The sequence below is a fragment of the Colius striatus genome, chromosome 7 (genome assembly GCF_028858725.1).
Source record: "Colius striatus isolate bColStr4 chromosome 7, bColStr4.1.hap1, whole genome shotgun sequence".
In the NCBI taxonomy this organism is placed as follows: Eukaryota; Metazoa; Chordata; class Aves; order Coliiformes; family Coliidae; genus Colius; species Colius striatus.
Genome location: NC_084765.1, coordinates 17,739,680 through 17,860,861, shown reverse-complemented (window position 1 = coordinate 17,860,861; position 121,182 = coordinate 17,739,680). Strand labels below are relative to the sequence as shown.

Here is a 121,182-nt window from a genome sequence, read left to right as displayed (position 1 = left end):
GGAAACAACAAGTGAAAATGAAATATTCTCTTCTTCCCCACACACAGTTTTGAAAGCTACCTACTAATATAAAAAGGTATGCCATTTCAGATCACAACCCCTTCCATTTCGTACAGACTATTTTTTTCTGCGGCATTCTGGTTCAGTAGCACCACTGAAAGTAGAAAAAACATTATAATAGAATTTCATTCTGGTGCTATTCTAGATACCAAACTAGAAAGTTTAAGTTAATTGAAGACAAAGGTTCACATAGCAAATTATCTTACTACTAATGGTATGAAAAAAAGAAGCCTGATTAGTAAGCCCTACGGGATACTTGCAATGTGAAAAGTTGAGAGATGCCAGAACTAAATCAGAGAGGTGAAGATCAATAGTTCTTTAATCAATGGTGGATTACAGTGGGATTTATTTTGCTGAAAACAGCAGGGGCAGATAAATTCCCCACTGAGATTAATTACTGGGAAGGGTGGATGCTAACAGAGGAGTGCAGTTATCTTTGTGACAACTGTAAGTGGCAAGACGAACACCAGTGGGAGTACAGAGCTATTGCCTGAGTCTCTGCAGGTGACCAATGGCACTCTCATCAAATTCCCAGCACCTCTTAGTTCCTTAGAAGAAATTGCCTTAAAGCCTTTGTATTTCTACAAACACAAATACTGTAAACTGAAAAGCAGGGGTTTTTTTTTGGCTTTGTTTTTTACACTGATGGGTTGTTACAGCTTTTGGGTTCACAAAAATTCTGGACTACAGAGATGAAAGCACCAATGCATACAGCTAAAGGAGGACAGCTTCATGATCATATTCCTAGCACCTACTTGAGTCAAGCAGCTGTGAGAGCTGCTCTGGGGCTCTATTTCTTGGGGATATCCATGTAATCCATCATTACTGTCAAATAGCTTTTGGTGGCATATATTACAGTTCCCACAAAGTAACCACTAATGCATCATGCACTAGTGCTGAATACTGTAAACTGAGACACTAAGCAGTCAAAGCAGAAGAGAGATCACAGAGCATGTCTTGCAACAAAACTAATTTAGAAACAAGCCATAAATTGAAATTACTGAGACTTTGAACTACTTAAGCAATTTACTAGCATAAAAACAGCAAACAGAGCTAACAGCTTAGCTTGTGAGGGCTTGATTTTCTACAAGTGTGAGGGAAAGATATCTAATTGGTCATGCCCCAACATTGTATGTTGACTTACCTTATCAGAAGACAGCAAGGTACAGAGGGTCCAGCAGATATTAAATGTGCTGGACACAATCTGATTGATTTATTTGTCCGGTTACTCTGGTAACCATTCAGTTTTTTGTTTGAGAGATCCATATCTTAAACTTTGATCACATGGCATCAACTTGTCCATTTTTTTTCTTGTAGAAAACACCATCCCAGCTATGTTGGTCTATTTTCAAGGACTGAATTCAGGAGCTTTAAAAGAAATTTCTAGAGTTTTTTTTCTCCGAACTTTATCAGATGTCAACAATCATGTGGCAAATCAGAAAAGGTTCTTTATTGGGAAAAAAGCAAGTTTAATACAGATAGGATATAAATTACAAAAAAAGTTTTAAAAATCACCTCTTTAAGATACCCAAATTAATTGAAGACGGAGTCTCGGTGAAGCAAATAAAGTCTTTCCCAGATCAACTCTTATTTTAAAGCAGGTCATAAAAATAGTCCAAGCCTTGTCCCAGCTCCCAGATGGATATTCCAGTGCCCAATTCTTTCGCAAGCTCTAAGCGCAACTGGATAGACTAAGACAAAGACACATAAAGCAATTACCTTTTAGTCAGAGACATTAGACACTCCATGCTGTCATCTCTTCATACCATTATCAGGCTTTTAAAAAACATCTATCCTTGAACCAGACACTAAAAACCTAGTCTGCGTTTCAAATGCTCTCTGGTTAGCAAGCAATCATTCAGTAAGAGACAGTTAATTGTACCAGTTAATTCAATGACCTAATAAGAGATACCCAGCTAAACAGTCAAAATGCCACAGAAATAAATCAGATTTATGAACTATGCTAAGGATTGTTCTAATTTAGGCCATCATTTCATCATGTACAGAAATTCTAATTCTTTCCAGAAATGTCTCAAGGGTAAAATAAAACTTTATCACTAAAGACAATTAGAACAACTTGTCAAATACCATCAAGATCTCTTACCTGCCCTTGCCTTCTCCCAGGTCATAGTTTTCATTCTCAGCATTATTCATTATCTGGGAGATTAATATTTAAAAGTATCCCTATTTGACCTGCAGCCACTGATTTGGAGTTAGTTTAGCCATTGGTTTACAAAGGAAGCAATGCCACAACTCATGTTCTGCACTTCTTTCAGTTCAGACAATAAAAATATTTTTCAATCTTTTCCTTTCATGATTGCTTCCTTTGAAGTACAGCACTGCAATATTTAAACTGCTCACACGAGAGATGTATTTAAAACACATTCCCATAGAAAACAGAACCAAGTATCTAGACATCATTAACACATCCACTGGGCCTGGTGCTCATGATTGATTTTAGTTAATCATGAACAACTGATTTTGAGCAACCTGCCAGTGATTGTAACATTTAAAAAAAAATGGAAGAAACACGCATGTCATGGGGTAATCAAATTATTCCCTGACCATCTTGATTTGCCCCAGCATACAAATCTCAAAATATTTCATTACAAGCTTGTTATAATTGGAAAGAAAATGGGCTTCCATAAATTCATCAACCACCACAGCTGAGCATCTGTTTGAGAAGAAGTTATGAAAGAAATGTACAGGCCTGTGGGTTCTTAACCTGGTTAGTACTGCAATTAGGAGGATGAAATCCTTCCACAAAGCCAGAGAACATAGTGTAACAACATCCAGCATGACCTATATTTTCCCTGATAAGTTCACAAAGAACGTTTCTAATACTCTAGAACAGGAACTACTGACAAGAATATAGTTAGATGTGGTAATTAATACCCTACATGTGCTAGCACTTACACTAGTATTAGATTAATGAGGGGAAATGTCCTCATACTAGTAGGACTTAAGATAACAATACTATTCAGGAAAAGAGCCTTGGATCATTTCACACTAGTTTAACCGTACAAAATGTCTCTATTCTCTGTAAATATGATATAATTTTACTCGAGAAGCAATTCCTTTCCAATATTACAAGCCCGCAGAGGCTTAAGGTATTGCCTTTAGCTTAATTTGAGAAAATCTAAATATAGCTTCCTAGGACCTAAGGCTGTATGCAACCATTTTATCCTGAATACTGGTATAATACAGACTATCATGTAGACAGAAATTGTGTGTCCTGCCAAAGGACTTTAGTAAGGCCAAATGCTTAATTTTTCAAAACATTAAAATATGTTCCACAGAAAGGGAACTGAAAAAAACCAAGTGATGCAGGCTGACAGAGAGAATACGGACCTAGAGAAGAAGGAAAGAAGAAGGTAATAGTTCCCCAAGCTTCCATCAAGCATGGTTAGAATTAAAATTTCTTCAATCTCCTCTCTGACGATCACCATGTACTTTAGCATGCATGGACTGTGCACTCCAACAGATTCTCTCAAAGCACTGGTCTGTCCTGGTCTTATCCCTGGATATGGCTTGTCTTCAAAGATCCCAAAACCTCATCATGCATGAGATAGAAAAAAATCTAATACAGGCAGCTGAAGCTTTGAATCGTAACAGTGACATGAGAATAAATTCCTTTCACAAAAGCTTAAAGTCAGTTGTGTCTCAATAACACAACAAGTCAAGTACACATTTTTTCCCTCTTATGGCCCTCTGACATGAAAAAGTGCCACCTACCTTCAGTGTTGGGTAGAAAACGGCATGTTTTCCTCCTTTATTTCTGCAAAACAGGAAAACCATGTAATCACAATAGCTTTGATGGATTCCCATAGGATTTTTAGCCGATGTTAGAATTCTAAACCATTTTTATTCCTTCTCACTAAAAGGAAACAAAGACAATGCTGAAGAAAACTGCTAGTTTCATTTTGAGGAAACTATTGCTATAAAAAAGACACACTAGTACATTCAGTATGAGTATTAATATACCCATATCAGAGACACAGACTACTTGCCATCTAGTAGCTCATGTCTTTGAGAATTTTTACACTGTTCATTCAACTTTGGAATCTGAGGTACTCTGAAATCATACACTTTTGCCATCAGCTGTCATTTATTCCATATCTGTAGCCTGGCCACTCTGTCTGCTGATGGCAGGGTTGGGTCAACATCTTCTCTACTTCCATTCCTTTTCTACTGCAGGTAAGAACTTTTACTCTTGCCTCTTTCCTACTCTAGACAAGAACATATCACAGCATATAAATCCAAAGTGGTGGGAAAAGAAAAGTTGTTAAGGAAGGTACATAACATATCTAAAAGTCAAGTATGCAACCATGTCACTGACTGCAGGTGTTAGTTACAGGAGTATTTATCAGAAAGGTCCTGATAAAATCTTCCTACTTACATGGGCTTTGAAAACATGAACAGTTGGAATGTTAGAAAGTTTAAAACATGACTCTACAGAGTGAAAGATCTGCTACAGGAGTGTTTGCATAGCAATTGTGTCATGCCACAACTGCATCAACAAAAGTCTCTGGTTGCCTAAAAAAGCTTTGGGATAAAGCCTTTCAAAATGTGTAAAGAACAGAGCACATGTTTCTAATAATTAACACAAAGTTTGGGAAGAAATCAGGTAACTTTAATGATTAAAATGAAAGTCCAACACATCTTTGAGCTAACATTTCATCCAACAACTTGTTACAATGAAATACAAAATAAGTAGAGCCAAACAAAGTACTTATTTACTCTATACAAGTGTCCTTTAAAGACAACTCTTAAAAGATGTGAAAATGCTGGAAGGGAAAATAGAGAATCCAAGAAGAAATCTCACAACAGAGATAGCTTGATCCTGGATCTAAGTAAACACCCTGAAATACTGTATTGCAAATGGACTATAAAACTGTCAGATAATAAAAGACAGTTGTGCTTACTAAATGCACATCTGAAAAAGATGAAGATATTTAGTTGTCAGCTGCAAACTGTGAAATATTTTCCCCAATTCCCCAAATTATTATCTTTCAGGTTTAATTAAATGCTAGCAGTATAAAATATTCAGACAGGGCAAGCTACACTGGCCAGAGATACCAAGGCTGCATTTTAAACTACTCATAACAAAAAGGATGAGTCACAAGTGGTCTCACAGCACCACTTTAGCTGTTAGGCTAGGAGGAAATGCAGAGTGCATGGACAGACCACGCAGGAATTGCTCTTGAAATCTTCCAACTTAAGTAAATGCAAACTTACCTGTAAAGCAGAATGGGACAAGCACTTAGCGACAACAGATTTCTGTAACTATTTGTAATTGTTAGTCTCTGCCTACTCCATGAAAATCATTCACAGTGCTTTGCTTAAAGATTCATGACTTTATTCCGACACACAAAATTTCCAGGTGAGGTGCTTCACTAGCGAAGCACATTTCAGGCCTGGCTGCCCTGCCCTGCCCATCCTATGTAACTGAACCTTTGCAAAGCAAAGTCGTAACTGAAAATGAGTTTCCTTAAATAGCCCCTCCCTGCAGCCATCTGAGCCACACAGCTGCCTGCCAAGCACCATACAGCAAGTGAAGTTTAAAGTGATTTTCAGATCCAGTGAGCTTTATGCAACAAAATGTTCCTCCAGGAAGCCCACAAACAAGATCTCCAAAGACTGGCTTTCTAAGGCAAATTATGTAGTACTACTCACATGCTATCCCTTTCTCACATGTTCAGTTTGCAAGAAGACATTTAGGAAAAGTGTTTCAGAAAGGAAGCCCAGAAGAGTGCCATTCCAACAGTGCCCTGTGATTTACTCTTTTGAGAGCAAGTTTTCTTCCAGCAGTCACTTTGAATTCAATTAGATTGTGAATTAATAATCAGTAAAGTGTCTGCTTTATTCCTGTTTAGTTAACACAAAGAACCCTTGTAATTATTTGGTACAAACTAACTTTGCCACAGGATATGAAATGTGAAGGAGCACAGATCTCAATCCTTTCATACAAATACAGAAAATAAACTGCTGACCAACAGGTAAATTGCTTTGGGTTTTTGCCTGGTAAGCAAGATATGTTGCTGAGAAGTCAGTTAAAAAAATATATCTGAGAAAAACCTTGAAAACTAAAGTAAAAATGTAAAAGTAGGACATTTTTAGTTTTGAAGAAAGCCAATGACACCCTGACCTGTATCAGGAACAGTTTTGTCAGCAGGGGGAGGGAGGTGATCATTGGAGGTACTTGGCTCTGGTGAAGCCTCTCCTTGAATATTGTGTGCAGTTTTGGGCCCCTCTCTACAAGGACATGGAGGTGCTGGAGAGGATTCAGAGTTGGGCTACCAACCTACTAAAGGATGTGGAGGACATCTCATATGAGGAATGGCTGAGGGATCTGGGGCTGATTAGCCTGGAGAAAAGAAGGCTCAGGGGAAACCTTATTGCTCTCCACAACTACCTGAAAGTAAGCTGTAATGAGGCAGGGTTTGGTCTGTTCTCCTTAGTAACAAACAACAGAACAAGAGGAAATGGCTTCAAGTTGTACCAAGGGAGGTTCAGGTTGGATATGAGGTGGAATTTCTTTACTGAAAGTGTTGTCAGGCACTGGAACAGGCTGCCCAGGGAGGTGGTGGAGTCACTGTCCCTGGAGGTGTTTAAGAGACAGGTGGATGTAGCACTAAGGGAAATGGTCTAGTGGTTGGTAGGGCTGGGACAAAGGCTGGACTCGATGATCTTAAAGGTCTCTTCCAGCTGAGACCATTCTATGATTTGATGATTCTATGATAAGACATTTTGGAAATAACAAAGTAGTTCAGATTTTTTTTTGTTTGTTTTTTCTTAAAGCTCTCTCAGATGTGCTTTACTATTATTTTCAGTGCTGTGTGGTCACATTACCAATGCATTGAGTAATACACAAGTCACAGTTTGTAGAAGTAGCAGGATTTTTTTTAATAACTGTACCATATTTTTGTATATTTGCACACAAAAATAGCAAATTATCACTGAGGCTTAATAAGATTTTGCTTAATAAGTTTTTTATCTTTAATAAGATATTTTTAAAAATCTGGTTTAAATGGATTTTTCCTAGCATCAGGAATCCTCTTGTTTCATGATGAAAAAGAGAGGACAAAGAAAATTATAACTCTTTCTTTTCATGCTTTCAGTCCTTTATAAAACTTTGGCACTTGGCATTATTCTCATTACATTTCTCTACAGTCCATTCTACTTAGTGGAAGTCTGTTGCTTGACCAATCTTATCATTAGGAGTCGTAAAACCAGGCTTTTGTACCACAGATTTTTCTCAGAACTATTTTTGGCACAGTTATTGTTAATCACCCAACAGCTCACAATATTAATCTCAGAGCCTTTGATTAATGAACACCCAGCAGATAACTTTGATGGATAACTTCTAAAGATGTGAGTCATCAGACTTCCAAAGATTGTTTATGTCATTTCATTAATCCTTCTCCGATTTACTTCCGTTGCCTGAAGCACTCTTTTATGCTACGGTTTAATGTTGACATATATATCACAAACAGCAGAATTTCCATTTGCTGGATTCAGCTGCATGCTAAAGTTAACTGGTAATTCTCTGTGTACTGAGCTATGTCCAAAAGTATTTGCAGAACAGTAAGTTAATAATTGTAACTTACTTTTTGTATTCAAAGTAGTGTTCAGCAATTTGTTCATCCCACACGAGTTTTGGTTTGTGCTCCTTCAAGGTTTCAATGTACCTACAAATGAAAAACATGGATATGGAATTAGTTTTTCTAAAAAGCAGTTACAAAATTATAGTGCAGAGATCTGTGAAAACACAGTTTTATCACATTCAGATATTGAACACTATCAAAAATATCTTCTTGCTGACAAATAATCATCTCAGCCACTTTGCAATTTGCCACGCTTTTATTTTCAGGCTTTATTTTTAAAGCAATGAATTGATTACCATTCATCAATTGACAAATCTATAAAGGTACATGAAGGCAGTACTTCAATATTTCTATTGTCTCTGATTCCTATATGCCAAAGCATAGGAACTTAACCCCTAGGTTGTATCTAATTATGTCTTGCAAGGCAATTCTTAATTATAAACTGCTATTATATGATCAGAAAAGTTCTTCTATAAAAGTGGCTTAGTTCATCTTCTGAAAATTAAATTTAAAATAGTTTGTTTTCAATAAAAAGTTACTGCTAAGTAGCTCTGCATATACATTTTCTCCACCACTAGCTTCTTGGCATTATTCTCTTGCATGAACATTTTGAATGTGGAATGACCTATCTCATTCCTACCTGATACAAAGTGTGGACAGAATACTAGTTGTGCCCAAAAAATGAACAGGAAACTGGTGTGGAACAGTTAGTATGCTGTAAATGTATGTTCTTGACTAGCTTACGGTATCATCCCAGTGGAGAGATATTTTCTTTTTAATGCGTTTTGGACTGCACAAGGGAAACAAAGCTGCCTGCTGCTTCGTGTGAGAAGGCCAGAAGATGGCAAGCTACTGCCATTGAGAGGGGCCATATGAGTGTCACAGAAATAAGAGTAATTTATAACACAAGTTCCTTGGTCTCTTAGTCAGCTTTTCAAACTTTGTCTCTGGCCAGCAAGAATGCTGAACTTCACTTTGCTGACAGTTTTCCAGACTGAACATTATGGAGGCTTATCTGGCCACAGGCCAAGCACCATCAGTCTTTTTTTTCCTTGGAGACTATACCAGGAATTTGAACTCCAGTTTCCACTATCAGTACTGTATCATGATTAAAACAGGAAAACATGGTGATCATAAGGTACATTAAAATTATTTTTCTATTTTTGAAAAATCTATGAAAACCATCTCTTTCACAGTATTTCTCATTCTTACAATAACTTCTCTGCTCATGAAAGTATTTGCATAGAAAAATTTGCCTTCAAATAATCTTTTTTGTTTTAAATTCCCTCTCTTACATAAAAGATACTATAACTGATTTCCAAAAGCCACTATCCTGACTCCATCAATGCTGAAATTCTACCTCACCATATACTTCAAAAAAGTGAGAAGGTTGTATTTCTCAGTTTCAAAAAGATTTATTCTCTCCTTTGATATTATTGTAAACACAATTACAACATTCAGTGTCGCAGAGCATATCTTCTTTCTTCTGCTGCTGCTTGCTCACTCATATATTGGTAAATTTTTGTCTACTGCTATCAGTTTTAGAAAATATTTTCATTTTGTATTACAGTCAAATGAACTCAAGCCAGACATGCAATTTAAATATCTACTTAAAAAAAAGTCATGATAGCAGCTATTGTACTCTTCCTCAACATACATATGTCTTGGAGCAATGCACATTTTCAAATAACACAAGTTAAACCTTGGACCTCACTCATCCCTTTTAAAGACATGCAAAATTTGCCCTAATAGAGGAATATGCAAAAACATTCAGTTTTAAATATTAAAAATTTGTGGATAGCTTTGAAGACCTTGCCCCATTCCAGAATGACCTCAGTAATGTCAAGAGACAACACTCTTGTAGGACGAATATGTTACACAACATGGGACTCACATCATGTAACCAAGTTGTTACAGTCCAGAAGACAAGAATTACCAGCCAGGAGATTCTGGCACGCAGACTTATTCCTGAATGCTTGCATTTAGATGGCAAATCCTAATTTCACTTGCTAAAAATCCCAACACAATTAAAAAGTGTTCAACATACACATGAACAAGCTTTAAAATTAGGAATGCAATGTGAAACAATTATTATAGTCTGTTAAATATGTTATATTGTTATTTTCAAGCTGTTCAGGCATACACATGAGAGCTCATCCTGATCAGGCACAAAGAATTCAAGTCCCTTTCTCCTGCCTCTAGGCATTTAATACCACAGTATGTAAGAGTAGAAGTTCATCTTCGTATCACATCTAAGGTGATGAGACTAGCTCCACACTTGAATTGGGGAAAGAAGAAATATTAGGCCCGAAATTGTCATTAAAATCTATTCATTTGGAGGAACCTATTTGAAATGTATTAACTAGAAACGTATAAGATTGTCTCTATAAAGACAACAAAAAATCGAAGTGTAATGTTCAAACAACAAGCTCCGTTAACTTCAGTTGCAACTGCATACTCAAAACTTCTGAAAGTCAAGTTCTATATTTTCAATCAGACAACAAGGTTGGTGAGGTCTGAAAGAGAAGGAGCAACAACGCAGAGCTGTTTCACATGGGCTTTCTACTGCCCTAACTGAGGAACAATCTTTTCCCTTCCTGCGGTCATCTGACCCAGTTAACATTCATTGTCTTTTAGTAAAACATATAAGAGCTTTACAGGCAACATCTCCCAAGTGCACTACATTTCTAATCATCTCTGTTCTGTACTACTACATGCATTGTAAGCCAAAGGGTTCCTGTGTAAAAACTGCAGCACCTGTATCACAATACTTGCTTGACTTCTAACCAACGCTTACTCAGTCACTGAACATATCTCCTAGCTCAGGCAGTATTTGACTTATTTGATACACAGTTATTTATTTTAAAAAAATGAAAAGAGAAATTTTCCATTACACTGAACTAGATAAGCACGGAATATCAGTATGCCTGGAGTACAAGAAATCTAGATCAATTTCCAGGTTCTCAAAAAGGAAAAGGAATGCACAGGGAACTCACCACAGCCAGACATCCTTCTTTCCACCTCTCACCTCGCTCTTCTTCTTTCGACTCATATTTATTGCTATTTTTCTCAGCTTTCTAATTTATCCCTCTTTCTACTGCCACTGTCCCTGTTTGCATCTGCTTTTATACTCCTATCCAGATTAATTTATTTGCTTCTTTATTCATCAGCTCCTAACTCACTAGCTTCCCACTTTGACCAGGCTGCCTCAGCAGTCAAGAATACAATAAACACTGAAAACAGCTTCAATGCCTTGCACTACATATTTTCCGGGAAATCTGTGACCATTTGCAGAGAAAGTCATACTGTTCCTCTGTTCCAAGCTTGAAATGAGACGCATGAGAAACGTGCATGGATGACATATCTGAAGTGTCGATGCTAGTCTCTAATGAAACACCAAATTACAAACCAGAAATAGTAACAAGAGGCAGATGTCACCTGCATGTCCACCTTGCCGATACTTGCTCTTAAACAGAGAATGGCCATTCTGTCTCCTGTAAGTAGGCCTTGGTTTAACTTACTCAAAGCAACATTTTTCTTCCCTAGAACAGTCTGTTGTGGTGCTACTGTGCCCATCCCTCTTTTCTTCCTGGGCCCAGCTCACTGCTCCCGATATCTCTGTCTCCTCCCCCCTCAACTGCTCAGGGGGGCAGGGAATGGGGGATGTGGTCAGTCTCTCACAGATGGGCTCTGCCACTTCTGTCTTCTCAGATGAGGATGACTCCTGGCATTCTTCCCCTGCTCCAACACGGGGTTCCTCCCCCAGAACACAATCCTTAACAAACTTCTCTGGTGTGGGTTGTTCCCAGCAGCTGCGGCTTCTGCCGATACAGGTTCCCTCACACGGGACACAGTCCTTGGTGAATATCTCTGGTGTGGATTCTTCACCACGGTTGCAGTTTCTGCAGTTGCAGGGTCCCTCTCTCAGGACAAGGCGTCTTCTGGGCATAAGTTTAATGAGCTGCTTTGTCGTGGGTTCCTCCCCACAGTTGCAGCTGTGGATATTGGGTCCCTTCCTCGGGACACGGCCTGCTCTGGCCATAGTGATAAAGGGCCCCTTCTTCGGAACATGGCCTCCTCCAGCCAAAATCACTGTCCCTGGCTCAGGGCCTTTAATGAAGTGAATCGCTGCCCCTGGTCCGGGGTCAGCTTTAGCAACATGAGTCACTGCCCCTGATGCGGGCTCATTATCAAAATGAGTCTCTACCACCGATATAGGGTCTTTAAAGAAATGAAAATAAATCTGAGCTTCAACAATCCTCTCCACAGAACGCAGGGGAGTCTCTGCTCCAGCACACCTCCTCCCTTTCATCAGTGACCTTGGAGTCCGCATGGCTGTTTCTCTCACTGTTCCTACTCCTTGCACCACCACCAGCCAGAAGAAGAAGAAAGGGCAGAAGAAGGAAAGAAGATGGAGGAAGAAACCTCCCCTTCCGGCTTCTTCTTAAAAAGTGATCGTGGAGGCGTCTAATTGGCTCAGCCCCAGAAGTGGGTCTGGCTCTGAGCTGGGGAGAGTTTCGAGCAACTTCTTACAGGAGTCATCTTTACAGCCCCTTCCCCCTTACCAGAAAAGGCTGTCATGTCAAACCATGACACAGTCCTTGATATCAGTTAAGCAGCTGAAGCATCAATTCAGTTGTCACAACTGGGATTTGCAAGTTTAGAAGTTACAAACTAGTAAAAACATGGCCACATAACACAGATGTGTTTGGAAGTGATTTGAAGTCTGCCTGCTGCCTTTCATACAAAACATCAAATCTGCAGTTGTCTACTGCAATTTACTGCCATATCTCTGTCAAAAGGGACACTTCTTGGTCAACAGACACTGTTATGTTTATGACTCCAATACTCCTGGTTACACACCAACTGGGCAGGGTTGGTATGTAACAAGCATTCCCTTCCACAGAGTAAACAATAGGCCAAAACGTACATAGGGAAACCTGTAAAGTCAGCCCTGCCAAAGCTGGATATAGAAGAACAACACTAATATGTCTACACCTACACGCTATTGCACTTTGCTGCACCCTCGAGTAATAAATAAAGGATCCAGAAGAAAGGTTCTCAAGATTCATAGCTGGTGTTTCTTTTCTAAGGCACTTTTCTTTGAAACCATGAAAAATGGTATGGCACTGGAATATGCTAAGGTAAAACTGCAATCTATAGTCCTGCCAAGAAAGTATTTATCTTCATGGACAATGCTTTTTCACCAAGAATATAAAGAAACAAGTCTCTAGTACATCTTTTGCAATAAGAATATATATTCTAGGAAAAAAAAAATAGCTTCATATATACTTTTTAGACTAGAATTTATTTATGAAGGTTAACTTTTGTAATCCTCAAGTGCTTTGTTTTGCTAGTCCTGAATCACTCTTCAACAAAAAAGCTTTAGTGAAAAGAAAGCCACTACAGAACACACACTTAATTTTGATGCTCTTTTTACACTTCACATTTTCTCCTCAGTTCTCATATGAACAAAATGCTGACTAGAAGCAGCAAGTTTCTAACCAAGATTGAATGAAGGTAGATTTAGATTAGATATTAGAAAGAAGTCCTCCCCATGAAGGTGCTGGGGCACTGACACAGGTTGCCCACAGGGGCTGGTGCTGCTCCATTCCTGGAAGTCTTCAATGTCAGGTTGGATAGGGACATGAGCAACCTAGTGCAGTGGAAAGTGTCCCTGCCCATGGCAGATGTTGGACCAGATGATCTTTAAGGTCTCTTCCATCTCAAATCAGTCTATGATTTTCCCCTGCTACTGCAAGCTAAGCTTCCACTATAGCAAACTTGAGTCAATGGATAAAAAATACTATTCAACGTGAAAATCTATACCGCACATTTTCTTTTCAGACTGCTTCAGTTGTAATATAATTAACTTAGTTATTAAACCCTTAACTTAGCAGGAACTGCATCTCCATAACTAAACATCAACAGTCCCTATGTATGGCAACAGATTTTTAGACTTACTATCTTTGCTCTTTGCAGGGAGCCATATCTCTTATAAAAGTAACAGAAATCACATGAAAGGCCATATTCTGAAGCTCAAGAGTTTAGGTTTATGATACAAAACAAATATACCTCCCAAATACTTCCCAAAGAGTTTTCAGGGTAGTACTCCTAAGGACATGGCCTATCTCAGTGCGCATCTTCCAACCACATCCCTGGAAATCAACTCCATTTATTAAATGTTTCATTTCAACTACCGTGACACTTTTACATTTTAGTTGTTTAGGCTTTTCTTTAACTGTTTCCTTTTTGGTGGAAGAAAATGTCAAGAAACAATGTAACTAGGAGACATTTTAAACTGTAAAGGTTTTAAAACTCAAAATTTTTTTGGCCTTCTCTGGAAGATGATTTCTAAAGAACAGCTGCAACATTGCTTAATATATTGCAAGCTACTAAATAATACAACCATGAAACTAACTGGTTTGAGAAAGGATGCCTTCAATGATAATAAATGACATCACAAAAGGAAGAAAAATTGAAAAAGAACAAAATATTATAAAGAGATTTTGAGTTCTCACTCACTTGATCCCAAAAATTGTGTAGGCACAAATGTGGCTTGGACCAGCCAGCTTGAATAAAGATGGTAGGGACAAGTTAATGCAGCTGGCAAGCTCCTTCCAATTATCAGAAACAGGTGCTGCAAGTTAATCAATTGGGCCCTGGGTGATCACATGGGCAGAAGCAGCATATAAGGAGGTAGCTAGCAAAGGAAGGGTGGCTGTGAGTCAACTCTGTTGGTTGTACTATGTTGCCTGTGTTTGTGTCTGCACGTGCATTACCTAGATTCTCTATGTCTTTGAATCAGTATTGCTTGGACCATTACAACATTTGGTGACCCCAAATCAGCCAAATTGGTTGGATTAAGAACCCTTGGCAGAAAATCACCTGGATTCCTATTTGAAAAGGCAAGTGACCTGAGTAAAGCGGTAGATTACCTAGAATCTCTAAATCTTTGAATGAATATTGCTTGCACCACTACAACAAAATTGCTACTTATGAAAGGTAGAGATACATTGTAATTTACCAAGTTTAGGTATTAGCCTTTAAAATATTTCTGTGAGCATGCATAAATTCCTGAAAAGCCTACCTGCAGAGTCACTAATTGCATAATGTATGATGTGTGTGTATATATGTAGAGTATTATATAGTGTGCAGTAATAAAGGTCAATAATAGACTGAACATGTAAGTAAGCTTTCACCACATTGGTCCCATCAAGATCACTTAAGCATATTTTTACTCATCTCTTCTCATCATTCAATACTTACTAACAACATGTGTACAATATATAAGTATCAACTCCAAACTTTAAAAGGTGATAAAGTTGTAGACCACTACACCCCTTTCTTAAGAATTAAAGAATCCATATTTTATTAACAGAAATTCCACAAGTTCTTTCAAAAGTAAATAGATTATTCAAGAAAAAGACAGCTAGTATGTATCTTCTGGATAATCAAAAGAACACATTAATATGAAACCAGTTTTTACTCTAAGGATTTATGCAATTGAGTGGAGTGGAGAGCACATTCTGGAAGCCTTATTTATTCTGTCTGCAGGGTATGTTATTCAAAAATAGCTCAGTTACAATCTTTATTTTATGTAAAGCAACTTAAAACCAAAGACAGTTTGCAGAAAGACACCAACTGTTCACTTCATTACTGCGGGGTGTCTTGGGTAAAGCTGTTAAAGTATCAAAGTAGCTGCTGAGAAATGAAAAATCTGTAAGCAAGTGTCTTCTTTCTCTGTCAAGCGTTTCTCTGTTGTTGAATGCACCTTTGGTGTCTCTGTTTTAAAAGGCAATGATAGTATTTTTACTATTTTAACAGCAACAGGTTTCCAACAGAACAGTTTCTCTGCAGATGTGTTGCTTTCACTAAGTTTTATAAAGTCATTCTCACTGATTTCTCCACAATAGATCACTACTGACTTGCCAGATGACACATTCTGGTGCTTCTCTACTAACCTCTCACAAACCTCTGGACCTTCTACCTTCTGCTATGATGCACAAGCCAAGCCTTGATGCATCAAACTAATGAAAGTAAGCAGAACCTCAGCAACATTTCTACCATTACTCTGGGCTCTTCAAAAGTGCACCTTGTTTACCATTCACACAATCTAGAAACAAGAATATTTTGTTGGACACAGCTGCAGAGAGGCAGCCCAGCATGCCTATTTTATAGAACTCTGGAGTCACAGAAGACAATGTCAAGCTCTTCAGAAGTGTCTTCTTGGCTCTTATCTCAGGGAAACAACTAGCATTAAAACCTATTTTTGCCTTACTATGGCTACAGAAGAAAGCACAACTATTGCAGGCTTTCTATATCAGCTTGAGATACTAATAGCGCCCCTTATTCTCATTTAACTTCACAGAGGTTATTTATAAAGAAAAAGTTCAGTCTGAGAATATAAACAATTACCATAGAGAACTTCCAGTACAGCTCAAAATCATTTACTTCATACCAACTTTTATCAATATAACCAAAGGAGTGTGTTATTACAAAAAAAGAAAAAAGTACAGTTAGTTATTGATCAAAGAACTGAAGTAATCCCACACATGGCAGAAAAAGTGTGAACAATTATATATTTAGTTTTTAGCTCAAACTGACAGATATGAGAGTAACATACAAAAATCTCTTTAAAGAAAACAATATCTTTAAATCTAAGCCAATAAATGTTTCTCAGACAATAGAGTCATACCTAGATTGAGGCAAAAGGTTTACATATCTGTACCTTCAATAAAACTCTGCAGTTCAGCAGCTCTATTTTATCTTATACTGACAAAGACATTATTGTTTGTTCCATTCTTCTATTTTCAAAGACACTTGGGGCTACAAAATGCAAACTTTTTTCACAGACCAAATTATTTATGATAGCAACTATTTACTAAGTTGCTTTTTGTCCATATGCATCAACTTTGCATATTTTCAATCAGAAATCTTTGTTGTTCTTGACCACTGCCAAGTCTCAATTTCTAGCTAAAGTATCAGACAATCTTTTAGCTTGCATTTGTTGAATTAGATACAGATTTTTCTTTCCAATTTATCCAATCTAACACACGACAGGTCACTATTTACAGCAGCGTTTGGTTTTGGCAGCTTCTGCTTTCTTGAAAGTGTAAGTTTGTTGCCATCAGAAGCCTGCTCTCTTGTCTGGACTCCTCTTTCTGCTATGACTCAAGAGCACCCTCATGTCAGGCGGAAGATAATTTAATGACATAACAGTTTGCTAGAACAAAAAGCAGGATTCAGGCAACCTCACAGAAACATGAAAGCACAAGAACAAAAAAAAAAAATAAAGTGTATGGCTAGTTATATTAAAAAAAGTTTAATTTGATTATGAGCTAGAGGCTAGAGCTTCCAAAGGTAAAGGATTTATTTTTTTAATGAACTTCATATATTGTTCAATGTGAAGTCTTCAATAAAAACATACCTTCATTTGGTCTTGATTGCCTTTGTATACACTTTAAAAAAACGTGAGTTTTCAACAAAAAAGTGATGTCTTAAGTATTCGTCACAGAACTAATACCAATTCAACCTGCTTCTGGACAAACAAGAGTAATATTATTCTTTCTCAAATTAGGAAACAGGTCAACTGAGGGTTAACATTTTTTCAGATGCATTTCAGTTAAGAACTATACCAGTCAGATCTCAGCTTATGTGCGCACTTCTAAGCAAAAATCTTCCTTCTCCCAATTTTAAGTTGAAATTAAGTAGAAAAGAAGAAAAAAAAGGCAGATGTGTAAAACAATCTAGTATAAATAATTTAATAACTTAAAAGTTGACATGAAGTAAATAGATCCTCTCCTCTCATACTCCTTGCTTCATAAGTAAAAATGTTTTCACTAGCCATGACAACTTTCTCTGCTATACATCAGGGACAACTTGAAAAGCCTCATTGGAAGCAGATTGTCAGACTACATTTTGGAGCTCTAAAATACAGTACACTGTGAAAGAAAATTGACTTTATTCCAAATTCTTACCATCCACCATCACCAAAACAAACTACAGATTAGATTAAGTCTAATACAAAACCTACAGGACACACTAATGATCACTGTCCCCAAAAAGAAGAAGAAACTCCTTTTCCGCACTTATTAAAAACCATCACACTGTCGAGGTTCATTGGTCTACATGGCTTGATAAAACCCCCATTATTTATACAAACACTCTTAGACTACTGCATGCTATCTCTGTTGATAACCAAGTTGATTCACCTGTTCAATATTGTGTAATTCTTACTATATAGCTTGTTTATACGATGTAGGAAAGTGGCAGTTCAAGCGTTTGATTGTTCCAGCACAGTGTAGTTATTCCTAGCAGGGGCAATCAAAAGCCAAGTGCTATTTTATCAGATATTTAACATATCTATTCATGCAAATGGTCCTAAATAGATTTGAAAACATATTGTTCCATTACTAATGAAAAGATAATTTTAAGAAAACACATTGACCTATCAAGAGCAGTACTTACTAATATTATACTTTATACCTCTGTATATCAAATCACACAATCAGCACTTAGTTATTAAAACACTGTGTTGATGTTATCCTTTCAAATCAATGTACTGTTTCAACTATTCATTATGATACTAGGAAATAGTAGGAGAAGAATATATAATTTTTACTAACTCTAGTCACAAAAGCATTAGGGCATAAAAGTAAGAAGGAGAATACTCAGCAAAAAAAAAAGGCTTTGTCAATAAAGTACTGAACTTTCTTGCAGGATATAAAATTCAAGCAGAAATTCCCTGCTCTGGAAAAAAGATAAAATCCCAGTTTTCTTACCAAAAAAAAAAAAAAAAAAGGAGAGCAAAATCACTTGCCTCATTAAATCTCTGTATAGATATATGCCTGGGGTTTCTTCCCTCTGGATAGGATTTATAATATAGATCTTTTGTGGCATATGGGAAAAAAGGAGAGAATGTGAAAGTCTGTATCAAACTGAAATCTTTCTAGATGCCTCCAGATAATCATGGCTAACTGCACTGGGAAAAGGACCTGGTTTTCAGGCCAAGTCTCAGGCTCTCAATGCTGTTTCAGAATACCAGATGGTGCTATAATGCAATGCCAGAATTTGTACTGAGTGGTGAAAGCATTTCTTACACCTACCATACTAAGGCAGTTTCCACTGTAATCCAGGATAAGAATTATCTCAACACTGAAGATTTTAGCATATTATTTTCCACCAAAGGCTAGGAGTAGTAAATGAAATGTTGAATAGATTATATTGGATAATAAGTAAATAACTCTGCTGTCAAAATTAAATACACATAATATCTAAGTTACATAACAAGTACCTACTCTGTGGAAGAAAAGAAGCTTAGTCACAGAAATGTTATCCTTACAGAATTCTGAAATAGTTAAGAGTGTTGCCAGGCTTGTAAGAGAACGACTATATCTAAAGAAGAATTTAATACATGCATTATTGATTTTTTCCTCAGTCAGGGTAAAACTACCACACTGACATTATGGCAGTTTAATGTACGTTCTTGAGAGAAGAAAGAGAGGTCCTAATAAATACTTATAAGACAATGTATCACTATGTAATGGTGTAAGTCTTAGTCCTTCCCAGACCATACAACATAAGAACTTAAATTCTGCTCTAAATTACCCAATAATCTGGTTTACTACAGAATCTGAGACAAGATATAGTATCTCTGCTTAACACTACTTCCCAACATGCTGAAAACTAATGCTTGTTTATCCCTACAGGCTTGTTTTAAGAATTTGCAGATTTATCCAAAAAAAAAGACAATCTTTGAAGATAAACTGCTAGTTTAAGGGTACATTTTCTGAAGTGCTTAAGTAACACTCAATTGAGGTTGAAGAGTTTTCAAATACATTACTCCAAATATCACATTGTGCTCCATTCTTTCAAGAACTGAAATAATATGCAATGTATATGAAAAAGTGAAGCTGTGTATCTTTGGATGTGAGGCTGATTGAAGTTCAGATGCACTAATATATCTGCAGTTTAGCTTCAGTAGTAACGAAAACTAAAACTGTGATACTTCTGTTGCATGTCAGGTTGGGTTTTTCAGGTTTGTGGGTTTTTTTTCCACACGTCACAAAAGCTTTTCAGACTTTTCTCTTGCTCAAAACATAGAAATCAACTATATTCACATAGTGCTACACAGATTAGCTATGAAAACTGTGTTGTACTGGATTTAAAGCCTGGTCCGATTCAGAAGATCTTAATTTAGTGTATAAGATATGAAATTTGATTCACGCCAGGTATGAAAATGAAGGTCGAATGCACAGTCACATACCTCGATAATCTTAGTTCTTTCATGATTATTTCATTTAAAAAGGCAGATATAAAAAAAAAAAAATCACGTTTCTTTTGCATCCTTACCTAAAAAGGTCAGATGATCTTACTGCCAGTGAGCACCTCTCCTGACACTTTCTGTTGTTTCCTGTACTTCAATCATTCGTGAATTAAAACCATGACAATATGAACAGAAGGTCAATAGCAACATCCCTCACCAGATTTAACAACTGCAAAAGGCAGCAGGAACATCTTTTCTTCTCCCTGTGTCAGGAAACAAGAAGCACAGTTCTTCTAAAGCCCTACCTCAGCTCTGTCTGACCTGGCTCTGGGGTACTGGGGAACAACCTTTGTGGTTGCCAAGAGGCCTGCACCAGGTAGGCACTCAAGCCCACTCTTTCCTCGGGGTTGCTAAAGGCCCTGAGACAGAGGGACAGGGGCCAAACCCTGTGCAGGGCATGGTTACAGCAAGGTTATACTTAGCAGCAAAGGTGAATGAAAAGAACATGGGCTGACTGCAGCTGCAGAAGGCATCAAGGATGGAAGAAGGATGCTGTGACTAAAAGGAGCATAGCTCCAAGGTGACCTCTAGTCAACCAGAGCATAAAACTTGCAGGCTGCAGGACTTCAAGTATGTAAAACTGACCCAAGTCAGCAACAGCCTTAGGACAGTGTGGTGCTTTAAGTTACTTCCAAGTAACCTCAGCAGAGTGTTCAGAAGTAGCTGACAATCATGTCAGGCCTACAATTTCCATGAGCAGCAGCTGTGCCTGCTCCTCCCTGGCCTCATGACTAGTGGGTCTTTGGTAAAGCGTGACCTGTGTAAGTCAAGTTGATATAAAATACTAAACCATAGAAGTGAACTAGTTGATGAACTGCCTTCTCCCTTCAAAGCAGTACAAATATGCGTATCCTTCAAATCTCCTGAAGGCAGACTCTGCTACTATGGCTCTGCAGCTTGGTATGTATAACATGCTTCATTCTTAGTATAACAACAGTCCAAGAAGCAAGAAGGCAGCACTCACCACTGCCTTCTGCAGCTATGCTGCAGATATTTGAGATCCCAAGCATCCAGCCGCATGTAATAAACAAAATGCCTGTCAGTCCAACAAACAAATCCATTGTATCATTTCATCCATCCGGGATGCTACCATACTCCCAGCTACCAGAGTCCCAGGACTGTAATTTTCAATGCTGCTGTAACAAACAAGGACAAAACATCCACCATTTACTTGTATCTTTTTCTATTCACTTGAAAAGTATTTAGTAAATGTTTTCCAACTGCAAGAATACTCATTAGAATAATGGTATTTAAGTAATTCCTTACAAAAAAAAACCCCCAATTCTGTAAGAGCAATTGTGATAAACTGTCTAAAAGATGCTATGAAATTACAGTGTTGATTGAGCTTTATGTATCTTGCCATGCTGCTCTAGTTTGCTGATAAATGTTACCTATGGTCTTTTAAAGCTAATGCATTCAAAACCTATTTCAGGTTATGTTCCTAAACAGAAGCAATAGCAAAGACCAAACCCCAGCAAATATTACTATTATATCTGAAATTAATCTGCCAAATTCTCATTGCTGATAAATCTGACTAAAATAGGACTTCTAGGTTATCAAAGACATAGTTTTGCAAAATTTTAAGGGGATTTTTTGTTCCAATTTTTCCTTTAATTAGCTACCATGTCAATTAAATTTTGGTATTTCAACTTGGCTCTCATAAAGCAGAAAAATAATTCAAGGCTACACTATGTCTTTTAATTATCACCTGTACTATCAACCTCTGAAGACCTGAATACCAAACACCTTCTGTAACATAAAAGAAACATAGTTCCGGGATGTTTTCTTTTTTGGCTTGAAGCAGTTACAGATGTGCAGTAATAAATTTACATGATCATGTGCAATGCAGCAGATAGTTTTACCTTCACATGAAAGCAATCATAAATTCAGTCCCTGACTGTGAGGACTGTAACTAAAGAAGGCAACTACACTAAAGGAAAATCCTTGGCAGATCAGTAAACTCTACAAACCTCTAGTGTCCTATGAACTCTGCATTTTTTTGTCATCGTTTGGGGCCAAGTTAAGTGAAGAACAAAGAACATTTCCACTGACTTTTGAGTTCATTTTTCATACTTGCAGAGGGATTTTTCTCCTCTCTGTTGATAACATTTTAGTCACAGTTATTCTAGATTTATACCAATAGAAGTAATATGAGAATTTCAGCCTTTGTTTTTTTTAAAGATTTGAAAATAATTATGACAAATTCATGGAAAGAACTATTAATCTCTCATAAATAATGCAGATCTCATAGGGCTAGTATATTTTAACATGCCTTAGAATAATCTGGATGGCATATATTTTCTCCATTTTTTTGCATGACTTGAATTGAAGATGCGCTATTAAGTAATAAAATATATTTTATTCAATGAGAGTGGAGATTTATGCCCTTTTAAGAAACTATCTTCATCAGCATAGATAGGAAAATACTTGACAATACAGATTTTTAAATCTCTTGATATTTAGTTAAGCTAATACATATTCATGTGGCAGTGTTCAGTTTTAAAGAAAAGCCTGCTACTTTTCATCATCAAAAAAACACAGAACGTATTTGTATATTTTTACATCTAGTATCTACTGAACAAACATCTGTGCCAGTTGCTGTAATTTGTTAAGGTTAAGATCAAATTTTAAAGCAAAAACCAACATGCATATATTTATTCAAAATTGTTTCTAAAAGAACTGTTACTTAAATAAAATGCCAATACTTGGAGTGCAAATCAAGGGATAAAATGATGGCAACCACATTTTTTCCCTTTAAATTAACTTAAAATTTCAGAATGCAATACTACTTTACCTCTAACAGCTACATATATATATATATATATTTAGTCTTTAAATTAAACAGCACTAATTTTCACATTCACCACAAATATGGCCCTCTATCAGGTATACAGCACTCTGTACACAGATGATCTTTGATTTTCTGAAGAAACAGTTAAGTGCAACAGTGCAGGAGGAAGTTATACAGCATATGCAGGTTCTGTGTACATTCTAAAATTTTGTTAACATCTGGGGAAGTTAGCCAACAAATCTTCTTACTTTCTTAGAATGACAGAAGCTTGTTCTTTTCCATTATTTGAAAGGAAATTCAGAAAGGAAGTGTTCAGAATTTGCCTTAATACACTGCTAAAGGTAAAACAATAGGGCATTTATGTACCTGAAGAGGTTTCATAGGCAAGTATATTACATTGCCACAACATTTTCAAAATACTCTCACTTTGCATTCCCTACATAAATCATCCAACTCACAGAGTTATCACCAGTACAGTTGTGCAATTAATAGAAGAATGTCCTTGAAACACTTATTAATTGTAAATCTAAACAAGTTAAATATTGACACTATGATACGCATGTAACAGATGGTGAAACTAAAAAGCCCAAGGCAAAATTAAATAGTAAAAAATCCTGCAAGGTTAAATGCTAAAAGCATTGTGGAAAAGACTGGTATTACATGGAATGCACTGAAACAGGCTGCCCAGATGTGTTGTGGAGTCTCCTTTCTGGAGACATTCAAAATCCACCTGGATGAGTTCCTGTGTGACCTATTCTAGGTGGTCCTGCTCTGGCAGGGGAGTTGGTCTTTCAAAGTTCCTTTCAGCCATTAAGATTCCATGATTCTGTGAAGAAATAATGTTTTTAATTTTTTTATTATTATTAAAGTGCACAATTTAGAAACAATTGTTGGGTAAAAAAAGTGATCTTTTTAATTTTTCTTCTGATTTCATCAGTGAAGACTTTTTTTTCAAAGGCTCAAGAAAAGCATTTGATTGTTTCAATTTTAAAAATGGATTCCATTGAATTAAGTCTGGCAAGACACTGAATAGGTTCATTGCCACAAATAAATCAACTTTTCTACCTTAAGGCAGGCCTGAAGTAAAAGCTTTACTTTTCATTACAAAGAGCCATTTCAAAACCATATGGCAGAGGTGCCACTTGGGAATAACTCCCTGTGCCCCACATGACTCATTATCACCATCTTCTGCCACAGTTACATGCACAGAAAACAGGTACGAATGACCTTGTTAAGTAAAGAAAATATAAAAAGAGGATGATGGCAATGCGAGAAGATTAAGAGAAACAGATGGGACTGTAAACTGTAAAACTGCAGAGCCCTACAACACAAGAACATGAATAACGTGGAGAGTAGTGCTTAGGTTAGATGATGCAAAAAGTTCCAACTGCAGTTGCTGAAAGGCTTACTGACCTATGCTGGGGACTGGTAAAGGTTTCACTAGGTACTATTTTAATTGTGCTTACTTTTACATCAGTGGAGGGCTGTAACCTTTTTCATTTTCCATTGCAGCTGCTTCAATAAACCTCAGTACTACTTTACTCACACTGTAGTTTACAATACAGCTATTGCACCACTTCAGAAGCTATTTTATTTCAGTCTCCCCCTCAGGATGGCACTCCTTTCTCTTTACTCAAAGAACTTTCACTGCTGGATGACAGATTCTGTACTTGGGATTAAAAATGGTTGGTGAATTAAACTCAGAAATCCTGAAGAGGATATTGTTAATTTTCACAAGAAGCTGGGAGAGGGCACAGCCAGGACAGTTGACCCAAATGGGCCCAGGGCACATTCCATTCCATAGGATGTTATGCTCAATACAGAACTAGGGAAGCTGCCCAGGGGAGGAGGGTTCTCTCCTCCAGAACCAGCATTGGCTTCTGAGTGGTAAGCAATTTGATCACTTGCTTTATATATTCTTTTGCTAGTATCATTGTTATCATTTCTTCTCTCCTTGTGTTGTCCTATTAAACTGTCCTTATCTCAATCCAGGAGTTTTTATCTTTTTCTTCCAATTCTGTTCCCCATCCCACTGGGCAGGACGAGTGAGTGAGTGGCTGCATGATGCTTTCTGCTGGCTGGGCTTAAATGACCATAACAAAAATTAACATTCTTGACTTTTCAATAATCTCTGATTCCTTAACTGAGATTGGTTGAGCAAGTGTTTCTGATTAATTTCGGTACTTGCTGACTTAAAATCCCAAATATTATGTTGTGAGTAATCTTTTTCCATCCAAAGTTCTACACCTGTGGATTGTGATGACTGCTCTCTCGTGAAGTGCTTGGGAAGTTTCCACGTAGTGGACCAAACTGGGAGGAAAAATAAAAGAACCTACAGCAACACACAAATGACAGCCAAAATGCAGAGAAACACACTGAAAAGGCCAAAATGGAATCATTGGGCCACTTATCTCTGTGGGTATTACATCAGGGGAGGTCTAAATACATCATACATGCTACAGGTTTCTTAAGCTGACAATAACAGACAAAGCAAAAAAAACCCAAAAACAAGGGTGGAGCCAAAAGCTTATTTTTATCCATTAATGTTTCTGAGCAAGCAACAGCAATTCAAATATACTTGATGCTTTTTTGGATCCTGGGGGATGAAGATTATTAGAGCTATTAATTTATATTCAATACATTCCAATTAGAAGTAGTTTGTGACCCTTTCTGGCCCCACAGCATTGCAAGAACCTCTCTAATTACTTGTTTCTTTTGCAATAAAATACAATTAAGCAGTACTAATTATTTGACACAAGACATTTTAAGTATGGAAGAGGCTAACCAGTTGCTATAACAACATAATTTCATGAACTTGACTGGCAGGTATTACAGATTCTCCTCCTATGGCAGAAGAGTTTTAAACTGCACTCCGACTTTCAAACCTACCATCTCTGTTGTAATTTATACCTACAATAAACTATGAACATTGAGTAGAAGAGTGCTGCAAGAATTCACAAAACCATCACGGCATTTCACACTTCAGGATGCTACATAAACATTAAGCAATTAAGACAAAGGTGGGAAGACTGCTGATTAAAATAAAGAATCTATTTGGAAAAAAAGTTCCTCCTCTAAAAGGCAGAAGTCTGGGACTATGTTATAAATTAAAATAGATGAAAGAAATACCAATCCAGTCACTAATTGTGGGGATTTTGCATTATAAAAGAGTGACTTTTCTCTTCAAGGGCAGCAACTAATTAGGACAGTATGTATAAAGATTTTTTTTAAGAAATACTGCAATAGTATTATCAGATGTCTAATCAAAAAATTACGTCAGAAACCAAAAAAACTAACTCTTAAAACTTCTTTACATTATTCCAAATAATCTTCATTGTGTCTCCCAAAGGGATGCCTGGTCACAGATGAAAAGTGTAAGCTTCTTAGATACCTACTTACCAGAAGAGCAGTTTCAAGGAAGTATATTATACAAGACTGTGTAATTTCTGGAGCAATTTGCTCTATCTTACGGCTAACACAAATTATACTGTTCACCATTTGAATTTTGTCAGTCACTCAGATTCAAATTTCAACACAATGAAAGGTTGAGTAATTCAAAAGGAATTCAGAAAGGTGCTTGATTTTACAGATACCAAAACATCACTCCATAAAGAACTGGCTCTGTAATTATAAGTGCAGAAAGATGATACACAAGCTTTACAGAACCAGCGATACTATTTCATTCCAGCAAGTAAATCTATGTTGTTTATAATAAAATACAAATAACATATCTAGTTTTCCTACCTTTTCATTTGAGTTACTAGATACTCAAAATTTAATTGAAAGCTAACACAGAGTATTCATGCTTGGTTTTACCCAGAGGCTAAATCATTTCTTGAAAAGATTCACCTCTAATAATTAAAATCAGTAGGCATTTCTAGAATTTTATAAGTGAATTGTTTGTCACTACCTATAACCCCAAACATAAAAGAAGAAAGAAATTCTTGACTAATATCTGAAATCCACCTTCACCATCAAACCTTTCTTCTTCACCTTATGACTTCTGTAGCAAGTCAAGCCAACACAGCAGTCAGACTAAGACTCATAAGTTGGCTTTGGAAGCTCACACAACCCTACCATTTTGCCAGTGCAAATGAATAATATCTTAATATATATCTTAATATCTAACAATTAAGGAAACAAAAAAATATAGAAATAAACCAAAAACATTTATTTAGTAGTTAAAATTAGTCATCTTTCTTTCTGTAAACAGTAAAGTTTCTTTTTTTTTCTTTAATATGATTTTCAGATGCATCTCAGGGAATTAACAAGTTAAATTTTGTGTCTAAGATTACGCGTAACATTCTGATTCTATAACAAAAAACACATTCAGTGTTTCTCTTTGTTTTCAAAAGATTTTAAACCTAAATTTAAGCTTATTTTATTCTTAAAATGTATACAGAGTTTCAAAGATTCGTATCTGAAAGTCTGTGAAATATTTGTGTAAAAGGCTCTTAGGAGGACACATTGTGGGAATTTCTGGGGAGGGGAAAATTAGAAGTTTCGTCATCTTTACCTCTCCAGCATTAATGGTAGAATACCTGCCATTCTACAAAGGGCAAGACATCTACATACAACACAGACATTTTCACTTTTTCTATGCAGTCCTAAAGTCTACTGGGTCAACATTTCCACAAGTATTTAAACAAGCACTGACTACTATTTGACTTGCCTCTTGAATTATTTTCAGAGGCTTGGAAGATCATGTGATTTGCTGTTTAGTTTGATTTTCACCATTACTGAGAAAACAAGATATTCATTAACCAAGAATGGAAAGTCCAATCTCAGAGGTGAGATCTTTTAGACTGTAGGATGCTCTTATTGATGGTAATCCACTCTAACTCCCTATACACTGAAGAATAATGTCCTTATGTATGGAAAAAAACCTTCTACATGGGCCAGTATTGTAAAATCAAAACTGGAGCTTTACATCTTTTTCTGAAAAGAATTAAGATCATGATTTTCATTAAAGCAAGAAAACACAGAGTTAATTTAACTTCAGCACTCTCAAACTTGACTAATTGACTGCTTAACTTTGACTGCACTGAAAGTGTATTTTAATATAACTAAGCAATCACTGTATGCAAAATATACTAATAACTTCCATAATTTATGCATTCCAAAGCATTACGAAGGCTAATGAACCTTGCTATTTTGATTTGTCACGCAGGATAACCTGGTTAGACAGTCATTAAGAAGCTGCTTTCTCATAACACAAAATAGAAGTTTTCACTAACGGAAAAAATACTCTAAAATAAATCTTATAGGTACATAAAGACTATTTTACCCATTCCAGAATTTTCTATGAAGTTATGGAAAATTCACAAGTGCGAACAATTCTTTGTCAAAGGTCTGCTCAGATTTTTCAAGAAAAAATGATATAACTCTTATTTTCATAATGCTCTGGCACCTCTAAATGCCTCACTAGCATTACTCAATTAACCTCCTGAGCATCGTATCTTCCACAGGGAGGAAAAGGTAGAGATGTTAACATATGTTACCAGCAAGAGCGATGTAATCAAAACCATCCCAGAAATAGAAGTCTGCCATTGTGAAAAATGGTGTGCCTCTATTGGTAAATGACTAATTATTATAAAAATAGTTTCTTCAAGCAGATTTAATCCACAATTTTAATATAATTAGTAAAAAAAACCCAAAGTATCTGCTCACTCAATTAACACTTTTCTTACTTAACATTTTTAAGAAGCACAACTCTTGATTAATCCCCAGTTTGACCACTTATCACATCAGAAGCCAAGGTTGTAACTAGATTCCAATTTTGAGAAAAAGTTTATTTCCTTCAGTTGAAACTAAATAAGGATGAAGTTAAGAGGTATCATGGAAATTCCAAGAGTCTGTGGTTAGGATGACATATTCTATACATTAAGTTATAAGTGGATTTCAACTTCAATGAGAAAGTGGCTTAGTCTTTGGGTAAGTTTGAGAGCTTTGATGATAACTTGTAAATCCATTTGGTAAAAATAATCAGATGCAGTAAACCAAATGTTCTGCAAAAGCCAAATCTAGTAAGTATTTGAAGGTCTTGCTTAATAGGTACAGAGGACTTCAAAGTTGAAGTCTATTATTTGAGCCATAATTTACTTTTCTTTGGAATCCTGTATTAAGGGGGGTTTGGTGGGTGAAGACTATGAACATCAAAGGGCTAACTCACTTCAATATGTGTAGAAGATGACTGTGCAGTAATTCGGTATTTCATCTACCATGTTCCAGAGCACAGCTGTGATAGATGATAACTGCCTTGTCACCTTGTTCTTGACACAAGGTCAGAGGCAAAAAGTTTCAGACCAAAGTTCTTGCCCTCCTTGTGTCTCCACACATGCTCCCTGAAAAAGATTTCTTTGTAGGATTGTCACCAGTGCATCAACATCCTGCACACAGCTGCTTCAGTTAAAAAATAGGCTCTGCCTTTCTCTGGGTGAATTTGCAGAGAAACAATTACTGCTGAGGATGTTCACATAGTGTGTATTTCAAGAGGAATTACTTTGGTTTCACAAACTCATGATTCATGAGGGTGTGAACTAAAGGCACTCATGCAGCTCAGCTTTCATCTCAGTCTTATCCAAAAGGAATGAATTCTGTATATTCCAAGTTTGCTCTGCATTGTGAATTAAAGGAAAAGAAATGAAAGATGATATAGAAGACTGACTTAAAAAGTGTATTCCAGGACCAAACTGAAGCATATCACATTATTTTCAAATGTTTCTCACTAAAAGAACAATCAGTCGTGTTTTCTCTTTTCTTGTTTTGTTTTGGTTTTTTACAGTTGATATGCAGTGTATTTTTTATCTTTCTTCCCCTTACTATCTGTATAAGGTCCATTGTGAACAGCCACACTATATGTCATGTGTCAAGTCTAATTGAGTTAGAACTATTACAAGGAATTACTGCCTAAATAATATGTATTCCAGGAGATGAGTATCCTAAATATGCACTTGTAAGATCTTGATTCTGTTGCTAAATGGTGCCAGAATTCAGGGTATCTCCAAAACAAAGCTGAAAAGTCAGATTTATCTGCATTACAGGACAGTAAGAAAAACATTCACCTTTGGAAATACGATACATGCAACAATGGTGATGCCATAGTGCATCTGCAATACTTGCTTTTTTCACTCCAGTAGGTTCTATATTAATTCATAAATAAGAGCGACACTTTCAGCAGCTCATAACACCTTCAGATTCTACAAAGTTCAGAAATTACATTAAAAATGCATGTATTGAAATAGAATACAAAAATATATATTTCACTTTTTCACAGGAAAAAAAAATATGAGCACATTTGTTTATTTGGCTTATTTCAGAGAGACATAAACTTTCTAAGTCAGATAAATCCTTCATAGAAAGGCAAAGAGAGTAATTTCAAAGTGTAGTTTTGTATTTATAAGAAGGCAAACTGATTTCTGGCAAACTTAAAATATCCAGGGTAAAGGTAGTAGAATACATTTTAGATACACTCTATTGTAAAATAAATGAGTGCATTACTCCCCTGATTTCAAAATTAAGTTTATCTGCTCACGGATAGAAATAATTTGGCCTAAATATGGTAGTTAGTAACTTTATTTTGCAAATTAACTTCGTTTTACAAGGGTCTTAATACATGCTTGTTTTTATGCATTTGTCTAATTTATACTAAGTTCATAAGTTCTCGCAGCTTTCAGTCATCCAGTTCTATCTTTGCAATGCTTACATATTTGTGCTGAATTGAGAACTCCTGTTTTTGAAATGAGTATTTATAGGAGTCGCTCTTTGCTGATGTTTAGCCTGAGTCTTTAGCCTGCAGAGAAAATAAAGTGAAATATGGCAGTGTACAGATGTCATGTTAATGGTACACTCCTCTATCTTTGCTGTCCTTCTACCTGTTTTTAAGCCAAATCAAGTTTGGTCCACAAAATCCCACAAAAAGGCAAAAACGGTGAGGAACAATTGACAGTAAGGCACTTCATGGTTGTAAAGCTTTTCCGTTCTTCTTTGGCCACAAATAGCCAACTAGAGAATCTCTAAAATTGAAGAAAATCTACCAGTTATTGATCAAACCTTTCATGGCTGGAGATGAACAGTAAAGGGATTTGGTTTTATGCAGTTTCACAGCAGAAGAAAGGAAGTCTGATCCTCAACAAGACTCTCAAGATGATGCAAAATATAACTGGACAGCAAAGGCCTTGTTACAGTACCTCAAAGTGGCCCCTAAGACTTTCACTATGGGCTGAATGCTAAACTCCATTTAATATTAAATACATCAAAGAAAAAGCTGATGAGTGACACCCTGGCTCTGGTCGCCTCAGTGAGGCATGCGAGTAAGAGAATTAAGTAATTTGTGGAACACTGCCTAGCTGAACCAGATCAAACGCAGCATAGGATTCTGTAAAAGTAAATATATAGTCTGCTCAGACGGATGTGTCAGAGAAGAAAATGGTTGAATTTAAATGTGATTTCAGGGGAAATGAAAAACTACTTGGAAGGGCACACTGTAGTCCAGTGGTTACAATGTGTTAAACACTGATTCTGTGGCAGTGTTAGTTGCTGCATTTGAAGTGTCTGTACACGAAAATACTGGGCAGATCTCTTGCTACAGTGATAGTACATTGAGTGAAAGAACCAATAATAATTTAAAAAAAAAACCCCAAAAATAGTACTTATGTCATAAAATCAGATGTACAGGAATAAAAAAACAAAGAAATCTACAACTGTACAGGTTCTCAAAGCCCAGAGAGCAGTCTTAAGGCTGGAAAGAGAGGAACAAAAGCATGTTGGACAAATCTTGCTCATTGAATGAGTGAGCAGTATGTAACCTCGAATCAGATTTTTAACAAGATAACCTCATTAAAAACACTAAGTAACACAGTGGAAGTACAGTCTTACCCCCCAAATCCAGCAAAATGTCTTATTAAGTAATTAGAAGCAAATCAGCTGTAATCATCATGGCTAAGTCTCAAATGAGCGGTGTTGACGTGATTTTAGGAGCAGGAGAGTAGTGGCAGGCTGCTGTAAGAATAGCTCAGCAAGCTGATAGAACTGTAGCCTGAGGTTGGCAACTAACTGTTTCTAAACTAGTGTGCACAGCTTCCCAAGATCTGACTGTCAAAAATATCAAGTCTCTTAAAATTAAACAATTAGAAAAGATCTCAACCGGCTTGAGAGTTGGGCAGAGAGGAATGTCATGAGGTTCAACAAGGACAAGTGCAGAGTCCTGCATCTGGGAAGGAACAACCCCCTGCACAGTACAGGCTGGGGACTGACCTGCTGGAGAGGAGCTCTGCAGAGAGAGACCTGGGAGTCCTGATTCATAATAAACCATGAGGCAGCAATGTGCCCTCGTGGCCAAGAAGGCCAATGGCAGCCTGGGATGCATCAAGAAGAGTGTGGCCAGCAGGTCAAGGGAGGTCCTTCTCCCGCTCTACTCTGCCCTGGTGAGGCCTCATCTGGAGTACTGTGTCCAGTTCTGGGCTCCTCAGCTCTAGAGGGACAGAGAACTTCTGGAGAGAGTCCAGCACAGGGCCATCAGGATGACTGGGGGACCAGAACATCTTTCATACGAGGAAAGGCTGCAGCAACTGGGGCTGTTTAGTCTGGAGGAGACTGAGGGGTGATCTTATTAACATTTATAAATATCTAAAGGGTGGGTGTCAGGAGGTTGAGACATCCCTTTTTTCTACTGTATCTAGCAACAGGACAAGGGGTAATGGGATGAAGCTGGAACACAAAAAGTTCCACTTAAACATAAGAAAAAACTATTTCACTGTTCAGGTGAGGGAGCCCTGGCACAGGCTGCCCAGAGGGGTTGTGGAGTCTCCTTCCTTGGAGGTCTTCAAGACCCGCCTGGACATGTTCCTATGCGATCTGATCTAGGTTGACCTGCTTCTGCAGGGAGGTTGGACTAGATGATCTCTAAAGGTCCCTTCCAACCCTACCATTCTATGATTCTATGGCTAACATACATATTTAAGCATTTCTCTTGGGGAAAACCTGAAGCCTTATTAAAACCAAACCTCTCACTCTTTGATTACTCAAAATGGCAGTCAGTAAAAATTTTCTACAAGTGTCCTATTTAGAATGTCATCACAAAATATAACTTCTTATGCACATAAATTGCACAAATCAAAGTTATAAGGCCTATAGCTGCATTCATATAGGAGATCTGAAAGAAAATCAGAAGCAGTACACAGATATTCTTGTTTATCGTTTGGATGTAATAAATCAGATAAATCATGGTTTATTACTGGCTTTTCTATTCCTCCATATTAATTACCAAGATAAATGTACTTTAAAAGAATTCCTCATTGTCAAAATACATAAACAAAATACTGACTATAAAGGTAAACATAGAAAGCTGAGAAATACAAATTTAATGCTTCTGTCTCTGATTTGCATATAGCACAATAACACAAACCTTTCATGCTAGCTCCAATCCTCTACCTTGCAGGTGGTGAAGCATAGCACCTCAAACATTTTCACTGGTTTCACTTCTATGAAGTTCCTTCATTACACAAGTCTTCAGTAAGAACAAAGTGCCCAAATGCTTTGGATAACCTCGCTTGCAAATTTTTAGAGCTCATATCTAAAGTAACTAGGAAAAGAGAAGGCTCAGTCCTGAAGAGTTCCAAATCTATCACATATTATTTCAAGGGTTGATAAGGGACAGGGTAGTCATCTCTCATGTCATTTAAATATATCTACAAATTTTAAAAAGCATTTAAATGAATAATTAAGATCATAAATTTTGAACTACCCACAAAAGGAATCTACTCCATGTTTTTTCAAATATAAAAGAAATGCATATTTCATTACAAAACAACATGGATTATTGGTGGCAGTAAGAGCTGGGTTTATGTATTATTCATTCAGAAAAAAAATCATTAATTCAAAGATTGCCTGATGGTGTTCATGCCCTTCTGCACCTGTAAACCTGAGCAGTAGTGAAAGCATTTCAAACTCAAAACTTCTGAGTTATCTGCTTTTACTGGCAGTGGAATACTAAGTAGACTAAGTAGAAATGGGCATAGTGAGACATTACTGAAAGAGAAAATAGCAACTGTTTGAAATTCTACCCTAATTTTATAATTCTGATGTCTCAGGCTTGTTCTTACTTCGAATTCTTTCCAGAAGGAAAGAAGACAGCAGAAAGAATCTACAGTTCTGCCCTGAATAAGGTTTTTTTATCAAATTAGTAGACATATGGACTTTTTATCTGGCAATATTATGTGGTTGTTTTTACAACAGAAAGAAGTAAGCCACAACATTTCACAAATATCTATGTTTTGACCTTTGCTGTTCAAGCTCTGTATATAAAAATCTGAAAAAGGAGCAATTAGTAAGGATATCAACTTTGATGATGATATGAAAATATTCAGAGCCAATTAAAAGCAACCCTGACCAAAATGAGTTGTAGAAGTTCATGACAATGAATTATGTGGCAGTAAAATGGCAACAAAATCTGATGCCAATAAACACAAAATAATAATGATGAGAAAAGTATAGTATTGGTTCTGAATAAGCTGTTATCACCCAGAAAAATTACCTTGGTGTTTCTACAGGTAGTTCTCTGCACCATTCTAATACTCAAAAGTTGACAAGAAGTGAAACAGAATATTAGAAATTTCTAAGAAAGGACTGCAAAAATATGAACTAGAAGTGTTTAATTGTTCCACTCACTTTATAAAGCATTGTGAATGCAGTTCCCAGTTCTGGAAGCCTGATATGTATCAAACATATTAGAACAACAACATACAGCAATATTCAGCTAAGGGTCACATTTAACCAGACTGATCAATACCACCCAATGCCATTGTCTGCTACATCCCCTTGAAACAAGAAATAAACATAAAACCAGAAATAATTTCTATTACTTTCCCTCTAAATCCTGCAAACAGGAGAATACAAAACTTATCTTGGTTTGAGCACTTATTTCAATTTTGGTTTCCTATAGGGTGAGTAGGTGCCATTGCTGTAGATGGAGATGTCCAGGAAACAAAAAAGTCTGGGGCACGGTTCCAGTAGTCAGGGTTTAATCTCCATAAGGGAACAAACACTATTAGAACTGGTTAATCACCAGAAAAGTTTGTGGACTGGGGAGAAACTAGAAAAGAGCTAACAAGATACTGAATCAGATTCCAACAAGTATTGATTTGTTATATAAACTTTGCCAGGACACATACCAAACTGCAAGGTAAATCTAAGTAAGCATACTCATTTTACAGTATTTAGAAAAGCATTAGCAATAGTACCAGGTTATTAACTGCAGCAGACCTGGCATTGTAATGGTACAAGTTGTCAACTCAATTGTACAATGTACTTGAAGGATTTGACATTCGGCAGAACGTTTACTTTCTAGAAACATATGCCATGCAAATATGTTGAGAAATACCTTAGAAACAGAGTAAGCTCCAATTTAGCATTTATATATGGGCTCTGTAACACTAACTACTCATTAAGAATGATCATATTTTTTCCCAAATTAAAGTCTGTTAATCTATGGAATTTAGGGTCACTGATAATATGGCTGTCATTTTTAATCATGGTTAGGGTATTCCAGTAAGTCAACTGCTGACATAGATGAGCCACATTTTCTAATTGTTTGCTATTTTTTCCAAATCTTCAAAACAGACTGATTACCACTGGAAACTGACTCTAAAAAAGTCAGTGCCAATGTAATATCCATTTATATATAAATAGTTGTGTTACAATTATTTTCCAGCTGGTGTGCTGATGTAGTGGGTCTGGGATGGTGGTGATTTTCCACAGCAGCTCCTGCAGTGCTGTGCTTACTGTTGATATCAATATTATGACTACCGCTCACACAGCATCAGGGCTGTCCCTCCAGTATTCTTTTCCCTACCTTCACCAATAGCTGTGGGTGGGCATGATCTTGGGAGGGACTATGGCCAGGACAGCTGACCCAGGCTGACCAAGGAGATATTTCATACCATATGACATCAGCTCAGTAATATAAACTGAGGGAGAGGAGCAGGAAGGGGAGGCAAGATTAATTTTTGGCCTTCCAAAAGCAACCGCTACGCGTACTGAAGCCCTGCTTCTCGGGAGGTGGCCGGACATCGCTGCTGATGGGAAGTAGAGAGTAACAGCTTTATTTACTTTTGCTGTGCTTCTCGTGCACGTGGCTTTGCTGCTTCTTTATTAAACTGCTTTTATCTCAACCCAGGAGATTCTCATCTTATCTTCTCCCCTTCCCTGGCTTGCTGAGGAGGTGATAAAGCAGTGTGGTGGCACCTGGAATCTAGCCAGGGTCAAACTACTACAGCTGAAGAAGCAGCAAACACATTATTTGCAAAACTACAAACATCATTTGAGAAACTTAATTCTGGCATAATAAAACTTTGTTTAAACAACTCAGTATCACGAACAAAGGCAATATTGCGATAGTACCATGGTTGAACATTACAGTTGTAGCTTCATTGTGATATGCTTCAGAGATTTCACCACTGCAAGACCATGAGTGTGAGTTATAAAACTTAACATGATGCTGTGAAAACTAAGGATTCAAAAAAGATTCTAAGATCCAAATTCTGAAAACTTGCAAGAGTGTCTGAGATTGGAAATTTTGTATTTTTTTAATGAAAATAACAAAAATGCCATAAAAAACAACACTTCAGAGATAATAAAACACATATTTCTTGCCACTTTGCAGTTTTGGGCAATAACAAAGGATAATCCTAGTGTTCCTGTAAATATATAATCCCACAATGTTTCGGTTTAATGCAATTATTAATGCAAGCAACATTTCTGGATGAGACATAAAACCATGAAATACTAGAAGTGTTTTATGAAAGACACTCATCAAGAAGAACAGGATAATCCATCAAAAGGTACATATTTAAATACTCAAACCAACTAACATGTAAAAATTTAATCTCACTTTTTCATCCCTTCAAAATGAAAACACACCCATAGGACTGACAGAGTTTTTATTAGCAGCACCCAAATCAGTTACTCAATTAGAATAACCAAAATGGGAAAAAGATAGAGGAATTCGCACTAGAGGTTTGTCAGCATAAATTTCTGCTAGTTAAGAGCTAATTTTCAACACTCTTCTTCCTAATATTTTAGGCAAATACCAGCCTAAACATTCTACATCTTAAACATCTCCTGGAATAACAATTTTTGCATCAGTCCTATCCAACTTGTGTGGATCGTGCAATATAGATAGAATAGGAAAAAGAACAAACTTGAGCTATGTCTTATCTATAAGACTGAAATATTTGAATGCAATTCATTTTTTTTTATTTCACTACAGAGGTGTAATAAAAAAACCCAGTGTTTTGAAGCCACTTGTGATCTTGTGCAAGCAAAAAGAATAACAAAATAGTTAACTACATAAACACAGAATGTTAAGATTTTAAAAACTGAGAAACAGGGTATACAAATGTAATCCAAATGAAAACCAGAAGTTAGACAATTCACTGTACCTCGCAGTTTTTTTCTACTTTTGTAAGCACATTTTTACTGTTTAATAGCAATTCTAAAACTAGGATGCACGCAGTCTGTCCCCTCATAATGGACTGCAATATTTATAGACTTAAACATAGATGGATGGCAGAAACCTTACATTGACAAACTTCATTTTGTGAAAGCAATAGACAAATCTTTACTTCTTTCACATCCATGCCTTTGCACATACTCTATCACTTTCACTTGCATTAGCCAGCCTTTGCATTGACATTCCATCCATGTTCTATCCAAAAGCAACAATATAATAAGCTTTTCAGAACATTTTTTTCTTCCTTCTGCAGTATGGGTCACAGAACATAACCCCCAATAAATCTTTTAAATTTCCTTTCTTCAGGATGCATTTCCATCAACTACCTCTGACCATTCAGAGAATATCACTAAGTTATGAATTTTGCATAAGGTTACAAAAATGTCACAGCAGTGATGGCCTCGGGACATAAAGATCCCACAGTTCTCTATCAGAACAGCATCTGGTCTCCGAGGTCAGATACAATAAAGAACCATTTGCTGACCAGCTATTCAGGGGGACAAATCTTGCACGAGGACTCACTATGCAAGGCAAAACTCACTTTACGTTTAAATTTTAATAGGCTCTAAATATACAAATGCTCTTTGATCCACAGATAAGGCTGCCTGGGAAAGAGACACAAGAAGAGAGAAAAGATTAAAAAAGGAGGGGTACATATTTCCTCTTTAGTGAGAAAATATCAAAGGGACAATTACTTTTTTCTAAGCAGAAGACTAAAAAGAGAACAATGAACTTTTAGAGGCTCTCATGTTAACTTCAAATAATACTTATTGAGGAAAGTAAACCTGAAAGAAATACACAGACGTTTATTATTTTGCCCTCTGTATGTTTTTTTTTTCTAGATCAAGTGAAGAGTGTATCTTGGACCCCTTAGTAAGCGTCAGTGGATATTTACTTGTTTGTTTTACGCATAAGTATCACAAATATACAATAAGACAAACAGTAAAATGAAACTGTAGGAGAGGAGCTCAGGGAGAGTGTATGTTAACAGAGAATTTCAAAGATCCATGCTCATCTGGGAACATAATGAAACCAGTTGTAAAGTACAGTCCATTACTGGAGACCAAACAAGGATCTGTTTCCAAGAAAACTGTCAGGGACACAATAAGAATGACAACACTGTAACTAACAGAGACACAGCAAAGATATGAGCACAAGGATGATGGTGAACTTCAAACTCAGCAATCTGCACATGCAGCAACAGATTCAAGTGCTGCTTGTGTTATCACTTCCATTGCTCACCCAGGCTTTCTGTTTCCAGCTCCTGCAAAGGCTTTCTTAGTAAGTTCCAACTGCAGAAACAGATTTTTTTTGTGAAATCTCTGAGGAAATCTCACTACATGAATTATACCAATTAGAATTGCTGCAAGTGGAAAATAAATACCTCAACTTATCTCCAAGTTGAGTGAGCTGTTCTGCAGGCAAAACTTATTTCTTTAGTCATTCTACTTCAGAGGAATGGGCTACTGCAGATGTATTTTTCTTTTATTCCACCTAGCCTCTCATCCCAGTATTTCTTGGAACACATGCACCAGATAAAAAATTTGGTTATGGCTCACATGAAAAAGTTTAAGTACTGTACAGCAGATGGAGTCATAATTACCACCAAGTGTAATTTTATAGGCTTTACTGCTTTAAATCAAGACTGTGTTTATGGGGACTTTGGAACAAGAAAGATCTGAAAGTCAATTGAAGCAAATACATAATTGGTTTACCTACAGTGTCTGTATTGGTTGTGTTTATCCTACAGATAAGTCTTCAGTTAAATTTCACTCCAAACTTTTCTCAGTAGAGTGGCTTTTATTTATAATTTATTTATACCTTCAATTACCTCACTGCCAAAAAAACAGGGGTAACTTTCTAACAATGGTTGTAGCCTAAATGAGGCTGCTGCTGGGACAGTTGAGATAGTTACAGGTCTAACTTGCTGCAGCATTTCTCATCTGTGAAATAAAGGTGGATTTTTTTGTGTAACACTGTCTTTCACACACTTTATACCAGGAGTATTTTCTCTAGTAGCTATATCTACAAATATTTTTAGTGCCAACTCCAAACATTTGTAGACTGTAACAAATATTTATAATACATTCAAGTAAATATTTACAAAATCACTCTGAGATAATCAGTGCAGAAAATTTCCATAAGAGGAAGATAAAGAACCACCTTCCAGGACATGAAACAACTCTGTGTTAATGACATTATGAATTACATATGAAGCCTACATTTTTGTGCAAGAATTTCATGCTCAAACTCTTAATGTACGGGCTTTCTGTTACACTGAGGTAAATGCTTTTCACATGTGGAATTATAAAACAGGATATAAATTAAGCACTGAAATAAAAGTCCTGGACTAAACACAAGTAAATGTAACACAAGAAATTAAAAACTGCAAATGATCAACATTGACACCGTTTGGAAATTTGGCAAGAATCTCAAAAGAATTCACAGTTACATCTTTTACTAGTGGCTCACTTGAAATTCTAGGCATCCCAGTGAATTTAGTCTATAATAGGAAGAACTGATTAAATACTTATTGAGTTATTTACTAGGTATGGTATTTTTAAACTTTAAGCAAAATCTTATCTATCAGCATTTTATTTTTTATAACTTCTTAAGCCTTAAATATCTTCCTATTAGCCTTCTATTTATTTATCTTTAAAAAACAAAAATGCCACTACTTAATATTAAATAAACATTTTGGTTGAGAAAAACAACATTTGGCCAATCAGATAAAAATATAATACAAGGCAAATAGTTAAAGTTACTTAAGCCCTGTGTTTTTGAATGGTGTTTACCCTAAAGACTGTTTTGTGTCATATGGAATTACAGAAAACACCCCAAACCTGCCTGGCTTTCTTTATCAGCTTTTCTGAGATTGTGCTGTAACTCCATGGCTGGAAGTCTCATCCTTGGCTTAATGACATGGAAAGCTAGAAAGATGCCCCCAAATCCCGCTTTTCAAAGAGATTTCTTTAACTGCTAAAGTAAATGAGAAATATTCCCTAAACCATTAGAATTTATTTTGAATGATGCTTCCACTCTCACATTTGGCATACAGTCCACTTACTCCTTCCATTTCTAAACAATAATGTTAGTTAGAATTAATAAGTATTGGTTATGATCCAGCCTGCTAATAGCAAGATTGATCCACGGGGTGTTTTATAGCTTGTTAAAAGTTTATTAGCTATCAGAAATCATCAATAAAAACTGTTTAATTGTCTGATTGCCACAGCTGCTGCTGGCAGTGATGCTTGTGGTTCTTCCTGTATCTACAGCAGTACCCACTCCTACTCCTGAACACCAGTTGTCTGATATGTTCAGCAGACTTAGTGCAGTTTTGTAATGTGTAATGTAGCCATTTTTCTTCATATGTTTCTGAGAAACATTACATTAGGTTACAGCTGCAAACAGAATAATCTTTTTAAAACATGTGAGAAAATTCAAAAGTTGTAAGCTTTTTAAGTATCTTGGTTTGGGAAGTAGTGACCTCAGAAAGCCAGTGCTCTGATGGGCTGACTGGAGATTACTGCAGCATCTTTGTCCAAGCTTTTATTGCAGCTGTTTCACAATCTCACATGGCTAAGCAAGTCTTTTCACTGCAAGACATCAAGTAAATAAATATTTGGCCATCTGGAATTGCAAGAATTGTGATATTTCACAATTATTATTAGATATGATGTCATTTTGAGTTCTATTTTTAGAGATAAAATTATCGTGGTTGATGGACAAAAGCTTCTTGTTTTCTCATTAAACAACTTATTCTAAGTGCTTGTAACATGAAAATGGTGTTTAAATATATCAAGAGTGTATTTTTGCTCACTGAAACAGCTCTTAACTGTTGTACATGAACAGCTGATTGCCATGTTATACTGCAGATGTCCATATGAGATTATCAACTCTTTCAATGTTCTCAGAGCAACCCAGAAAGTTAGTACGACATAAGGAATACCATCAAGATTTTGCTTGTTAGAATTTTTTGAATACTGTATGCATTTCAGTGTTTCAAACTTACACTAATCCAGTGAAGCTACTTTACCAATGCACATTCTGCGCAGCAGTGCCCAAGCTTTCACCAGAGAAGAGCTCAGGACAAGTATTCCTCTGAAAAAGGGCTCTACTTGCAGAAATTCCTAAGGAGAAAATGCATATAGTGTTTAGTTATTTACTCACCCATTCATCTGTTCCCTCTGTAGATATTCAAATTCTATGTGCTTCAATAGATAAAGCCCTCAAACACTGCTCTAAACTTGGTATTTCTACAGTAGTCCTTGCTAATGGTTCTGGGTGAAGTACAGTAGCACAACAGCTGAGAACAGCATATTATGCCTGTGAATTGCTTTGTTTCTAAGTGTGCAAGCTGAATGAAGGGAAGGGGTGGTTTCTAGCAACAAGTCCCTCTAGACCTTCCAATTACCCTGCTGTCAAAGGGTACTGTAAGACAGCAAGATATATACACACACAAAAGAGGGATCAAATTTCAGAATTTCTAATTCTTATCTGTCATCTAAGGTTCATTTTAAAACTGTATGTCTCTTATGCAGCAGAACTATGCATTCCTGACATTCAGATTCTAAAGCCAGTGGTGTACATAGCATATTCCATTTTATTTGCCTTCCAACTTGATATACAAGTTGTTACATGATGCACAAATACTACATTCTGAAATCCAGCAACACATTATCTTTGCTTGTTGGACGACAACTATGCAGTTATAACAATCTTTCTCTTGTGGCCTATCTCTGCCCTAGATTTTGTGAGATACAAGCACATCACTTATGCAACAGACAGTATGGTCCTAGTAGATTGTTAAATCTGATTGCTAATTATAAATTAAGAGTTGATCTGAGCAGAAAGTGAATTAATGCATTACAAATACATGACATATTTCTTAAGATACTATTAAGACTACAATCTTCTGAATAACAAATTAAGTAACATGGAATTTTAACCAAAGTTCAACAGGATAATCACATTTCAGAATAATAGTTTGTGGTATAAGAGCCTGAGTGCTTTCAAAGCCAGTATGAGCTTATCAAGTTGTAAAAAACTAGGTCAACCGCAATTCATATTACTGTTTGAGTGTCTTACATATAGTACTTTAGAATATCTCTACCACTAAATGTAAGTATTCAATTTTTAATAGTGCTCCAGTATTTCTTACCCTTCAAAAAGGCATATTTTAAAGCTTCTTACATAAAAGGGCAAGAGAAGGGGAAGAAAAGATGTAAGAATTAGATACATGATTAGCACTGCCACCTCTAAATTGTAGATAAAAAGCTAGATTCCTTTTTCAGTGCCGAGCTGCTGCTTCTACTCCAGTCCTTCGTACACTTATCACTTGTTTTCTGATCATTTCCTATCATTCCACCAGCACAGTGTAGAAATTTACAGAGATCCTTACAACAGTAATTCTGCATAGACAAAATGTATCAGAACCTGGGAAGAGAATATTGTCCACAGTTCTGCCTCTCTGAGATGTGAGAGAATTCACATTCCTGGACCTTGGTTCCATATTTGAGAGAAGCAGAAGCTCTTGGAGCTTGGAGCTCCTAGGAGTTGTGATGGTGGCTAGATATAATTCATCCTGTGCACTGCACCAGTGTCGAAGGCCACATTTTGACAGCTTTGGGGATATTCCAGCTAATCAATATCCTCTGTTCTATCCAATGAAAATAACAACAACAAAAAATGTTGCATAAGAGAATTTAAATCAGTATACAAAAGATATGACACATTAAGATAAAACATATCCTGCACTTTCCTTCACCCTTGTGTTTTGTTTCCAAGCCTCATAAGTCTTCTGGATATTCACAGATATGCAAAGTTATTAAAAAAATTGAGTCTCAGATGTCAGCACATCAGTACTGGGATGCAAATAATAAATTCTGAAACAGTATGACAATTCAGAAAGCATTCATAAAGCCAAATAAAAGGTCACAGAATATGTACAGCTATACAACAAGGCTGAATTCAGAAAATACCTAACTGCTTTGTGGGGAAATCTGAAGAACAAAAATTGAGAGAAAGACTTAACTTCCATTGAAAGTTTTTCTTCTAAGGCAGAGTCACAAGGACATACCTTCCATGCATGAAAGACTGTTGATAAGAGCAGAGCATGCTCTGACTGTATGGGTTACACTGCAGTCTATCACCTGCCCTTTCAGGGCAAAAACTCTGGGAGCTTTATGATTTCTAAAATCTTGTACCAGGGAAGAGGAATCTAAAAACAAGGATCCTGACAGATGGCATCCTGAGACAGAACAGCCAGCCTTATGGTATGTGTCAGAATCATAGGTTTGTCAAACTTCAACTTTTAAGTCATATTTCTTAAAAGCAAGTTTTGCCAAATAAGAAACTAAGGAGAGAAAATTTTCTTCTTGCAGTAGTAGCAGCAAGTTTCATGAAAGACTAAATCTCTTCTAATACCATCTATTATTATCAGATGAAGATGTGAGTACTGGCTTTACACTGGCAATCATCAGTATATTTTCAGCGTACCTTGATAAACTCCACATGTTGGTTAATGACACAGACTACCCACAAAGTACTGAGTAAGCTGGGCTGATTATGGAAAACCAGATAGAGAAGCAGCTTTTAATACCATTGTTGGTATTAATGCAAAGAACTGAAAGATATAACAAGATTGGAAACACGAGTGAAACCACAAGCCAATATGAGGAAAAGATGTAATCAAGTGCATCAAGGTTTTGTTGTGCTTAACTGAAAGATATCTCTCATCTAAACCACTACATAGTTGTTTCACACACAAGACAGCCTTTTACCAAGAACTTGACTGATTATGAGGTTATATATAGCATCTCTTCCTGGTGATTATCTGAAACTGGAAAGAGTATCTTTCTCTCCAACGTAATGAATATAGCACTGTTGGCTGGTACAAAAAGTAATAACACTCCATTCAACATGACTAGAGAAGAGGAAGAAACTATGAGTCTTAAACCAACTTTTTAGCTGTTAACGTCTGATACAAGAAGTTACTTGCTAGTACCAACTTTTGTCTACTGAAAGAGTGCCCAGGAAATAGAATTGATTCAACTCCTTGTCAACAATCCCTTTGATAATGACGGTAGCTTTGATTTCACAGAATCATAGAATGTTAGGGGTTGGAAGGGACCTTTAGAGATCATCCAGTCCAACTCCCGTGCCAAAGGAGATCCATTTAGATCAGGTCACAGAGGATTATGTCCAGGCGGGTTTTGAAGACTCCCAGAGAGATATCAACTATTTGGATAGAAATGTTAATGCAATATAAAATATAAATATAGATATAATGAGTAGTGATTTTGTGAGCATGTTGCAGAAAGTTCTCCATGTACTAGTCTAGTAGAAAAATGAAAGTTTAAGGTATGATTCTTGGGTGCTGAACACTAACTAATTATTGTAATTACAGAGTGAGACAGATCACTGTTGTCCTTGACTATCAACATAAAATGCGTACATGTTTCAAAAAAGCTAATTGGGACACTGCATAAACCCCCAAATTATCCAGATTGTTTATTATTACTAGAAGTGTTTATTATACACCCTCATGATAGAATCAGCAATCATTTAATCATCTTGATCTAAAACACAGATGAGCTTGCATGATCACCAAATAAATCAACCTCATATGAATGAAGAAGTTTGAATCAGTAGTTTGTTGTAGCACTGCAACAGTTTTTGTTAGAATGCAATACACCTGCTTAGCCAAAACCAGTCAAGCTGATCGTTTTCACTTCAATAAAAGAGGCTTAGTACACTGGATAAGAGATGAAATTATATCTGTCATTACTTTGTCCCAACTGTTTTTATTTATCATACTTTTAACTTCAGCATTATTTAAACCCCTTTCCACCTTAGAAAGCCTTACTGTCCATAGTAAGACAGTACAATCGCCAGTAAATGATCGTTGTGCAACAGTGCTGCCAACAGCTTTGCAATATCCTCTCATGCTAGCACATCAAAGTCTTGACATCTAAACAAACATTTCAGGGCATTGAGGTGTTTTGTTGTTGTTCTTACACTGAGGGAAGGATGGGGAACCCGACTTCATGCTCAGATGTCAAGTTCAAAGCTGGAGCGTGAATTTCACAAATTAAAGTAATTTGAGTTGGTTACAATTCCCTGTGCAAGCATATAATTAATAAAATGGGAATAAACCTTGCTGTACAATTTGTGCCAGTACTTGCTCTAATTTCCCAGACAGCCACGGCCTCATTACCTCCAGATTTGTGCATCTCATTATGATGCTGACGCTCACACTTGTGTGATTAGTGCTGAAATTACAGATTCATCCTGATTTAGTGTGGCCTTTATTGCTGTTAATTAGGAAATGAAATGTGAAAACTGTTACAGCATTTTAATTATCTGAATGCAATGAGATTTGTATACTAAAAACCATAAAAACTAAACAGAGAGAATGCAACCTTTTCTTTAAAACATGCAAACTTTTCTTTAATAGAGTTGTTGGCTTTGATGGAAACAGCTGAAGGAGAGAAATGTAACAATTTATTTTGCTGTTAGTTGAGGTGACCCTTCCTTTCTCTATCTGTCATGTGAAGTTTTATTCTTTGAAACAAAGAGGGACCAAAAATGTCCTCTCATCAAAGGTCACTAAAATGTGCAGTAACAAAAAAACTGAATGAAATACAGACTGATGAATTGCTTAATCTAGGTAAAATTTTTGTGATATTTTGGCCAAGATCTTTAAAAAAACCCCGGAGGAACAGTCACCAGTAGGCACTCAAGGGGAGACAGCAACCTTGTTGCTGGACCTAGGCTGAAGTAATTTTATGCGCTGAGTGGTCAGTATCACCCCATCCCCCTCAGTTGTTTTAGCCAAGACGAGTGCCATCCTGCAGTCAGCTATCACGGAAGGTGCACAGCAGCCCAGCTTCTCTGGTGTACTCATAGTGTGGCCTATACACAGCATGTAACTGTAATGGGTCACCTGTGAGTAAGTTATGTCTCCTACTATTGGATCTTCTGATTGTTTACATATGTTTCATCGAGCATTATTGCTTTACTTCACTAGTTTTAATTATTACTGGTTTATTAATCTGTGAAGGAATTTGATTCATGGGCAGAAAAAGATTTTAAAGAGATGATGAGTCACATATGCTTGCATGCCAGTACCATGGCTGCCCTGTGCCACAGTGCTGGAGAAGGCAGGCAGTAGGAGGTTGTCCCTCAGACAGAGGACTACCGATCTCACTAGCACCCCTCCAGTGGCTGCGCACCTCTAGGCTTTACTTACTAAAATGGTATTTTAGGCAGATAGATCTCATGTGTACCTATAAACACACAAATCTGAAGCCTGAACTGCACCACACCTCCTGTGTGTGTACTTCTGTAAACAGAGTCCCATCAGAGCTGGTCTTTGCAAGCACTAATATGAACACAGAGTCTGGCAAGCCTAACACGCACAGGGGATTTGTAGAAAAGCACCGTCATCCCACACTTATTATTATAGACTCAGATTTGTAGGACATTATTCTCACTATATCCATTTAAATTCTTCAGTGGTGTAATCTATGCAAGTGTTATTTGACTATAAGTAACTTTCTATACATAATACTTCCATTTTGATAATTCTGATTATGCTCTTTTAAACTTGTCCACTCCTTTCATCATATATTGGTTAGAATTTCATAAATTTTCTTTTTCAAGATCACACACACATACAAAATTAGTATTACATTTATTTGTGAAAAGGAAATTGAACTGGTGGTGTAGTTTTGCAATAGGCGTGTGATTTCAAATAGATTTGAAACAGGCAAACACCAGGAAATTTGAAAACAAAGTCTCTCAAAAAAAGTCAAATTTAATAATTTTATGCATATATATGTGTCTGGCACATATGCATCCATCAATAGTCCATAACATTAAAATATAATTCACATGGTGCTGCACTTGGTACTTCTCTGATCTCTCACTGAAATTCTCATCTTGATTGATGTATGTCACACATTTTTTATTAGTAATTTTTCAATTAAATAGCTAAGAAGAACATTTTGAGGTAAGACTTTTTTACTGTTCTGTAACAGCGAAACCAAATTCAAAACACTATGGTGATAAAACTGAAGTACTTGCATTATTGCTCTACAGACCCACTAACTTTCACAATGTAAAAACCCAGCATGCCTTTGTCCAGGTATTTACTGTTCAGAAAGCACAGAAACCTGAGTGTTTCAGAGATATTTCATCCCTTGTTTATCTCCTGTACATAAAATGGATAGCATTATTCTAGCAATGGAGTTGGTTGTTTCTATGGATGCTGATTAGTCATGAGGACCAAATTTTACTCCAAATGAAAAAAAAAAAAAAAAACCACTTTAATAGTTGGCTTTAAATCCTCCTTGAATGGTGTTCTCCTACTTTCAAGACAATATATTTCCTAGTGTGTTTCTGGAGTCCTAACCCATCACCTTTTCTTTTCACTGGCTCATGCCTGTCTGGATATTCTGACAGAATACAGAAAGATCAATGTATTTGGAGTTAAATTCTGCTCTGCTGGGGGTAGTTAGTATGTAAAAAAAAAAAAAAAAAAAGATCCCCTGTCTTCTACCTCCTCTCTACTTTCAATACCACAATCAGTCTCCTGAAAATAATTTTGGGCTCTGTGTCAGAAAGACGTCTAAACATCTGCCCAAGGAACTACATATGGAAGAAAACCTAGACTGATGGGTTTAATAAATAAAAATAAACATGGATTTATCCAGCAATTTTTCACTCTAAACCTAGCTTATCCTAGAAGCATTGTACAAGAATAAGTACTGACATTTTTCAAATACTGGAAATGCAAATATTAGGCAATTTGCCAAAGGCTACACAAGTCAATAAGAGAATCATCAGCAGAGTCCAGTTCCTCACAGAGTCCAGTTCCTCATTAAACTGCTAATCAGTCAAGTCCTTCAAGTCAGCACAAGCAACAAATATTTCTTATATAAACACAGAAATGATGTTGACAATATATAAAAAAATATGTGCGAACACTCATTGTGACAGTACTGCAGCCCCTTAAGCTTTTGAAAAAGTAGACATCAAAATCTATAAAAGTAGAGCCCTCTTTATCTTGTTTTCTGCTCAAAGATATTGCATAGTTGCCTGTTCCACCTCTTTATGCATTATTCCACAGAATTTATCTTCTAAATCCCAGAAAGCAAAGGAACATGGTGCATGCATTCTTAACAAACATTCTTTTCCCTTAAGCATGACTACCCTGGAATTATTTTACTTGCCAGTCAACCTTTCCTTTTTTTTGACCATTCATTTGCATACAGATAATGTATCCATCTGGATACACACTTCAGGGAAAACTTTACAGCTGCCACTAAACAGTAAAGAAGACAGTACTGGCTCCACTCAGACATCTGACTGTCCCAGCTCAGGACACATGCTCCCAGTGAAGCAGATACATCATCCTGGCAATGTGACCATTTTTGAACACAAAGATGAGTGCCAGCAATTAATGTTAAATCAGTAAGACACACTCATAGATATGAAGTCAAATGTTTCAGAAGATCGACCCTGACCAGTTTCATTAAGCCAGCTCAGAATAACGGATATCTGTAAACTGAAAGCTGAATTAATACTAAATAATTCATACAGTATATTTGACCCATAATTTCATACAGCCTTTTTCAATGGCAACTAAGGAGGAAAGTAATGAAGTAACTCCTGCCCATCCCCTTATTTTTTGTCCCTATGTGGAGAATGAGTCAGTGAATTGTTATTTCTCTGGCTTAAAATCAAAAGATTGATGTGTTACACTGAATTCTGGAAGATGATTCCTTAATAAATTTGCAAGTTAATGGCTTACATTTTCATAGTCTAGCAGAGTGCTAGTACAAGCATATTTTCCACATAATAACATCTAATTGGTACAAGATAGGTCATTTCATTTAATATTTAAGTGACACAAGAATGGGGGCATTCACATGAATTTTAAAATAAGTACACACTGAAATATTACAGAATAGTTGGAAAAAACCCACAACCCTACAATCAACACAATCAACCTACTGTAATACCCAGCAAAATTGCAGTCTCATAAAAATGTATTCAGTACCTGAAATGTCCCCATCCCACCTGAAATAGGACATTCACTTTTCCAGCATTCAACTTACCTCCTTTACAAATTCTATCTTTGCATTGATAATATGCAATACTTCACGTACAGAATATACACAAATATACAGCTCATACATACATAATAAAAAACTCAAGAATATATTTTGCCAAGAAAATCAGTCATTTTCTGAAGCAATTTTCCATTAAGAAGTAAAACCAACTACTAAACATTGCCACCAGTGGTGTGGGCTGCAAAACCAAGCCATTACAGGGTAATACAATACTAAAGGCAATTAAGGAACCTTTTTTTTTTTGTTTTAAAAAGTTGTTTTAAAAGTGTTTTGTCACTCATGAAACACTCCCTCCCTGAGCTTATATTTCTTATATTACTAGATATGAGGTCTCCTGCATGTTCTTTGTGTGTTGAGACTCACTAATTATGACAGTATTTGGTACAAATGAAGATGGATAAGAGATATCGCACAGTAAACCTGTATGATGGACAAAGTCAAATTTGTTGAAGAAACACCAGGAATTTCACTATAGTCTTCAGTTTAGTAAGAGGAACTGTCCCTTGCAATAGCTCACAGAACTAGAGACAGTGGAATGTTACCTTGATCTGAGATTATAAAATACTATGCATGTAGCTGAAATACAGCAATGCCACAGCACTCCAACAGAAGTACTAAAAAAGAAGGCAGTTGTGTGCCCTATTCTGCACTGATACTGCATCCTAACACTGAAACAATTCAAATTAAGTGTAGAGCACTTATACAATGGTGTAAACATTGGTGTCCCTTTCCTCAGCCCTTCAACGTCACAGAATCCTAGAATGGTAGAGACTGGGAGGTACCTCTAGAGATCATTCAGCCCAACCACCTGCTAAAGTAGATTCACTTTGATCAGGTCACACAGGAATGTGTGAAGGCAGGATTGAAGACCTCCAGAGAAGGAGACTCCATACTCTCCCTGGGCAGCCTGTGCTAGAACTCCCTCACCTGAACAGCACAAGTTTTTTCTTGTGTTTGAGTGCAACTCCCTGTGTTCCAGATTGTGTCCATTACTCCTTGTTTTGTCACTGGGCACTAAAGAAGACTGGCCTCATCCTCTTGACATCTGTCTTTTAGGTATTTGACAGCACTGATAAGGTCCCCTCCCAGACTTCTTTTTTCCAGGTTAAACAGAGAAAGGCTGCTTAAGAATCTATTTTAAACCCTAGGCGTTCACATTCTTCCACTTATCCTCAGCTCCAAGATCACTTCTACATCTTCCACTGTATCTATGAAAATTGAAAGGAAAAAAAAAAAAAGAAAAAAAAGGAGAAGGCGGCATTTAAACCTGTGATATAAAAAGAAAACATGCAGGAAGCAGAAGAGATGGGGATGCTGGTGAAAAGTAGTCAAGTCTTATTGCATTGTGCAATAGTTGCCAAGGCAGCCAAGAGGGCATTGAGAATACCGATAGACCTCAGCAGCTCCAGGGATGTAATGCACATGTATTCTTGGTGAGTGGTAAGCATCACCCTTAAATCATAAAGTAATGGATAATTGTCTCCCGAGTCTTTTTGTGAACATATTAAGTTAGAAAGGTTGACTTACAAAAAACACCATGTGAGCATGCAAAACACTTCACAGAATCACACAAAATAACAGAATCTTAGTACAAATGTCCTAACAAATACAAGGTTTACATAAAATTTCATGGCCAGTGTTATTCAAGATGGCGTTTCAGATACAAGAACTTGCTGTCTTCTGTAAAATGCTTATTACCTTAATGTGCACTAATTCTTATGTTACAGAAGTCAAAATATTATGCCTTAATAATATCCCTTGGATCTTGAAATACTCTCCTGATGTGAGACAGTCATGCTTCTGTTAGTCCATCACAATGACTATACCCTTCTGTCTACTACTAGCTCTTTGGCACCATTCAAGAACCATCTGCTTAACACAATTTAAGAAATGTTGAGCCACCTTTCCTTGGATATAACTTCCAAAATTGCATCATCTTGAAAGAATACATAAAATGCCAAGTATACTCTCTGCTAATAGCCACTCTAAAGGTCCCTTCCAACCCCTACCATTCTATGATTCTGATTCTACACTTACTATCCAGTGTAATCATCTACAAGCTTCTGAATGTCAATTCACCATGCAGGACTGAACGACAGGAGGAGAGAAGAATCAGTTTGACCACTGAGGTCTTTATGAATTGCAGATATTAGCAAATCTCAGTAAGAAAATGTCTTAAAGTGTGTATTTGCTATTAAGGAGGATTAAAAGTTATTCATATACCACAGCTAGAATGAGACAAAAATAGAAAGCTTACGTAAGCTTCTATTAGGAAGAATGAGTATTGACTATTAAATTAATTGAAACTGAAACTGTAGGCAGCCACTGGAAGGGTAGATTTGCCTTTGCTCTAAAAATACACAATAACAAATTTGCTGGTTAGTGGCTGTAAAGAGCAAATAGCTGATTGGCATCCACTTATAAACACTGCACATGCCCTGATAAATGAGTTAGTGTATGCAGATTGTAAACTTGGCTTGGTAAAAGACCTGTTCAGAAACTATTAAGAACCGCTGGATTAGCAACAATTGCTAAGTTATGAATCAATCAACATGGCTCATGGAAATGCTGGATGACTTAAAAGTCTAAAGTTGCAAGAATTATTTTGCCAAGGTTGGAATGTAAACATCCCTCAGGCATGTCAACCACATCATTTGGCTTGGTGTCGTCTGCACATGTGCTGAGGGAACGCTCAATCCCACTGTCTATGTCATTGATGAAGACATTAAAGTATACTGGTCCCAATATGGACCCCTGAGGGACACTGCTTGTCACTGATCTCTATCCAGACTTGGAGCCGTTGACTCTCTGGATGCAACTGTCCAAACAATTACTTATCCACCAAATAACTCCATCCATCAAATCCTTATGTTTCTAATTTAGAGAAAAGTATGTGAGTGGCCATGTCAAAGGGCTTACAGAAGGTCTGTTGTGTATCTGTTGTATAGAACAGTGAAGACAAAGTGGGCAAGGAAGGGGTTTCACCTGCTGCCCAGAGTCTGGACTTGATTCCATTTACTCTTTTCCTTTAAGCTACCGCCTTCTGCCTGGCAGAGTGAGGATACAGGATTCCCTTCATCTTCTGTTTTTTGGTTTTTTTTTTCTGGTGGCTGTTGTTTCTGTCTCAGGGAGCAGAGCACAGTTCCAATAGTCTAACTCTTTCTCTTTTCTTTAGTAATGACCCTGTGTCCAACTCTTACATACTTTGAAATAGCAGCCAAAAGTCCTAATAATAGTGGCTGATAAGCATAGCTCTGAATAACAAAGTGCAATGTCTTTGAAAATGCTGTTTTCTATTTCAAGTTATGACATTGATTCAAAAGCATTACTTCATGCTTCTTATAATAATGACACAAAATGGAAACTCCTGTTTTGCGCACAGTAGCAGATGAATGCACAAAAAATGCATTGCTACTAAAAAGTCATTGGCATTTACATCAAGCTTGAGCAGAAGCTAGGTAATATGACTGACAAGAAATTAATTGTGTCTTTCTCAAATTATTTTGCAGTGCTTATTCTCATTAGAGGAGAAAGCTCCTTAGGTCAAAAGGCAATGGAAAATATAGTTTATTCCCCCTCATACTCTGAACTCTACCTGGAATTAAATGCAGTGCTTTAATACCTGGATGCATTGGGATCTGCTCAAATGGGATTTAATATCCTTCTATAAATAGCAAGTTCTGTCTAGTTTAAGATATAACTAGTACAGAGGTAACTCTTGCAAGTGTTACTATATTTTTAGATAAAATATATCTATGTATATTCTATATGTGCAATACTCTCTATAGACATATGTAGAAAATATAATAATGTAATAAATATTTTTATACTGCAAGTGTTTCCACTATGATAAAAGCTTTTTTATCAAACAGTTCCATCTGGATTAGTAAAATTTCTGCCAATTCTAAAGGAAAAAGCACCTAAACAGTTAGCATATCAATTAAATGGAACAGAGCCAAATAAGGAATCTACTATTAACTTCTAGAATAAGAAATGTTAATTCTTTTAAGTTAACTGGCCTTTTGGGATTTCTAATAGGCTGAATCTAGCATACCATGGGACTTTAGAATTGACATGTTTCTAATGAGAGGTTAATGAATCTAATCCCTGATACCATGGTAAAACACAAGACTGGGATTCAGGGAGCTAGTTCTGACAGTGTTTGGCTGTCTTCCAGTCGAGTTCACTTATTCATGAAGAAGTTTCCATCAGACACTCCAATTCTTACTGAAACATGAAGTGAGTTGGAAAAGAAAGGTCCCTGTGGTGTAGAAGAAACTGCCAGCAACCCAAGAAAAAGGCCAAATTAAAATTAAAATTCATTAACCTTAGCATCTGTCAAACAGTTTTGAAAAAGAAGATGAAAAAAATAAGACTGAATGCAGCAGCCTGAGACAAATAGAATTATCACTTTCCATTTCCCAGAAAACTGGTCTCAGTTCTCTGGGAACAATATCTTTGACAAATAGAAATGATGTAACCTAGCTAAGTATTGTTCTTCACTGACAGCTCCCTTCATCTACCTGGTATTTTACTGTGCCAAGAATAACTTTTTCAGTCACCTTTTTCCTGGGTTACTTTTGCTTGTTTCCCAAAAAAACTACTGCTACTTTTCCCAAATTCTTTCTTTAACGAATGTAATATGCAGTAAACAGCTTGCAGTCATGTAAGGCAGACATCATGTGAGAAAATACACAAAAAAAAGTTTCAAAGATTACTTAGGGCTGATGGAGCGTCTCTGCAGGACTGAAATCACCAAAGGTGAGATAGAGCATTTGTACTGTGCTTATGGAGACCATCTGTCTTCCTTACACCTACTGCAGTGCAAGTAAATAGGACAAGAGTCTGGCAAAAACTATTTTGCTCTATTCAGATTTTTTTTTTTTGGTGGGATTAAAAGATAAAAAACTATAAGGAGAAAAGCAAGACTCAGTGATTGTTGAGAGGAAAATGAAGTAAGACCAGTATTATCAATGCAAGAAAAAATCAAGGCAGGCATAATAAAATGTTTCCTCTGAAATATGTTGATTAGTATCTACCTAATATTGCATCTGTATCTATCAAATAAATTTGCATCTATGAAATAAGCTATTTTAAAGACCTAATTCCCAGGCTTGAGAGTAATAGTATATGAACAACAAGTTTTATAATTCAAGAACAGCTTTGTAAAATACTTTGCCTTGTTTAGAGTAGAATTGTTAATACCGAGTAAAAGATTCTTTTTACTCACTGTTGAAACTTTCATGTGAATAAATGAACTCTGCTGAGCTTGAGTATCAGGAAGAGCTGACAGATTTAGGTATTATTTCTGTCAGTTTAAATAGTTTTAAGAAAATAAAAGTTTGCATACCTTGTTTCCAGTAGAATATTGTTTGCTGTGCAAATTGACAGCAAATACACTTTGAGTCTCAGATCAGCATAAAGCAATTAAGTTTCTTTTTCACAACTTTATGCACTGTCACACAGAAAGCATCCCACCAGCTAGTCCTACCTGCCAAAAAAGCTGTTGCTATATTCCATGCAATCCACACCCAGTGTGAAATGCACAGGCACAATCTCCTCCTGTAGCCCAACTGAGTACCCAGTTCTTACTATTAGTAAGAAGCATGTTTAGGAAGTACAAGTTCAGATTATTTCCCATGAGAGTGAATTCCATCCTCCAACCACTACTCAAATTTAAAACAATACTGGTGGAAGTTTTGCTTGTTAAATAGACTCTAGATTTAACATTTTTAATCCCTGTCAAAAATCTATCCTCTAGATAAATTATCTGGAAATAAAAGGCAAAGTGACTCCACTCTTGAAGATTATATTTAGCAATAAGGTAAGACAAACAGCTAGCAAGAGTCTGAAGGTGCAGGATACAAAGCAGTAAATGAGGGTGATAGGAAGAGCCTTTAAAGGAAATCAGAGGAAACATAAATCAAAAAGAACAAGAGATAGTGCTCAGGACCCATTAAAAAACTGATTAAATGTATATGATTAAAGTAATTAAGGAAACTGAAAAATATGAAAAGCTATTACTGTGTAAGGTAAAACACATCTTTGCTTGCAGAAAAACCCAAACTAAAACACAGGCACAGCCGGTTAAGGTTGACATTCAAATATTAATTATACTTTTTCTGCCCAGTATTACTGAATTTTGCATTACTTATACTCACCATTGCTTTGAAAATGTACTACAATCTTTTAATGTTAAGTGGTATCTTTTCAATTTTAGATGCAGAGTCGCTACAAAAGCATAAACTGCATATTGAAATTAATTCCGATCTGTTTCATCTATACTAAAAATCTCAATATTTGCCAAAGTTAAAACACAGATGTCTTGCCAGCAATACTCCTAGGACTAAAATACATACACACTTGCTTTTATGATTGTTCAAATAAAAGAGAAGATGTAAAATAAAAGTGTTAAGGTTTCACAGTGAAGCCAACAGCAGAATTGATAAAGAAAATGAAAAAAAGCTGGTTTGGTTCTATTAAAATTCTGTTTTTCCACCATCATATTCCTTTTCTTTCCCTTCAGAAAAATAACTTTGAATTTTTATCTTGCTAGACAAAAGAACAAGGATCTCTCTCCATAGACACCTGACTTGAATGAGCTTTCCTATAATTTGCTTCACAAACTCCAGAACAGTTCTAATCTTATATTACAGTTTGCTTTGGAGGGGATGGAGGACTTTGTTCCCCCTGGTATAGCACCATTAAGTATCAGGCATAGTGACGGGAAATATAGATTTAGCAGAAACATAGATGAAGGAAAGGAAAACAACACTGTTCTCCTCAGATACCATGTTGGCAGAAGGCAGCAGTGAAAGGCGCAGGCTTCAGTCTGACAGTCCCAGCAGAAAACCCATTCTGAAGGTGAAAAGTCCTGAGTCACAAGGTCAGGCTGTTTAAGGGGTTTAAACTTAGGAAAAAAAAAAAAAAAGCTGTATTTAAATATAAATAGAAACTGTTCAGTAGAGGTGCAAGAGGCGAGGCACGTCCTCTAGTTAAAAGCATAGCTTCAAACAAAGGGACTTGAAAGTTCTGGTCAAAGGTTACAAAGACATCCCTTAAATTTTATAGATTCAGGACACACTGACTCTTTGCAGCTGTTTTCTGTTAAAAGTAGTGGAACAGTAATTCCATATAAAGATTCCATTGATGAAGGATCGCTTTGTTATTCTATGAAACTTGGAAACATGACTCTAGAAAAGTAGTCAGTACATTGCAACAATAAAAATGGTAAAACACCAAAGGAAAGAGGACAAGGGAAAGACAGGAGGGTTTGTGCCAATTGCACCGGGGCACATTATAACTTGGTCATCCACAGTGTCCACTATGCCTAATATTCTAATAGTGAAACAACTGGGGTTTCATGCATCCTTGAAAACATAATGGTATTAAATGGGAAGACGCTTAACAGCTGTGAGAGATTACTTACAGAAAATCACTGCTCAACATACTGAAATGGGCATATATATATATATAATATAATAATGGGCATATAATATAAAAATGGGCATATATATATATGCCCGTTTAACTTATATATATATACATTCATATAAGTTAAATCCTGAATTTTAGCATTTTGCAGTAAATAAGTACACAGTTCTATCACATGCCACAATTTGATATGTGTAAAAACAGTGAACCTATTTTATTTTTTTAAATTAGACTCATACTTCTTCAAGGATTTTTTTCACATATTTCTATAAATGTTGCTAGTTCACCTTATCTATTACTGGTGACCAGACAATACAATGAGAATACAAAAGCTAAAATCAGCTTTAAAACAGAAATAATGGTACTGAACAAATAAATATACCAGTGTTTTTGACAGTATGCATTTATATAAATAAGGGAAAGTTAATTTAAAAAGCCTTCTCTCTCCCATTCCTCTTGTCTTCATATCTGATTTTGTGCTGCCTGAGGACCGATTTTCATTGAATCAGTAGTTTTTCAATGGATGTGGAATATCTGCAGGCTTTATATGTAAAATATGATAAAATGTTAAAATGTATTTCTCATTCCTAATAACAGGCAAAACAAAGATTTCAAGCTGAAAAGTTAATAAGAAAATAAGCTCTGAAAAGAAATGTATTATCCTATGAATAAAGAGTAGATTTTGTGTAAATCATAGAATCATAGAATGGTAGGGGTTGGAAGGGACCTCCAGAGATCATCTAGTCCAACCCCCCTGCAGAAGCAGGTTCACCTAGATCAGGTCACATAGGAGCATGTCCAGGCGAGTCTTGAAGACCTCCAAGGAAGGAGACTCCACACCCTCCCTGGGCAGCCTGTTCCACTGCTCCATCACTCTCACGGTGAAATAGTTTTTTTCTTATGTTTAAGTGGAACTTTTTGTGTTCCAGCTTCATCCCATTACCCCTTGTCCTGTTGCTAGCTACTATAGAAAAGAAGGATGTCGCAACCTCCTGACACCCACCCTTTAGATATTTATAAATGTTAATAAGATCCCCCTCAGGTTCCTCCAGACTAAACAGCCCCAGTTCCCACAGCCTTTCCTCGTATGAAAGATGTTCTATACCCTTGATCATCTTGGTGGCCCTGTGCTGGACTCTCTCCAGCACTTCCCTGTCCCTCTTGAGCTGAGGAGCCCAGAACTGGGCACAGGACTCCAGATGAGGCCTCACCAGGGCAGAGTAGAGGAGGAGAAGAATCTCCCTTGACCTGCTGGCCACATTCTTCTTGATGCATCACAGGATGCCATTGGCCTTCTTGGCCACGAGGGCACATTGCTGGCTCATATCTCATTTATTATAAATCAGGATTTCCAGTTCTCTCTCTGCAGAGCTGCTCTTCAGCAGGTCAACCCCCAGCCTGTACTGGTGCAGGGGGTTGTTCCTTCCCAGATGCAGGACTCTGCACTTGTCCTTGTTGAACCTCATGACATTCCTCTCAAGCTGGTTGAGATCCCGCTGAATGGCAGCACAGCCTCTGGGGAATCAGCCAGTCCTCCCAGTTTGGTGTCATCAGGGAACTTGCTGAGGGTACACTCTGTCCCCTCATCCAGGTCGTTGATGAAGATGTTGAACAAGACTGGCCCCAGAACCGATCCCTGTGGAACTCCACTGGCCACAGGCCTCCAACTTGACTCTGTGCCATTGATCACCACCCTCTGGGCTCTGTCATTCAGCCAGTTCTTGATCCACCTCACTGTCCACTCATCCAAGATGCACTGCTTGAGCTTCCTAATGAGGTTGTTATGGGAGACAGTGTCAAAAGCCTTGCTGAAGTCAAGATAGATGACATCCACTGCTCTCCCCTCATCTAGCCAGCCAGTTATGCACTCATAGAAGGATATCAGGTTAGTCAAACAGGATTTCCCCTTGGTGAAGCCATGTTGACTCTCCCTGATCAGCAGCTTTAAAAAAAATTTAGCTCAAGAAACATCGTATTATTAAAATTCAGACACCAACAAAATTAATGCTGTGAAAATATTTTAATCATAGTGTGGCGAGTGTTTTGGGTCTGAGGTAGTGGTGATTTTCCACAACAACCTTTGTAGTGCTGTGCCTTCTCTTGGTAGCTAAAAATGTGTATTGATAGCACATCAGTGTTTTGGCTACTTCTCAGACAGCATCAAGGCTATTCCCTCCAACATTTCTTCCCCCACCTTCCCCAGTAGTTGTGGGTGGGTGGGCAGGATACTGGGAATGGCCACAGTCGGGAGAGCTGACCCAGGCTGACCAAAGAGATATTCCATACCATATGACATCAGCTCAGCAATATAAACTCGGGCAGAGAGGCAGGAAGGGGGAGGCATTTGTGATTAATTTTGGCCTTCCAAAGCAACTGTTATGTGTACCAAAGTCCTGCTTCTCGGGAAGTGGACAGACATTGCTGCTGATGGGAAGTAGAAAGAAACATCTTTATTTGCTTTGCTTTGCTTCTCATGCATGTGGCTTTGACATTTCTTTATTAAACTGCTTTTATCTCAAGCCACAAAACTCCCATCTTATTTCCTCCCCTCCCTGGCCTGTTGAGGAGAGGGATGATACAGCAGCATGGTGGGAACCTGGCATTCAGCCAGGATCGAACCACCACAAGGAGAAATATAAACAGCCATGCAGAAAATATGACCTAGATTAGCTAATTCTACTCTAGTGGTCTGTGAATCCATTTTGGAATTTTGATACTAGAGGTACACAAAAATTCTTTCAAAAATAAACTATTCTTAAAATGTTAAATAGGTATCAGAGTGAACTACACTGGAATGCTTCAGTGTTTTTCTTACATGGAATATACAGAAATAATAGCATTAAAACTCCAAAGATAACATCCCATCAGATTGACATAAACAGAAACACTGCAATTTCAAACGAGAATCTGTCAATACGTAACAGAGCTGAGAGGACGATCTTAAATTGTGACTCTTACTAACCAGGGAATTATAGTAACTAGATGCATTGAACTTGGAGAAAGTGAATGGAAAAGAAATTATTTATAATGTAATTCTGGACAGCACATGTCAAAAGATGCACATTTTCATTTGAAATGAATGGTCCCATGTCATCTCTAGAAGACAATTTTTTTTCCATGCTCCAAAACTACTAGTATTTTTAAGACATTTACTTTTCCTTAGTGCAGGCTTTTTTTTCCAATTCAAGTACAAAGCTACTGAGAAGTCCTTCAGAACAAATTGTCACCTGTTGCCACAGACTCCCTACTGCTTAAATCTGCCTACTAACGCACTTGAAGATTTTAAGTTTATGTTCCTAATACGCTTTTATTTATACATCTTTCTCATAGTACTATAAAACAGATTCTAAAAAAATACTACTTATACAAGAAGACCTTACTGTATCTAGCAATGCATGCTATCACTCCTTTCTTATGCAGGTGATAACGACCATTTTAAAAAAGATTAATGGCAAATGACTTCTTTGCAAATTACCTGTGTTTTACTTTAGGTAAGCTTATGAATCAGTATTAAATTTTGCTTTAAAAATCAGATTTTCAATTATTCTTAATACAGTTGCTAAATAACTGCTGAAAGTCAAGAGTAGAGATTCAGGAATATCTTATGCTTAGTATTTCCTTTATGAATTTTCTCACAGAAGAGTGTATAGGTAAGGAGCACAAAGAAAACTCAATTTTTGAGAGGTTTTCAGATTGTATTGAAATTTATTGGTGGGACTCTCTATAAACTTGAGATATTCCAACCAGTGGTATGAAGGCTTTTCTTTTTTTGTTTGTTTGAGCAGACTAAATTTACTTTACACTTGTCAAGCACTTTAGTTTCTCCTGACTTAAATTTTAATTATTTTTCTTATGACAAAGCTGGTTTTGGTTGTTTCTGTCATCAGACTTATCAGTTTTCTTTTATGATTAGGTTTGTGTGGAAGAATAAAGAGAACAGCTAAACTATTCTTGAGTGGAATTGTTTACAAATCAGAAAAAGTATTACCCAGATACTGCTATGCTTTTACATGGCAGCCCTGTGTCTGCTGCCCTTATTGACCTGTAATTCTAAAAACCTTACCACTGGCTTCAAGTACAGCTTACAGAGATACTAACACTTAAGATTTAAACCTTTGCAACACGTTGTCCACTTTACACATACAGATGGTTATAATACCATTTTCCAGGGTTAAACATAAGACTGATTACAAACAATAAACAATTTACCATTTATCTTCAACTATTCTACCCATTCTCCCGTCTTCCAATTAATTTTCCCAAGAATATGTATATAAGCAAAAATTGAATTGTCCAGGAGGCATTTGCTATGCAAATTCAAGCACAGAAACAAAACCAGGGTGAACTAAACACCTCAGAAAGCTTTGACCGAGCTAGGACTTGATGTCAGAAAAAAAAAAAAATTGCTAAAATTAGTGCAATCTCAACACACAAGAAGCTAGATTTTTAATTTGTAAGTAAGAAACAGTCAAGGTGATATGAGTCATATCATATTTGTAACTTAAAATTTCAGTGTTGACTGCAGAGATACTACACTCCCTATGATGTTTTCATCAGGTATTCACTGGCTAATGAGGGCTCAGTGATGAGAAATCATCATATTAGTTTCCTGGGTTTGGTACATAAAGGCTTCCCTAAGAATGCATGTCTCATCGATTTCTCTCCATCTGCTCATAAAACACAAATACTGAAATCTAGGACCAATGCTATAGATTATTATTCCCAACAGCAATCATAACTTCTCCTATACTGTCAATACTAAAAATAATTCTGCTTCTGTATTTTCTCAAACTGTCCAGTGCCTCGTTACTTTAAGAATTCAGTAACCAGTGAAATCTAAGTATATCTAAAGTCATTAAAACTCATTCAAAGCAGCACAATCATAGAATCATAGAATGGTAGGGGTTGGAAGGGACCTTTAGAGACCATCTAGTCCAACTTCCCTGCGGAATCAGGTCAACCTAGATCAGGTCTCATAGGAACACGTCTAGGTGGGTCTTGAAGACCTCCAAGGAAGGAGACTCCACACCCTGCCTAGGCAGCCTGTTCCAGTGCTCTGTCACCATCACAGTGAATACAGGATATAGAAAGTGACAGCTTCACTGACTTTTACCTTTCTAGGTTCATATCTCCAACTGATCAGCATATTAAGCACAAATCTCTAATCCACAAGTACTCCTCAGCTGGAGATACCTTAAGAAAACAAGTTGGTGGGGTGAAAGTCAAGACTCGGGGATATTTTGCTTTGACTCAAACAGGAAAAAATTAATCTTGTAGAACATTGACGTCTCTAAATTTTGGTAAATACAAGGAAACACTAACGATCCCCAAATCCTCTGGGTTCTAACCATTGTAGAAGATAATTTCATATTCAAGATTGCAAGCATAAATTTCCATCTACATCTCCAGCCTGTATTTGAGCTTGGCAGCAGGACTATCCCCAGTTGTACAGAAATTGGGTCACTGAACTGATTAGACTCCATTTTAATCCTCTCACCCCATCAACACCTTCACTCAAACAAGGAAGTTCCCGTGCCTGCTCTGAGTCTGCCAACACAGTTACCTTGAACTTTACACAAAATACCATTTTAGAGGAATTTTCCTTCCCCTCCCCAATCTTAAGGGCGGGTAAATAACAAAGGAGAAGCTATTTGCAAAAGGTTTACAAAGATGTGGTACATGGAGTGATTTTTAGTTTTTTTAAAGGACAGTTTCTTTCCAAAATGGGGTAACAAAACTGACATTTGATTTAAACAGGGAAATGACATACATACAACTGTCAGAAGGAAGGAATTATTTTGCATATATAGATATATTTGGGGAATTATCTTGTACATTCCATTGAGTTCCAAATAACTCATTTGTAATAATTTTCAGAACATTGTATTTTTTCCTAACAGTAGACTAAGTATCAGAGTCTACCTACATTTCCATTTTAACCATGAATAACCCTATGTTCCTCTAACATCCTGAAATGCAACCCCCATATTTTTAGAGCACAAAATGCAAGAACTACTTTAACTAAAATTTATTACTCAACATTTATAGATCCATATTCCTAAACTAATTTAAGGGGAGAAAACCCCAAATCCCTCTACTTCCTGATATTGTTAATATACTGAAATTTCTCATAAAATGTAAAGAAAAAAGATACTGGATATTATTGTGCTACTGAATGTTATCACCAGAAGCCTCATTCAATCACCTGCTGTATAACTCCAAGTGTAAACAAACTGTTTGCACAAATCAAAAGCTATTAATGTTGTGTAACATACTTGCTCTTCTATTACTTCAAGTATTGGGTAGCCATATCCTCCATTATTATTTTCTGTAAGTATTATTTCAAGGATTCAGGTCTGTTCCTAAGTCTTACATAGTTCCATACCAGCTCTTGACCCCATTATCAAGTCCACTCATCAGGAATTAGATCACTCTGCATACTTCGTTGCTGCAGTTGCTACTTTTGCCTAGAATTGTAATAAACATGCACATTTATTCTTGCCCTCTTGAAAGACAGCCTGGAGAAACTTTTAAAATATTTTTACAGAATTTTTTTCCACTGCCTAATGAAAAACATTCATCAATATGGTTTGTAACTTTGTTTTTCCTACTTTGATGAAACATCAGCAGAAGAGGTGCTCTAACTGCTAATGAATTTCAGTTCATAGGAGTAGACTAGACATGCCAAAGAGAAAAGAGCCAAGACTCATTGTGTAAATACTGGGTGCCCCACATCACTTTTGTGCTAGTCTGCTTGACACATAGCCAAGTAAGAAAGACATGACTTTAGAGATTAAAAAACCCCTAATCCTTTCTGCACTGAGAGCTAAAGGACAGATAGTGAGATACACACAGGTATACCATGGAAGCCACACAACAGAATATCCAAAAGGGTCTTTAATTGAATGAACCTGTTGAAATAGGTTTATTTCAGATTTGACACCCAATAGTAACTTCCTCCTATCACTGTCATGATTTTACTGGCCAACCCAGCAGTCCATTTAAGAAGAGAGAGATGAGTAATTTCTCCAATGAAGCAGAGAAGAGGACAATAGATCAAGACAATCCTACAGAGCTAATTGATATAGAAATATTAGTATTTCCTCAATGTTACATCAACTATGAGTAAAATGGATTAAATCAGGGCATAGAATCCTGGTATACAGGGATGTAATGGAAATGCTAAGGAACGGAAAACTATGAAGAGAAATGTTATAAAAGCCTCAATGCTTGAAATTGCCCCTCGAACAAGTTTTTTGCTACCTTCTATAAGACAAAATCTAGAGTCACAGTTGGCCCAAATCCTCTTAAACTGCTGCTAGTAAAGGCACTGTCAAGGTAATTCAGAGAAAAAGCTCACCTCTAACTGTTTCTAAGTAGCACTTTTTGTTGCTTGCTATTTACAGAATGGCAGGCAGCCAACAAAATGCTCAAAACTCAACATTCTCACACAGCTTGCAAGTCATCTTACCACATATCTCTGCGTAGCTCAATACAATGTCGAATTAGTTTCTCCCTTCCTTCAACTGACAATTTATTACATCAATTTTCTTAAGTGTTTAAAAATTAACATAAAAATCCCTATTCAAATTCCTTTAAATAAAAGGTAAGCATATATGGTATTGTCTCACAACAACAGTTATTCACAAATCTATTTCCAACAGCCATGTTTGGAACAAAAGCAGCTGGATACAGAATATATTCAAAAGTTATATACAGCCAGGTGGAACATCAAAGATGCACATTCCCTCTTTCAGCACTACATATAACAAAAAGATCAAAATTACTTTAATGCATTAAACTTAACAAGGATGTACCCAGTAAAGAAGGATGATTTATTATATGTAAGTGGCACTACTGCCACATGATAGTCTTTAATTTACATTGCTTTTAATCCACAATGAGCAATGAAGTTTATCATTTCCCTTTTGGCCCAAGTCATAAAGGCTACAGATTTTCAATGGCACAGAATGGAAAATATTGCTGCACTGCTGTTTCACCTCCTATGAGAAAGCAAAAGAAAACAATGAGTATTGCTGCAATTGAAATATAATGTCCCAAGGATTAAGAGAGATTCTAAAAGCAGATAGCTAAAAGCAAAAAAAGTACATTGGAAGAAGCTCATGAGATTGAGGGGCTTGCTGACCTATTACAAGTCTCAAAAAGAACTCAAAGGTAAAGATTCTGCAGAAAGACTAAACATATTCTTAAGCTTCAGGGCATACTGAAGAATTATTTACCAAAGACATACAATTTTGAGGTGAAGAAGAAATTCTGCCGGGTTGTGATATCAATAGAGGACATGCTGGAACGAACTGATCATTAGAGCAGAAAGTCAGCAGCACCAGATGGTGATGTTCTGACAGGATTATAATACAGTGGTCAGTTTTAATGACTGCATCTTAGCAGTTGAGACATCTCATTCTTGACAGCCAGAGGGCAGAAAACATTGCCAGAAGCACTAGAATTGATCTGGGGAATCACAGGCCCAACACCTTTATTTCAGGCTTGGCATTTCATACAAATTATGTCAGCACTATGCATGAACAGCAATGCAGCTTCCCTGCAGCTAAAAAACAATGTTACTTGGTTGATTAAAGCACCAGAATGTGCTATAATCTCTGCAATTAATTCATTGTATTAACAAGTAATACTTGTGAACGAGTTGCAAGATGAACATCTGCCAACATTAGCTGTAGTTCCTACTGTAACAATACTCAAAGACAAACTACATTGTGCTGTAAAAGAAAAATTGGTTTTATTTTACGTATTCCTGATGTATATACATATCTATGTGTGTACACAAGCAGATATACATTTATGTACTATTTTTTATGGCATGCATGAAGGAAAAAGAATATTGCATGGAAAGGTGGTATATCTTTCAGCAAAATGGTAACCAGTTACTTTTACCTTTAGATTACATTCTGCAATGCAAAAAAAATCCCACACTGCCAGATAATATCTTATGCAAATAGAAATTCTATTGAAAATTACTTTATGAACTTCTAGACTGAAAAAATATTCAGTTAATGAAATCTACTTGTGTTCAGAATCTTTCCATCACATAATTCCTATTCTAAAGAAAATCACAAACAGGAGATCAATAAATGTTTCTGCACTCTGCATATAATCGTATGTATAAGCTATACTAATAATCAGTTTTAGCGCATACTACATTTACATCAAACAACTTGACAGTTTACCACTGAAGCTTACATTTTAATAAACAGTACATGCAATAAATTTGAGACGCAAAAGCCTGAAGAGAAATCTATGACAAAAAATTTGATATCTACCATACTGCATTTAACTGAATAGATTTTGAATTTTAATACCAGTACTTAACATCACTATTATCATAATATACAAAGGATGCCTTAAAGGAGTTATGATTCAATCCTTCAACACTTTCTACAGTCATGATTAGCATTGGATTACAGTCACCAAGAAACTGGAATCTCAAATTCACTTAGGAGTCAAAGTGAGAAAAATAAATAATCAAGTCATCCACCTATACGCTGGACACACCTTCTGAGCAGCCTTGCTATGTAATACACAAAAGACACAAAAATGAGAAGGAAGATGATTGGCCTCAGACGATTTTGTTTAAGAGAACAAAAAAACTTGATGTAGCCAGAGTATAAACAATGGAATCAGAAGGAAGCTTTTTTGGAGGGAGGGGGGAAGAGCATCCTTGAACAAGCTCTGCCCAGTCTGGGATGTGATAGTTTCAAAGACCCACAGATGCTAGAAACTAGGACTTCCTTGCAAACAGTCTGTCATCAATTCTGTGGCAGAAAACTACTAATACTCTTTTTTTCCTGGGTTGTTTTTTTTTTATGTCAGAAGCTTGGCCTATTTTTAAGCTGCTTTACCTTGAAACTATTTTACTATTATATTACTACATATGACATATACAGCAAAATCTAATAAATAACTGTGCACGCTCAAAAATATATATTTCTGAAAAAATGAACTTAACCATTGACTGGCATTCAATAGGGAAGCCAGAAAAGTGAAGATTAATGGGGTTTATGCTTAAATTCATAGTATCTTAAAGACTTTTTACAGAGCCTTGTTTTTGGGAGATATTTGAAAAATTCCAGTATCATGGTCTGTCAGTGAAGAATATGTTAATAGGACAATTCTTCATATAAAATGCATTGTCCCATACTGTGCACCAGTGCCCTACATACAGGTAAACAGAACCTCCTTCAGAAAAAGTTAATCATACTTGATTCTTAGCTAGGACAACATGAATTAATACTATAATATTGTCCAGAAGGATCTATGAAAAGTAAAAGTAGATGCCGTACTAGTGTGCAATATGTTTTCAAGTGAAAACTTCATTCCAAATTTTGCAGTTAGGAAAAAAGCAATATCTTTTTATTCTTCTAGATATTGCTATATTCCTACCTACAAAAGGAACCACAAAGATTACAGTAAAGCTACATTAATTGTACTGACCTTGTATAATTAGGCTTGTAAATCAACAAGGCTTTAAGTATTGAGTATTTTTCCCGCCTAACCACTACAACTAACTTTACAGAACCTATTCTCATATACTCACCATATACCTTTCACTGTAGACAATGGCTTTATTTTACCCAGTCTGTAGTAATTTTCTGTTATTAATCCAGATTAAGCCACAATTAAGCACAGGTAGAAAACTGTCTACAGTGTTGCACCCCAGCAAACAGTCAAAGTGAAGCAGGAACATGACAGAGGCAAGTGCAATGATGACAAAGTGCTTGTGTAACTGAAAACATGGACATAAAGAATTCAGTCCCTTACCTTATACAGTCTGCCTCAGATAGTATTTCAGTGCCTAACAAGCATCTATTACTATGCTGAAATATGCTGGTGTAATGAACTCAGTAATCTCTGAAAGCGAGAACAGTTTTAAGTTTGTTTCTACTTGTTCTATTTTATAAATGAATAATAAACTTCTGAACAAACCTGATGCTCCTGCCAAATTCAGACTTTTTCTTGTTTTTTCTTCTGGCTTGATATACTATACTCTGACTATATTTCTACAAAGCTCACTTATTATAGGTGGTTATTACCCAAAACTAAAACAACCGTTTACCTATGAGAATCAATATAAAAATTCAGGCTGGATTTGGAATGCTTCCTTTTATCTCATTATAGATTTTTTATTCCAGGTGAACTTATTGCATACTTTTCTACTCAAAAGAAACTTGGTGGCATGAAACTTATTGACTATTTGAAACCAATACAAATTCCAAAGTATAAGGTAACAACTTCAGGAGCTAAGAGAAACAATCTTTAGGTTGACTGCATGAGTCCCCAGAATGATACAGAGCATAAGAGAATATTGCAAAAATTTTTAACACAAAGATGGCAAACTGCATATACAAACGTGGATAGAAGAAAGAAGGAAAAGTACACAAACCATTTTTCCATAGTAGTTCTGATAGGATAACTGTGTCATCTTTCTGCACTTCCCTACAAGGAAGAGAAGTTACAGGTCTTACTGTAACAAATGAGCTACTAGTTCATGGGCAGCTTTACCACTTTTACCACTTCCATACTAGTAACACATCCATATTTCTAAACAAGAATACTTATGAATTCTGAGGTTTTTGAGAATATATCATACCTAAGTATTTACTACCCAGAGAAGTTTTACCTGCTACCAAGGATTGGGTCCCCAAGGGCTCCCAAAGCAGAATAGTCCATGCCATAGAAATTCAGTCCTAGAAGTATTTTATTCCTCCATTTTGCATCAGGATCCAGTACTTGAACACAGGCTCGTACCCAGGGAAGAGGTGAATTGGGACCAGGTCTGTCAAGTTACAAAAATCAAACAGGTTGTCACAAAAAGCACACACTCATTTTCAGTCTCCTCTTTTTGATTAGTGTAATTGTGAACATCAAACTATGGCACACAAAAAATCTGTGGTTAACCTACAGTCCTGTGAAGGTTAAATGCACATTCTTTGCTGGCTTGAAATACTCGTGTACAAAACATGCTTACCCCATTCCTGACTTTGTGATTCATTTCTAAGGTGAAGGGACACAAAACTTCTTACAGTGGGTAATAAAAGGTTTCTACCTAGCACATTTTCTCTGTCACCGGGCCTGACACGATGTCTACATAATAATTCAAAACTCTATATGACTTCAATTGTTTTCCAACACCGCTCTCAATGATTTTACTGCAAACTGACACAACATACTGGGACAAAATCCACTATTTTCTTACAGAAAGAACTATAAAATTAGTGACGAGTAAGCAAGACAGGTTTCAATGATTGTTAAACACTTATTTATGGATAAACTCCTAAATAGCAATTACCTAACAAAATGATACATTGAGAAAAAGAATAGACCCTTAATACACAGAGTAATTGAATTGTCATATATACAGCATGAGGATATCGTGCTCATTCTGTTCCTTCCTCATCAGAGAAGAGAGCTGGCTTTACTGCAAATGCTCAGTAACTCTAACATGATATAGGGAAAAGCATGTTCTAGCCTTTCAAATATCAATACCTTCTACTCCCTACTAGTTAACTGCTTCAAAGCCTTTGGGATATCTGTGCCATTAAAACTCAATGTGCTAATACAGCACAGGAATGTTGCTGGAAACTATGTTCTTATTTAAAGGCAAAAAAAAGGGAGAAAACATATGTATTATTCTGTATTTCATATACATAGACCAACTAAAGCAAATGCAAGTAAAAATATTTTAATTATTTTTACCAAATCCTTTCACAGACTGAAAGCATTACATTTCATAAGCTTATTTCAAATACAACAGGTGTGAATTAAAGAATGCTTCCCTCCTTCTTTTAAATAAAAAAGACAAACAGCCCTAAATCAGATCTAAGTAACTTAAAGCGCCAGTGAAAGTAGAAGGATGTGACTGGATCATAACAGAACTCATGATTTTAACATGGCATAAAGCATGGTGCAGCTTCACCACACAGGAAAGATAGAGCTTACAGCACAGTATTTCAAAATGCATTCAGGGCTCCAGGGGGGTTGTATAGCCTGTACAAAAGCTCTTAGCAGCCCATCTTCACAGATGTCAGATTTACCTAAGAGACAGCTAAACTGGATACATTTATGCTGCATATTGCAGCAGGAGAATAAGAAGCAAAAACTGTTCTAACTTCAGTACACATTACTGTCTATGTTTGTTTTCCCCTAGGTCGCAGGCCTGGGGAGAGATAGGAAGGAGATATATAAATTCTTTTCTGTTAAACCTGCCTAGATGTTATCAAAATGCTAATGTACAAAGACTTCAGTGACGTAAATACAAAACTGATGGCATTACTAATTCTGACAGTTTATTGCAAATACTGGCTGGACAGCTCTCTTGAAGCAGGAATTCCAAAAGCATATACTTTGCGGGAATTTGGAGGTGAAATGAACCCCACTTTTGTTTAAAGACCTCTTGACTACAGTGCTGTTCCACTTTAATGCAGTTAAAGATATTACGTTCCTGTAAAATGAATGTTATTGTACAAGAATGGGGTTTTCAGTCAGATCATCTCCCTGAACTGGCTTGATGAACTGCTGCACAAGCAGCTGTATCAGTTCAAAGGTGGGACTAAATGCTAACAAAAGGCAGTATGCTGCCTCAGGATGAAGCAAATTAGTTGACAATTGTGCTTTAAAGCTATTTATTTTGACAATGACATGTACCAGATTATATGTGTACCTATCCTGCAGAATTGTGCTAAATAACTGAAACAAAAGAACCTGGCCTGGAAAATAATACGTATCATAAAACAAGTAAAAGGATAACTTTTTAGCTTGACTACAAAGGCTTTCACAACACTCGAGTGCCAAATATACAGTGATGTTAAACAATGTCCTGAATTCTTGACGTGTTCAAAAATTACCTATCCTAATTACTAATCCAAAACTTTAGTTTCTGATTTGGTTAAAGTATAGCATCTGCTTCACTAAAAAAATGAAGTCATACTGTAGATTTAACAGAGGCTTAAGCATAAACTGATTCCTTCAGCAACCTTTTTCTAATGTTAGATGGAGTCTTACCGTTGTGGTGTTGAATAGTCATATGTCATGAGACTGAAGCTATCTATTGATGAGGCCAACTGATCAAATTCTTTCTTGGTGAACATTCCTGGTTGGTTAGTCCTTTTAAAATAAAGCAAAAGAAAAACAACAGGAAGAGATAAATTACAGCAATAATTTGTTTTATTCTTTCCTTCAGGTTTCATATCATTTTACAAGACAAGAAAAATATTTCATTCTGAGGTTTCAAAAAAGATTTTTCAGTGCTATTTTTATAATAAATGTCTAAGAAAAAAACAAAATGCAATTCTACTTATGTTGTTAGTTAGAAGAATCAAACTTCCACAGCATACTTACCAAATAAGCATTTACAGCATACCTACAGTAATGATTATAAGGGCTGTAGACTAATCACATTGCCTTAGGTAGCAATCAGCTGAACTCTAAAAAGGTTTTAAAAAACCTTTAATAGCTTGGCCTGTCAAACTGGTTTTGATGCTAATAAAACTAAGCTATCTGAGCCATACTTAAATAAATTATTGGATGCAGCTGTTGATACCAAAACAGAAACCAAAGGGGTTTTTTTTTAATGAATCTCAAAAAAGCTGGTAATTTCAGCCTGTACTGTACTTTCACTGGTGAAAAGCCCTTTAGTTTCTTTTCATTCCCTTCCAAGAAAGTCCTGAAAATCAGCAAGTCAATAAAACTGCCTGACTGCCTGCTCTAAACAAAGGTCTAGTTATGCTTTTTGCATATCTTTGTATGAAATATGGAACAATTCTTACTTTCCCCCTTTTTTTGGCTTACTCTTCATTTACACACTCTAGCAGTAGGTCAAGGCCTACCTTTGCCTCATGGGTGAGGGGGTGTATTTCTGGACTCATAGAGACTTCCTTCAACCATTCAACTCAGAAACAATTAACGTACACGAGTTGCCTGAAAACATTGAATCTTGTTTCATAAAGAATTTGTAACTTTCGACTAGCAACACATGTAAGCACAACCAGGAATATAAATTGTTTTTAATCATATTGCAAAGATGAGACTGAACTAAAAAGGGGAAGCTGCTGCCAGGAAGCCTATGTCCTCAGCTAGAAGGCTCTGGAGCACATTAAGATGAGGCAGACAGGTGGAGAAGTAGCACATAATCCTAAGTAGTCCAGGAGAGTAGAGTTCATTGGGGAACATTACAAAATTAAAGGGAAGAAAAAAGGAAAAAAAATGTGGTTTAACAGCTACAAACTGTGGTGCAACTCTGCTATTCAAGAGGTGGACTTAGAGAATTACAGAAGATTCTTCCAGAGTTGGAGAGAGACTGAAGAATCTAGACCTTCTAACTAATATCAGAAACTGCTGTTTGATCTAGAAATTAGTAGGTAACCCCTGTCTAGACAAGGTAGACATTAAATTCACTCACGTTCCATCTTAAATGTAAAAACCAAAAAGATGTTCAGTGACAGGTGCAAGTAATAAACTGAAAAATCACTTATTTTGACCCTTGTCACTTTTGGATCCGTGTGCGAATTTTCCATCCAAAATATGCACTGAGTGGATCACCAGAGCATAACAGCATTCATTTATCAGTTTACAAGGACATTTTCTGTTTCATCACATTAGGAAAGAGGTTAACAGAATACAGGTTACAAAGTGGGGCAGATTAAATCATTTAACACACCTGCTAGATTATAAGGGAGCAAATCATGAATGGTATTTGCAAGTCAGGTCAACGAACCTGATGAAACCCAAAATGGATTCTGTAGCTGTAATCTATATGAACAATAGTGGTGTTCTGGAAGTTATCAGAACCAGTGATACATTTGTCATATTAAGGAGAAATCACATTCTTATCTTTCCAAGTTTTTAAGAAATTAAAACAAATCTTCACTTCTAGAACCTATTGGTGGACCTTGGTCTTTTGGATAGTTATCTGCTTGCCATTTACTACAATTGCAAACAACAGATCTACAAGGATAAACAAAATAAAATTGAAACAATGCCATGGTGGCTTGGATGTCTGTAGGCAGGGCAATTCCTCAAAACAAACTCTAACAAAACATATTTTCAGTAAATTGACTGTGATTAGTTATGAAGGCAAAACCATAAAAAAGTAATTAGAATGTGTATTAGATATTATGGCAAGTTGGATTGCTTTATAGATTAAGCTGGGTAGTAGTTTAATGAAATCTGTATATGTAACTTGCTGCCTAAATCCATTTTTCATATATGCTGTCAAGGAATATGAAAAAAAAAAAACCATCAAAAAACCAACCAGGACTACAAAAAAAACCTCATCTCAAATTAAAATTGATATTGTCATCCTTTTCTCCAAAGCTAGATCGTAAAAGAACTACTTCTGTTACAAAGGAATACTGTCTGACAAGCAAGGTCACAAATTTCTAACTTGGAACAAACAGCAATGACTATGCTCTGGTTTTTTTATGGATAGTGTTAAAGCATCACCACTCTTCACAGAAAGCGAACACAATACACCAGCTCAGTCAGCACCACCAGTCAATTCTGCTCCTGTCAATGACTTTAGGAAACTGTCCACTGGAGTAAAACCAAGACTATTTGATTCATGCCTTGAGAATTGTTCTGAGTTGAGAAAATTGGCAGACAAGGTTAAAAAATAAAGATTTTTCTACATCTATTATGCTTCTTATTTGAGGTTTTCCAACCATCTTGATGTTACATTGTAAACTTAACTCAAGGGCAAGTATGTCCTACTGACTACATCACTGAGAAAACCAGCACAAAGAATCTCAAGAAACTTGGCACAGAACATGCAAAGTCTAAGAGAAGTTTCCATGTCTAAGCCAAAAGCTTGACATTCTTCTAAGCCTTGAATACCATTTCCAAAGCATTCAGTGAAACATCAGAAACTTCATCATCATTTATCAGCACTGTACAATATACATACTAAAGACAGCTAGCTATTAAACTGTCAGATGACTAAAACCTTGGTGATTTTATCTGCTCACTAGCAACAACACAAATGTGAAGGAGCAGAAGTCAGGTGTATGAACATGAATAATAGGAAAAGCAAATGAGTGAATACATATGAAAAGTCTCTTTGCATGGAATTAACCCTAACCTCTGAACTGCTTCATTTGCATTTTCTTTGAACTCACCATAAGACACATCTCATTTGGAGTCTAACAAATGTACTCAGCAAGAGTGAAGCTGAACAGTGAATACTGTTTTGCTGTTTATGAGATTTGCTGTTTAAAGAAATCTTCTCCTATTGGCCTAAAAATACACTGAAACTATGAACATGCAATACGGATATGAAACAACTGGGATTTGGGAAGCAAATTTAAGCAGAAATTGCAGAGATTACATTTATGGGACTTGAACTACAGTAAAAAACACCTCTGATACCATATATACAACAAATAATTTGTTTCAGCTGAGGTCTGGATATAATGTCCATTACGATGTGTACAGGACATTATCTCAGGTGCCTGTGCTGGTTCATAGCAGGCTGAATATGAGTCAGCAGTGTGTCCTGGCACCAAGAGGGCAAATTGCATCCTGGAGTACATCAAACACAGTATGACCTGCCAGTCAAAAGAGAGGATTATTCAGCTGTGTTCAGCATTGATATGGCTTCACTTTGAGTGCTGTGTGCAGTTCTGGTTCTCAAAAGTCAAGAAGGATGTGAAAGTCCCTGAATGCATCAGGAAGAACGCAACATAGCTGGTGACAAGGCTGGAAGGCATACTCTATGAGGAGCAGATAAGTATTTCGGACTTATCTAGTTTGGAGAAAAGGAGGCTGAGGGGAAACTCATGGCTCTCTACAGCTTCCTGAGTGGGTCATAGAGCTGCTGAGCTCCCTGGTATCCACTTGACAGGATGCATTGAAATGGTTCAAAGCTGCATCAGAGCACGTTTACACTTGACACCAGGAAGCATTTTTCTACAGAGAGGGTGGTCAAACACTGGAACAGGCTTTCTAGAGAAGTGGTTGATGTCCCAAGCCTCTCAGTATTTAAGAGAGATTTGGATGGTGCCCTTAATTATATGCTATAACTTTTGGTCAGCCTTGAAGTCATCATGCAGTTGGACTATATGATCATTGCAAGTTCCTTCCAATGGAATATATTCTATTCTATTCTTCCTGTCCCTTTGCAGGGAACCACTGAGTTACTGAGAGGAAAAGCACTCTGCTTTTTGGGTGTAAATATACACAAATATTTCAAGTAACTGACACAGTTCTTTTATTGTACAGAGAGTAGCTGGCCCTGAGACACATTAACACTTTTGGTTTAGATCAGTCCATTTCCTTGAGATGTGATGCCACTTCCATCATACACTTTAAGAGATGCATTTTCTTGGAGAAAATACTGAGTTTCCTGATAAAACCTTGTTTACATGGCACAGTATTAATTTATTCTCATTCTTAGGTATGTCACTTCTGATTTGATGAAGAAGCTCCTTTACTTTATCAAGAGATACACCGTTTACATTTGTAGGCTCCTGATCCAAATTTCTGCTAGGCAACACATCAAGACAGGAACAACTACTCCCCTGAAAGCACAGGCCTTTGGTGTGGTTTAACCCCAGTCAGCAATTAAGACCCCACCAAGCTGCTTGCTCACTCCCAGCGGGACAGGGGAGAGAATCAGAGAAATATAAGAGAAAACTCCTGGGTTGAGATAAAGACAGTTTAATAGGGAAAGCAAAAGCCATACATGCAAGCAAAACACAATAAGGTATTAATTCTCCACTTCCCATCACAGGCAGGTGCTCAGCCATCTCCAGGACAGCAGTGCTCCAGCATGCTGACAGTGACTTGGAAAGACAAACACCATCACCCCAAAAGTCCCCTCCTTCCTTCTTCCCCAACTTTATATGCTAAGCATGATATCCTGTGGTCTGAGATATCTCTGGAGTCAGTTGGGGTCAGCTGTACCAGCCATGTCCTTTCCCAACAGCTTGTGCCCCTCCCCAGTTACTCACTACAGAGGTGTTGTGAGGTGCAGAAAGGCCTTGATGCTGTGCAAGCAGTACTCAGCACTAAAACATCCCTTAACAATCAATGCTGCTTCTAGCACAAATCCAAAACAACCCCATACTAGCTACTGTGAAGAAAATTAACTGTATCCCAGCCAAAATTAGCAGTCTTAGCTGCATGTATTCCCAACGATGTCAGTATTTTCCAATGGCATGCTGCTACGTATGTATACAGGAACTATATAGGTGCACCACAGACTGAGAAGGTATGGGTATTTCTGTATACACAGCTTAGAATTTCACGGTCCTTTTGTACCATTCTATCCTTTCACATCTAAAATAACTGCAGGGGAGTTTATTTCATAGCCTAGAATGTCTACTACCTAAATCTTCCAAACAGCATATAGTTAAATGTATCAAAATTGATAAGTATTATTGATAAGTATTTATTTATTGATAAGTATTTGTATAAGTTTTTTACTTTGTAGGGTTCAACCATTCAAGCCATTTTTGTTTACTTTCAAATGAATCTACATTCTGAATTACTTCTTGTCTCACTATCACTATTCTCAAAATTAAATAAGAAAAAATGAGAAAAAGGTCTTGTAGCTGCTCTTCCCTGCAAGTTTGAACTGCATTTTTTGGTCACCTTAACTTCTCCCTCCCATATAAAAGAAAAGTTTTCTGTATCCTTATGTCTTTGAATTGTCTTTCATAATAGAAAACAGATCAGTATTTTGGTTTCCTGTATATATCTATTTCAGAAGTCATCTTCTCACTAATGACTTAATTTTCTTGTTGTGTGTAATACTATAAAACAACTGTTTCAAATTCTCCCATCTTTCTCCACCATCAGATATTATTGGTGTTCATAGCTCCTTGCAGTTAGCAGCACTAAAGTACAATGCTACTGCATTTTATGAGCACAGACCACTGAATTCAGTTAATGCACAACCACTGAATAAAAATTCACATCTTTCTCCTGCATCCAAATTTGTTCCACAGCAAACAGGAGAAAGAGCCAAAATTGCTACCCTGTGCATCACACAATTGTAAGCATTGATAATGAAGTCATCAAATGCATAAATAAGTTAAATCTGAAACCATTTCAGGAAAAATCCTCTTGGCAGTTTTATAACTACCCTATTTCTTTTGAGGTTCTCCAAATATTAGTAAGGCTGTCAGCTCACTGAAGTCACTCCCCACTCTCAGTATACAGAAAATAGTCCTTTGTGATTCCTGATTCACATGGATCTTTTTTGACTAGATTATCCGGTATCTTATAGATCTTCCCTCTCACTGCTGGGTCTTGGGAAGAAAGATGGGTCACCTTCATCTGTCCAGCTGCCTCATTTCATGAAGTGGTAAGGACCTATTAAAACTCTCTTTCTATGTCAACTTTGTTTAAAACTGGTCAGATACTAAGAATGCTGTGGTAGAGAGACGAGGAATAGAAGAAATAGTTTTCAGATACCCTGCTACCTCAGAAATTGTGCAAAAAATAGAATTAAGGTCTACATACAATAGTATTAGATGTAGCAGGCAAGTCAACGACAGGACCTTGACACAATACTGCTGTTCAGAGTCAGTGACAATAATTACAGACCTAATCCTGACTGTCAAAAAAAGAATGTGACCATACAGAATGATAAATAAAAAAGACAGGTTCTCAGACAGATGAAAACAGATTCAATACATGGTGTGGGCTGAATTCCATGCAGTTGATTGAAGACTTCAAAAAGCACGGTATGATCTCCATTTCTGAGCTCTCTCTCTGAGTGAGCACATCCTTGCAGACAATGTATCAAGGCTTTTACAGAAATGCATGTTACTCACTAAACATTTTGGAAAATGTCCTTGCTTAGTATTCAAACACCTTTACATGTATTTGTAATTTGGCAATCTTTTTCTGTATTTCCTTTCTAAGGATAAAATCTGCAAGAACAGCATATAATTATTTGATCTGAATCTCAGTTAAATCAGGGCTTAAACAAAGTATCTTGTTTTGTGGCCTACAAACTCAGATCAATATGAAAAATCAGGAATTGTACATTGCAAAACCAAAAATGTTAGTCCATTGAACCATAGTGTTGAGATCAGTCCACTGCAGGAGAACCAAAAAACACACACTCCAAGTAAGTGTTTTGCCTTCAGATAATGCCCCTTTCAGTACTATTTTCTACTAATCAGAATAGTAGCTTAAATTCAGAAATAAAAACCTGCAACCTTACTTGTGTTTTGTCTTCAGCTATTGCACTAATTTAATGACACGAATCGTAAAACTCAGTTGCTTTCAAAAAAGAGCATAAGAGTTATCAATGGTTCATAGAAAAGATCACAATTTAGAATAAAAGAAGCATCTACCAAGAACATCCTAAAAACACAAATCTGATTTTATTAGCATTACTGACCATGTTCAAGTTTTCTTAATAATAAGAATCTCTTTACCAAATTCTGAGATTAGATTAGAACAGGCATTTAAAAAACAACAACAAAACCCAGACAGCTTGACAAGTAAAAAAATTGCAACCGAGTGCTACAAATTCCCAATACAAGAGATCTGGGAGTGGTTACTTCACACACAATAAAACTTCTTCATATCACTAGGGAACTGTAAATAATAACAGACTGACAACTAAATAATTTGCTGTGTTTTTATCAGGAAACAAAATGGCATTCACGTAACAAATGAAATTTCTGCAGAAGATTTGAGGGCTGGCACTCTTTCTTAATACATATATCCCATCCCAGCTGTTGGCTTTGCAGTACTTGCTCTCCAGACAGGGAGAAACACGGGACTGTTCTTCTCATGGAGTACCCTACACAGTTTTCATGAAGCCAAATTAATTACCTGTAGACCATCTGGTTTAAACCAGTAACAGAAGTCAAGGAGAAACCTGCCAACAATTACATGTCCTGAAAAGAAAGCATGAAATCCCAGCAGACACCTGAGAACAAATGAGCCTGAAAACTGCTTCCTCAGAGCTGAGACATACTGCCAGATCAGTCTGTACTACTTACATAATATTTTTTCTTAAGAATTTGTATCTGAAATTCTTAAGCTAACATAAGAAACTCACTGTTTGACAAAACCAGACAATCTGAATATCAAAGGAGGAAAAGTTTCTTTTGATACTTGTAGTTCTATTTACTGTTTCCATTTTTGGGAAAGTTAACTGCTCTCCTCTAATGCTGTTTGTGTGATGTTGCTTCAGCCTCTTCCAAGGAGTCATTTAAACAAGACTATGCATAAATGAACATCCACCGTGTCACCATTTGGTTCTCCTAATTTCCAAACTATTCTAGTGCCTTTCATGCCAGAGCTTAATGCTCAGGCAAGCCATGCTCCAATAGTAGAACATCACACAAAACAAGCTTGTACCCTGGAGCATATGAGCCTAATTTAAAAACTCTAACACACCAAATGTAGGCTCAATTCCTCCTTGCAAAGATTTAAATGCTCATCATTTCACTTTTTTTTTTTTTGAAAGTTTTCCAGCTTCACACTGAAACTTACGCAGTAATTGCTCTACAGCAGGTGGCTCAGAATTGGTAGAGTTACAAACACCAGACGTGGTGAGGAATACATTCCACTCTTTCTTCTCTTTGAGTGTCATTACTTGACCTATAGACTATTTTAATGATTCTCCCCAGTAGGATTTCAAAAACTGATGTGTACACCTGCTTCAGCACATGTCAATACTGTCAGACCTTGGCTGCATTAATTTTATACAGTAAGGCATAGTCTTTAAAAAGTCACTTGTAAGAATAGACTTGTTCCTCTCAAGTCCTCATGAATCTATACAAAATACATTAAACTTTTAATGGCTGCAGTCAGAGCCATGCTGTACTGAGCTGGCAGCTCAACAAACAGCAGCAGAACCAGGGAAGTCATTGGTGGGGGAAACAGATGTACCTTAGAGCCGATAACAAGCATGCAGATTTACTGTAGCTAATAGAATTCAGTTTAAAGAAAGATGTGACTGACAGACCTATACTTTAAGCTTTTATATAGGAAAGAAACAAAAACCATGAGCCCAACAGTGTGACTCAGTATGATACAATACTATCACTATAAATTGAACAGGTTATTGAATTTTCTCCAATAACTGTTTCTCAGAAGCAGTCAGCAGTCATTTAATAACCAGTTTTCTGCTCCCTTCAATATAAACTTATATCTTAAGCTGTATACTGTGATCCAGGTTACACATTTTTTACAGGATCTTTAATATGCAATAAAAACTATTATGTCAGTCAGCTAGCTTAGACAGCTCACTTAAGAGTAATTTCTGTGCCTTCCTGAGTACTGAATTTTATGCACAGAGCCCAGCTTCAAAATCTCATGATATGTAATGGTACTCTCCATATTCCTGACAGTGCCTGTTTTTTTTAGGATACTCATGGGAAGATTTATGACTATGGGAACAATGGAGGGCAATGTGTTATTATCAACCAGGCACAACAAACTGGAAACTGCGTATAGTTTTCAGATTTTCCTTCTCAAGTCTCATTTTCTGTATATTGCTTGCCCAAAGATAATGTCTTTCAGCATCAATGTTATCTATTAACAACAGCGAGCATAGGAGACCATACTTGGTGTATACACTAGATAAACTCTACAACAAATACACACTGCTCATTTATTGAATTGCTTGCTTTTATATGACCTCATTTGTCAAACTGGAAGGAAAAGTAAGAAAGATAATCAGACATGGAGAAAGATCAAGAAGTGCAGCAAGAGTATTATCGATTCACACAAAATAAGGTTATTCTGACCAGGCTTCATGCAAACATTTTAACCTTTCATAATGCTAAATGTAGGTACTGGTAAATCAGAATCCTACTTAATAAACACTACTCTACAAAGTTGTCTTTCTAGTATGCTGTTATTTGACATATTTTGATAATTTAAAACTCCATCTGAAACAAGCAATAGGTTCCTGCTGTTTTGATCTCTGTCATTATTTATTTACCAAAATATTAAAGCTTTGCGCTCTGGCCTGCACAGTGTTAGCTGAGAATGATGTTAAAAGTGATGGTTCCCATTTCATTCCAAAACAGGCATCTTACAAGCAGTTTATAATTGAATTAATTTTGTTTACCACACATTATAATAAAAATTACCCTGTTGTTTACTTGCATATTCTGCATCAGATTTACTACTTGCTAGAAATGCTTCTAATGAAAACAATGCATATATCTGAACCCACAAACATATCATTCTCTATACACAGTTATGGCAAGGCAACTGAACCTATAGCAACTTCTAAAGATGACAGACTCCTGGTGAAAAACACAGATTACCTTAATAATTACTAAGTATCCATTCACAATCAATTTCTAAGAAACTAAACCATCTGTTTCAATTATCACATATGCAAAACATTGGTCAAAATGGAGTCCATTGAACCCAGCAACTGTGAGGTCAAGAAGTGCTTCTCCATCATGCACTCTTCCTACTTTTCAGTCCAGAGTGGGTGTCAAGAGGATGGGGTGAGTGATAGGACAAGGGGCAACAGGCACAAACTGCAACACAGGAAGCTCCACTGGAACATGAGGAGAAATTTCTTTCCTGTGAGGGAGCCCTGGCACAGGCTGCCCAGGGAGAGTGTGGAGTTTCCTTCTCTGGAGATTTTCCAAACCCACCTGGACATGTTCCTCTGCAGCCTGATAGAGGTGAACCTGCTTTAGCAGGTTCCTGGGTTAGACTGGATGAGGAGGAAAAGAGCACGACAGCACAAAGCAAAAGGAGAATCAAGTTTTCTGCCTTGTTATCAATCCTTCTCAAGAGGCAGGGTAGCGAAACCAAGCTGATATCCACTGCTACTGGATTTAAGCAATGAAGACTGCATAGATTCTGGTAATTGTCATTGCATAGCAGCTCTGAAAAGAATGAGCTGAAGCTACTTAATACAGTCCTTCATATCTATGATGCTTTTGCAGTAAGAATAAATAATAAACTGTGCATCAAAAATCTTAATTTTGGACAAGTGGAAATTTAGAGGTGGCAAATCCTGACAGTACATACCTAGAGAACCTTTAACTACCAGGGAGAGAGGCTATAGACTTTTAAAATATTTTTTTTACTCTCACATTTGCAAATATGAACATCCAAAGTTAGGGATGCTTGTTGTATTTTGAATGAAAAGCATACATTATTTTCATATATTTGAAGATAGAAAAGTGGTTTGGGTTCCTGTGGCTTTCAGATGAAGGCAGTTGTACTACTGCTGTGCATCTCAAGAAGCCAGTAAGGACAGATGGATTATTTGCCAAGACTGCAGTAGCTTTAAGATGCTCTTTTCAAAGCCTAGAATCTAAAAATGAAAAAACTGAAAGACATGCTCAATTACAGATTTAACTGCACGCGTCTCCTGAGCAAGTAATAAGTTGTGAGCAAGACTACTGCAGAGTAGTGAAGTATTTTACAAACTCTCTAAAGAACAAACTGGTATTAAAAGAGCATTACAGTGGAATAAGATGAAGAACCTAAATATCAAAACTTCTGCTTTGCAGAACATTTTAGCATCAGTTTGAAATTCTGCTTTTCAGCTATCTCTGGTTCCAGTTGATTAACAAGTGACTGATTAATTCAGTTGTTTGTCTTTCTGTTAAAGTTCAGAGAGGAAGTATATATTGCTTGAGCATTTTCTACTTGCATTTATCATAAGAGATAAATACAAAGTTTAGAATAACAAAGGTAGTAATAACTTTAACACAACTATTTTAAAAAGGTAAATAATTTCAAAATGTTGGAGGGCGTTCACTTCCCAAATCCATTGTTAAACAATGAAACACTGTCAAAGGCTTCACAATCTCCCTACTCTAGAAATAGTGATAAAATAATGGCTCTTGAGGTATTTTTAGTTTTTCTTTAAGTCCCTTGTCTCATAATGCATACATGAAACAAAAATATAATCTACCAGCAATTTCTTTTTGCTTTTTAAAAAATGTAGTGTCAAGAACACTTAATGTCAGCACAACCCTAACCAGTTATCATATCTTAAGACTTGAGACTGTTTAAAATGTAGAAGTGCTAAGATTTTCAACTTTGTTTCCTAATCAAACACACAATCAGCCACAGTAAGAAGCAGGAGTTAAAAGTGATGGTTGGGTTACAAGTGCACTTAGCTGTGAATAGACAGGAGGCAGAAACTCACTTTGAGATGCTGTGCTTCACACACAGCTGTGGCAAACTTTTCAAACCAAGGACAAAACAGTCAACATAGTTTCTGACAAAGTATGTTTTGTCATAGGCATGTTTTTGCAATTTTAGACAACTCATGACAATTCACATAAGGTTATAAATGTAACAGTATAGGCCTCTTTAGTGTTTCAGACAAGATTTTGGAAATTTTGGAATTTGAATTCACTGAGACTAAAAACAAGCCTAAAATGTCTCAGTTTAAGAACAGAATGCCAAAACCTAACTTAGGTATCTTCAGCTCTCCCTTCCTATGTCTACCTACCTACCCTTTTTTAACCACAACTAAAAGAAAAACATCTCTAGATACCTAGCTTACTTAAAACTTTAGTAAGAAGGCTAACAAAGAAAGCCTTCAAAAATATCTATTTAAAAAACAAGGCTAGCTTGAATCCTGTGTGTATTTGTGAATGTTTTCTTGTTTCTGGGACAGAGGAAGAAAGTTCCACAACAGAGTGTACTATTCTTCTTCTTCCTGCTAGCTTAGCTCTGTTTCCTTGCACTCTTCTGCCCAACAGGCATCAATGCAGAATTAATGCTGTCACCTAAAGAAACTAATAAAGGGGCTGCTCTCCCTTTTCTCCTTGCCCAGCTGTGCATCATCTGTCACCTAGATGTGTATTAAGTTCAAAATGCACATGAAGATTGCAAAATTTTCCTAGGTGTTTCTATGTTTCAATGTTATTCTTTTCCTAGTGTTCAACCTAAGAATTCTTTATCATGAACTAAGCATTTTCATCCTTTTCTCCCAAGCTGATGTGAAGACCAATGTATCACTGCCACTTATATAGCCCCTGTTGACACATTTGAAGACTTTCATCTCCTGATACTTTTTTCCTCTTTTTAATATACTAAATACAGTACTTCAAATTTTCCTCAAAGGAGGTATTATCTATATTTCTAGCCATTTTTCTTACTTTCCTCTAAATAATTTTTCTACATCCTCCTTTATAGTACCCCAGACTCAGTTTTCCATGAAACATGCATGGCACTGAGAGCAAAATAATTACTTTTTGCCACCCCAAAAGCTCCTTGCCAATTGTCTCAAAATGAAAAGTGTCCCTTTCCCTACCTCTCACAGCACTGTTGCCTTTGCATTTTGAAATTGCCTCATCCTCTTTCAATATAGGTCTACTGAGAAAGTTCCCATGCATTTCCATGTTTTACTTCTCCTTAAAATAGTATTTTATATTGATCTTTATCTCCTGGCATTAATTCCAGGTATTTTTTAATGCTTCAAGATTTCTTCACTTCCTGTTAAATGTTTACTTACCAATCTGGTATCTTCCTTAAGCTTAAAACAATCCACCACTTACTGTTTTAGGAAAATGCTTTAGGTCACCTTCCTACAAAAAGAGTTGCCCTACCATTTTTGCTCAGATTCTATAGAGGTCTGGAGCATCAGCAAAGAGTGGTTTTTATACTGCAAATACAACAGTATATGCAGGATACAATGTATCCAAAAAATAATAAACTTGTTAAACACGTGCCACAGTTACTTGTGCTGTCCTATATGTTCTGCACTATACTACATAAACAGATTTTTTTCCTGGAAAATCTAAGAGCCACAGCTTAAAACATATGGTTAAGGGAACCATATATTAAGGAAGATGTGGGAGATTTAGAAACAGTGCATAGAAGAATGATATAAACTCTGGAAAATATGACCCATAGTAAAACATTAACAGACTTTGGTTTATTTATTCTATACAAGGTTTGCTGATGGGTTCCACCCGAAAGGTCATCCCAGTCTGAGAGTTGCACATCTGCAGAGCAGACTACTTGAAGAAAGCTGGAACTTATATCAAATTCATACTGAGAGCTTTGGTTTTAGGGAAAAGAAACTATACTTCATAATTCCACTAATGCTTCCCAGTCCTCCCAGATGTGAAACTGTTAGGTTAAACACACCTTTTATCAGAGACAAACACATTTGGCTTGAATATAAATACTACTGTGATAAACGCTATTGGAAACTGGCCAGGAGATAACAAATTATTCTAGTTAAACTTTATGCAATTTATTAGTAGTATTTTTGAGAACTTCATGAGGACAGTTATGGTTCCAATGATCTGTTCATGAAGCGCTTCATTCTTGGTAATAATCCCAAATATCATGTCCAATAAAGTTAAATGAAAACATAGTGTTAATTCACTCCTGCATTGTACTGGTAAGCACGCTAAGACATAGTTGCATACTATTACTTAAACCAAGGATCAAGGTCTAATACACCTTTAGTACTATCATGCTAGACTGGATAAAATTAAGTACAAAGCTGCCTTGTGTTACCTGTGGCTTCTTTAACAGTTGAAAAGAATCTGTTTTCAGCTGTAATCTGTAATCATCTTCACTGATTGTCTCTGGACACACTCCAGTACCTTAATGTCTTTCTTGTAACGAGTGGTCCAAAACTGAATTCTGTATTTGAGGTGAGGCCTCACCAGTGCCCAGTACAGTGATAGATCACTGTCCGAGTCCTGCCAGACACACTAGTGCTAATACAAGCCAAGATACCATTGTCCTTGGCCACTTGGACACACTGCTGGCTCATATTCAGGTGACTGTTGACTAACTCCCACAGGTTCTTTTCCTCCAGGCAGCTTTCCAGCCACTCTGCCCCAAGCCTGTAGCACTGCCTGGGGGTGCTGTGACCCAAGTGCAGGACCCAGCACTTGGCCTTGTTGATCTCATACAATTGGCCTCAGCCCATCACTCCAGCCTGGCCAGATTCCTCTGTAGAGCCTTCCTGTCCTCAAGCGGATTAATACTACCACCCGACCTGGGGTCATCTCAAACTGACTGAGAGTACATTTGATTCCTTTGTCCAGACTACTGCTAAAGATATTATACAGAACTGACCCCGACATTGAGCCCTGGCAAACATCACTAGTGACCAGCTGCCAACTGGATTTAACTCCATTCCCCAGCACTTTCTGGGCCTGGTCATCTTGAATTTTTTTTACCCTGAGAAGTGTATGCTCATCCAACCCATGGGCAGTCAGTTTCTCCAGGAGAATGCTGTGGGATACGGTGTGAAAGGCTTTGCTAAAGTCCAGGTAAAAAATATCCACAGCCTTTCCCTCATCCATTAAGCAGATCATCTTGTCATAGAAGAAGATCAAGTCAGTCAAGCACAAGCTGCCTTTCATAAACCCATGTTGACCCGCCCTGATACTCTGATTGTCCTGTATGTGCTTTATGATGGCACTCAAGATGATCTGCTCCATAACCTTCCCCAGCACTGAGGTTAAGCTGACAGGCCTTGACATTCTAGGATCCTCCTTCCAGCCCTTCATGTAGATAGGTGTCACATTTGCCAATCTCCAGTCCACTGGGCCCTCCTTAGTTAGCTAAGACCGTTGAAAAATGATAGAGCACTTCTGCCAGCTCCCTCAGTACCCTTGGAGGGAATCTCATCCAGTCCCAGAGACCTGAGTCTGTCTAAGTGGTGTAGCAGGTCAATAATCATTTCTCCTTGAATTACGGTGACTTCATTCCACTCTGTCACTGTCTTCCAGCTCAGTAGGCTGGGTACTCCAAGAACAACTGGTCTTACTATTAAAGACTGAGGCAAAGAAGGCACTAAGTACTCAGCCTTTGTCACTATGTTTGGACTGTATGTATTGATTCTACCTTCTGTTTTTGGTGAGAAACCATGTGTGACTGTTCTCAGATACTTTGGTGGTTTCTAACACACCAATAAGTCCTGTGTCTTTGCCATCATGTGGGTTTCCATCCCTTGCCTCCACTGAAATAGCAGACCGAAGAACCTTGCTAGCACAACGTCCCTCAAATGTTGGCATGCTGTCTGCAGGGTTATCTCTGTTGAGCCTAGTTTTATCCCTTCCCCCTCCAAATCTAGTTTAAAGCTCTTTTAATGAGCCCCACCAACTCCTGCACAAAGTTCTTTTACCCACTTTGAGACAGGTGTTCCCCATCTGTCACCAGTAGGTCTGATGCCATGTGGCTCAATCTATGATGAAAAAATCCTGCTGGTGACACCAAGCTCGGAGCCAGATACTGACCTGCTACGTCTTCTTGTTTCTTCCCTCATCATTCCCTGCAACTGGAACGGCAGAGAATACCACTTGTGCTCCTGATCCCCAGAGCTTAGAGAGGCCATGGCCTCCTGCTAGGTGGATGCCATTGCTACCCTGTCAAGCTGGCAGAGCTTCAGCACCTTTCCTGCATGCCCTTTTGCTCAAAATGCTGTGCTAAATGCAGTGTCATGTCCCGTTTGCCCATCACAGTTGCAGGTGCTCCATACAGGCTTCTTTTACAGTTTGGGGGGGGCATTGCCATTGCTGCTCCTGGCTCGTCCCAGGTCCCATCAACTGCTGTGGCTTGAGCTGTGTGCTCCAGACAGCTCTCTTGGTGCTCCTGAGGTTCCCCAGTTCAGGAATCCTCCTGTGCACTGCACTGGAGCAGTCATGCTGGCATCAGAGGTGCTCGCCTCAGCAATCAAGTTTACTTATTTACTTGAGATTTTACTTTTTCTCATTTACAGATTCTGTAAATCTTCAAGAGATAAAGAATCATCTGCTATTCATGGAGCCGTTACTGTCTTGCAACCTAAAGCTGGGTGTTTCAAAAAGACATCCATCATGCAACTAGGAAGGCCAGAGCCCTTCTAGAATTAAATTTAGCCAGGGAAGTTAAGGACAGCAATAAGGCATTTTTCAAGTACATCAGCAGCAGAAGGATGGCGAGGGGGAATATGGGCCTGCTGCTAAACACTGAGGGTGTCCTTGTGACGGAGGATGCAGAGAAGGCTGAATTACTGAATGCCTTCTTTGCTTCAGTCTTTATGGCCAAGGCTGACCCTCAGGAAGCCCAGTCCAGCAAGGTGGCCAGGACGGCAGAGGACTTGCCCTGGGTGAAAGAGGAAGAGGTTAAAGACTTTTGGGCAAGCTTAAGGCTCATAAGTCAATAGGTTCTGATGGGATGCATCCTAGAGTGCTGAGGGAGCTGGCTGATGTGATTGCTAAGCCTCTCTCCATCCTTTTTGAACAATCATAGAGGACAGGAGAGGTGCCTGAGGACTGGAGAAAGGCCAATGTCATGCCAGTCTTCAAAAAGGGCAGGAAAATATAGGCTGGTTGGCCTCACCTCCATCCTTGGAAAGGTGATGGAACAACTCATCCTGAATGTCATCACTAAACATATGAAGGAAAAGATGGTTATCAGGGGGAGTCAACATGGATTCACCAAGGGGAAATACTGTTAGACCAACCTGACAGCCTTCTATGAGGGCATAACCAACTGGCTAGATGAGGGGAGAGCAGCGGATGTCATCTACCTTGACTTCAGCAAGGCTTTTGACACTGTCTCCCATAATATCCACATCAGAAAGCTCAGGCAGTGTGGCTTGGAAGAGTGGACAGTGAGGTGGATCGAGAGCTGGGTGAATGACAGAGCCCAGAGCGTGGTGATCAATGGCACAGAGTCGAGTTGGAGGCCTGTGGCCAGTGGAGTTCCACAGGGATTGGTTCTAGGGCCTGTCTTGTTCAACAGCATCATCAATGACCTGGATGAGGGGACAGAGTGTACCCTCAGCAAGTTCCCTGATGACACCAAACTGGGAGGACTGGCTGATTCCCCAGAGGCTGAGCTGCCATTCAGCGGGATCTCGACCGGATTGAGAGTTGGGCAGAGAGGAACCTCATGAGGTTCAACAAGGACAAGTGCAGAGTCCCGCATCTGAGGAGGAAGAACCCAATGCACCAGTACAGGCTGGGGGTCAAACTGCTGGAGAGCAGCTCTGCAGAGAGAGACCTGGGAGTCTTGATTGACAATAAACTAAATATGTGCCAGCAATGTGCCCTCGTGGCCAAGAAGGCCAATGGCATCCTGTGATGCATCAAGAAGAGTGTGGCGAGCAGGTCAAGGGAGGTTCTTCTCCTCCTCTACTCTGCCCTGGTGAGACCTCATCTGGAGTCCTGTGTCCATTTCTGGGCTCCTCAGCTCAAGAGGGACAGGGAAGTGCTGGAGAGAGTCCAGCGCAGGGTCACCAAGATGATCAGGGGACTGGAACATCTTTCATACAAGGAAAGGCTGCGGGAACTGGGGCTGTTTAGTCTGGAGAAGAGGAGACTGAGGGGAGATCTTATTAATATTTACAAATATCTAAATGGTGGGTGTCAGGAGGTTGGGACATCCCTTTTTTTCTATTGTAGCTAGCAACAGGACGAGGAGTAAAGGGATGAAGCTGAAGCACAAAAAGTTCCATGATATGTTCCTCTGCGACCTGATGTAGGTTGATCTGCTTCTGCAGGGGGGGTTGTGCTAGATGATCTGTAAAGGTCCCTTCCAACCATACCATTCTATGATTCTATGCAGGGCGAACTGCTTGGTGCACAGCCTAACCATTAAAACACATGTAAAGAACACAATGTTACAGTATGAAGTGACATGGCCATTGCTATTTTTTTAATACTACTTTGTGCAAAGGATTATGCTTTAGGGGACAATAAAAGTCCAAGAAAAGTTACTAATGACAATCTGTCTGTAAATACCAAGTTTCCAAACACTGTGTTTAGCAAAACTAACAGCTTTTAATCACTTTATGTATACTAAGCTGGTTCATAACACAGTTACACCGTATGTCTGATCTCTTATAAACTACAAATGCCAGAAAGGCTGTGGTTATGCAACCATGTCTAGATTCAGAAACCCAGTGAAGACAATATCCCATTTACAACTCTCGAGAGCTTTTTGTCTGCTCTTGCTCTTTCTCAGGGCAGTGTGGAATGGGATTATTAATGACACTCTTTCTGATGATAGCTCATCTAAACAAACTCAAGAATTTTCTTTACTCATTGCTTTCTTCAAAGTAATGGGAAAACACCATGGATAAAATGGTTCCTGAACCTGCATAAAATACGTAATACTCTGGTCAGATTAAATTCAACTTTACTCACAGACAGGAAGGAGTTACTATGCAAATTCAAAGCCTTGCTTTTTGCCTTTGAAAAAGCATCCCTAACGTGTTATAAAGTATGTAAGTATAGAGAAATAAATGAAATAACCAGCTTAATCCCTGTGATTTACAGACATAATAGATGCAAACAAATTTCAAATCCCATTTGTTATCTTTTATTTTCTTTTTTCCAATAATATTTAAAGGTACAACAACATATAAAGGTGGTCCACTCCAGCAAAGCTCTCCTATTTGGAAAGAAGCTTGTGACATCGATATAAAAATATTTCCACACTGAAGTGCACATACTTAAGTCAGGAATTTAATGAAGTCCAGGATTAGCCAGGACAAATGAAGTTAGCCACCATCACCATATGCCTGGTCACCCTTTGTTGTTTTAGAAACGGTGCTGTGTAGTTTATACATGTATCCATATCCATGCATGTTAAAAGCAGTAACACTCTCCCATTTTGAGACAATCTGTTAAAAGACAGGCTGGAAGTCTTCAGCAAGCCATCTGCTCTAGCAACCATTTACATAACACAGCAATCCTAGCACCTCTCTTCAGACATATGCAACCACCAGTCTCCCATCCCAAATGAGAGGCACAGTATAATACACACACTTTTTAGAGCATAGCTTTATCTCCTGTTGTACCCCTCTCTCTCACAAATCACTTGCTTTTGCAGGAAACTCATGCAATTCCTGGACATCAGGTGGACAGAAATACTGTCTCAATCTGTGTTTGCCACCCTGATAACTCTACATACATTTTCTGACAGCAAAGCTTTCTAGAAAGATTCCTGCCTTCCCATCAGCTTTCACATACATTCCTACCCCTTGATTATGCCAGTGAAACTGTCTCTGGACAATGCTGTAAACAGATACATAAACAAAGCTGCCAAGAAATGCCTAAAATGTCAGAATTAAAAAAAACCCCGAAACTATAAAATGTTTTTCAAGTGATATTTTCTTTTAGCCCAGAACATTTCACAAACAAACAAAAAACTAAAGGCTTCACTGGACCCTTTAGTCATGAAAGTAAGCATCAGCTACAGGATCAGTCTCAGTTAGCCTTTCTTTGCAAAAACTGAATTTGAGAAGTTAAACAGATGACCTAATATGTTTCCATCCTTCCTGCATCATGCACTTGATCTCACATGCAATGCTGCACTTTCCAGACTGTTTTTCCATAAGAAAACCAGTATTTTTAGCTCTTAAAAGTGTCTCCTTTCAAATAGCATTTGCTGCCATACTTCTTTGATCTTAATGCATATCAAAGGAGTATAAATTACAAATTCCTAAATAAACTGTTTACATTTTACTATGTTCTCCCTTTAAATTTTAATCAGGATGGAACACAAAAGGAACAATGTTTGAGCTTCTAGCTGGTTAGAGCTGGTTAGAGTATTTCACATACAGCTCATGTCTTCTTTATCACTCTTTTCCCAGCTGCTGAACTCTCAAATACTATTTGATTCTTGATCGTACTTATTTCCATGTCTTTTGCTGTATTTTTTATTAACAGTCTACAGTGATTCCAACAAAGAACATAAGATGCATTAAAGCACACTTTCAACCATGTGCAAGTGGTAAAACCCAAAGTGAGTATCAAGACATGAGATATTTAGTACACAATGGGAAGCACTTTGCACTTGTTATCCTATAAATCTAAATATAAATCTAGTGACTATATAAAAAGTCAAATATGACAGAAAGAAAATTTCAGAATTCTGCTTATCGATATCACTAAATCCAATGTACTTCTAAGCTATGAAGCATGCATGGATGTTGTGAACATTTTAGAATATTTCCATAACTTATGAATGTACTTTCAGCTACTTATTTACTCAAGAAGTTAAGGTATTTTTCCTAGTTAATGCAATAGGAATATATAAATGGAAAACACAGACACATGGCTTATATCACAGAATCACAGAATCATAGAATGGTAGAGGTTGGAAGGGACCTTTAGGGATCACCTAGACCAACCTCCCTGCCAAAGCAGGTCCACCTAAATCAGGTCACACAGGAACGCATCCAGGGGGGTTTTGAAGACCTCCAGAGGAGACTCCACACCCTCCCTGGGCAACCTGTGCCAGGTCTTTCTCAATCTTACAGTAAAATAGTTTTTTTCTTGTGTTTAGATGGAACTTTATGTGTTTCAGCTTCTTTTCTTTACCCCTTGTCCTGTCACTAGATACAATAGAAAAACAGTATTAATGGAAAAGAATATGATTAATGCATTCTCCCAGGCAACAAAGGCTTACGAATAAATCTGAGATGCTTTAGAAATGCAAAAGAAACAAAATAATTGGTTTAGAGGAATGAGACTTTTGGATTCTTTCATATAAACTACAAGATTTTTTTTCCCACAGCTAGAAAACAGGAATACTTCACTACTCCCCTACAGATAAAGCTATTAAGGGACAGGCATGCAATACATAGTTAAAGTTAAAAATTGCACTTTAAATTAAATACCTGCCTAGACCTAATAGGACACCTCTAAATTCAGAAAGATTTTGGAATTGTGAATCTACAACCCTGCCAATGTGCAGGCCAGCAGCACAAGAGGCAAAGATAACACAAGGTTCACACCTTGGGATGGTGTTCGACTGAGAAATAGTCCTGTTTATATAAGAAAGCAAATTCTGGCCAAGGCAAAATGTGTTTACAAATCCAGAGGGCTTAGAGTGGCTTCAACTCTTGTTTTGGAGAGCCCCATGTGACTATACAAACAAAACAGATTTAGGTCCCTCTGGCAATGAAACTGAATCCATTAATGCCAACAGGCATCCTGACGAACAGGAATCTTAAAGTTTGTACTATTCTCCACTTTCTCCTCACCATCAAAAAGAGCAAAAGCGCATTAATGTAAGCACTGCTTACAGTGATTACTTGAATTCTACCAGAGCATGCATTAGTATTTTAAAAAGCATCTTGTCTGATGAAGTGACTGATAAAGCACTTTAGAAAAACATTTTAAAGTGTTCTCCTTTGCTTTATCTGTAGTAGACTACAATTAATAGCAACAGAAAATTGCTTTAAAAAGGAACTACCAATTGGGATGAAATGAAGATCATAAGAGCATGAAAGATTGGAATAAATGACAGACAGCAGAGAAGACATAGGAATCATTATTTTTTTACTTAATCAAAGCACAATAATCTCAAAGTATTTGTTATCATCATTGAACATCCTTGTAACACAAAGGCATACCAGCCCGCAATTTCCCAGAGGATTCTGTAAGAAATTAGAGTATTAATGGTCTGTGAATGTGGAAAAAGTTATCTTGTGAGCCAAGAACAGTTTTTTAAAGACTTGGATTCCAGGTCTTTATTTTTAGAGCAGTATTACAGTTATCGTGAGTTAACGCAACAAGGCATATGATATTGGCTTATTGGGAGTCATGATAGCATTTCAGAGGGCACTAGACAAAAGCAGGGCTCAGACCCCAGAACTTTCTCTATAGTAGAAAGCTTTACCATCAAAGCCATCTATGCATCAGAAGAAACTCCTAAACATTCATATTCTGAAGCAAATCTGAATTACTCTCAATCTTCTCTTGACAGACACAACTGGCTTCCTGAGACCCAAGTATTACCAGCCACAGCAGTGGCTCTCAATAGCCCCACAAAGACATTCAAGACGTAAGTGACTACAGCTTCAGCTCTGGGAATACCACATACAGAAAAATTCTGACTGACCAGAGGAGTTTGTACAAACTTCATTTGAGAGCCAATAAAGAGGAAGTAGAAAGAAACATGTGAAACAGCCCCAGGTGAATCCCAAATTTGACAAAGAAGCAGTGTGCCAAACTGCCTCAGGATTATAGGGTTTGGATTCTGACAGGGGAAGAACATGGAAAAAACAGAGGACAGGAAGGAAAAGGGAATAAGCCATATCATGTCTAGAGAAAAAGAAACAACACCATAAGAGTAGTGTTGTCCTGAGATTTGTATCTACTCTCTTAATGCCATAATACTCTAGAAACTAGTACTGTTCTATGAAAAAAGTGTCTCACAAAAGATGACGCAAAAAAGACCAGAGATAAGGTAGAAATAGAGGGCCTTAGGTGACAGACAATGCAGATAGGCTATCAGAGCCTTTCAGACCCTAAAGAGAAGGGCTTTGCACAGGTATTATTTTATGGAACTATGTACTTTACCAATTCACATGGAATTTATTTTGTTTTCCTTTGCCATAGTCTTCAACACATTGCTTCTCCCTCTCTGCTTAGACAGTGGCCAGCCACACATGGAAGCAAAGGGATTTTTGCATTAAAGTAGATGCTTCATTTTAAGGATACAAAATGGTTATACTGTGCACTAAAGAAAAATATAAAGCAACAAAAACCATCCTGAAATACATAGTTTCACAGAAAATAAACTGCAATCAGATTTCATGCAGCTATCGAAGAACAAAATTACAGGTAGATATTATTCTAGGCTTACAGACTTAAGATGGTACAAAGTAAATATCCTATATTCAGGAATTGGTTTGGATGGCGTTACATCACTAACCTACAGAAAAGGCAGTGCAGACACTAACTGATCTCCGCACATAGCTTTTTAGTCATCTACTACAGGGTCCCCAAATCTTTTTGGCAGGCAGCACTGCATCTCTCTGCACTGATCTTTGTAGGCAGAAATGCTTTATTTCCCCCTCCTTCTATCAGACCTCCCCACAAAACTCGACAAAATCAAGACCATTGCAGGGAAATGTCCATCTGCAGAAGAGACATTTACAAGCTTGCTCAAGCAATCCATTCTCTCAGCCCGTTTGGCACCTTGAAAATGAATGTACACTGAAAGATTGTGACAGTCTACAAGAAATTTAGGAGGTTGTACAACACCATCCTGAAAGTGTGCTGTTAAACTGTCATAAACAGTCCAAGGTGAGAAAAATACATTGTAATATTTTTCTTTAGCTGTCTATTACCTTTTATCTGAAAACTACCTAATAACAGTTCCCTATTGACTTACATTAGTGAATTTTGATGTGTAGGCATATGGTTGCTGAACAGCTTGAAGGAAAAAGGAAACTGGAAAAAAAATCTTGCATTGCTCACTATGCAAAAATTACAAAACTTTCCCAGTTTATCATCAGCAAGTCAAGTCCAGTAAGTAAAAAATATCTGCATAACCAGCAGGAGGTATGTATTCCATTAGATAAAATTCTGAGATAAGGAATAAGGATGACATAGCACATGTCCCACCAGTCACCTATTCTGCAGTTAGCAGAACCCACTGCAATGTTCTCCATTACTTGACTGTGTCATGTCTGTAACCCTCTACAATAGGTTATGCTCCATTCTTCTGCAGTCCCCTATGACAAAAGTCCCTAACAAAACCTTTTAAAAAGAACTAATAGGGATTTGGAGCCTCTCACTCTGACAGTAAAAGGACAGCATGCATGACATAGACTTTAACATTTAGCCTACCCACAGTGTAACAAGAACATCCATCCTTTATATTTGAAAAGCAATGGAATACAGAGATTCAGAGCCTGGCAGGCTTTGGGATAACTATTATTACCACTGTTCTCTAAAAAAGCACAATGGATTCCCTGTATACGTTTGTAGCTCTGTTGTATACCATAAATATTTTTCCAGAAGGTACCACAACAGATAGCTATGCTTATCATGCATCTTTCAACCTGGAAGGGCATCACATGTGAACAAATATTACTAAATGGCAGATGAATACCGGCAAAATTCTGGCTAATAAAGCTGTATAGCGTTGGTATAGCCCACATTTGAATATGAGATTTTAATAATGAAATCTTATCACCGTACTGGCATTCTGAATCACGTTCCACCCTTGTCTTCAGTTCTATCTGCTTACTCTCATGTGGATGTAATCACTTATTAATCATATAAAACCCTGAAGGACTAGACACAATCTTCCTGAAATACTGAAGTGTCATTTTCTTTCCAGACTAGAGATATAATAAAACTGATCTTTCCGTTTTACTACATATCACTTAAAGACAACGTAGAATATTTTCCTAAAAATGTAAAAACTTACAGACAATTCAAATTCCTTCCACATAGAATGAAATCACATTCTCATTTTCCACATGGGATTTGTTTTTCAACAAAGACAATCTTAGGAAGCAAATTATCTCTCTGCTATAAACACTGAAAGATAAGAACTCCTTACTGCTGTTGAGCCAGAAGAGCATATAAACCAGTACACTCATCAGACTCAAATCATTGCACAAATAAACAGAATCATTAACAATTCTAAATATTGCTCTCTTATTAAATGTATTTTCTGCAGATGTGAACTATCAAGTCCAAACAAATAATTTTTAAAACCCACAGCCCTATTATAGATATAATTTCTTCCTGTAGCTCTGTTTTTCTTATAGCCTAAATCATGCCAAGAGGCTCAGAAAGTTCTTTTATATGCTACTTTCATGTCATTCTTTTCACTCTTTGGCAACAAGTCATTAAGCTCCACAATTGTTCTGCTCTTGTTCTTCTGGAAGTTCTTACCAGACCTTTTAGGTTAATATCACAATAGAACATCTCTCTGAAAGTTATTTTGACATAAAAAGTTTATCAAACAAAAAAGTATTTCTCATCTGGAACTTGCCATCTAAATACGAATACTCACCCTGCTGCAACTGCAGGAGGGATGACCAGTATGAGTTTAAGTCGTGCTTCACGCAGAGCTTCAGAAAGGTGAATGAGCAAGTGAATCAATTCCCTGAAATATAAATATATTGTTAGAGGGAAAGGCAGTAAAACTGGTGCTATATATTGGCAAGAGCAAGTTAACAAGTAGCAGTAGAAATAATTGAAAAGATGTAGTTGGCAAGAGAGCCAAACACAGTTTTGAGTGAATGGACGTAACAGAAAAAGAATACATTAGACTGATCAGAGGTTTACTGGACTAAGAACACTGAACTGCTGGAGACACTGGAACTTGTGATCACCTTGGGGCTAAATATTTCCTAGTTTTCTTTTAATCTAACTATGCACAGTTAGCATGTAAAACAAGCATCTCTTATCAAAGGAGGTCACCTCTTGAGGTCATATTCAGTAAAAAATATTAGACCAATAGAAGAACCAAGCATTGTTCATGAAACAAGCTGCTGTTGAATAGATTCAAGTTGCCACTGTATTACTACAGATGAGTTCTGAGAATTTGTAAAGATGCTTTCACAGTAAGACATGCAATCTTCAAGGTAAATTTCTGGGGTTCTGTATTTAGGAATGCTTCTGCTGCTGGTTTTTTCTGTATAATCTTTTTTTTAATTTTCAATTCATTATTTTATAGTTACAAAATAAATGTTTGACAACATCAGATCTGGAAGTATGCATATCTTCCATACAAATCATTTAAAGATTTTCACATAAGCTTATTTTCATAACCATATTCTAAATACTTCAATAGGAAAATAAACTCAAAAATTCCCATGTAAGTTGTTTTTAGTCTTTGTGATCTGAAGGGTGTTGCAAATAGAAAATTCTTCAGAGACTAGAGAAACAAAGAAGTTTAATGGCTATTGCTATCTTAAGAAGAGTTCAATGTTACCTTAAATTTTCACTATAAATATGGCCCTTTTGTCTGCCTTAAGTCATTCCATTTTTCAGAACAAAGTAAACTTTTATATTTACCCACTGGCAGAGTGGATCCACAAAAGCAGTCAGACAGATGATGCTAGCTCAGAATTCTAGAGCTGTGCAAAATTACACTTAAAACTGAACCAAGTAGAAAGCAACCTCGCAATCTAATCCAGTAGGCTAAAAGTGCTAAAGCAGGAAAGGCAGGATATATACAAGCAATCATTCATAGAATCATAGACTGGTAGGGTTGGAAGGTACCTTTAGAGATCATCTAGTCCAACCCTCCTGCAGAAGCACGTCAACCTAGATCAGGTCGCATAGGAACATATCCAGGTGGGTCTTCAAGACCTCCAAGGACTTAAACTGGATTAGACCTGAACTCACAGAGATTTGGTACTATCATGTCTTTCACGGCAACATCATCTTAGTCTTCTGAAATAATTTTTCTTCCAATATAATTATTCATCACAGTAGTGATGTTTGACTTGAACAATATAGACACTATCCAAAATTAACCAAGTATTTTCATTTCCCCTGAAATGGCTTGATGCCTGACGAAAACATCCTAAGGACACTACAATATCCATTACTCTCAAAATCCTGGAAAACAAAACAAGAAAGTTTTGTGACTTTCGCAATATCATCAGTAAGTTGTGTTTACAATTTGAGAGTTGATTGTGCTGAACAGCTCTGGATAATGAACACTGTCACCTGTATTTCTGTTCCAAGGGGAGATGAGATTACAGAAACCCTATTTTGCTCGGTCTGCAGCATATATTTCTACTGTTCTTGTTCTGGGAATGTAGTAGCTTTCCCTCCCATTTCCTTGTCATATGCATTCCACATTAAGTGTCACTATTCAGACAAATCAATTACAGCAAAGAAGATTCCTTTTCTATAGGAGTGCATTAAAAAATTACAACACTGAACTAAACAGACTTAATTTATTGACTCTAACGTATACATTACAACTACTACATGACAAAATCTTATCAAAAACTATAATCAGTATACAAACTAGCTAAGACCTTTTTCTCACTGATTTGTGTCTTATGGGTAAGTGACCTTTTTAACTCATTATGTCCACACTGTAGTATGAGTACACCCTTTATCAGAGTCAGAGATGCTACATATAAGAGAAATTTGACTCAATAATCAATTCCTCTGGCATTGAGATTATTCTACACTGTTCATCAGCAGGGATCTCTGCCTAACTCCCTTTGTTAGCTTTAGGAACTTTGAGACCTCTCCCCCATGCAAAAACATTTGCTGACTTGAATTATTTAGAAGGTGAGTGGGATAGAAGGGGGAGCAAAACAGGACAAAAGAATCTGACACAGGTACAGAGCAAAATAAGCATTGTTTCTAAATGAAAAAATGTGTAACAATCTCAATCCCATTTGTCATCTTCACATATCTGTCTTAGCTCCTAAAATTTTGCTATCCAGCTAGCAATGCTTTGAAGCATAAGAAAAGCAGTTGGGATTATTCTGAATCAGATGGAAAAAAAAAGAAAATTCATGGTTTCCCTCTTCCTTGGCAATGATAGACACTGGTAGTTTGCCAGCAGAGGTAAAAATGTATCCACAAAAGCAGTGACTGCACAAAAGCAGTCATATTTTAAAACCAGAAAAGCATACATTCTAGAACCACACCTACAATTGTAAACAAAGGAAAGTTTTTGTCCTGATAAATGGGTAGTAGTGAAATTTGGATTGCTGGTTTTATTTTATAGCTAACAGACAGGACTCTGAAGAGACTTCATCCAAACAGCCACTGCCTCTCCTCCCATCTTGAAATCCAGGCCATATAGCTCCAGTCAAAAAATAAGTAGCTTCAACTTGGAGGAGGTGAAGAAGAAAAGGGGTAGCTGGACAACTGCAGAATCTTGCTCAAGAAACTCAGATTAACATCTACTCATTAACCCATCAAGATCTCTGAGCCTTGAAAACTTTCCAGCAAATCAGACAAGATTAATGATTAAAGACTTAATTTAGGCTCACTTCTATTTCTCAGCCAAGATAGATTATGTAAATCAAATGTGCACTCTTCCCCTTTCCCCAAACAGCAATAGCAAAATGCTCATTTATTGTGGTATAAATTAAAACTTTACTGTGTCCCAACAGTGCTTTCCAGTGTTTTAAACGATGTTCTCTCATATTACCACTGGTAATTTTGAAAGAAAACCTAGTGACATTTGAAACATGATAATGAGGTGCAAGAAAGTAGGACTAGAATCAGTCTTCCTGAAAAGGCTTCATTAAATATTTGTCAGAGACTTCACCATTGTCAAATTTAACTTCAGAGCAACTAAACTGACGGCTTTAAGACTATCTTAAGCAAATCAAAGTCTATTTCATTTCTACTACTTCAGGCCTTCTATTATCAATACCATTTGGTAGTTTAATTTTCCAAGTGTTCATGATTTCAAAGTACCTTGTCCCTTAGAAAGTATACACACTTCCAAATTTTCATTCAACAAAGTTTGAGGGAAGATGATTTTTTCAGAATTCCCTTTTCCCAGCACTGGTGGTCTATTGTGTTTGGGAAACCTTGTACTACAGTTTAGTTCAGTGCACCAGAGTGGGCTGTAGGTATATGTGGAAAGCCTTGTAGAAGACATGTAAGCCTGTTAGATCTCTTCCAGCAGTTATGTAACCCTCCAGAACTCTGCAACTTTTCAGCTACTTTTTTTTTTTTCACAAGTTGGTAGGCAGTATTCCCTAAAATTTATGTCTTGTCAAGAAAATTGGACAGAATAAAGCTGTCTACTTCAAGAAGAAATTGCCCTTTTGTGCCATTTCATTGCCTAGTTAATACCAAGAAAGTGGAGTGAATTACGGCAAATCTTTGATTAATAGATTAATTTTTCAGGGACTAACATGAAAGATAGAACTGCCAGAGAGCTTTTTGCTCCTATGCTCCTACCAACATTAATAAGATGTCTGAAGGTCATCTTCTGCATGGTACCAAGTGCCTGCAGCACGTGGTGACAAAAAAAAAAAAAGAATCACATTTTTCAGATTGATTCTGTGTGATGGCAGTGCCATCTGTCAGCTAACACCAGACTGATCAGATTAACGTCTGAGCTTTTATATATGCTGTGAGATTCTGATGGGTACATTCATGCCTTTTTCACAACATGACCCAGGTCTCTGAAGAAAAAAAAAAAGCAGCCAATAAACTCACAAGTGTGACTAGCAAAAGAGATATCAGCCTGTCTAGCTGCTAACTAAATAAACAGGAGAACCTTTGCTTGCAGAGTTATCTCAGTATTTCTGCCATGTACATTTCTAAACTTAAATGCCACAGGATTAATAACTTGGAATATTTTATTTCAAAATCAATCAATAAAGCTTTATCTAAAAGACAGTTTTTTAATTAAGAAGCAGGTTTAAACTATAAGAAGCAGCAAAATACATTAGAATTGAAACATCTGCACAGGAGATCTCAGCTGATTTAGATTTTTGTTAGGAAACTGATTTCCTATGTGTTAGAATAAAAGATGGGAAGTTGAATGCTTTTTTATTGTGCAATTATTGTCAGCATGAGAGGAAGCTGCATCAGTTAGATGCAGCCTTTCAGCTGACATAAAATTTGAACCCACTGTGGTTTGTAGATTGATAATTCTTATCCCCTAAAATCACAGGAAAGAAGTAGTTATCAGTACTACAGAGGGGACTCTGAAGTACCTGTAACAGACGTCTACAGGAGTCTGAACTGGTTGGTATAAACTCCCTATGGACCTATATCTTAGGTCCATACACAAGACAATTCAGGTTCTTCAGATACAACAGTTGGTATTTCAGCATCTAAATACAAGAACTTATTGCTCTTTTATACATCCATAGGAATACAAAGCATGCATACGGGATTGCTATGCAAGACAAGGCATCTAGGACCCTACATGAACTGCCAGAAATCAGGCTGCCTAGGACATCCAACATCATCTTCCAGCCAGCTAAATTTATGTACATAATTCTCTTACACAAAATTTCTATTGTTGGTAAAATCAACATTTAAAGAAAGATGCAAAAGAAAGCAGCACAAAGGACTGTTATAATTTAAGGCTTTAGCTTGCTGAGCATTACAGTGCAATTCTATCCCTAAACCAGAATGAATAGAAAATGTTTTGTTGTTGAAAATAAACAAAACTAGATTAAGCTAGATCTGCCTAAAATGTAAACCAAAAAATACCCAGAAACTCCATAAGTTCATGTCTTAGTGGATGCCAATAACATAACTTCTCGTGTAATGCCAACTAGGATAAACAGGAAACTGAAGACTCTCTTCAGGTAACTGCATAGGCCTCGCAGGCAGAAATTTCATTGATTTCTCATGTTGAAGTGAGTATCCAGAAAAATCAAGATTTTCTAGAAACATGCAAAGGGCAGACAGAGATGTGTCTAAATTTGCCTCATTTTAAAAATGCTCAGTGATCTGAGGTTCTTAAAGAGGTTGGTCACAGGATCTATTTGCACAGAGCTAACACTGTTACCTTGTTATAAGGACATACTTATAAAATTCAATTGTTGCAAGGTCTTTAGGCAATTTGGTGTTTCAAATCCCAACATCATCAAGACAATGGGCAGAGCATGTGTTATGAAGATGTCATCATACCTCTTTAATCCAACCAAAACCGATATTCAGCTATTGAAAAAAGGTATCTCATGGCAGTTACTCTGCTGAGGCCAACCAACTGGGAGTTTCAGCTGCAATTAATCCAGATTTCTATATGTGAAGTAATGCATAATTCATAACTCAATTTATTTGTGAGTTAGGGCACTAACTTGCAGGTTTTCAGATTCTTTTGCAGACTCACCTGCCTCGAGAAATACTGGTGCACTCTGCTTAAAGATTATCAACACACATTAACTTTAGAGAGAGGATTTCGTAGCTGAAACATCACATCAGGCACAAATGGTCCAGAGACAAATCTCACTCTCTAGTTGTTTTAAGTCTCTGCTATATTAAGCGCTCCTGCATCACTAAGGTAGTACACTGGATGGGATCACAGATCTTGACCATAACACTACTAAAAAAAGTAACAGGAATCATTTCCACTGTCTTCCCCTCAACACAGATACATGACAGCATGCACTAGAATAACTGAGTGCCATTTGATTATTTATTAATTTCATAGCTAGGTATCCACTTATTTTAGGTTTTGAAAAATTAAAACCAGAATGACTGTAAGTGAAATATTTCCTACTTAGATCCACACAACTGCTTTGTCATTTCCTAAGACAAGCTTGCAGCTGCAGCATATCTAGGATACTTTTATGCAGCTGTTTTGAGTACAAATAACCTCTTGTTAACAGCTTATGGGAGCCTATTCCTTGTGTTTTAGAAAAAAAAAAAGATTTTTTTCATTTTCTTTTTAAACTAACATGTTCACGCTAAATAATAGGAATAAATTCTATTAGCTCTCCTCATATTGCCAGACAGCTCAGAAAGTAATATGAAGGCAGACTATCTGTTCCTAGGAGCGTCATTATGATATTTCGTTCCTTTACCTTGAAATAGGTTAAGCTACTTTCAGGTGTTTGATCTTGAAGGATTTGAATTAGGAAAGACTAGAACGTGCCCCTAACAGTTAATACAGATGCTTTATATGGAGCATACACAATTGCTGTCTGTGAATACTTCACATGGCTGAGGGATTAAAGGTCATCTGTGTTGACATGTGCCTGTGAACTGACCCTCACCCTTTGGAAGTTAAGAGCATGCATTATCACCACAGAAGGACTCAATCTGACACGATTCAGTGTGAATCCTGTTACCATACTGCCACTCTGTGGGCTACAGAGGCCATGGGCTGCTCCAGTTTTCTTCTAGCAGGGAGAAGTGAAGCAAAAGACCCTTCATGCTTACCCATTTATCAGAAATAACTCCTCTAGGTTATTCAAAAGGAAATTAACAGATCTCAAAGTAACAGCACCCGGTGTGCAAAAAAAAACCAAACCTAAAAACCCCACATGCTTGCCAAGGTGCTAAGTTCACTTAATTCTGCCCTTTAAGAACTGGGCACTCCAAAGAAAACATTGGTAGGGGAAAACCCTGGGGCACTGAATACCCAAACCACTCAGTTTTAGAGCAAGTGACAGACAAACTGACAATCTCAAAATGAAGGCACTGGTCCCATGACTTACAGGCACCACGGGACAAAATTTTAATGTCATGATGCACTCCTAATTGCACAAAACAACTGCTATTACACACACAAGCCTAGCTGCAGCTTGCTGCTTAGATTAGCCTTTTTCAGAAAATGATGTCTGAGGATGCAAATCGAGCACAAAGTACTTTGCCATTTAAACATCCTAACCATTGCTGGGGAATTTAAAGGGAGGGAAAAAAACCACAGATGAGTTTACAATGAAGCACTTAAAATTTGTCTCAAAAAGTAGGAAAATCTGCAGTTCATAACTTCTGTTTCTAGTCATGTTTTTCTGCCAAATATCATCATTCAGATTTTTGCTAGGATAATCCTAAAGCCTTGTTCACAGGGAGGGACATGTGATGAAACACTGACTCAGAGCAAAGGAGACAGTTACCATGCTGCTCTATGAGAATAACTCTTTCCTTCTCTGAAGCTGTAGAAAATACTTTCCACTCCTGTTTATCAACAAGCAGTGAATACGTTTAAGTGGGGCTTCTGTACTTCACCCAAACAACACTTGGACACTGAAGGCTAGAGTAACTACACAGCAGTATCTCCTCTAGTACAAAAGTTCTTATCACACAAGATGGAACAAGCAACACTGCTTTGAACTAGCATTATTCCTGGAAAAGGGTAATATTTTTATCATGCCACAATTAAACTTATCCCGGAGGTAATAATCATGTATACTTTGTTCATGTGTCTCATTTGCCATACAGCACCCTGATGCTCTTGTCCTTAAATTGGTCTTCAGTGAGTCTTAAAATTTACAGTAATACAATTTAGTTTACATCCAAGAAAGTTAAGTAAGAGGAAAAGTATCAATTTTCATTGAGAGAGTTACTAAGCATTGGAATGGGCTGCCTAGGAAGGTGGTGGAGTCTCCAGCTCTGGAAGTATTTAAAAGCCACATAGTTGAGGGACAGGACTTAGTGGTGGGCAATAGGTTCAGAGCTCAGTATAGAGATCAGCTATTAGGAACAAGCTGAAAAAATCACCTAATTATGAGCAAGAGTATCTTAAGAGTCGAGATTTAAGCTTAAGAACTATTCATTCCAGTGCAAATGGTGGAGCCCTTGGCAACACTACAAATATTCAGTTTCAATTCTTTGACCCCAAGTGTTGGTTTTATAGGGAATAGCTAGAGCTCCATTAACATCACACAGTTTCAGAAGTAACTTACAGGCCATCAGCCAGCAACATTTGCTCTAACACAATAGCCTGAAGTAACTATTTTTGAAAGATGAAAGTCCTCCATAATGAAGTCTGTGTTCTATGGAGCTTTATTTTAAGTTCTTTTTTTCCCTCAGACATTTTAGGCAATAGAGCACTGGTAGGAATGTCGTGCTTTAGGAAATGGATGCCTGAAACTCCATAGTGAACACAAATGGCAGCTTCATATGCTGCTCTGAATCATTCATTTCACCACTCCTTCTGCCTTTTCCTCCTGAGGCAGCAGTTTGGAGCTTGCCTTACCTTGACTCTGTCCAAGATGTTAAGACAGCCAAGGGACTTTTACTCAAGGAAAACCAATTAGAATATGTCAGGAAAAAGCTTAGTATGGATAAGACCTTCAGTTTTAATAGCTACAGTAAACACAGACTCACTGAAACTTCATAGCGGAGTTACCAAAAGATAGATCAGCTACTCCAAAACTTAAAACATACCGCACTGAGAAGAACTGGAAGCCAGTTTCTCCTGAGATTTGCTTTAGGTTGGGGGTTTTGATTGTAGTTTTAGTATGTCTAGAAGATCTCTATATAAAGGTCTGCAAGGTTTCCTTATCAACTCAGATTTTGTAGTCTTTATAACAAAGGCTAGTGAAAACATCTGAGTAAGCATGCAACTGGGGTATCCTCTTCACCCTTGTACAGCAGTGACATCTTGCAGAACTCAAGTATGAAAGGCTAATGTTGTCTACTGGATCTTCTATGAAGATTACTATGTAATCTTTGAGCTCATGTCAAGTAGAGTAGACTCTTCTACTTCATTCTAAGTGGAACAATTTATAGTTTTCCTAGAATTTGCTTATTTTATAATTTATTTATGAAAAATTAAAATAAACAATGGAGAAAATTAAAATATGGTTTAAAAGAGCTGCTTGTCAGGAATTGCATACTAGAAACTTATACTCACGTTTGCTTTTGATTCCCCAACTGACTCCAAACTTCAACTACAAAACCATCAAAATTTTCATTCTAAATAGAGGGAATCAACAACAATACACCATTAAGCACCATACTTATTCATTATGCCTCTATCAGAGATGATAATACAGCATCCAAGCATACAATTAGTGTAGGGTTTTTTGTACTATTACAGAGTGAACTTGCTTATACCAGCTTAATCTTTAATGCAGCATTTCATGAAGTCAAAGAGAATAACAAATTTAACATACATGCAAAAGTTGGAATCTCCATTAGGTATCCATAACTTCTACTCTTACTAGATAAAACAGTATCAGATGGAAAAAAAATCAGTCATTAAAGAAAGATGGTTGTTAAATCTTTTGACACATATTTACATGTATATTGGGAAAAAAAACTTGTGAGTTGCTGAGTCTAGAGATATAAATGCAAACTTGGCATAGGCATGATTGCAGGTATCTCCCACAATTAATCACACTTGTGATAACTCGTATTAGCATGATAAAGGATACTGTTGTACTTGAGTACCCTGTCCTTAAGAGGCCAACTGTTACTGAAGATCTAAAACTGATCTATCAGTTAGAAATTTTAGGAGACTATTCAGTTTACCTCAACATCCATCTTCTTCTACAGCATATAATGATTTCTTTATCCCATGTAGCAAGTGAGAAAACTGACAGTAATTAAGCAGGCTGTCATGAATTCACCACTGAAGTTGAATGTCTTATGAGTCCAACTTGTCTGGTCCTATAGATGCATAACTCTAAAGCCATTAGCTAAGGGGCTGCCCAGAAAACCTTAGGAAACCCTAACAATTCATTAAAGGAAATCTTCTCCTCTCCACAGACTCTTAACACTTTAAGGAAACTGGTTTATCAGACCTGAGAAAAAACATACAGTAACAGATATCCAGTGAATTCTTCCTGGTATTTAAAGTGGTTCATTAACTCTAGCACACCAGCCTGAACATAATCTTGCAACATTGCACTCACAACTCTTTTTTCTGTTTATCAAAAAATGTCACTATTCAGTTTAGCTTCTGTTTAACAGATTTGTTTTTTCAAATAGAAATTGAAAAGAAAGCAGTCTGCTCACTAGGCAACCCTCATGAGATGTTCATCAGCTATCTACTACTGCCTCAGCCTGTCAGCCGTTTGGAACTGCTTTTGTCAATCACAACTTACAGTAGGCAAAAGTCACGAGTGCAGCTGCCAACAATAACAAGACTATGTTCAGCAGACTTATGTAGTCTAACTCTAGACTTATAGTCAATTGCACTTCCATGTTGTTATACTTTGCATTTACAGGAATTGGACACATACTAGGATACACTATTAAGAACCCTGCCTCATTATTGTTTTGAGTAGAATTTTATTTTGTAGAATATAGAACTACTGGAAATGAGAAAATACCCATTACAAAAGGAACCAAATGTCATCTCATGCTATTTTATAAACATTAGCAGAAAGTCTTTTTACCTTGGCTACAAGAATCATGTTCTTCGAAAGCTCCTCTATTTCATCTTCACTGCCAAAAACACTCTCAAAGTCCTGATAAGTCCAGCCATCAAACAAAATTCGAGGCACTATCAAGCAAAGCCATCAATCAGTAGTGAAAAACAAGATTTTGTTATCTACACTGGAATATTTCTGCAGAAATAAAATACAGCAGATACAGGTAGAGATGCCACTAAACAACATATCCCATGACTAAGATCATTGCTCTTTTACTCTGAACAACTTTAGCAGCACACATAAATTGACATAGTAGAACATTCTTCTTCATTTTATGTTTTGTTAAAGGTCAGCATTGTTGTAAGTTTTAAGAAAAGATACTTTCACTTGATTGAACTATCTTAATTGAACTATCACTTAGGGCCCTAAGTGGAGTCCTAAAAGAAGCAATCTTTCTTAAGTTGTGCAGAACAAGATAGAGAAGTTCAACGCGAACTCTAATTCACTCTTTTGTACATAGCTCTACATTGCTTCACTCTTCTACTCATCCAAATTTTTCTTTTGGAAAACATGGGGACATGAGTGCACATAGTTTCTTTTTCTAATAATGCAAAGAATAGCTAACAATCACGCACACTGGAGAAGCTAGTCACTCAAAGTTATGTCTAAGCCCTTTCTGTAACTATCAAGGATGTAAAAGAGTATTTTATATGCATCTGGAGAGACCTCAAAGGCTTTACCATCTAGCTGCTGAAGTAATTTAAAATATCTGACCGATCATTCCATTTTTCCAATATATTTCAAGTTTCATACTTCCTTCTGAATCAAGATTGGTTTCATAGTTCCACAGAACTCTTGCTATAGAAAATGTAAGAGGTCTAGCACAGTATTACCTCTAGAGCAATGTTTGCCATTTTCCCTAAACACATACAATGTGATATATCTCTTGAGTTCTCAGCTTCAAGGAGAGAAGAACCAAAGGACTTTTCTACCATCATGCAGAAAAGTCTGACTGACTCAGATTTGAAATTTTCTTTTCTTTCTAAGTACACAGAACCCCTGAGCAACAAGTTTGAAGATTGCTTCCCCCAGATAAACATATAGTCTCATAGAAAAAGTATGCTTCCAAAGAGGGCCCTATGCTGCAGTTTACCCAGAGGGAAGCAGCTAGGGCAAGTGCACCAACAGGATCAACACTTCAGCTTCTTAACTATCTATAGTTAACTGCTTTTATTTTTCTTCTCAGAAACTTCTTCCTTCAAACAACTATGCTAAGGTAACCTCCCTTTCTCCCATATACATCTGGAACAAAGCCTTCTTTTGCTCTGCTAGCAGTTAAAGAAGATAAAAACCAAGCAAACATAAAAACAGAGACTCACCTATTTTGATGGTTTTGGAGGTTTTTCTGACATCTTTCATCCAGCCTGTCAAACGGTATCAAGTAAGAGAACAACTGTTAAAATATAAATGATGCTGACAATGATGATATATTTTCAAGCATTCTTCAAATAAAGTAGCATAGTTTTGTTATATCCTCCTGCCACAGACCACTAGTTCATAACCAACACAGATGAAACATCATGATATACAGAATTTGAAGCTCTTCACCTTCACCACAGCATAACTACTATTTACTACAATCTTACAATAGTCCTACCCAATTCCTATCTGCTGCTTACAGTTCTTCCTCATCATAGAAACAATCTTACTGCCTACTCAGAACAACATTTCATAGTCACAAAGCATCATCTGGGAGGAATTTGTTTATTTATGGCAGTACTTTCAAGTGTCACATCCACTCCTCTTGGCATTCACTGCACTAGAATGAATTTGTTAGTAGGCATCAGCAAGATAAGAATTAAGAATATAGGTTTCAAATGAGATTCCATATTCAATCAAGTTGAAAAGTGTATTATTTAAGAACAAACTAGCTGAAATCTGAACTTGCTGACAGTTTCTTGACAGGGAAGGAAAAAAAAAATCTTCGGATTAAATTCATCTTTTTTCCCAGAAAAAATTTATGCAAAGGTTTTTGCAAAGCAAAAAAATCCCACAACAGGTAAACAACTGCACAGTGCAGACACTGAAGACTATTTTTTTCTGTACAGATTTTAAGAGGGGCTTTGTAGATAGTCTGGTAGAAGATCCATTTTTTCTACTTATTCTTTGAACAGATAAATTATGTATACCTGTGGAAGCATGTGGGGACAGAAAGAAGTTCACTCCCCCGAAACAGAATGGATGAAAGTACTTCACCATGAGTCAGAGCCAGAAAACACACACACATATATTGCCAAAGCTACCTAGTCTGCAACAACAGCAATAATCTGACTTGCAATGCATATTCAATGAAAAAAAAATAACACCTTTATCAGCATCATGGAGACCAGTGAACTGGAACCTTTCCTTCCCTCTCCTTTTCACTTGTAACCAGACTGGTGAGATTAGTGTAAATTTGTTTCCAAATATTTTTGCTATGTCATAGCCATGGCTGTTCCACTGGCAAATGAAAGGGAAAAAAAAAAGGTGAGAAGCTCAAAAGCATGATAAACACTTCACTTTACTTTTGACCATTATAAATTCTTTAATACAAACATAATAAATTCCTAGATACTCATTTGTTAGGGCATCTATTTCCCTTTTCATCAGTGTAAGACGGAAATAAGCAAAAAGCATCCTCCAAACAAAAGGAAGAAACACTTATTATTGAAAGGACACTTTGGTAACAGTACCAGTGGATAGAAAAAGAGATCAGTTTGACAGCAGCATAAAATTTTTACTGTTTATTTGAAGCTTGAAGTTGGTAGCTGCATGGTATACAGACACTTACAAGCCCCCTGACTTTACTACAACTTGACATGGCTGATCAAGGACAAGAGAATACTATCACCTCTGTTTAACCAGTGAGAAGAAAAACAGTATGACCTAGATATCTTCCAAGAGATGGATGAGAGAACAAGGGTTTGAGACTATCCAAATCCCAGTCAGCTCTTAAATAATACTATGTGACTGGTTTTGACTGGAAGTTCTCATTATTATGAAAATGTGTTTAATGCAGGGATGCAAGATTGCATATTAGTAGTCTGATGCATATTCATTCAAACCATCATTTTTATTAACTTACAGGGGTAACATATCCCAGAACATCTCCTGAGAAATGTCTTTCCTTCATCTTCTTGGAGCAATAACTTCTGTGTTCTAGTACAATGTCCTTTGCCTTTGGATCCACAACTACTAGTCCTCGGTCCTGCACATTTTTATCAGAATGCACCATCTGGAGGGAAAAGACAGTTTTTTATAACCAGTCATGCAGAGCAGCCACTTTCAATAACAACAGAGCTAAAAACAAAACAAAACAATCACATAATTAAACTCTGAGCACTCCTTTTAAATGATGCAGAGTAGTTTGATTTAAAACTGAAATAGGAAAGTGCTTAGAGATTACTCACCATCAGGAAACTTACTTGGTTTGCAAGGCAAAAAGTATAAAAACAAATATATGATAATTTAAAGAAATAATAACATTAAATAATATCTTTCACCACAGATGTTTGTTGGGGCTCTGTTCTCCGTGCTTTCTGGCATGTTATGCCCAAAATGACAAAAAGAGGTTAGGAGCTCTTAACCAAGAATTTGAAGGTGACTTTTAAACTAGATACATTTTAGATTGAGTGTGCTTCACTGTGGTTACTGAAAGTTCTGAACAACTTTCTTTAAGGAATATCTGCTTCATCTAACAGCATAAATGCTTTTAGTAGACAGAATGAGAAGGCCTAATAAAGTGTGTGTGGTGAGTTGGCAGAAACCATCTATTCAGCATAAGGACTTTAGGAATAAAGTCTGTCTTAATACTTTGTATTATCCTCATGACCTGAAGACCAGATTTTCTTTCTGGTAGATACTGAACAAGTAAGTAATTTAAACAACGAGAGATGTATCTGCATAATGAAGGATTAACTATACTTAAAATTTAAGGGATAGGATTTTGAACATGATTACTTTTTTACCTAATGTGCTTAGCAACACTAAGTACATATATTTGGTATATACACTGATAAACACATCTCCTCTTCATACACACTCTCTTGTGCTGCTGTGCCTTCTTGCAGTTTGAAAGAAAACAGGCAGAAAACACCACATGCTCAGCAAGTTAAGAAAGACTTCAGCATGTTGGCTCCACTGCTCAGATTGCTATGGGAGTCTGAATCATTTCTGCCTACAACAGAACTGCTGGTTAAAAGGCTCTTCAAACTCTTCTGTCGGGATATAGCTTCCTCGGTGTAAAGGCTGAGAACACCAGTAAATAACCTACCACTCCTGGCTCAAACTACTGCTCCCTGCTCTGCTTTCCAAAGAGACAGAAGTATGTCTCCTTTAGCTATGCAAGAGAAAACAAAACTTCCTGCTTCTGCAGCTTGCATGGAGGATAAATCTACGGAAGTCTACATCATATTGAGCCAAAGAGTGACACATTTGTGACATTCATAACAGACGACGGAAAGGACAGTTTCAGGTAATCTTATTTGTGAATATAAATTTCGACAGAAATACACAGTTGCTTTTAACACTGTTTTGACAGAATGAGAGTCCATTTACCAAAGTTCAATTACTTCAATGCATATATTAGATGAGCATTTCAGTTATTTGTCTTACTTTTTCTTCCATTTTTTTTGTAGCACCTTTCTTTGCATCTGTTTTTGACAGTGTACCTTCAGCTAGCCAGTAAATCATGGTAAGAGAAAGTGAAGTACAGAGAAGCCTCATGGTGTTTTTCCTCATGTCAATTTTCTCTTGCCATGAAAACACAGGGCTTCAAATCTCTGTGAAAAGAAGAATTTAACAGTTTAATTCAGTTTTCTTGCCTTAGAGATGTCAAACAATCATCTTATTTTCTGAGACTTATTCAGGCAGTACTGTTTTAGCAGTGCTTTTATTCTGGCAGCAAAAAAAAAAGCAGATTATTTTAAGAGATTCCCATGCTTGAACATCTGTTTTTGCTGCTTGTTTTAGGAGATGTCACAGAAAAAGTGGGTTGGACACTTGCAACTTTCCTTTTAAAAAAAACCTTCAAAAAGTGTAACTGCTTGCCTCTGAAATGAAGATAAACCTCTGTTGCCCAGAACAATTATAGTACCACCTTACCTTTTCTACAGCAAATAAGAGATACTGTTTGTTTCTGCTCCTGCCTAACACAGTCACAAATTAATTAAGAGACAGAAAAAATTATAGCTATGTGTTTATAGATATGTGCCTTTAACAAAAGAGAACTCTGCTTTCAATTCCTTGCCAAGTTAGTGACATACATAGAATTGCAAAAAAAGAACAGAGGGCCTTCTGGACTAGAAGAATGACTTTGACAGTTTGTCCCAGGTCAAGACAACTGAACTGAGAAATAACAGGGAACAGTTTTGTTTCCTGCTATTTATCTACCACACTATAGTTCTGTCAGAGGAAAGACTTTACCAAAAAAATTTCAAATACAGTCAGAACTTGTTTTTTAGCCTCTTCCCATTGCTGAGTCACATTGGTTTTCCAGCCTAGTTCCCAGAAGTGGAGAGAAGGAAACAGAGAAAAATTATTTTGCTATAGGGGAAACCGGGGCAAAAAGGAGGTAAATGTAACAAAGAAAAATAATCTATTACTAATTCTGAAGTCTTAAGTATCAAACTGCAACTAGCTTTCATCAACAAACTAGCAGCTCTAGATACACATCAGGTTACTTCTTGTGAGATCTTAATCAAGACGGAGAAAAGGTCACCTTTCCCATAATTTTCTACAGTTTTCTCAAAAAAATTTCATGCTTCCTGTATTACTCTGAAGAATTAACATTTCTACCATTTACTTTAAAGACCTATGAGCTCATTTCTTCAAGTCATATTTACAAGACTTGCTGTTAGCAGTAATAACAACTGCTAATCAAAGTTTTGAGTATTTTGTTTCTGTATCAATAATCAGGTCAGGGACTCCATGACAGCAGAGTAAGCACTCTAAAGGAGTCCTGGGGCAGTAACATGGTGGCAAAAGGAACTTTAAAGGTGAAATGGAAGTGTATTCAATGAAACTGTAGCTATTTGAGGCTAATAACCATAATGCAGAGATGAGATCAACAACCCAGTAAAAAGCATGTCTGGATGTGGCTGTCTTAGCAGTGAGATTTTAAAAAGCAGATATATTGCAGGACTTAGGGATTCTGCCTGAAAACAGAGAGGATTATGTCATTAGGGAACAAAGTAGAAGGATGGTGGAAAAAGAAGTGCTTGTAGAACATCAAAAACTTCATGTACAGAATGATCTGAAGGCTTTAAGCAAGTCTTACAAAGACAGTAAAATAAAAGCAAAAAGCCTTCTAATAGTTCTTGGATCCAGAGGACAAAAAAGCTAAATTAGTATACCATTTCAAATTCACTATTATTAAGAGTTAAGGTGTTATGCTTCTACTTTGACTTCAAGGTCTCTGATAACCCCTTTGTATTCCCTACCCTAAAAAAATTAGACAAAACAGGTTGCTCTTGATAAGCATCTACTCTGTTCCATCTAGCTTGGTAGGATCTATAAACTACTGCAGTGAAGAGCAATTGAGAGCCTGAACAGTCAACAGAAGTCTTGACTATTTGGACAGAACATCAGTTCTTCCAGAAGCTGGTATACCTTGATTTGAAGATGTTTGATTTCACTTTCAGAAACAATTAGTAAGAACATCCATTTCCCTGAAGAGAAGTTAACATTTAGCAGCTGAAGAACAGAAGTTTAAAAAAAACACCACTGAACTCTAATTAGACAGCAATGTGCTCTTTTCCTTGACATGATCATATCCATCTGCCAATTATTGTTAACATCCACTCCTCGATCTACAGGAAGCATAAAGGCTGTGACAAAATGGTTTCTGCCAGTGACGGTCCAATATTGAGTCATTTGGAGCTTTAATAATTTGTTCTTTAACAACATTGTTTTTGTGAAAATTCAGTAGATAGTATTGCTCTACTACATGAAGATGAATTAGCCAAACTTTAAATGCTCTTTATGGAAACTATAAGCATTAATTTTGCAAGCTTTAAAAATTGAGATCTTCATTGAGCTTTTCTTCTGCAAATCCTTCTTCAGCATTTTTTATTTGTCCCCAAACCATCTAAACTGACTAGAACTTTATGAGCTCGGCACACTTGTTTATTTCCTGTATCACTGCAAAATGTAAGCAAAATTGACGCTGTGACTTTGTTCAAATGACACATTGGCCAACTTAAGGTTTAAAACATCTTTTAACAAACTTATCTGAGGCCCAGGTTTATCTCTAAGCTAGGTCACAAATGTTTTTTAATCTGAGTCTCCACATAAGGTAACATGCTTTTAGTCGGTTGAAATACAACTTTATTTTTAAAAGTGAGAAAAATGACATAGATTTAGACTGTCCAAAAGAAGCAACCAAAGAAACTAAATAATCTTGTAGGCTGGTAAAGTAACTATCTGGAAATCAGAGTTAATGTTTATACTTTAAAGAAGAAACTAGAGTCTAACCACTGCTGCAGAAGGAGTCTGCATCACTTTGTAAAGGAAGCACAGGAAGCGCTGTGTTTATGTGTTTTTAAATTAAATCAAGGAAAGCTCGATTCAGGAGCGAAAATAAACCCGTTTCTAGCCTGTGTAAACATTACTTCATTTTCTCTTGCAAACTGCTCTACTTTGACAGTATAGTCGCCCGACTTTCGAATATCAATGCTTTCCGCGCAGACCTCAGAGGCCGCCAGCAGCTTGCCGAACCAGCAGGCTTCCTCCGAGCAAGCCCCCGCCGCGACCTGCCCCCGAGCTCCTCCCTCCGGGGTCACCCGGGCCACCCCAACTACCCTGTCACCCCCCCTAGCCCCGGCTGCGGCGCAGGCCGAGATCCACCGCACCGCTGCCGCACAGCCTTGCCACCGCATAGCCTTACCGCCCGCCCCTTCCCTTCCCGCAGACAGCCCTCGGCCGCCCGCCGCCGCCTCGGAAGTGGAGGCGTCCGGCACCGCCCCGCCGGCTGACGGAGCAGCGTCGAAGCGGCGAGGGAGGGCGGGGAGAGGGTGATGGTGGCTGAGGGCAGACTGCACCAACATGGCTGTCAGGCCGTGCTGGTGGCGGCGGGCGCTCCAGGGTGGGGCGAGAGGCGCAGGAGCAGTTGCTGGCCCAGGCTAGGCCCTAGGGGAAGAGTTACCGGCTGGTCTGGCTCCGGGTGCGGCTTGTGCTGGCGCTCGTCGGCACCCGAAGAAAGCAAAAGCTAGTCGCAGTCTAATTGTAAATGCCTTTGGAGAAGCTCTTGGTTTATTTCAAGCTGTAACAAATAGCTTAGGTAGGTAGGGACTTTGGCCTCTAGATGAGGTCAAACAGACAAGGCTGCAAAGTCAGCAAGTAATATTGTAACTGTGGCTGTGCAGAAAGAAGGGGTCAAGTCTCAAGTAGCCGTTAACAATTTTTAAAACAAAATGTTATGTTTTAAATTGAGATTTTTATGAGCTACGTTCACCTGCAGTTTGGGTTTTTGCATACAACGTGGCTGTGCTACTGCTATTTCTGCTGTAGTGGAAGTTTTGATGTAACCCTGTTATTTCATGGGCTGCTTGCAGAGACCATATACATGTCAAAAGACTTTATAGAATCGGCTGTGTTACATTGATGATTCTGTGGCAAGTTGGCTACCCTGGCAGTGCACTTCACAACAGAAGCCTTTCGGTGACCTGCTGCCTTTCGGTGACCTGCTTTCTGTGTTGGTTACAGCTTGGTGCAGCCTCCTGGAAGCTAGAAGGTTACCTTGTTTCCCCCTGATATGTCCTCCTCTTTCATTCCCTCTTGTGTAATGAAGATCTTCATGAACATTCTTTAGCACTGAAAAGTAAATTTCTTCCTCCAAATAAGCCTTGCCAGTGAATTGGATGTAGGATCCCTCTGCACATGCTAAGAAGATATATACTTTCTCTGTGCACTGAATCACCCAGATTTAAGTTGCAGCAAGGACTTAATAAAAGAAACTGGTACTTACTAGCCTATTTGGACTCACACACTAGCAGACTAAAAGAAACATCTCATCCTCCTTTTTCAGTGTGACCAAAACACCTCTGAATGCTTCAGCTTTCACTCAAGAGGCAGTGATATTTTTTTTCAGCTCCTAGAACTGTTTAACAGATGTGTTTAAAACATTTTCATAAATAAACTGCCCCAAATTTAAAAGATGCCTAACTATAGTACCTGAATAATTTTTAGTCAGTATGATACCAGATCTTCTGTTGTTTCATAACATGCTGTCCATCTCTCACAAATTTTAAATACTTCCAGGTTACACTTCTAAATTGTAGGAATGACAGAAAAGACATAAGGGCATGAAAACCCAGAGTTTTTTCCAGTCTCTCTGTAATTAATTCTATCCTTTCCTGTGTTGTATTCCCATCATAGCCTCCTATTGATTCTCTTTCTTGTACCCCGTAGTGGGACGGATCCAAAGGTTTTCTGCCAGTAGCTGACAGGCTGCATGCTGCCGTTGGGAAGACCAGCAGTTACCTGTGAGAGAATCACAGATCTTAGCTCTCATATGTAAGGATGCACCCATGCTTTTAACACATCCATAAGGTATTGGGCAGGCCCATCAGAGGCTGACATTCACCTAAGCAAGACTAAAGGGGGATCTTTATGCTTCTACATTCTCAGTGTTCTCCAACAAGATAGGAATCTGTTCTGGGAATCATGAGTGTATCTTGTTTTACTTCCACTGTCTACCCCACTCGTGACTTACCATATTCGGTAACTGAACCTGGCAGTATGAATTCCTTTCCTTGAGGCAGGTACTTGAAGGATGGGTGTCACAATGCTGGACATCTCAGCACCTAAGTTCCGCCTATGTAACTAAGTCATTAAATTTCACTTTGTTTTTTTTTCTGAAATTATATTTCCCACTTTTTTTTTTTTTTTTTCCCTAGAAATCAAAAGGACCCAAGCTTTGGAGGTATTTGACATAAAATACTGATCAGTTTTCTTTTTTTTTCTTCATATTCTACCAGCTACTGATTTTTATTATTATTACTAAACAGTATGTCTTTTCCTACTCATTTGTGACCAGCTCAAAGAGGCTTAAATAAGTTTAAAAATGAGGTATGGTTGCTTGTGATAGACCATATCAATTTTGTCAATATGGTTTTAGTCTGTAGTCTATTATTCCTTTTAAAAAGTAAGATAGGACACCTCAGGGAGAGTAGAAGCATGCCACTTCCCTAGCAAATAACTGTACATACTCAGAAAATAAAAATGGTATGGCAGCAAGAAATAAGTAGAAGCCTGTAGTTAAGGAGAAAGAAAAGTGAGAAAAACAGCAGCATCTTGAAAGCAGTACATCTGATACTCTGACATGGCAGAAGGCATTGCTGATAAACCTGTGCTTTCTTTTAATGGATAATGAATGTCAGATGTCAGGTAGAGAAAGAGGATGTGAAACAGTACATGAGAAGGAGCGTCCAAATTCTGTTCTCTCAGTTGTTTTTGCTTCCAGTAATGGTTAGAGTGACCACGAGGACCAGAAGAATGCAATACCTAATGGAGTGTGGGACAAATCCAACAGAAGTAACAATGAGAAAGGAACAATTCCCTTTTTGTAGTTCCCACAAATGGATACTCATGAGTGGAATCCATTCAGTTTAATGGTAATAGTTTTATGAAGATCAGTGTAATTATTCAAGTCTTTGTACACAAGTGCAATGAAAACTTGAAAATAATTGAAGTAACTAATGTATGACAAGGGAAAGAGGGGATAGGTTTTATGAACTTGTTGGTAAATGTGCTGCAAAACATTTTGTGTAATGGGAAAGCATTTCTACAGACTATTTCTCTTTTTAATGCTGATTTTATAGTAATTAGACATTTATTTAAAAGTCACAACATCTTTGGATGAATGCAACTGTCAAAGACTGTGGTTTTTTTCAGACTGATGTTTTATAGGTGTTAAACTCAACCTGAAACGTTTTTCAGACTTACTAACTCAGTATGTTTGTACACAAGTACAAGTGTACTACTGCCTAGTGTGAACTCTGTGCTGTATAGTAACAGCTGAGCTGACGCTGCAATGTTTCTTTCAGTCTGGACCTGGAGACAATTACAGGCTCTCTTTCTTCTAGCTGTTTATTCACATTAAATGCCTGTCTTCTCCCTAGCAAAACTGTCTGAAATGGGCTAATAAATTCTAAATTATGAAGCAGTAAGGGCAGACACAGAATCATAGAACTGTTACAGTAGGAAAACATCTTTAAGATCATCAAGTCTAACCACTAACCTCACACTGCCAAGCCCATCACTAAACTAAACCATATCCCTCAGCATTTCATCTATGTGTTTTTAAAATATCTCTGGGGATGGTGACTCCAGCATCTCCCTGGGCAGCCCATTCCAGTGCTTAACAACTCTCTCAGTAAAAAAAATTTTCCTAATGTCCAATCTAAACCTCTCCTAGTGCAACTTGAACCCACTTCCTCATGTTCTATCATTCATTACTGGAGAGATCAACCACCAACTCACTACCACTCCCCTTCAGGCAGCTATACAGAGTGATCATGTTTCCTCTCAGCCTCCTCTTCTCTAGACTAAATATCCTCAGCTCCCTCATCTACTCCTCAAAAGACTTGTTCTCTAGACCTTTCACCAGCTTTGTTACCCATCTCTGGACACACTCCAGCACCTCAATGTCCTTCTTGTAGTCAGGGGCCCAGAACTGAACACAGCATTCAAGGTGCAGCCTCACTAGTGCTGAGTATAAGAGGGACAATCACCTCCTTGGTCCTGCTGGCCACACTATTTTTGATACAGGCCAGGATGCCATTGGCCTTCTTGGCCACCTGGGCACATTGCTGGCTCATGTTCAGCTGGCTGTTGATTAACACCCTCAGGTTCTTTTCTGCAGGACAACTCTCCAGCCATTCTGTCCCCAGCCTGTAGTGTTGCCTCAGGTTGTTATGGCCCAAGTGCTTAGTCCTTGTTGAAACTCATCCAATTGGCCTTGGCCCATTGCTCCAGCCTGTCCAGGTCCCTCTAAAGGGCTTTCCTGTCTTCAAGCAGCTCTACACACCTGTCCAGCTTGGTGTCATACACTAATTTTTATTTTTATATATATATATATTCACCATAATTGCATACACCTTTATTGAGGTAAAGAGAAGACAGGGATCAACTGAGGTATGTGCACTGAATTCTGAGGTACTTTTAAATGAAATATTTAGCAATAGAGTTACAAAACTAGAGAGCTCCAGATGGGTTAACTACTTGAATATTTACCCTGTTTTTCAAGCAGAATTTGGAGCCCACGCTTGGCACTGCCACAGCTATTCTGCTAGCAGTACTTCAGCCAACACTTAGAAGGTAGTCTAACTGTACCTTCATGACTTGCAGTATTGACTGGAATACAGCCAGATTGGACTGATGTCCTTAGCCTTTAGGTGTCACTGCACTCTTAAGAGTAGAAATGGGTTCAACATTTTGGCTATCTTAAAACATTTGTTATTTTTTTTCTTTGTGAAATGGAAACTCCTATGTAGTGACATCTTATGTTTTGAGCCTCAAAGGTAAATGGAAATACTGTTAAGCATTAAAACCTGTTTTCAAAGCTAAGAAAAAGGAGAGTTTTCCTAAGTATACAGATACAGAGAATCTCGTTGAATATAAGGCTAACGTATTACTGCATGTAGTTGCACTTGGTCTACAAAATGGATCCAGGGAGAAATGAATATACATGTGACTACCACACACTGTCATCTTGTCTTTCTGATACTTACACAACTAAAACTCACTTATGTAACAATGTATCCTGAAAACAGGATACAGGCACTATGGGGAAACAGTATTCAGTATTATGTAGTTTTTATCTATAAGAGAAAAATGTATCATTAACTTAAAGGCAGTGAAGCTTGATAAATTTAAGTAAGATGCAAGTTCTAAATGAGGAGTATTTACCATGGGACCAAACTACCCAGGGAAACTGAATTTCATGGTTTCACATCAAGACTTCGTGCCTTTCTGGAAGATAAGCTGTTGCTAAAAGCTAGATACTGGTCTCAATTCAGGGGAAAACACAAACCAAAACAATGGGTAAAATGAAATGGGTTGAAGTATACAGGAGAGCAGATTAAATGACTGATTGATCTCCAGTAGCCCCTAAACCCCATGATTCTACGTATCATTATAACTCACTAAGTATACTTATCACTTGCATTATGACTGGAACTCTCAGTGTACTTTTGGCTAGGCAGACCAGACCAGCTTTGACACCATTTGATTCTATTTTCAGCTGATGAGATTATATGTTCTGCACAGTACTACCTCTTTGATGTGTTTAACACAGTTTAACCTTGAAACACTTTCAGTCTCAGGAGTACCTGTGGCATGGGTCTGTGTTGTTCTACAGGTTTGCAGCTGTCAAAACAAACGTGGTCCTGGGTTTGCACATCTGCATGCCCAGGGAGACAGAGGAGTGTGAATCACCACACACAATGCAGAGTATCCCTGTCACGCACACAACTGAACGAAGGCTCACAAGTGGTATGTTACAAAGAACGGCTCTGTAAACAGTAGCTCTTGGGCTTGCAAACATTCAGAGTGGCTATGCAGGGTACGTGAAGTAGATTCTGTGCACTGCCCCTTCTGAGCTGGAGGACGGAGGCATGGCCTCTGTTAGTAGCCATGTGGAAAGCATGGTCTCACATAGTGTACCACACAGAGTCTGTACATACCCTGCTCTCCACATTTTAGAAATATGACTCTTGGTCGGCAGACTGCACAAAGCTTACCAGTAAAGTGAAAAATTATCTCCTGATCTGCTGTCCCTCTCCTTGTCCCTCAGAGGTTACATCCTCTGAGGCACCTGCAAAGCCCGACATTCTCC

At 37.4% G+C, this 121,182-nt stretch overlaps 1 protein-coding gene across 3 annotated transcripts; it reads right to left on the bottom strand.

Moving 5' to 3' along the window:
• Positions 1-1,520: 1,520 nt before the first annotated feature.
• Positions 1,521-115,295, bottom strand: CHID1 (chitinase domain containing 1). Of its 3 annotated transcripts, XM_061999756.1 has the most exons (13): positions 115,231-115,295; positions 111,960-112,126; positions 110,431-110,580; positions 109,673-109,805; positions 108,686-108,730; positions 107,331-107,437; positions 105,842-105,903; positions 96,590-96,682; positions 70,907-71,008; positions 68,526-68,681; positions 7,671-7,751; positions 3,796-3,838; positions 1,521-1,751 (listed from the first exon to the last, which is right to left on the bottom strand). In XM_061999756.1, the coding sequence occupies exons 2-13, from the start codon at positions 112,083-112,085 to the stop codon at positions 1,653-1,655; spliced, it is 1,197 nt and encodes a 398-aa protein (XP_061855740.1). In that variant the 5' UTR covers positions 112,086-112,126; positions 115,231-115,295; the 3' UTR covers positions 1,521-1,652. The 3 variants fall into 3 exon arrangements, with proteins under 3 accessions (XP_061855740.1, XP_061855741.1, XP_061855742.1); XM_061999757.1 differs by lacking the exons at positions 1,521-1,751; positions 3,796-3,838 and adding an exon at positions 3,872-3,937; XM_061999758.1 differs by lacking the exons at positions 1,521-1,751; positions 3,796-3,838; positions 7,671-7,751 and adding an exon at positions 64,802-64,872.
• Positions 115,296-121,182: the final 5,887 nt, after the last annotated feature.

Excerpts from the sequence above, each read along its gene's own strand:
- CHID1 (XM_061999756.1), bottom strand. The coding sequence starts at position 112,085 with ATGAGGAAAAACACCATGAGGCTTCTCTGTACTTCACTTTCTCTTACC. Across the intron at positions 96,683-105,841 it reads TTGGGGAATCAAAAGCAAAC|GGAATTGATTCACTTGCTCA; the intron begins GTGAGTATAAGT and ends TTTATATTTCAG. Across the intron at positions 71,009-96,589 it reads CCTCCTGCAGTTGCAGCAGG|GACTAACCAACCAGGAATGT; the intron begins GTGAGTATTCGT and ends TTATTTTAAAAG.